Source organism: Eleutherodactylus coqui, chromosome 2 (assembly GCF_035609145.1).
Source record: "Eleutherodactylus coqui strain aEleCoq1 chromosome 2, aEleCoq1.hap1, whole genome shotgun sequence".
In the NCBI taxonomy this organism is placed as follows: Eukaryota; Metazoa; Chordata; class Amphibia; order Anura; family Eleutherodactylidae; genus Eleutherodactylus; species Eleutherodactylus coqui.
Window position 1 is genome coordinate 230,233,468 of NC_089838.1, and position 121,896 is coordinate 230,355,363.

Sequence of the window (121,896 nt, forward strand, 5' to 3'; positions counted from 1 at the left end):
CCATAGGTATCTAAGGTCCCTTTTACACAGCTTGATCATTGTTCAGATTTTTGCTAGATTGCGGGAATCTGATTGACGATTGGGCTGTGTAAATTCCTGCAGTAAATGAACAATGAATGATAGTTAATTTGTCTTTTAGTTTCTGCAGGCATAGTAATCAAACAATCAACCAATGGAAACAGACTGTCATTCATCTATTCATGATGGTCTGTTTACTATGAATAGCGGCGGGTGCTAAGCAGATCGTTCCGATCCGCCTGCCTCCAATCAGTGAGCGATTATCCCTGGGCTGAAGCGCCTGACAGTCATCCCAAAAAAGGGTCTCTCAGTAACTTACATTCTAGCTGCTCGAGATTCTGCGCAGGCTGCTCCTCCCCCCTCCTTCCTTCTTAAAGCATAGTACTGCTAAGAGAGTAGGGAGGAGCAGTCTGCGCAGTGACTGAAAATACAGCATCCCAAGCAGCTGGCATGTAAGTCAATGAGACGTGTGCTATTACTGTCTGGACACTAGGGGAAGGGGGAGGTGAGTTAGCGGTGTCACAGGGGGTGGGACCATTTGGCCCTGGGCCTGACTGTCCCATTGGCTTAATAGCAGTCATGTGACCTTCCTACATTGGCAGTATGCCACTGATTGTGACATTTTAGAGATGTGACCATGGGAAACACAGCAATGTGTGTGAGGCACTTACCAATGCTGGAATATACTGAGTGGCATTAAAAAAGTGCATTTAAATGATAGGAGCTTGGATGCATAGAGATAAAAACTTTCTTCTCTCTTTATATAGTATGTGCCCATTATAACAAGGAAAATACAGACGTCCTGAGAATGCGTTTCAACCTTCTCAGGTCTTGATCACCAGCATTAAAAAAAGGGCTTTCATTGGATGGGAGTTTTAGGAAGGAGTTTAGTACCAAATATTGATGGTTCGATAGTAGGTCGTCTGTCCAAAGGGGTATGGAGACCATCCTTACCCAAGAAGTGTCTTTCCATATGGTCATGAGGCACGTTTTCTCTGGTGTTGACTAGAAAGAGCCATCTGGATAGGTGAGCTGCTCTATAATAAGAGATTATACTAGGTAGGGAACAGCCACCTTGTCTGCCTAACACCAGCTGGGAGTAGGAGGTTATAGGATGTGTATTATTCCTGACAAACATTGAAAACAGGTTCCTAAAATGTTTAAAAAAGGAGTTTGGAATTAGATAGGTATTGTCTGAAGAACCTAAAGAGCTTGGCTTAATATATACAATCGGGGGGAAAAAAGTTTCCGCCCAAGCTAAAAATGTAAGGAATCTTAAGTCGTGAACGTATAGTATTAATAACAATCTCCATAACACAAAGAAAACAATGGATGGAAACATTTCATTTGGAGAAGTTAGATGTAAGACTGCCCCACTGTGGATGTGACATCTATTACATGTTACATGGAAGGAGGTCTGCAGCAGTTTCATTCTTGGTCTCCATGACATCAGGTCACCGTGGAATGTGGAGTATGCTGTTACATTACTGTTAGATTTGCATATTTTGTGATGTTGCTTGCTCATGTTATTACCATCATTTTACAGCTCACTATAAATGCTGCTAACATGAGCATATCATTATTCTGAGTAGTGCCGGATTAAGGGGACCAAAGGTCCAGGACTGTTCACACAACTTGAGCCTCCCCTCCCTACATACACACACGCAATGCATCATTGTTTCCGCAAAAGTTGAATATTCTTGGTCCCAGAAGCTTCTGGTCAGTTCGTTGTTCACATGACCACTGCAGCCTATCACTGGCCTCATCAGTCATGTCTACATCAATAGCATATGAATAATGTGAACACTACAGGACTAGAAGGACATTTTATAAGGAGAGTATAGTTTTTGCTTTATTTTGGATTTTAATTCGGACATGCAGCAGATTTCACGCTTTCAATTGATCTGCATCATAATCTATTGATTTTGGTGTGGACTTTTTGCTGTGGATCCATAACAGACCTCATGGCCCAATTTATTTATAATGCCACACATTTTTATTGCAGTGGCGCACTTCTACTAGTAGTTTATTATTAATATGGGCAGTTTGAACAGCCATGGGCTCCTGACACCTCAGCCCCGGAGCGAGCATCCCTATTATAATCAGCCATTGATTCTAAGGTATAAACATGTAATTCTTTAACCCTCTCCAATCCACTGTCTGACGTCTCAAGACATTATGATTTAAGGCTGTACAGCTCCGATGTTGGAAGACGTCCGTTGGGGTTCTCTTACTGTATATTGCCAGCTTCTCTGCTGTCGGAGCCTATCCAACGTGTCACCTCATGCAGTACTGACTTTAGCCAGCATATAGTGCCATTCTATAACAGCAGAAAAAGAGTAAGTCCCCTAGGAAAACCAGAAGACAAATTGGATTGGAAAGGGTTAAATTGTTCATTTTTGGCTTTCCATTTCGTAAAATTCTCTCTGCGATTTCTGGCTAAATCGACAAGAAATAAAGGCAAACAAAAAGCGACCCTACATCCTGCCATTATTAACTTGCCCGTATCTAAAGGTTGATCCGCAGCTATAACCGGCTTTAGTCATTGCCTAATTGAAATGTGAAACTACTATGATATTAGAATATAAAATAAAATATTTAGCAATGAAACATAGAATGCATTCAGAAAGTCTTCAGACCCTTTAACTTTTTTTTTACATTTTATTATGTTGTGGCCATGCGCTGATTTAAAAAAGAAATCAAATTTTTGTAAATTCTTTAAAAATTAAAAGCTAACATTTTGCCTTGTCATACATATTCAGACCCTTTACTCAGTACTTAGTTGAAGCACCTTTGGCAGTGAATTCCACCTCCAGTCTTCTTGGATATGATGCCACAAGGTTTGCACACCTGAATTCGGGGATTTTCTGACATTCTTCTCTGCAGATCCTCTCAAGCTCTGTCAGGTGTGATGGAGACTGTGGACAGTTATTTTTGGGTCTCTTCAGAGAGATTTGATTAGGTTCAAGTCAGGGCTCTGGCTGGGCCACTCAAGAACATTCACAGAGTTGCCCCGAAGCCCCTCCTGTATTGTCTTGGCTGTGTGCTTAGGGTCATTTTTGGAAAGTAAAACTGCTGCCCAGTCTGAGGTCCCTTGCTTTCTGGATCATGGTTTTATTAAAAAATATCTCTGTACTTTGCTCCATTCAGTTTTTCATCAGCCACGACCAGTCTTCCTATCTCAGCTGCTGAAAAACACCCCACAGCATGATGCTGCCACCGCCAGGCTTTACTGTAGGGATGGTATTGGGAAGGTGATGAGCAGTGCTTGGTTTCCTCCAGACATAATGCTTAGAAATGAAAAGTTCAACCTTGGGATCATCACACTAGAAAATCTTGTTTCTCACAGTCTGGTTTCCTGTGTCTTTTACTGAGGAGAGGCTTTTTTCTGGTCGCTCTGCCATAAAGACCAGATTGATCGAGTGCTGCAGTGATGGCTGACCTATGGGTAGTTTCTCACATCTGCACACATGATCTTTGGAACTCAGCCAGAGTGACCATTGGGTTCTTAGTCATCTATCTCAAGCCCCATTTACACGCAAAGATGATTGCCCAAAATTCGTTCAAAAGATAGGGAGAATGACAGTTTGAGCGATCATTAGGCATAAGCTGCTAATGGGCACTAATGCCCATTAGCAGCTTATTAGTTTCATGCACGTAAATGAGCCTCCTTGAGCTGTATGCAGAGAAAAACAGGTGGTCTGTTATCTGCATACAGCCCCTTTGCTCTGCCACGAGATTGCAGCTGAATACAATGTTATCAGCGCTCCCGTGGAGAATCACAGCTCGTGGTCCCTGCTATCAGCTCTCCTATAATACCAAGATATCCAGCAGCACTCACAAATAGGTAAACCCCAATCGGGGGGGGGGGGGTTGATCTTCCAATTATATAGTAAATGCACAGCCAACACCAAGTTGTGAACACTTAACTTCAAATCTTCATAATATATCAAAATATAGCAGCATAAATGGTGCAGAGTAGCTTTTGATATAAACGCAGCTTTTATTGTTCCATAGTCAGAAATATAGGCAACGTTTCGACCAAAAAATGGTCTTTCTCAAGCCGCTATCTGATAGAACAGTGCAATAAGTCCATGTTCCGGATATTTATGCTGCCATATTTTGATATATTATGCTATCAGCTCTCCGTCTGAACAATGGATTTTAAACTCAACTAAAAATCAATGGTAGCATTTACACGCAACAATTATCGCTCAAAAGACATCATTTGAGTGACTTTTGAGCGATAATCGTTGCATATAAATGGGGCTTTACCAAGACCTTTCTTCCCTGATTACTTAGTTTGGTGGGCTGGCCAGCTCTAGGAAGATTCCTGGTTGTTCCAAACTTCTTCCATTTTGGAATTAGAGAGGTCCCTGTGCTCTTGGGAGCTTTGAGTGCAGAATGTTTTGTAGCCTTCTCCAGATCTGTGACTCCACACAATGCTGGCTCTGAGCTTTACAGGCAGTTCTTTCCTCCTCATGGCTTAAGGCCCATTTACACACACAGATAATCTTTCAAAAGATTGAATGATCAGCGATTCTTTTGCATAAAGTACTAATTGGCACTAATTGCTATTAGTACTTCATCAGCTTCATTTGATGCAAATGAGCTTCTGGGAGCTGTTGCAGAACTCAGCAGGAGGTCTGAGCTTTGTAATTAGCGCTATTGTTCAGCCAGGGGCTGCTAAGAGAAAACAATGTAATCTCTAGTTCCCCGTGAAGAATTCAGCACCTTGGACAGCAGACACAGCGTGTGGTCCTGCTTATCAGCTGTTCTGCCAGCAGGGCTGACAGCTGACACAAAGCAATCAGCTGTAATCAGCTCTCCCGCGGCAGAACACAGCATGCGGTCCTGCTTATCAGCTGCTCTGCCAAACAATGGCTTTCAAGCAGAACTGATAACTGCTGTTCGGCAGAAAACTGAAATATGGGCACATTTAGACACAGCGATTATCGCTCAAAAGATGGTGTTTGAGGGAAACTTTGAGTGATAATCGTTGTGTCTAAATGGGCCTTTAGTTTTGACTGTGATATGCATTGTAAGCTGTGAGAGCTTATACAGACAAGGATGTGTCTTTTAAAATCATGTTCAATCAACTAAATTTACCATAGGTGAATCCAATTAAGGTTAGAAACATCTCAAAGATGGTCAGGAGAAATGGGCCTCAGAGCTAAATTTCCAGTGGCATACCAAAGGGTGTGAATACTTATGGTAATGTAAAATGTTAGTTTTTTTTATTTTTAAATCATTTACAAAGATTTCTAATATTCTGTTTTCAGTCTGTCATTATAGGGTATTGAGTGCAGAATGATGGGAAAACGTTTTTTTTAATTTGACAAGGCCACAACATAACAAAATGTAAAAAAGCGAAAGCTTCTAAAGACTTTCCGAATACATGGTATTTCAGAGAATATACACAAAGGAATGAATAGCATGAAACATTTTTCATCTTTGACGGTATGTGAAAAATTACAAAAGCATAACAGATCCATGCAATATCCTCCAGAGTTGAGTATTTCGACACAGACATGAATAGCTTGCTGTTGATTGTTATATAGGAGTATAGCAGTTTTTTTGTACTTTAGTTCACTGTTGTAGCAACGCTGACAGGAATCGTTTACAGTCTGCAGCTCGAGGGTTTTGTGTCATCTTTTCGTTTTGTGAGTCCTATCACGCGGGTAAATTGTACAGAACAAGTTCTAATTGACGATATAGCAAGTCGATCAGCGCTTCCTTAAGAGCCTTTAGCATTGGACAATTGTTGAGAAGTGGCGGCATAAACAATCGGTGATGACTTCTAATTGATCATGCAGCCATTTGTTTCCATTACTGGCAGCAGCACTTTCCCTGAGATGTGATGTCATCAAAAAATCCTTTCTATGTGCACATAAAAAATGCATTCAGTTTCCAAACAAGCGCATCACTGGGATGCTTACACGGGGCAATGATCGGGAATGGCTGAAAACAAAGTCGACCAATAGGTAGTATAAGGTTAGACAAAATTATCTAAACATGCGCCAGATTGATCATGCAGCTTGAGCCATTGTGATAAATTTGATGTATTTTTTAACTGTCACATCTACATTTACACTGCATAGCTGAAAGATTAGTAAATCTGCCCCAATGACTGACAAGTGCTCAAAACACTCACCTGCATATCTGCACACATAGCCAGATGAAATAGTTATAAAATAGAGTCCTGTGTGGCATGGAGTGCTAAGGCAGCAGAAAGGCAGTCATAAGCTCTTGCTCATGACCTGAAGGTTGCAAGTTCATTCCCTGCGTAGTTCAGGTAGCTGTCTCAATTATTGACTCAGCCTTCTATCCTTCCAAGGTTGGTGAAATTAGTACCCAGCTTTGTGGGGGGTAATAAATAAATTACTTGAAATTGCCGCGGAATAAATTAAGGCTATACAAATAACAAGATTTATTTTTCTTTTAGAATGTACAAGGTATTAGTTCATATTTTGGCCAAGATTTTTAAGCCAAAGCCCACTTTAAGAGTCCTCATTGTCTCGCTGGTCCCTACTCCAACGAGACAACTAACCCCAGGAAACCTGCCTGCATGCAGGGCAATCGTCCCAACAGGGAAAACCCCGCGCTGGAACCTAAGGACATACCAAATCCTAGATGATAAATGATCACCAGCAAGACACAGTTCACAATACATGAAAGGCAAACTGCACAGACACGCAGGAACATGACACTGATCAATTCAAAACACACACTGAACATGCCCGCTCACACCTTATGTCCGGCCACACGCACAGACACGCAGGAACATGACACTGTTCACAATGAAGATACAGAAAGCTGCACAGATACGCAGGGACATATAACTGAACATACTGAACAAATAGGGAAAGGCTAGCAGCCTCTAGCAGACGAGCTAGTATATATGAGCAGCAGACCTTGGGATTGGCTGGCGGAGCAATCCACACCCACCCAGTCAATTGTAGCACAAGAGTGCAAGTGAAAATAAAAGAAGCCCCACATAGGGTCTACTAGATCAAAAATGATGCCAAGGAAGGCAGCACGTATGCTGTTTGTTTTAAAACCAATGTCATAAATTTTACAAGGACAAATTCTGCCAGGTGACCAGAAGCCAAGCATGGACCTTCTCCAAGAAAAAGCTGTCAAATTTTCAACAGGAATTGTGCAGTCTAAATGGTCTGCTCGAGCACTAATGAGCTGGTGATGACGGCACCAGCTCATTCCGTCGGGCAAACGAGAATCGTGAGATTCTCTGCCCATGTAAAAGGTCCATAAGGCCTGTAAATACTTTACAGTGGTCGATCTGGTGACTTTGAACGATGTCTGAGACCACAAACAGATCTGCAATATTGCCCACGCCAAAGTGTGGTTTGTTTGCCTGCTTTGCTGCTATATACATTGACAGCAGCAGAAATATACTGTCTTCCAGGGTACAGACCACATTTCCTATAGGCATATAAATGTGATCAAGCTTCTTTCTCTGCTCCCTCCAATAGAACCCCATTGAATATCTCTGCTGGTACACAAGCTTTCACACCAGCAGCAATATATCCTCTAGAATATCTGTATCTTTTAACAACAGATCACGTGTGATGTAGGAATATAAGTGTGATGCAGCTTCTTTCTCTGTTCCCTTCAATGTAACACCAGTATACAAACTTTCACAACAGCAGAAATATATCCTCTGTAGAATATCTGTCCCTAACAACAGACTACTTCTTATATACGCATGTAAATGTGATGCAGTTTCATTCTCTGGTCTCTCGAATACAATGTTAGTATACAGGCTTTCACACCAAGCAATATTTCCTCTTTAGAATATCTAACCCTCAAAAACCGCATATTATATAGGCATACAAATGTGATGCAGCTCAACTGAAAACTGGTTGCTGGTTACATTCTGCCTATGTTATATATGGCTATGTCATATGATGCAGGAGTCAAATAAAACTGCTGCCCATATGCAAGATGGAGAACACATTTGGTGGCATCAGCAAGGCTCCTTGGCTATTGATTGGCTACATGTTGACCTCTGCAGCAGACATTATGGGAAATTCAATTTTTCCTGCAATTTTCACCAAAACTTGGTTCAGATTTTCTCGTTTTTGTGAAAATATGGATGATTTTTATTCCCTGGCCAATCAAAACGAGCAACACTAGTCCAGACCATGTATCGTAGACTGTTTTATTATCATGACCACTTAATTGTGGAGTGTGATCTAAATTTATAATGCAGAAACGTCTATTTTCTCAGGCTGCTCTCACACAGGAGTTAGCAAAACACAGCGTTCACAAATGCAGCCTTTTACTGCAATTTTGAGCTTGCTTGCCCTGGTGGATGGAAACGGGAATGTGTGTCCACAGAAAGTGGCCACGTTGCTGCAGAAGTGCAAGTTTGTCCCTCAGTAATTGTAACTTCGCTTGAACCGTGTTGAACAATAGGCCTAGAAAAGTGAGCGGACGTGATGGTGCAAGTTGGACTTTGGACGATTCATGATCCACCCAAAATGACTGAGTGTGTCCATTGCTATTGTGAGGCTCTCTGAGTTGGCCCTAAGGGATGGAGTCTTAATCAGTATGTCATCCAGATGAATGATCGCAACGATTTCATAGGAATGGAGAATCGCTACAACAGCTGATAGAACCTTTGTGAACACTCGGGCAGCTGTTGGAAATGATTGGAGCGGACTGCAAACCGAAGAAAGCGCTAGTGGGACTGGTGAATCGGGATGTGGAGATAGGTGTCCTTGTTATCTATCAACGATAAAAAAGGGGATATAAACACAAAAAATAGCCATATATTTACTATTGTGCTAATGCAAGAGGGCAGGTAATGCACCCATTCCTCAGCATGCAGACAGCCAAACTGCTATAAGGAGGAGCACAGGCGCAAGATATCTGTGGCTGCCCTGTACTATACTTGCAAATAGATAAAGCATATGACACAGGGTGTCAGCCCAAACAGTACGCGTAGTGCACCATGCGGGCTCACAGCCTATTAGTGATGCCATATTTCAATCCAGCACCCTACCCTGCACCCCATAGGCAAACCGCACTGGCACAGGCTCCACCAGCATTCAAAACTGCAATGCATGCTACTAATACAGATCAACAATTCTCGATACGAGATATTGGCTAATATTTTGGCCAAAATATACAAGCCCTGTCAAGGCTCCTCGTTCTCTTGCGAGTCCCTACACCAAGGGTTAGAAAAACAGAAAAAAGAAAAGGGAACCTAAAACAAAAAAACACAGTGCCCCCTTCTATACGAGGAGGATGTGTGAGCAGTTGTTTATCAGTATCTTACACCTGTGCTGCTCCTTATAGCAGTTTGGCTGTCTGCACGCTGAGGGAGGAGTGCATTACCTGCCCCCTTGCATTAGCACAATAGTAAATATATCAATGATTTATAGCAATTTTTTTGTGTTTTTTTTTTCTTTCTATCAATGATTGACATTCGCCTTAATCCGTAGAAGTAATCACCATTCTCATAGATTCCATACGAAAATAACATACCTCGATATAGCGATTCAGGAATTTCAGCTTTAAGACCGGGTAAACCGATTTGTCTTTTTTGAGAATTAGAAAGAAGTTGGAGTAAAAACTGGTAAAACATTCATGAGGAGTGGAGACTGACACACCTTGGTAAATCTTGAATGGCTCGAAAGGGTTGTATGTTTAGACAGGCAAGACACAGGAGCATCCACCGATGGTCCTTAGGAAACAGCTACATCATGTCCAGGCGCTTAGGCTTTAAAGAAATGTTTACCCAGAGTGGACAATACTACCTCAAATTCCACATGCATGGGAAATCTTATATGAAAGTCTTGGACATTGGAAGGTGTCGTCTGTGGTGGCAGATGAATCCTGGAGTTTCACATGGAGCGTCTCTATATTTTGTCCTTGAAGTGTAAACTGTTCTTAAAGGGATTACAGAGTGGTCAGCTGTGAGCGGAGACAACTGTGTATAACCATAAACCACCAATACGCTCCTTCAGGTTCAGAGTTTTCTAAGGGCATTGTGGTGGATTCCCTGAGACAGGTTCACTGGCTGCTCTAGGAAGCTGGCAGAGACTCCTGCTGACCATATAAGAATGTGGCACAACAGGAGCATGTACAGTATGTTGCAACGGCCATGGTCTATTTACTGGGTACCCCTCCAGAATCCAACATTGTAGCTGTATGGGCAGAGCAAATATGCCTAACTGCAATGTGTGAGCAATGTGGTAGAAACAAGCTGAGGAGCTGTCTAGGAGGTCCCCCCGACCTGTAGGACAGAGGAGCCGCAGGAAAAGTGGCATCCAAGATGAGACTTTCTGGAAAATGGAGGTGGGATCAATCATCAGAAGTGAAAATTTGTCTCCTGTAAGTGGATCTTGTGCCAATCGTGTGGTGACCGAATGTAAGCACATTCCCTGTGTAAATGCAAAAGGGAACACCTTTTCCAAGGGCAGAGTGGAAAGGAAAGGGATCAAAGGAACGTAGCAGGAATAAAGAAGAGGCAACCAAAAGAGTGCAGACAGCCGGAGGGGGAGGCAATCATTAGAGTGGTGCCATAAACAGCATCACGCCATCGAAAATAGTCATATGGTTGCAGCCACCGGACCATCAGTATTAAAAAGAAAAAACAAAACAAAACAAAACATGAATTTCACCATGTGGCACAGCCCAGGGAAAGCCACCCTAAAGGTGATGACACAACAGAGTGTATTCAAAAAGACTGATGCAGCACGCTCATAGAATGGTAGAGTTGGAAGGGACCTCAAGGGTCATCTGGTCCAACCCCCTGCTCAGTGCAGGATTCACTAACTCATCCCAGACAGATGTCTGCCCAGCCTTTGTTTGAACACTTCCATTGGAGGAGAACTCACCACTTCCCGTGGTAACCTGTTCCACTCATGGATCATCCTCACTGGCAAAGTTTTTTCTAATATCTAATTTGTCTCCTCCCTTTCAGTTTTATCCCATTGCTTCTAGTCTTTCCTTGTGCAAATGAGAATAGGGCTGATCCCTCTGCACTGGCCTCTGTAAGAGTGTAAAATGAAGTGTAGCATGTGAGCAGCAGAAATCTGCTTTCTGCTTTTCTCTAAATCCACATGGAACCGCTGCTATAACTGAAATAAGGCAAGTGTACTCAAAGTGGCCTCCTTCTGCTATGATAGGGGCAGATCATCCAAGAAGTCATACACCCTTGTCTGCAAGAGATTTAGACCCAACGAGGCAATAATACAAATTTAAGCATGAACATGTGGGATGGAATTTGCACAGTCTTCTGATTGGGTCTTGCTCTTATTAGCAATTTGAATTCCACCTGCACTAAATTGGCATTTCGCTGTTCACTAACAGACCTGCAATAGCAGCAGCAGCCCTGGACTGCACTGTCAAGTGGCTCCATGCATGTATCGTAGCAGAAGGAGCACACTTAAGAGTACACTTTTCTTATTGCAGTCATAGCAGTGGTCCCACAGCACAAAGTGAATTTCTGCTTCTCAGATGCTACTCTGCAACTTAGCAGTTGGGTTTTACCTTCTCTCTCTTTCAGGGCCCACAGCAAAGCTGAAATCCACGTTACAGGGGGCCATGCCCCATACCATCATGTAGAGCACCAATGCCTTCCTATTGTTATTTCAACATAGGACACCAATATTGAGATATAGCACTAGATCATTCTTTTTGACTACACCCCATAGGAGTGTTAATAGTTTATTTAGCATGTGCACCCTCGTGCATGATGGGGTTAATTTGAAGGAGAATGTTCATGTGATCACTAGGAGTGAGTAACAGAATGTGTCCTAAGGAAGAGTTCTGTAACTTTCCAACTGGCACCATCACTGCCTGCTGACATTTAGTGCTGCTTCAATTATGCATCAGTGTTGGTATTGTGCCGGTACAGAGCAGGGATACTTAGTAACAAGGCAAGTAGTGAAAACAAGTTATACCAGTAATGATACAAAAGTCATTACAGCATTAAACACATGTTAGAGTGGCAGGGGACATGTTTCCCTGATTGTTTTTTTTTGGCACCATCAAAATGAGTTGTCTATTTACAAAAGACATTTGGTACAGTATTAGCCATTAAACAATATATCTACAGGATTTTATTTCTCCAAATGAGACCAATAACATCTTACTTAAAAATAACAGTATGTTAGAGCTTATTCACGCTCATCCTTGGTATAGGCATTAATATTTTGGGATTTGGGGGTCAGATTTCATCCACCCCTGTACATCACATCAGCAATCACTGTTGACTCAGACACCATATACAGCTGTGGCTATGCCTTGTACTACAGCTCAGTGCCCTTCTCAGTGCGACATAGCTGCAATGACCTGTAGTACCAGACAATCATGATTATATGATTGACACAGTGACAGAGTAAACAATGCAGCAACTGGATCGCCAAATGATCAAATAGTGATGGTCTGGAACACCCCTTTAATTCAGTCATCGTTAATCCCACAATAGATGCCAATGCTCTTCTATAAATGCAGGTATAGACGGTGTGTAAACAGATGCAGTTTTATGTTGCAGCAAAATCATCATTTAGGGACCGTTCAATTTTGCACCTTTAATGAACAGAAACCAATCTATGTACATCATGAAAAATATATATACGCGTGTTACAAATCCTCATCGTCATCCTCCTCATCACTAATGACATATTTCTTGTGTTTTTTGTTGACTTTCTCTTCATCATCGGCCTTCCTCTTTTTTGATGGTTCACCCTCCTAGAAAGAGAAATAAGGTGTAAATACTTCCGTTATCAACAAAATAGGGGTTTTCAATCTCGGCCAAATATGGCTATAATGCAAACACTGCTCTGGATGAGATGGCTGGGAGAACTTAAACAGCCAAGTGTGATCTACATTATTCCATAATTCCCATAGAATGGAAGTAACGGAAACAGTGTAGCGAAGCCCGCATGGCTGTTTTCATAATCCTGACCACCTTCTACAGCCTGGGCTTGGGGGGGGGGCACAACTAGAGATAGGTGTGGGACTGCACTTAACTGACCTTTATGGCATTTCCTGTGGCTACTCCATAAAAGTCTGAGATGCAAATACCTTTTTGATGGTTATTGCTCAGTTTAAGAAGATGTAAAGCCATAAACAGAGCACAGGACTAGCCTAGAAATCCACAATTACCTCGAAAGTAGCTATTGCAGTCATTATGTACAACTCAATATTCGGCAGTGGGATAGTGTGTGTGACAATTATTTGTAGGCTCCAACAAAGCTGGGGTACATGCAAATTATCATATGGAGCTAGCAGCACTCTGTCCCTTAAAAGGGGTGTTCCAGTGGTAAACTATTAATGGTCTAGCCTCAGGATATGTAATCAATAGTAGAACAGCAGGGCCTGTCATTCTTAACCCCCACTGATTATCTGTTCACCAGCACAGCATGCTTATGCATGGTATTGTAAGCAAAGTTCCCATCTATTTCAATGGGAACTTAAAGGAACAAAACATAAAAAGGGATTACTAACAATATAGGTTTAGTATTGCTGCAATTGTACTGACCCACAGACTACAGTGAACAAGTCATTTTCACAACACCATGAACTCTGTAAGAACTGAACCCAAGAATTTTATTTTTTCACCAGCTTAAACTTTTTTAAAAGCTTTCCAGTACACCAATAGTACCATTATAGAAAACATCTGGTCTCGCAAAAAGCAAGCCCTCATATGGCTATGTGGACGGAAAAATGTATAGAGTGGGAAGGCAGGAATAATAAAACAAAAATAGGGGGGGCGGGGGAGGGAAGAAAAAAAAAAAAAATCGCTTGACTGTGAAGGGGTTAAATAAGAGATGCAGAAACAGTATAGTTGGACTTCTGTGATAAATCAGTAATTCTCTGTTCCCATCTGGTGGAGACCCATTCCAAAATAGCACAGCATGCAGTGTTATAATCTCTGGGGAAATACTGGGGTATGTAACCGAAGCAGATTGGGTCCATCTTGTGACATTTGGTTTCATCTAACGGATCTTTTCTTTACGGGGGATTCCAACTTTCTGCTCACCTAACAGAAGAGGAAATTGAACACCCCAAACACATGTAAGCAAGTGTCTGTGTACATAATACTAGACGCACCTCCTCATCACTGTTGAGTTTCTTTGCTTTGAGTAGTCTCTGCGCTTTGTCTTCATCTGAGCCTTCATCGCTGTCTGATGAATAGATACGGGCTCTTTCCTCTGTAAAAGATGTCAACATATAAATTCTCCAAAAGGAATAAAACATCAATTGATGGTCCAATGTTAGAGAAGTTTAAGCCCTTATTCCCCAGCTAACTGAGAAATCACATCCTCTACTGAAAACCACTGCACCACACTGGCTGAGATGCCAGCTTATAGTACAAGACTGCCTTCTATAACTCAGATGCTCTACTGCGCCCCCTGGTGAATGTGCAGAGCTTCGAAAAGGTTAAACCACAGTGACACTGATGGGCCTTCAGCGTTTGTTTTTTACCTCTTCCTCCTTTATATCTGTTCTTGATGGCTGCCAGACTTATTGACTCTTCTCCTTCGTCGTCATCATCATAGCGGTCAGGCTCCAGATAATTAGCACTCAGACCACGTTGGTGCTGCTTTTCCTTGATTCTGCGCTGCTGTGACTCTCTGCGAATTGACGCCCTCAGTCTCTCTTCTTCTTTCTGCATGAAAACAAGAAGATAATGAAGCATTGCTATTTGGAGCTTTATTCCACAGAAATTGGTTTGATTATACGGACAATCTTTAAGGATCAGGTTTGTGTTGTTATAGCATTTCCATCAGTGGTTTTGTAGTCCAAGTGTTTCCACCCGAACCCCAAGAACCTGACACACCGCATTATAACAGTCATTGGAATTTGTAAAGTTATATTTGGATCATTTGAAAAACAGATTGTTCATGTCTCCACTATGAGCGGAAGCATTGAGAGTGTTACACAGATTGACAACGTTCAACTCATAGAAGGAATGAATAGGTGAATTGTGAACCGATGGTTTGTTAAATCTCCACTATAGGGTTTGAGAAAAGAATTCTGCAGGGACTTCATAAATAGTGTTTTGGCTTAAAACAATCTTCCCCAACGAGGAACATTGTCAACCCCCCCCCCCCCCCCCCCAAAAAAAAAACAACCCCAAAAAACTAAATCAAGCACATGAGAAGAAGTTATCATTTTGTTGCAAAACTTGGCATGAAGTTACACAAAAGGATCGCCGCATGAGCAGCTCCAACTGTTTTGTTATCCACCATATGGAGACGGGTTGCACCATCGTTACAGGACCTTGTGTCTGATGGAACCATTTCCAGGCACTTGGCTGAAGGACATTTGGTCTTACAATGCCCATTACAGGTATGGCCTTCGACACACAGCATTGCTTCTGTTCGCAGTGGTGCTATGAATGACAAAACTGGACTGCTATAGAGAGGAGCCAGGTTGTCTTCTGCGACAAGTCCAGGTTTATTTTGGACACTGATGATGGCCATGTTTGTGTCAGGAGACTTCGGGGTGAGCAACTCAATTCTGCCTTTGCTATGGAGCAGCACACTGCCCCCTGCTGATGTGATGGTCTAGGGAAGCCATTGCATACGTCAGTCGGTCTCTCCTAGTAATGGTATGAGGGACAATGACAGCTCAGCGATATGTTCAGGACATCCTGCAGTCACATGTGTTGTTTCTCATGGTGGCATCCAAGAGGCATTTTCCAACAGGATAATGCTCAGCCGCACACACAAGGGGGGTCAGAGGAGCCTCCACAACATTGCCACACTTTAGTATCCTGACCGGTTGCCAGATTTATGGCTAACAAAACATGTATGTCAACATCCAGGAAACCCACTTCAGACTAAAAATTTGTAATAATCTAGAGGCTCAATTAAGGAAATTTGGACCCTTACGCCAAAGGTTACCATACGGAACCTCTATGCCTCCATGCCCCCCCCCCCAATCACATCTTGCATCCAAGCTAGAGGCGATACAACAGGGCACTAGAGCCTCCCTTCAAGGGGTTAGTCTTCTGCAATAAATTATCCATTTGCTCTGATATTGTAATCACTTACTAGTATCAACGTTACAATCACACATAGAAAGGCTCATTCAATTCTGTAGACTCCTAGGTGCTTTGTTTTTTTACAGCGAGTGTATATTAAATGCTCATATATAGAACAAGTTATGCCTTTAGCAGCCGCATCACAACTGACACTGTAAAAAAGTAGTATTGAAAATCTGTAACAAGTCACTGAATGGCATTTCTCAGTACAACATGAGTTACTGCAGACCTGCCCATAGATTTGTGTTTACATGTTACTGCACAGAATAACGTTACTTATAACACAACCAATCAAACATTTTACCTTTATCATTTCTGTTCTCTGAGACTCTGGATCCCGTCCGGCCATTGGAAGAATCCTGATCTTTTGAGTCTTGGAACATCTGTCTGCAAGGGACAGGGTCATCTTTCTGTGAGTAGCGCTGTCTGTGGAATGAGGTCTGAGGGCAAAGAAAACATTTTTTAAAAATTAGGTATTCGAGCACTTAATCACTCCAGACAAATATTCCCTAAAAGTGATTATTAAAAATACAGATAGGTTTCCAATGCACACAAGATTATCGGGATATCCTGGGAGAGGAATAGGCATGACTTAACAACAGAGATGCTACCGAGTGTTGGGTGTGACAGACAGGCGCCTGGCAGACCCTGCCCCCCCCCCCCTTCTTTTATTTATCCTTTTCTTTCTCTTTACACCCAACAGCATTTCATTTCCATTGTTTAAATGTTAAAAGGTTTTATGCCAACCAGTGGTGCCCTGAATAACTTGAGTATATACACAATTTCTGTAAGCGAGTTCCCTTCCCAGAGACTTCAGTCATATGGTAACCAAGTTTGGATGATTAGGCCAGGGTCTAGGTCTACCCGCCTTGAGGAGGTGCTCCATTCTTTTGCTCGAGGAATGGAGCATACTACAACCAGCATTCTCTAAGCTGTTTGTAATGTTACTGATTGCACTGCCCTCTCAGAGGGACCTGTTCCAATGTTTTCTTTTTCTGGGATTTATAAAAACTTTAAATAAAGAATTTATTAAAAAATAAAAAGATAGGTTTATTGGACTTTGTGTTCTAAATATACACCTTATTCCAAGCGTGGCTGAGTTTCTTTACCATTTAGGAAAACTGCACAGAAAAGTTATTCACCAGCTGCAACTTTTTAAGTTTATTGGCCACACAGTTCTAGGAATTAGTGAGCTGCAGTCCTTATCCTACAGCGGGTGCTGTATGTAGGGTATGCTGCACTATTCATCCTGTGAAACATGCAGGAACTGCTGATAGAGGCTCCTAAAGGAGTGTGATTGTAGTGTGAGGCATGGCCTTATTTTGTGAACACTTATAACTCAACATTTCAGTTGGATCTGGTCACTAAGAGGTACTTGGCTTGAAAAGGTTAAGAAACACACTGATCTAACACAGGCAAACCAGAGGAGAGAGGAAATAAAAAAAAGGATCAGATTGGCAATCCTGATGCAGCCTTGTACACTCCGTTCCAGATTTAGATCTGACACCTGTAATCACAATTGTCCAGCACATTTGTGTCCCATATGTAGTTTTTACACTTCTACAAATACACAGAGATGGAAATCAATCAATTATTACAATTTGGTCTGTTAGCTTAAAAGGCCAAGAATCTCGCGATTCTGGTTTGCCCGAGTGAACCAGCTGGTGACATCACCAGCTTATTCGCTTGGGACGAATGTTTAGACTGCACAACTGCCATTGAGAATCGTGCAGTTCTTGTTCGATTGTTCAGGGTTTCACATTCACATGTCAGAAACGCTATATTTTCTCCTTAGTGAGAGCACCTAGATGGTGAGTGAGGAGACTCAAAAAGCCATGCATGCTCCTCTGGGTAATATGCAAATAAGGGAGATGGAATAAAACCTCCACAGCGCCACTTATTGGAAGGCAGCGTTCCTTCAAGCCAAAGTTAGACTCCTTATACAAGCCTTGTAAAAATGACTGGGAATTAAAAGCAAAGCCAGACTCCACGTACAGACAGCTGTTTCAGGGTATGAAATACTGATTGATCAGAGTTAAAACTGCCTGCCGAGTGATGAGCTGGCATGGATTTTTATGCCAGCTGAAACTGAACGACGAGCAAGAACCTCACGTCTATCAGTCGTTGGCTGCGTTTTGAACGGAACGATAATTATTCAGTTCTACTCGTTTGACAGAACAATTATCATTCAGAAAATTGTTCAAAGGCCCGGCTCACATGAGCATGTTGACACAGCGTATTCAACACGTGGGTCTTGGATGCGTAGTACATGGTACCAATTTGCCATAGGTGGCTATGTTACCACTCACACGCCTTGCGCAAAGTACATACACAAGAAAAAAAAAATGGCAGCATGTCCTATCTTGGCGCATATTATGCGAGCATACATGCAGAGATAGTACATGGCAATAAGCGACACGCCGCCAGTATGCCATGTCATTGCATACTGACTAAGTGCTGCACGCGTGTATCTCGCAGCCTGCGTGCTGTAAGATAAGGCCAGGCTCACAAGTGGAACGCAGCTTAAGTTTGATTATAATCCCAAAATAAACAAACAGTCTCAAGCCATGCTGAAATAATACAGTCATACAATGCCCGAATAAGAACCATAAAAGTACAGAGAAAAAACAAAACCACCGTACCTGAATGTCAGCTTGGTCTTGAATACAGCCTGACCTTGTAAACCTGTTCCTTGTCTGATAAAAAGATGGTTGTGGTCTCCTTGTAATGGAGCTTTGTACACATCAAATACTTCATTACCCAAGTGTAAGGACATACTGCAAGAAAAATGACAGATATGACGTAAGAGACAAGTTACAAAGTGAAAGATGATGAGCGCAACAACCAGACCCTTACCTGCCATCAGACCATTTAACAATACGTGCGTTGCTCTCCCTGACGTCAATTCCTTCCTCGTCTCTGCGGGTTCTCCATCTGATGGTGTTTTCTACCTATTTGCAGAACAAAGACGACACACTAAGTAGTATCTTACAAATAGTGGAGGATGAATTGATACAATGAAGGCAATAAAGAAACAAATGAGGTTCTCATTGGAAGGATGTTTTGTAAAAGGAGCAAACTTCTAAGCCTGAAATGGAAACTAGATAGATGGATGTATATTATACAGATGTAAATACAGCAGATTGTCAATACAGAGCACATTTACCATCCAATCACGTGTGTGTAGAAAAATTAATTGAATTTTGCACTAAAGATAAAGTAGGTACAAGGATTGCAGATTATCAGCAGTTTGAGGTGTAATAACAAAACACAAGTCTACATTTAACCCCACCCTTTTCTTGTATACAACATGTACATATAAGGAAGGTGTAATCGCAGACAACAGCTAGGAGCAAAGATTAATTTGTTGGGTTTGGGAGGATATATGTTCTGCATGACTGTCACTATTTTGTTGCACGATCATGTGCCAGAAAAAGCAGCTTGTAAAAAAGCCCTACCCCGAAAATAAGCCCTAACTGCAGGAAGAAAAAAAAAAGCATACATCACCTTAGAAGCGCTGTCCCGTGCTGCTGCAGCTTCTTCCCGATCCCCATCACTGGTCGTCTTCATCTAGGTTCATCAAGCGCTGGCTCCTGGAAGCGTCCGACAATCAGAGGCAGTGCTTCCAGGAGGCTGGCATTTCTTAATCCCCGGCCAGAAGAGATGAAGAACAGTGACGGGGACAGGATGCAGCGGAGCTGACAGCGCTTCTAATGTGATGTATACTGTTTTGTTTTTTTCCCTGAAGCTAGGGCTTAGGTTATGGCTTTGACAGTAGAATTTCCTACTGTCAAAGTTGCATCGCACGAAAACTGCGTTTTTGTGCGATGCAACAGAGAGAAAGGCTCCATAGGGAAACACGGGCTACAAAACCTCACAAGTCGCGTGCATATCCCTGGACCCACGAGGTTTTTGTGTCGGGATGTTACACACTCCAAAACATTGCATGCGTGAATTAACCCATTGCAAAGCACGGGCTGAATGAACGTGCGATTTGTCGCAATGTGACAAACTCGCACAACTTTGTCGCCCATGTGAATGAGGCCATAACATATATATTTAGTAGTTCTGTTTTACTAAATAATAGTTTGTGTTTCACTATAAATATGGAAGAGTTCAAAATAAAATAACGCACAAATCCAGGTGAACTGAAAACATACCTTTAGTTTCAGCCTAGTTCTACCTTCTTCATCCAACATCTCCTCATCTTCAAACTCATCTTCATAATATTGTGGATCAAAGGGTCTAAAAGACAAACAATTACATTAGTGAACCTGCTAAGGAGCGTACAAGAAGTTTTCCCGCTGACCACTACACCTAATAGTCGGCATTACAGTGAAAGGCGGCTCCTATATATAGATAACACAGAATAACATTCACTATAGGCGATGGTGACAGCTGATGGTCACCTCATTCCTCTCCCTGCACAGTGAGCTTTGGACAGGGCACACAGCATGCCCATAACGCTTTCCTATAGAAGTCAATGGGTAACTGCCTATTTATTGCACCTATGCCTCATGAGGCTGTTTAAAAGCATCTGGCTAAATGCTGTTAACTGCAGCTCAGGCAAGAGCGCAGCCCCCATAGTCATGTACAGAAAATAGAAAAAAATAAATCTACAATCAGACATTATAAACCGTAACATTTTCCACTTCTCTAATATCTGATTTTAATGAGTCAAGAAAAAAATAAATAAATTTATATGTCATTAGTTCCCTTTAAGTGGTTGTCTCATGATCCCGGATACAAAGGTTTTCAGACAAAGTACATTTATCTTCTAGTGACTGGATAAAGGATAAATGTATGACTGATGGTACGCAACTGCTCTGATCACTAGAATGGGTCTCCTCACAGCTAGAATGTAGCAGGGGGGAGTTTGAAGAGAAAAGTGGTTGCATATGTGCAACTCATCCATTCAAATCAACGGGCCTGACGAAAAGTGGTGATTTGGGGGGCCCATTCCAGTGACCCGGGGGTCTGTGGGATGGGCGAACCGGGGAGGGAGGGGGGGCCCTGGAATGGTGTCCCAGCAATCATATACTTATCTATCCTAAGTTGTAGGAAATCGTCATCAATGTAGACTAAATATGCATGGACTGTTCTGTGTAGAGAACGCTAGCAAGTCAGCTGGTTGCACCCAAAGAACGTATAAGTGTGTGTATCACAGAAACGTACCGAGGACAAGGAATGATATTAGTGATCATCTGAATGAAGTACTTTTGTATTATCAGTCACCTTTCTAGTTAGTCCTAAATGTACTATACCTGGGCTCCACACTGAGAAAGTTGGGAAGCTTCACAAAATACAAGTCATTTCCAAGGTCTGTGTTCACTTTGGGAATCTCGACTTCTATTCGGGTCTCAGGCACAGGTTCCTCCTCCGGCTGATCTTGTTCCATTCCATCTTCATCCTGCAAGATCATGAAAAGGTCAGGAAATCTGTCTGCCCGATACAACGTATTACCATTATGTCCAGACCTATGGCCTAACTGTACCTTCATTACGTAATATAGTCACATGACAAACATTTATAGGAAATCTGCATCCAGACGACAAATCCTATACTTGCTTCTCAATGAGTATATCTCAGCAGTTCTTTTTCAGAGTATTAACATTGAGAAATACACAATAGGTGAGCTATATCAAAACTGGGAGGGAAGGAAAAAAAAAGATTTCCACCTCCTTTTTTAACCCCCTTAACACCACAGGACATAAGTTTACATCCTGGGCAGTAGTTAACACAAGAGGACGTAAACTTATGTAGCAGTAGCTGGCTGTAACTGCGGGTAATGAGAACACAAATCACTGCTCTTAACCTGTTACATGCCGTGATCAATGTACATTGCGTTATGTAAAAGGTTCACCGAGGGAGGAAAAAAAAAAAGACCCAAAAACTTTTTTGCACACTTTCCCATTTATATTAAAAATAAATAAATTTTAAAACCCCATATATTTAGTATCATCGTATCCGTAACGAACTTTCAATAAATTGAACACACTCTTGATCCTGCATGGCAAAAACCATAACAAAAAAAAACTAAGAAAAGAAGAGCAGAGGCAAAATGCTTATTTTTCCTCCCAAAAAGCAAGCAATAAAAGTGATCGAAAAGACTATATGCACCCCAAATTGGTACGCATAAAAACTACAGCTTTTCAAGTCAAGAACAAGCCCTCACAGAGCTTTGTCTATGGAAAGGTAAAAATGGTTAGGGAACTTTTTGCCTGTGATGGGGAAAAAAAATCCCACCCACACACAATGGCAGAATTGATGTGTTTTCTCTCCCTGCTCTCCAAAAAATGGTACCAATAAAATCTACAGTTTGCTACATAAAAAACAAGCCCACATATGCCAATGTCAACAGAAAAATAAAAAAAGTGATGGCTTTTGATATGTGGAGATGAAAATACACCAAAAAGCATTGTGTCCTTATGGTGAAAATATGCCTGGTCCTCTTTGCCAGGCTACCTCATCCATAGATCTGTGGGTACATACCATTGGTTGGCCTGGAGTTGGAGGCTTCTCTCCACCATCACTGTCTGAAGAAATATCATCCGCATCTCCAAACAAATCAGAGGCACCTTTTTTCCCGTCTGTCAAAAGAAATTATTACAGATGGGATTTCATGCAACATAGTTAAATTAAATAGATTAGATATATGTGATATTACACCTCGTCAGAAAGGTCAACCACCTAGAACAAGTTGTCGGAATCAAATGAAACTATGTGATTGTAACATTGATTTAAGGGATTACAATATCAGAGAAAAAGGATAATTTATCGCAAAAAACTGAGCCCTTGAAGGAGGCTCTAGTATCCTGTTGTACCGCCCCTAGCTTGGATATAAGATGCGATACAGGTGGGCATGGAGGCTCTAGTACCCTGTTGTACCGCCTCTAGCTTGGATACAAGATGCGATACAGGTGGGCATGAAGGCTCTACTACCCTGTTGTACCACATCTAGCTTGGATATAAGATGCGATACAGGTGGGCATGGAGGCTCTACTACCCTGTTGTACCACATCTAGCTTGGATATAAGATGCGATACAGGTGGGCATGGAGGCTCTACTACCCTGTTGTACCACATCTAGCTTGGATATAAGATGCGATACAGGTGGGCATGAAGGCTCTAGCACACTGTTGTACCATCTCTATCTTGGATATTAAATGCGATACAGGTGGGCATGGAGGCTCTAGCACACTGTTGTACCACATCTAGCTTGGATACAAGATGTGATACGGGCAGACATGGAGGCTCTAGTACCCTGTTGTACCATCTCTATCTTGGATGTAAGATGTGATACAGGCAGACATGAAGGCATACAGGTTCCATATGGTATCCTGCAGCATATTATTCCTCATTTGCTGTAAATGAGTCTTTAGATTGTATAGATTTGTAGGATGCTGAAGTTGGCATCCCAGATGGTCCCATACATGTTCTACTTGCGATAAGTTTGATGACAGGGCAGGACATGTAAGGGTAGCAATGAAAGACACTCTTTTTACCCGCTTGCTGCATGCGGCCGAGCATTATCCTGCTGGAAAATGCCTCTTGGAAGCCGCCATGAGAGGAACACATGTGGCTGCAGGAGGTCCTGAACATATCGCTGAGCTGTCATTGTCCCTCGTACCACTACTAGGGGTGACCGACTGACGTATGAAATGGCTTCCCCAAACCATCACACCAGCAGGGGACAGTGTGCCACTCCACAGCAAAGGCAGGATTGGGGCGCTCACACTGAAACCTGCAGACATGAACACGGCCATTGGCAGCGCCCAAACTAAACCTGGATTTGTTGCTAAAGGCAACCCTGTTCCACTCAGTAGCAGTTCAGTTTCGTCATTCACACCACCACTGCAAATGGAGACGATTGTGGGTGCATGTCAAAGCTAGTACACATAATAGCTGCCTTGAGACCAAATGTCCTTCAGCCAAGTCCCCGGAATTTGGTTCCAGCAGACACAGGGGCATGTATAATGCTACTACCTGTCTCTAAATGGCAGACAGCAAAACAGTTTGAGCTGTTTGGACAACCAGACAATCCTCTACTGCTGGTCTGTCGAGGGCGTCCTGAGCCCGGCCCGGTAACCTTGTGTGCCCTCAACCATCCACTGGTCCCAACACCTCCTAACAGTCTGGTCAGAACGCTCCCTCTCACACACTTCACTGGGCGAAATCTCATTGTATCATACAAGTGGATACAAGGTCACTGCACACAAGGAGCCTCTGAGAGCCTTTTTATAGGCCAAGAGTGGAACCACTTTTAGGGCCTCAGGTGGTAAGATCGTTCATCTAATCACACAACTCTAATCATTTGTATATCTGCCTGAGATGTAACCGCATGCCGAGGTTTGCAACAACTCCTTCTAGGTGCACATTGTTCAGCAGTAATTGAGTACAAAGGGCCTTCAGTTCATTTTAAGGCAGGCTTTCAGGTCACAGGATGGATCAGTAGAAATTAAGGCAAGCTTGCTTTACTCAAGATGCTACAAGTCGAGGGATGTGCATGCAGGGCAATTAGAGAAATTGACATTTACCCTTTGATCCAGGCTACAGACTGTTTTGGGTAGGAAATGGGTAAAATTACAAGCAGTTATGAAACCGCCTATAGTCTAGTGATGGCCTGACAAAAACGTCACGTGGAATTTAAAGTCTATCTACCCTGCTAAAAGATATATTAAAGGGGTTGTCTGAGAAATAGAAAAAAAGTGAAACGTCCTATGTATCTAGTAGTAGAAATACATACTTAAACAGCTTTAGTCATTTCTAACTGCTCATTTTGTCTAAAGCGACAATGATTGAGAAAATAAAATAATGGCTAAGCACAGAAGATGCCAGAACAGGTTGCGTCAGGACAGAGCTGGGCACCTATCCAAGCTCTCATTACTCGTCTGCCTGTCCGTAACGACACTCTGGACTACTAACCCCTCTGACAGAGGACTAATGACGTACTATCATCACTGCTGAGACCAGATCTCCGCTGTGTCTGGGGGCCGGAGGAATGGAGCTTTAAACTCAGAGCCAGAATACCAGCTGCTCCTCACATGGTTACTGGACATATTCCCCACACCAGCCGGTCTCCTCTGTACATACGAGTTAGATGTATCTGTAAGCCGGAGGAAAAGAACGTCTGAGACGTAATCTCAGTATTGATAATACAACCTACCGTTGTCCTCTGTCAGAGGGATTACTAGTGCAGGGAATCACTACTGACGGGCAGAGGAGCAAGGAGAGCATACAGAGGCGATCTGCTCTGTCTTTACGCAACCTGTCCTAACTGGATGGGTTTTATGTTTAGCAGCCATTTTTATTTCTCAAAGATTGTCCCCTAGCCAAAACAAGCAGTTAGAAGTTACTAAAAGGATATATTGGTATCTATACTAATGTATACACTGAGTTTTTCCCCAATTTCTGGTTTTTCTCTCTTTCTCAGGCAATCCCTTTAAGGGGAGTCTGTCAGCTTGAACATGCTGCAAGCATCATGTTATAAAGGAGGAGGAGCCGATTGTTATATGGTTCTATGGAGAAATAATCAGTATAACTTGTATTTTATTCACTACTATCTCCGATCATTCTGAACTGAACAGTCCAATGGGCGGAGCTATCAGTGATCAACATCCTTCCCTGTATATACAGTTATATACAGCTGTCAATCTCTGATCGCTCCGCCCATTGGACTGTTCCTCTCAGAATGATCAGAGATATAAATGAATACAATACAAGTTATACTGAATCCTTCCACATAAGACTATATATCAATCGGCTCAGCTCCTCCGGCTCTATAACATGATGCCTGCGGTTTTGACAGTATGTTCCAGCTAAGAAACTCCTGTTAAACAGTGACTGATCACGGCATTTCCTTATAGTTTACCAATTCAGGCAAGGACTCACTTTAAAAACAATATCAATGTCATTGCATAAAGATAGAAGACTTATAGAAGGGCGCCATACCTTTTGTTGTTTCCCCATCACTATCTAACTCAGAGTCTGACTGCCTTTTCTTCTTTCTAGGTCTCTGACGCACAATCTCTTCTTCACTGTCGCTGCCTTTTGCGGATACTATGAAAGACAAGAGCAAACATGGTGAACAGCAGCAATAATCCTCGTCGATCTACATTTTTAACAATTCCTTGATGATTGTAAAGTTCTCCACACAATATGCCGATGCAGAAGAAATCTACAAATGAAACGCACCTGATCTGCGCTCTTGCTCTTCACCGTCTGAATGTTGCCGATCGTCATCAGAGCGATGACCATCAAGTTCATCATCATCTGAATGCGGTCTGTGCTCGTCGTCCGAATGGCGGCGCTCATGGTCTTCATCGTCAGAATGTAGCAGCTCATCATCTGACCGATGACGTTCCTGTTCGTCATCTGAATGCTGAAGCTTCGGCTCGTCATCATCCGATTGTTGATGATCCTGTTCTTCTCCATCTGAATGCTGCCTATCATCATCGGAATGTCTTGGTTCGTGGTCATCGTCATCTGAATGATGTCTGTGATCCTCCTCATCAGAATGATGGTTTTCGTGGTCTTCTCCATCAGACTGCCTGTGCATCTCCTCATCTGATCTCATATTTCTCTCGTCATCTGAATGCTGTGGTTCATCATCCGAGTTCTGAATTTTCTCCTCATCAGACTGGTCACTTTTATCCTCTCTACCCCATTTTTCGTCTTCAGAATGGGCATCTTTTTCTGACCCTTCAACATCAGAATGGTGGCTGCTGTGGTCAGATCGGTGGCCCGCATCGTCATCTTCATCCTGAAAGTTTTCGGAGCCGCTGTGCTGTTCGGCATCGGAGTGATCGTTTTCCTCTTGATCAGAGTGGACGTTACCTTCAGACCGTTCGGATCTTTCCGAACGGTTGTAACTACCACTATGTGGGGACCCAGCTTCATCCTCGCTGTCATCTCCAAAAAGTTCTCTGTTGCTGGGTTTCACAGCAGAATGTCCATCCTCGTCATCATCCCGTTCACTGTCGCTGGCGGAAGCGTTACTCACCGAGCCAACGTTCCTTGGTTCAGAGTCAGAGCCAGATCCAGAGTCCGAGTCTAAAAGGCGGAAATAATAGTCAAGATTATTGAACCCTCGGCATTAGAATACATGAAAGCACTCTACATGTACAGGCGCACCACAATCAGATGTTCATACTACAAAGGGAGATGCTACAGAAAGTAGGAAAATCTTAGTGACCTGATCATTTCCTTATATAAAAACAGTCAGACCAGTACCCACCTACACTGGAGAAAAACCTTGGCCTTATATTTAAGCCACTTGCAAATTTTCTTAAGATTTTTTAAAGAAGTTTTACTTTAAATGCATTGGAATAAAAAAAAAAAAGGGACGCTGGATGGTGGACATAACCCTGAGGCCCCCCGATCACTTGCATATTTGGAGCGGCATGATGTCCGTGTTAATCCAAAGAATATGGCCCCACTACAGCCCATGAGGCTATGTACATGGATTTTTTTTTGCATGGACTCATGGTGTGCGTGAAAAACAAAAAAACACAAATGGCATGTCATATTTCTGCCCGTTTCATGGACAAGAAACCGGACACTCCAATGGATGTCAGTGTGCAGAGTCCGTGTGTATTGGACAGCACACGGACGTGTCTCCACGCTGTCCGATGCCAGTTGTCTTCGAGTCTTACGGGCGTAACCCGCATTAGCTAGTGTGCACCTAGCCTTAAGTACCCTTCCAATTCTGATCTCCGTCTTGATCTGACATTGGGCATGGAGGGCAGTTCATGCATGCTGGGTGGTACAGATCACCCTCTAAAGAATATGCCCCAACTATGTGGGGTAATCCAGGAAGCACTGCAGTGTATTATCTAACTTATCATAAGAGCTCAAGTCCCCTACTGGGTCATAATAGAAAGGTGAAAAAAAATACCTGTTAATAAAATACACTGCTTATGAATGTGTGCCATCGCTGCCCAATACACAGACTGATTTTTTTGTCTGAAAATCAGATGGAAAAAAAGCCTGTGTGTACTGGGGGGAAAAGAGGGGTACCGATACAAACTATAGCTCGACCTGCAAAAAACAAGCCTTTATTCAGCTCCGTCTTTGATAGTCAAGTTATAGTTATAGGTATTTTTATTGCTTTGCTGCACTCAAATTTATTGTTAAAAAGTGAAAAAAAGAGATATATCATTTTGGTGCCATCCAACTCAAGCCAATCCACAGAAAAGATTCTTCAAAGTAAAGCAAGGGCAGAATTTGTGTTTTTCCACCTTGACAAAAAAAGTTATGGATTTTGAAGTGTGGAAATGAAAATTTCCCCAAATTGTCGCACCCTTAACCCCTTCATGGCACGGCCTATTTTCGGCTTAAGGACGCAACAATTTTTGGTGGATTTTCTTCTCCATTTATCAAAAGTCATAACTTTTTTATTTTTCCGTCGACGCGGCCGTGTGAGGGCCTGTTTTTTGCGTGGCGAACTGTAGTTTTTATCGGTGCCACTTTTGGGTACATAGACTATATTGTAAAACGTATTTTTTTTTATGATAGCAGGGAGAGAAAACGCATCAATTCTGCCATAGATTTTTTTTTTTTTTTTTTTTTTACAGCGTTAATCATGCAGCATAAATGAGACATTCCATTTTTTCTGCGGATCAGTACGGTTACAACAATACCAAAATTCTTACATTTTTTTAGGTTTTCCCACTTTTCTGCAATAAAAACCCTTTTTTTGGAAATCTTTTTTCTATTCTAAATTGCTGCATTCAAAGTCCTATAACTTTTTTATTTTTCGATGTACGGAGCTCTATGAGGGCTTATTTTTTGTGAGACGAGCTGTAGTTTTTACTGATACCATTTTGGGGTACATACGGCTTTTTTGATAACTTTTATTGCGGTTTTAGTGAGGCAAAATGCTAAAAATTAGCATTTTGCCTCAGTTTTTTAGTGTTTTTTTTGCGTGCACAGTCAAAAGCATGTGCAACTTATTATACGCGTCGTTACGGACGCGACAATACCAAATATGTGGGGTTTAATTTTTTTTTTACCTTTTTTTATGCTAATCTGAAAAAAAGCATAAAAAAGGGGTTTCTTTTACATTTTTTTTTTACATTTTTCTTTTCTTTTTTTAACATAATTTGAGTCCCTCTGAGGGACTTACATCACTGTGCCTATGATCGCTGTCATAAGGCATGGCAGAGCTACTGCTCTGCCATGCCTTATCGCTTATACAGCGATCATAGGCATAGGCAATACAGGACGCCGGTGTCTGGCGTCCTGTTGCCATGGTGACAGGCCGGGCTCTCGCGATGACATCGCGAGTTCCGGCTGGAGACACAGAGGGAGCCGCGCTCCCTCTGTGAACTCTTTCCCTGCCGCGATCTACTTAGATCGCGGCAGCGAAGGGGTTAACAGCGGGGGGCGCATCTCCGATGTCCCCCCGCTGTTGCAGCGGGACGCCGGCTGTAACTGACAGCCGACTCCCGCTGCAGGATAGCGCGGGATCACATATGATCGCGCGCTATCTCCAGGACGTAAGTTTACGTCCTGTTGCGGGAAGTACCAGGCTGCCAGGACGTAAACTTACACCCTGCAGCGGGAAGGGGTTAAAGGGCTGTCCAAGATGAGACATTTTGCTAAGAACAGGTTCCACATGACATAAAAACCCACAAAAAACAACAAGCTCATAACTCCTCCTTCCAACTTCCTGCTTGTTCCCTGCCAACAGCTCCAGGTCTCCACCATAATGTGCTGCTTACAGGCTGCAGCAGCCACAGACCTCAATGCTCAACATCTGAGCTCTGCCAGAATGTTCGAAGGGTATCCTGGAGTACCTCAGGGAAAATAGCTGTATAACTCTGTGTCATCATGGGTTTAAGATAGGCCGCTCCTGTCAAGCCAATCTGATCAGCTTCTACGAGGAGGTAAGTTTTGGACTGGACAGGGAAAAGTCACTGGATCTTGTGTATTTGGACTTTTCCGAAGCATTTGATTCTGTGTTGCATAAAAGGCTGGTATATAAAATGAGATGCTTGGTCTTGGTGAGAATGTGTGTAAGTGGGTTAGTAACTGGCTCAGTGATAGAAAGCAGAAGGTGGTTAGAAATGGTACTTACTCTGATTGAGTCACCGTTAATAGTACGGTACCACAGGGGGCAGTACTGGGCCCTATTCTTTTAAATATATTTATTAATGACCTGATAGAAGGATTGAATAGTAAAATATCAATATTTGCAGATGATACAAAACTATGTAAAGACATTAACACAGGAGTGGACACAGAGGGATTGGGCAGAAAAGTGGCAAATGAGGTGTAACACTGATAAATCAAGGGTTATGCACATGGGCAGGGAAATACATGTCACCGTTACACACTAAATGGGAAACCGCTGGGTAACACTGACATGGAAAAGGACTTGGAGGTTTTAGTTAACTGTAAGCTTAACTGGAGCAACCAGTGTCAGGCAGCTGCTGCCAAGGCAAATAGGATCATGAGGTGATACAGACCCCTTTTAATATATTAGGGGACAATACAGAGATCTCTGCCATCATCTGTTTATACCCAGGATTGTAACAGAAGGGGGGGGTTCTGGTACTGGTGTATCTGGACACCACCGGAAGCTAGGGGTTTGACAGGGAATGCATAGAGGAACGCCCCCATCGTACTCCTAGCTCCCGATTGGCAGAATTAGCACATGGAAGGGGGATGCGTGCTGCAGCCCCTATTGCTTGTTACCTGGCCTTGAGGGTCCCCCTTCCATCAACGCTGGTCAACCGCTACCCAACTATGTCTGCCAGCTGCTGTGCCGCCTGTGTGCTCCGTTCTGGCTGCACGCCGTCAAACTTCTTTTGGCCGGTATCTGTGTCGCTGCTGCCACTCCCCATTTTTGGCCATCTGTGCTGCAACACCAAGATGCTACTGCAATAGGGGCCACCACCGCCGTCTCTGCCGCTGCCGATAGCATGGCACTTGAAGAGGAACTTGCCGCTGGCACTTACGCTCCCAGAACAGATCTTCAATAGGGCCCACAGGCGCCAATGCCGTCTGTGGTGGCCGTGCCACAGCCGCTACCAGGACGGAACATAAATAGGGGCTGCCACCGTGTCTGCAGCTGCCGAGGTTCGGCCTCTCCTCCAGGAGCACAACGGCACTGGAATTGGCCCCACCGCTTCTGCTGTGCTCCCCGACCAGGACGGGAGTTGTGTGAATAAACAGGCCCCCAGCCAATCAAAAGCTGGGGGGGGGGGGCGTTAACAAGTGTCAATGCTGGTGTATTATGCCGCCACCCCTAACTTCCGGTGGTGACATAAGACACCAGTGCCCGGGGTTCTTTACTGTAAGAGCAGTGAGACTATGGAACTCTCTGTCTGAGGACGTGGTGATGGCAAATTCACTAAAAGTTCAAGAGGGGCCTGGATGTCTGTTATTGAGCGGTACAATATTACATGTTATGGTCACTTATAACCTCAGAAGGGCCGGTGATCCGGGGATTATTGTGACTGCCAGATTGGAGTCGGGAAGGAATTAAAATTGGGAAAATTGGCTTCTACTTCATTGTTTTTCGCCTTCCTGCGGCTCGGCACGGGGCTAACAGGCTGCACTGGATGGCCATGGGTCTTCTCAGCCTTACACACTATGTGACTAGGTCAGAGACGGCTGCAGCAGCCTGTAAGCCACACGTCGCCGCGAAGCCCCGGGGACAAGCGGGGTGCTGGACAGGCATCAGCTCGTTTGTTAGGTTTTTGCCACAGGGGACTCATTTCTAGCAAACCACTCTATCTGGGACAACCGCAGCCCCCTATAAGCAGTGCCTCTAAGGGTTATATAGCCATATGTAATCATCTCCAGCCGGGGTACAGACGGGGCTCAGGCCGGCACATCCGCGGGACTCACCCTCAGCTTTCCGCTCGTTGTCTGACTCTCCGTCGCTGCCGAAAAGCCCCTCCAGCACGTCCATGTCCGGCGTCACTACACGGCATCCACGGAAGTGCGCAGGACCGGAAGTGGCTATGAGGAGGAAGTCGTAGCGACCAATGTGCAGCGGTCCGCCTGAGAACACTGTCCGCCGGCCGCGTTATAATAATCTCTAGAGGAGAAACTCTAAGCGCCACATTCACAGGCCACCTCGTGCAGTTCTACTACTAATTCTACACCGGCGTTATTTCCTATAGGCGTGTGAAGCATACTGGGAAATGTAGTTCTAAAGCGGCGCATGCGTATTTGTATCTCCAAAGGGGGTGTGTGTACCCAACAACCAATGAGGTCGCTGGAATCGCTCACCGCTGCTGAAGTGCGGCTGAATACAGTACAATATATGCGTCCTGCGTTCCTGAAGTGACGTGTGATACTGCTGGGGTCTTACATGATTTATATAACTCACCTCGGCCACGTGCATCCTGATTGTGAGGGGGCAGACTGAGGTTTTTTTATTTTATATAAAAACATTATAAAACATTTTATTGCAATTTTTTGTTACAATATGACAATAACAACATAAATCCACAAGGAGAAAACTCCCGACAGAACACAAAAAAAATAGTTCAACCAAATTTGACTTCACAGCTCAATACAATTTGTCTAGGCAACATTTTCTCTTAATAGCATTAAAACAGAAGGATCGCAAAGACCCTTCCAGACTGTCATCACCCAACAGTTCAAGGATCCTCAACCCCCAACTGTCCCAAACCGCCCTTTAAATTTCCTACAGATACCATTTAGGATCCTTTTTAGAAGGGCCGATTATCGTTTCAATGAGCGAATGACGTCACCGCCAGCTCTTCCGCTCTCATGCACGCTGTTAGTACAGGCAGATACATCGTTGGCTCATTCAAATGAGAATCTTTCAGTCTTTCACATTCGTGATATAAGCGAATGAGAGGGAATGAACCAGCGCTGTTTAATTCGAATGATAATTGAATGAGTCAACGATGATTTGTATGCCTGCATAAAACGAACAACGAAAAAATAGTGAACGATTATCATTTGGTTGTTGGCTGCGTTTACACTGGATGATTATCATTCACTTTCACTCGTTTGCATGATAATCATTCCTTCTAAAAGCATCTTAACCCTTTCCAATCCAATTTGTATCCTGGTTTTCCTAGGGGGCTTAGTCTTTTTTTGCCATTATACAACAGCGCTATATTCTGGCTAAAGCCAGTACTGCGGGAGGTGACACATTGGATAGGATCCAACAGCAGAGAGGCTGGCAATATACAGTAAGAGAACCCCGACGGATGTCTTCCAACATCGGAGCTGTACAGCCTTAAATCATAATGTCTTCAGAGGTTAGACAGTGGATTGGAAAGGGTTAAGTGAGGGTAAAATGTATAATCAAGTGTGCCACCTCTTTCTCTGCAAAGAAATGCAGAATAAAATGTATTGAAAATTTTTTTTGTTGTTTTTTAACTTCTGTTTCCCTACGCTTTCTTGCGCTGAGTGATCAACATTTGTTCGTGAATTTTTATTTTTCTTCTGAAGGACTTATCCAAAATCAGATGCCATATTTTACAGAAACATTGTAAAACTATGATGAAACATAATGCTATCTTCACACGGGCGAGCGCAATGTGGGGCCGGCGATCCCCATTCGCCATGTGAAATCCCTGCGGATGCAGGGCGTTTTCCCACTGCAGTTGGTCAAGAGGGGTGTCGTCTCTCCTTAAGGAGAACACCCAAAAAGTGTGTAGAGACACCTAGGGGGTGAGTTAGTCAGGGGATCGCATAGTCTCTCCCCAAAGAGAGCACCCAGAAGCGGTGTGAGAAGACACCTGAAAAGTGAGGAGACTTATAAGGTCATGCATGCTCTTCTGGGTAATTTATGCAAATAAGCAAGATGGAAAAATACTTCTGTAGCGCCAACTATTGGATAGCAAAATTCTTTCATATCAATGTGGGAACGGAGCAGTCAGCTCAGTGTATTAGCACAGCAGCCCGGAAATAAGGTGATCAATAGAGATTGCGGGTGGCGGACCCCTGCGGATCTACTATTGATCAAAAGATTGGAACTAGAAAATCTCTTTAATTTCTACAATCCCAATGTCTTGTGTTTATGCCATTAAAGTGTGAGATTGGAAAATTCCTTTAAGTATTTGTGGCATATCCACAGGATATTCCATAATTGACTGAAAGGGATTACCTCTGAGAGCTTATTCACATGAGCATATATCAGCCGCCGTTCTCACGGCCAGCCGATATACGCTACCATCTGATGCATTGGATTCCAATGCATCAGATCACGCAGGCGTATTCTCACGGTATAAAAGCGCCCGGCCAATATAGTGCCAGGCGCTTTTACGCCAGGCAGTAAAGCTGGTCCTGGAACTATCTTTCTGCCCAGAATACATCGGCCGCTGCATAGACTCTTATGGGAGCCAATGACAGTGGCCGGAGAAGGGAGGGGGTTTAGCAGCGTGATTGCTAAACTCCCTCCCCCTTCTCACCTTCTCTCTCCTACCCTCCAGCTGTTTGCATTGGGAGGAGGCGGAGCTAAGCTCCATCCCTCCCATTGATGGCTGCAGACAAGGGTTGGGGAGGAGGCAGGAGCTTAGCTCCACCCCCTCCCATTGCAAACAGCCGGAGGGGAGGTGAGACAGCGTAGCCCTGGCCGTCCGAACGGGCGTACAAACGTTACATTTGTGCACCCGTTCACATGTTTTTATGGCACTGGCGGGTGCCTACAGCCATGTGGAAGAGCCCTGAAACCCAGATTCCCATTTGCTGATTTTCAGCTACAATAGTCTCTAGCATTAAATAGGGACGGCCAGATGCACTTTAGTTGAACTATATGAGAATTATGGAAAGAGCAAAGTGCTGCACTTTTAGGGCCCCTTCACACTAGCGTTTTTTCCCCCATGCTTTTTTTTCACACACTATTGGTGCTTTTTTTTAACGCGAATGTCACTGGGACTTTCTAATGTTAAAAACGCATCGCAAGTTTGTGCTTTGCGATTTTTGTGCGATGACACAAAAGTCCTATTGACATGCGTGTTTAAAAAACGCAGCGATATCGCATGAAAAAAACTGCGTGAGAAAACCGCTGGTGTGCAGGGGCCCTTGGGGTATGTTTATGTAGGACAGACTTACTGCTCTGGCCAACGATCTTGGTTGGCAGAACAATAAACATTTTGTCATCTGCAAGCTTAATTTGTATATAAATGATCTCCACGCAATCACGGTGTGTACATGAGGGATTTTTACCATTTTGCTGCTAGGCTGTCTCTCTCAGACAGCACACAGAGTGAAGAAGTGACTCTGCTCTCTAATCATTATCTTTCATATACAGAGAAGCAGCATGGAGGACAGAGAGGTACTGAACAGTGGAAATGTGATTCCAGTAGCTGCAACCTCATCTGTGTGCCCCTGCCTCTCTCTGATGTGACTCCTTCTCTCCTTAGACTTGTATGGGCAGCACAGAATCTGATTTAATTATCAGACCATGTTGTCGTTAGATAGATTTTAGCAGTATTTTAGGAAACAGGTTTTGAGGAATTGGGGAGGGGGGTGGTGGGACCTGATAAGTGGTGAAAGATTGCAAAGTTTCATATATTCATCTGTACTGTTCCTTTATACAAAGTTTGGTTAAGGCCTCATGCACACAGGCAGATGTGATTTGTGGAACCCGTGGCGCGGGAGATCCGCAAATCAAGCCGCCCATAGGGAGACATGGGTACCAGCAGATCAGCTAGAAGCATGCAGGTGTGATTTATTTTTTTTTCCTTGCGTATGGATCGCACACGTGGCAAGAAATCACAGCATGCTCTATTTTCCTGCGGAGCCCGCAGGGACGGCTTTCATTCAAGGCAATGGAAGCCATCTGATCTGCGGTACGCCTGCAGCTGACATTGCGGATGTGCCGCAGATACGCGGGAAAGCAGCAGATTTTAAAAAGCGGGAACTGCGCATGCGCTGGGCTGACAAAAGAAGATCCGGTCACAATGGAGGAGACCGCACTGGATCTGGAGAGGTAAGAAACTCTATTTTATGCCCGTGTCTGCGGGTAAGGGCTGATTCTGCTGCGTGATTCAGCAGTGGATTCCGTGGGTGGCCGTGTACATAAGGCCAAAGTACAGTGTAACTTCTAAAACTTAAAGGCAACCTGTTAGCTTGAACATGCTTTCTTAACCGCAGGCAGCATGTATAAAGCAGGATAATCGGAGCAGACTTAGGCCAGTCTCACACAGGTGTTTTAAATGAGGCCTTTTCAAATGCGTTCAACAGCGTTTTTAACGTACCCCATGATTGCAAAAAAAATAAAAGCAACTGAATTTTCTTAGAACAGAGTTTGTTTAGCGCGGCGTTAGAAACACTCGTCTCAGGCGCCCCATTGAAATTAATGGAGGCTCAGTACAGTGTTTTTAGCTAAAACACTGTAAAAAAAAAAAAAACACCTGTGTGAGAGAGGCGTAAGATATAGCTCCGTGGAAAAAGATTCAGCATAAACTGTATTTTATACATTTAACCCTTTCCAATCCACTGTCTGACCTCTGAAGACATTATGATTTAAGGCTGTACGGCTCCGATGTTGGAAGACGTCCATCGGGGGTTCTCTTACTGTATATTGCCAGCCTCTCTGCTGTCGAAGCCTATCCAGCGTGTCACCTCATGCAGTACTGGCTTTAGCCAGCATATAGCGCCATTGTATAACAGCAGAAAAAGAGTAAGCCCCCTAGGAAAACCAGGATACAAATTGGATTGGAAAGGGTTAAATCTCTGCTCATTCTGAGCTTAGAAGTCCAGTGGGCGGAGTATCAGTGATTGACAGCTGGCTATGACTGCACATACAGAGGTAGCTGTTCCTAATTGATAGGACCGCCCACTAGCGCTGTAAGCTCAGAAAGGGCACAGATGTAAAATACAAGTTATACTAAAGCTTTTCCCACAAAATGTTATCAATCTGCTCGGCTCCTCAGGATAACATGCAGGCTGCAGTTTGGAAACCATGTTCAAGGGGACGGGAATACTCTTTTTAAAGGAAACCTATTTACCACATAAATCTGATAGATGCATGTCCCCTCTCTGGGACCCACAGGTACCTCCCAACCCTTCATGCCACCCAGTGTCAGTTGGCCTCTCTCGATTCACTTCTATGGCAGTCAAGAAAGCAGCTCATGCACACCGGCTCCGCTAACTCCCATTGAATTGAATTTATGGTGACGGGTCCACCATGTAGGAAAGTGGTTAGATATCCAGGATGAGAACACCTCTTTAACCCCTTAATGACATGGCCTATTTTGAGCTTAAGGACCAAGCCTTATTTTTCAAATCTGACATCTGTCACTTTCTGTGCTAATAACTTTTGAATGCTTTTACTTATCAAGGTGATTCTGAGATTGTTTTTTCGTGACATATTGTACTTTATGTTAGTGTAAAAATTTCATCAATAAATTTTGTCCTTATTAGGAAAAAAAATCCAAATTTACTGAAAATTTGGAAAAATTCACAATTTTCAAACTTTGAATTGTTTTCTTTGTAAGATAGAAAGTCAAACACCACAACATAGTTATTAATTAACATTTCCCATAGGCCTACTTTACACAGCAATCATTTTTTAAGTGTTATTTTACTTTTTGCAGACTCCACAAAGTATATAAATTTAGCAGTAATTTTTCACATTTACTAGCAAATTTCAAAATCTAAATTTTTTAAGGACCAATGCAGTTCAGACATAGTTTTGCCGAGCCTATATATCAGAATCCCCCATGAATTGCCCCATTTTAAAATCAGCACCCTTCAAAGTATTCAAAATGGCATTTAGAAAGTTTATTAACCCTTTAGATGTTTTACAGGAATTAAAGGAGATGTCCCGCGCCGAAACGGGTTTTTTTTTTTTAAACCCCCCTCCCGTTCGGCGCGAGACAACCCCGATGCAGGGGTTAAAAAAACCACCCGCACAGCGCTTACCTGAATCCCGGCGGTCCGGCGTCTTCATACTCACCTGCTGAAGATGGCCGCCGGGATCCTCTGTCTTCATGGACCGCAGGGCTTCTGTGCGGTCCATTGCCGATTCCAGCCTCCTGATTGGCTGGAATCGGCACGTGACGGGGCGGAGCTACACGGAGCTACACGGAGCCCCATAGAGAAGAGGAGAAGACCCGGACTGCGCAAGCGCGGCTAATTTGGCCATCGGAGGGCGAAAATTAGTCGGCACCATGGAGACGAGGACGCTAGCAACGGAGCAGGTAAGTATAAAACTTTTTATAACTTCTGTATGGCTCATAATTAATGCACAATGTACATTACAAAGTGCATTATTATGGCCATACAGAAGTGTATAGACCCACTTGCTGCCTCGGGACATCTCCTTTAAAGGAAAGTGCATCAAAAATTAGAACAGTTCCTTTTTTCTACTGATTTTCAATATAAAACCTTTTTTTTTATATAAAACAGTAGGAGTTAGCAAAGAAACAAAACTTGGAATGTATTACCCAGATTCAGCAGTTTTTAGAAATGCCCCATATGTGGACGTAGCCTGTTGTATGGGCACATGGTAAGTCTCAGAAGGAAAGGAGCGCTTCTTGTCTTTTTGAATGCAGATTTGGCAGGAATAATTTTCAGACCCCATGTAGTGTTTGCAGTGCCCCTGAGGTAGCAGTACATTTGAAACCCCCAATAACTGACCCCATTTTGGAAACTACACCCCTCAGGGAATTTATTAAGGGGTGTAGTGAGTGGTTTGAACCCACAGATGTTTGAGGAATTTTTTTTAACAGTTTGAGTTCAATACGAAAAAATCCAATTTTTCACATAATGTTTAGCTTTAGGCCCAGATTTTCATTTTTCACCAGTGGCAGAAGGAAAAATGTACCCCATGATGCGTTACCCAGTTGCTCTCGAACACGGAAATGCCCCATATGTGGACGTAGCCTGTTGTATGGGCACATGGCAGGACTCAGAAGGATAGGAGCGCTTCTTGGCTTTTTGAATGCAGGTTTTGCTAGAATAATTTTCAGACCCCATGTAGTGTTTACAGTGCCCCTGAGGTACCAGTGCATTTGAAACCCCCAACAACTGACCCCATTTTGCAAACTACACCCCTCAGGGAATTTTTTAAGGGGTGTAGTGAGCGGTTTGAACCCACAGGTATTTGAGGAATTTTTTTAACAGTTTGAGTTCAATACAAAAAAATCACATTTTTCACATAATGTTCAGCTTTAGGCCCAGATTTATATTTTTTTACCAGTGGCAGAAGGAAAAAACATACCCCATGATGCGTTACCCAGTTGCTCTCGAACACGGAAATGCCCCATATGTGGACGTAGCCTGTTGTATGGGCACATGGCAGGACTCAGAAAGATAGGAGCGCTTCTTGGCTTTTTGAATGCAGATTTTGCTGGAATAATTTTCAGACACCGTGTAGTGTTTGCAGTGCCCCTGAGGTACCAGTGCATTTGAGACCCCCAACAACTGACCCCATTATGGAAACTACACCCCTCAGGGAATTTTTTAAGGGGTGTAGTGAGCGGTTTGAACCCACAGGTATTTGAAGAATTTTTTTTAACAATTTGAGTTGAGAACGAAAAATTCACATTTTTCCAATAATGTTCAGCTTTAGGCCCAGATTTTCATTTTTCACCAGGGGCAGAAGGAGAAAACATAGTCCATAATGCATTACCCAATTACTCTCGAGCACAGAAATGCCCCATATGTGGATGTAAACTGTTGTTTGGGCACATGGCAGGGCTCAGAAAGAAAGGAGCGCTTTTTTTGAATGCAGATTTTGCTGGAATAATTTTCAGACACCGTGTAGTGTTTGCAGTGCCCCTGAGGTACCAGTGCATTTGAGACCCCCAACAACTGACCCCATTTTGGAAACTACACCCCTCAGGGAATTTTTTAAGGGGTGTAGTGAGCGGTTTGAACCCACAGGTATTTGAGGAATTTTTTTTAACAATTTGAGTTGAGAACGAAAAATTCACATTTTTCCAATAATGCTCAGTTTAGGCCCAGATTTTTATTTTTTACCAGGGGCAGGAGAAAACGTAACCCATGATGTTACCCAACAGGGAAATGCCCCATATGTGAATCTAAACTGTTTTTAGGGCGCAGGGCTCAGAAGGGAAGGACTTAGCATGTGGCTTTATGTACAAGCTGTGTGAAGTACATCAGGGTAAAACGTCAGGGCAATAAAAAAATTAAAATTTCAGGGACGTGTGGTAGATCTTAAAACACTCATTTATACAGAGGCCGGGTTGTGTGGGGCACGTTTCACACTGGTATATGGTGTCTTTTCTTATCCCCTGTTTGTAGCACACTCTGCACCTCTTTTGGGTCCTTCCCTTCGTCGCAGTGGAGGGAATTTCACTGAGAAAATGCTGCCCTGGTACAATTCTTGTGGCCTCGCTTCCAGAAGTACTGGGCCTCTCCCCCACCTCCTGGTCCCCAAATATTAGGTCCTTGATAACTTCCTCTTGAAATTCAAGGAATGTCCCCCTGTGGCCTGCACCTCGGAACAGCACGTAGGCATTATACAGTGCCATCTGTACGAGGTGCACGGCCAGTTTTTTGTACCACACCCGTGTTTTCCGCATGGCTCTATAGGGCTCCAGTACCTGGTCTGATAGATCGACCCCTCCCATGTACTTATTATAGTCGAGGACGCAGTCTGGTTTGGGGGTCTCTGCACTGGTACCTCGTACTGGGCAGGGGGTACTGCTGTGGCCGTGTATTGTCGTCAACATAAGGACATCCCTCTTGTCCTTATATTTAACGCACAATACATTGTCGCTGCATTGGGCCCGGCTCTCACCCCTTCTGAGCAGTTGCCCAAGCAGCGTCTTAGGGAGGCTTTTTTGATTTTTCCGAACAGTGCCACATGCCACTGTTCCTCTGGAAGCGAGGCACTGAAACAGGGGGACACTGGTATAAAAGTTATCCAGGTACAGATGGTAACCCTGGTCTAATAGTGCGTGCACCAGTTCCCACACTATTTTCCCTGTTACTCCCAGCACGGGGGGGCATTCTGGGGGCTCAATTTTAGTGTCCTTCCCCTCGTAAATACGGAACTTGTGGGTGTACCCTGATGTACTTTCGCACAGCTTGTACAACTTCACACCATACCGTGCCCGCTTACTGGGCAGGTACTGGCGGAATTTTAGCCTCCCCTTGAAGTGTACCAGGGACTCGTCTACTGCAATGTTTATCTGTGGGGCATACGCCTGGGCAAACTTGGCGTTAAAATGGTCTATTACGGGCCTGATCTTATACAACCGATCGTAATTGGGGTGATCGCTGGGGGGGGCACAGCTGGTTGTCATTGTAGTGCAGAAATTTTAAAATACACTCAAAGCGCGTCCTCGACATCGCCATGCGGAACATTGGGGTGTGGTACAAAATATCGGTAGACCAGTACGCCCTGATTGTTGGCTTCTTTATTAGCCCCATGGTTAGTATAAGCCCCCAAAATTTTTTTTATCTCTGGTGCATCCACAGGGGTCCACTTATCGGGTCTGGCATAGCTGGAGGTGGGATTTTCTTCTATAAAATTCTGGGCGTACAAATTCGTCTGGGTAACAATATGGGCAATGAACTCTTCAGAAAAAAAAAACTTGAAGAAGTCCTTCCCTCTGAGCCCTTCCGTGTCAAATTGAATCCCTGGGTTCCCAATAAAATCAGGGATCTGGGGTCTGTAATCTTCCGGGGTACTCCAGTGAGCATCTGATGCATTGGGGTCAGTGGCAGTCCTTGGACGCCTTCTCGGGGGTGCAGGGAGCTCAGACTCGCTGGATGAGGATGAGGAGTCGGAGAATGCCAAAAAAGTGGGGTCGTCATCACCACTACCTGAGTCCGAGTCTGATGCAATGATTGCATACAGTTCCTCTGAAGTGTACCTCCTGCGGGCCATATTTATATAAAATGGGGCACACGGGAAAAAAGTTTTATTAGATGGGACACTGCGGGATGGGGTGACCACGGGACGGGGGTCGGAAAGAACGCGGAAACTTATGTGGTGTATTCACGTAAGTGTTTTTTTTTTTTACACAGACGAATACACTGACACAACACGGACTAACAACACACTACACACTAGACGGACTAACGACACGCTACACTAACTAATGACGGGTGACGGGACAGGTAACGAAATGGGAACAACAGGAACTTTTTTTTTTTTTTTTTTTTTTACACAGACGAATACACTGACAGTACACGGACTAACGACACGCTACACACTAGACGGACTAACTAAACGCTACACTAACTAATAACGGGTGACGGGACAGGTAACGAAATGGGAACAACAGGAACTTTTTTTTTTTTACACCAAGGGATACACTGACTACACGCTGCGCTACACTACACTGCTGATCGCACGCTACAGCTCACTCACTACACTTCTGATCACACACTACAGATCCCTCACTCACTACACTACACTGCACTTCTGACCACTCACTCCACTCTGCTACACTACACCACACTGATCACTAACACTCACTCCACTACACCACACTGATGACTAACTCCTCTCCACTACACTGATCACTAACTCCACTCCACTACACTACACTACACTACACTCACTCCCTGCCTAATCTACACTCTAATCGCACTTTATATTCACAGAATACACAGTAGGGGCTCTCCCTACAAGCACCGGAAACACACTGCGGTGCTTGCACATGGAGCCCCTACTGTAAACAGCGCGAAGTCCTCTGCTGCGCTGTGATTGGTCAGGGAGTTTTTAATGCGAACATCTGAAGAAGGCCTGTGTATTCCATGGATAGCACTTAGATCCATTCTGACTTATGAGGCTATTCACATGGGCGAGTTTTTACATGGAGCGATGGTCCATGGGGGTGTAGAGAAAAAAATGCTGCCTGTCCTATTCTGGTCCATATCACAGATAGGAATTAGATATGCAATGTCCACCGTCTGCGCATATCGGACAACACTCAGAAGGGTGAGCATGTGCTGTCCAATGTAAGGTGCACCCATGATTCTTGGGAACGACTCACATACAGCCATCTAAATAAGGCCTTATTGATTCCATCTTAGAATATTCACCTACTGTGTCCAGTACTGGTGGTTACAAGTCCTGAACTCAGTCCTATCACCTGGGTTCCCTTATATGTGAGCAGTGGAGAGATTCACGCATAGGCGTACATATAGGGGGTGCTGGGGTAGCGGTTGCGACCCAGCCCCTAAGCCCCCGGGGGCCCTCTTTCACACGGACTGATCGCAGTTACTTACATTAAGGTCTCTGCGCCGGCCGGCAGCTTCTCCTCCACGCCGGCGCTTCCTCCCGAACCTCCGCTCAGACTCCTCCCCTCTGCAGGAGAAGCTGCCGGCCCGCGCGCATATGTTTCTTTTCAGCCCCACTTCTGTAGCCTTGAGTACTTCCAGCAACCTCATTGGTTGTTGGGGACACACCTGCCTTTCAGATGTGCCCGAGGATACAGTTACACAGAGCTGTGCACAAGAAGCAGGTGCTGACAGGAATACAGTTACACAGATCTGAGCTGTGGAAGCACGAGAAGCAGTGAATACACCGCAGATCTGTGTAACTGTACTCCTGTGAGCACCTGCTTCTCGTGCACAGCTCTGTGTAAATGTATCCTCGGGCACATCTGAAAGGAAGGTGTGTCCCCAACAACCAATGAGGTTGCTGGAATTGCTCAAGGCTACTGAAGTGGGGCTGAAACTGCGGTCAGGGTGCGGGACCCTGTGTGATGGGGTGGGGGAGAATGAGGGGGACCCTGTGTGATGGGGGTTGAACGAAGGGGACCCTGTGTGATGGGGCGGGGGAGAACGAGGGGGACCCTGAGTGATTGGGGGGGGAACGAGGGGCATCCTGTGTGATGGGGGGGAAATGAGGGGGGCCCTGTGTGATGGGGGGGGGGGGGGGGAAGGAGAATGAGGGGGATCCTGTGAGGTGGGGAACAAGAGGCGTTCTGTGTGATGGGGAGTGGGTGGGGGGAAAACAAGGGGCGTTCCGTGTAATGGGGAGTGGGGGGGTATAAGGGGCATTCCGTGTGATGGGGTTGGGGGGGGGGGGGCGGCGGCAACAAGGGGTGTTCCATGTGATGGGGAGTGTTTAGAGTGTCAATGCGTATGGAAACAATGTATTGCGTATGGGCGGTTTATCACATGCAGCCCATACAAGTGTACAGGGCTCACATTGCGTGGTACGCAGAGAAAGAGAGCATGCTGGGATTTATTTCTCTTGCATATCTACACGCAGTCCATTGACTTTCATTGACTGCGTTCACTGCGCACCATGTGTCAACGCATGCATAATAGGTGGTGAAAACCTGGCAGTGGACACAAGCCCTAACATATTATATAAAGTCAGCTTATGTTGTCTCTATTGTATGTATTGTTATTATGCTGTCTCCAATGTATGTGTGTGTGTGTATATATATATATATATATATATATATATATATATATATATATATATATATATATATAAAAAAAATTTTCTTTCTTGGGGAAGCGAAGCATGCTTTGAGGCATGTGTTCTGGATGTTTTAAAACTCTGCTAAAACCCCTGATTACTAATGATCTATTGATGGGTCATTAAAAAAAACAGTAATGTAGCTAAAAGTGATGTAGAAGTAGTAGCCGTGAAAAGGAGTGGGGGTTGGAGGGGTCTGTAGGGGGGCCCGAAGCTAAACTTTTGCACCCGGGCCCATGAGCCTCTAGCTACGCCCCTGGATTCACGTTATAGCACAGGCCAACCAGCAAGAATGAAAGCACTATATATGGCGACTTCTCACCAGCACTGGACACATTTGTAGATGTTCTGAAATGTAGATCAAAAACCACCAGAGGGCACCATAAGATGTAACAGCAATATACCCAATTTAAAAAATCTTGTATTGCATGACCTAACAAAAAAGTAAAATTTAGTTGTGAGATAACCCTATTTTATAATTGCAAAGTCATTAGATTGAAAATATCATGCTTTTTTGTGAATTGGCACTTTGAAGGCAAATTAAAAAATTTGCATGCACATTGGACAGGGATGGGGGGGGGCGGAGCAAGTCAAGCAGTACGGAGGACGCAGCCTGCCGAGCTCCCTAAAGAAGCGGTGAAAACTGGGATTTTGAGCCCCTGAGAGCCCGGACTACCCTCCCAAAGTACTCCTCACCAGAAGGGGAACAGAGGGCCACCGCTCCAGACCACTTTGGAGGAGATCGCGAGCGGGGCCTACTCGGACAGCTGCATCCCTGGCCTCAATTTACAGACACAGCCGGCCGACGCCAGAGATTGCAAACAAGCAGCCGGAGGTAGTCAAGCATCCAGCCCCGCCAGCGGGACACAAGAGGGCTCAGCACCCCTGGCGTCTAAACTGCACGCTGATAAATGGGAGGGAAAACCTATCAAATCTCTGAGAAATTGGAAGAATTTTTTCTAAAATCAACGATTCCCATGAAGTCCCTGCCCCAATTATTTGGGAAACACATAAAGCTTACATCAGAGGGGAACTGATATCACTAGGCACCAAAGTCTAACGACTGAGAAACGAGGAAATTAACTCCCTCCTTGCCCAGATCTCGAAAAAAGAAACGCTCCACAAAAACAACCCTAATAATGAAACATTAGAAGAACTCACAAATCTGAGAGACAAACTTAAAAATGTTCTAAATATAAAATCAGCAAAGACCTTGCTCTCATCTAAATACAAAATTTATATACATGGTGATAGAGGATCAAAAACAATGACGAGGCTCATCCAAAAACAAAAAGAAATCCTTTATCTCCCAAATTAAGTCCCCCACAGGAAAGACGGTGACGTCCACGGAAGACGTTACCACAGAATTTGAAAAATACTACACCACGTTATATAATTTAGTTAGAGATGCAGAGGAACCACAGGACAACACATTTAACTTTTTAAAAAATCTAAAACTCCCTGGATTATCCAAGGAAGAAGCCTCACTCTTACGACAGGTCATAGAAGACAAAGTGGCTGCGGTTTTAGCCTCTATTCCTAATGGAAAGAGCCCAGGCCCTGATGGGCTCCCTATCCTCTACTATAAAAAAAAATTCGCCAGTATACTTATCCCACAACTAACCAAACTTTGAAATTCCCTCCTATCCGGCTCGGCGCTACCTAAACAATCCTTAGAAGCTCATATCTTACTAATCCCTAAGGAGGGCAAAGCTCCAGATTTGTGTAGTAATTACCGACCCATTTCCCTACTCAACGCGGACATTAAACTATGGGCGAAACTACTCATCCAAAGAGTAGCACCCTTTCTTACTAAGCGGATAAGCCCAGACCAAGTGGGATTTGTGCCGGGCAGAGAGGGAAAATACAACACAACCCGAGCAATTCACGCTATATATCACGCTAAACGTAACAAACTCTCGCTAGTGCTGATCTCTACAGATGCCGAAAAGGCCTTTGATAGGGTCAACCTAAATTTGGCTTCCTGCCCGTTCATTAGAGCCATCTTCTCCCTATACTCGGAACCTACGGCTAGAGTTCAGGTCAACACAACGCTCTCCAAGCCCTTTGCTATCAAAAACGGCACCAGGCAAGGCTGCCCGCTGGCCCCTACGCTCCTTATTTTGGTAATGGAGACCTTCCTTCAAGAAATTAGGCAAAACCCAGACATCGAAGGCCTCAAGATAGGGGACACGACACACACCACAGTGGCCTTTCCAGATGATCTACTGGTGCTGGTCACTAATCCAAACAGGGCATTACCGGCGCTTATGGAGACGTTCGACATTTTCGGCAGGCTGTCCAACTTTAAAATCAATTACGAAAAGTCAGAAGCATTAAATATCTCTGCTTCGCCTCATATAATCAGACTGAAAGAGCGATACTCCTTTAAGTGGCCCACATCCAACATTAACCCCTTAGTGACGGAGCTTTTATCATTTGTTTTTCCTACTCCCTTTTAAAAAATCGTAGCTCCTTTATTTATCCATCGACGTAGCTGTATGTGGACTTGTTTTTTGAGGGATGAGTTGTATTTTTCAATGGCACTATCTATTGTACCATATGATTTACTGAAAAACTTTTAAAAAATTCTAAGCGGAGAGAAATGGGGAAAAAAACCGACATTCCACCATCTTTCAGTGCGTCCTGTTTCTACACCGCACAAACTGCAACAAAAACGACCTGATATTTTTATTCTATGGGTCAGTATGATTACTACGATACCAAACTTATATAGTATTTTTTTTGCTGTAGAACTTTTTTTTTTTTTTTAAGAATTTTTTTTCAATTATTTTCTGCAGTCATTTTGTGAGCGCAATAACTTTTTTATTTTTTCGTCGACGTAGTTGAGCAAGGGCTCATTTTTTGTGGGATGTCCTGAAGTTTCCGATAGTATCAATTTGGAATACATACGACTTTTTGATCGCTTTTTATTGCGGTTTTTCTGGGAGACAGGGTAACTAAAAAAGTGTATTTCTGGTGTTCTTTATTTATTTTTTTCAGACGACGTTCACCGTGCAGGAAAAATAATGCACTACTTTGATAGATCGGACTTTAACGGACACGGCGCTATCAAATACATATTTTTATTTTACAATTTCGAGTTTTTAATAATAGATATGGCAAAAGGGAGGTGATTTAAACTTTTATAACTTTTTTTTAACAATTAAAAAAACTTTGATATTTTTTTTTTACATTACTTTGAAGTCCCCCTAGGGGACTTTAACATGCGATGCTTTGATCGCTCCTGCAGTATGACGTAATGCTATAGCATTACGTCATACTGCTTTTTGACAGGCAGTCTATCAAGCCACCCCGTGTGGATGGCTTGATAGGCAGTCTGTTAAGGCAGCCCTGGGGCCATTCATTAGGCCCCCGGCTGCCATGACACATGCACGTCTCCCCCGATCTCAGAATTGACAGCGGCATTTAAAGGGTTAATAGCCGCGATCGGCCGAGCGCAGCTATTGCCCGCGGGTGTCAGCTGTAATAAACAGCTGACACCCGCGCTGTATGGAGGGAGATAGTGGCGCTACCTCCCTCCATACACGTCCTGCAACAGCAGGACGTAGTTTTACGATACGGCCGTCACTAAGGGGTTAAATATCTAGGTATTGTACTTACTGCCAACCCCTCCCAGCTATACGAGGCTAACTATATCCCGCTGCTCAAAAAAGTGAAGAACCAACTTACAATTTAACATACCGCTGATTTCATGCTTGGGTAGGAAAAATCTTATCTCTACTTATATACTCCCACCAGTCATCTACATCTTACATTCGGTCCCAATAGAAATCCCTAACTTTTTTCTCACAAATGCATAAACTGTTCAGGGGTTTTATATGGGAAGGGCATAAATCGCGGCTGGCATTCTTTCCTTACTCAAAAACGCCCCCAAGGAGGCGCTGGCCTCCCAAACCTACAGCTCTATCATAAAGCGATTCATATCGCCAGATTGATCTCCCTAATAGATAAGGGAGCATCCACCCCCACACTTGATATGGAAAGAGCGATGTTAGGCAAAAACAACCAGTTGCTGCTCTGGATGAATGGTCCCCTCCTCTGTAAACAAACATACTTTAGCCCCATCACAAAATGCACAAGGGGCATCAGGAGGAAAATCCCTCCCCCCAATGGCCCCGGCCTCTCTGATACCAGCCATCTTAGCAAATAGACCACTTAAAACCCAAGGGGTATGGGACAAATTCGAAGACTTCACAGTAGACGACATTCTCAAAGGCCCCAAATTAACAAACCAGGCGCAATTGGACACCTACTTCCACACCACCCTCTAAATTTCTTGAACAGAGCCAGTCTCTACCACTCTGAGGCGATTCCAATCAACTAATGTGAACAACCTGAGAGACCCTCTTTGGTTCGAGACATACATTTCCCTAACCTCGCACCCGAAGAAGCTGGTCAGTCAACTCTACAAAGGCCTCTTACAGACCACCCCCGAGAGGCCCTGGTTTCTCAGGGAGTGGGAGAGAGAACTTGGACTTAATCTTAGCAGAGAAGAAATCCTCAGTCCTAAAAAAAAACTCACATGGATTCTCTAGATGTGTCCGTATCCAAGAGAACTCATAAGACCCTAACTAGGTGGTATAGGACTCCCGCCACAACTTCCAAAACGACCCCTGCTTCATCAGACACTTGCTGGAGGTGTGAGGAAGAGTGGAACCGCCCTACACATCTGGTGGCAGTGCGCTAAAATTAAACCCTTCTGACGATCTGTCACCAATCTCATTAATAAAATCTGCCACACAACGTACTCTTTCAGACCGGAGGAGATCCTAATCTGGCTACCCACAAGCCAATTCAAACCATCCCACAAAAACCTGGCGACAACCCTATTTACTGCAGCCAAACTCTTGATCCCACTTTTCTGGCGGAAAAAAGAAACCTCGCAAATCCCTCAGTGGATAGAGAGAGTTTCACAAATCTTCGGATTAGAAGAGATATTAGCCTGGGAAAATGGCTCAAGAGACGACTTCACAGCCCTATGGACACCCTGGATCCAGTTCCAGGGAAACAAACAACCTCAATACCTAAACCGCTAACGGCCATAAACAATACACTATGATCTGCCAAGTTCCACCTTCTCGTCAAAAAGAATGCATCTTGCTGTAGGTTTTCTTTCCCAATTCCCTCCCCCCCTCCCCCTTCCATCCTCTGTGCTTTCCCCTAAGTTTGAGCCCATTACGCATTTTCCTCTTTCATGTATGTAATATTTATTGTAGTTTTTTTTTTAGTTGATACATACTTCACCCATAGGCCCTGCGTGGCCTGACTGCACTTGTTATGTACTGGCTTTGTTTTTCCCTAATAAAAAGAAATTGTTTAAAAAAATTTGCATGCATTGTTAAAAAAAAAAAACCTAAATCAAGCTTTCTATGTACAATTGTAACGTTTATATAAGTAAGTGATTACAATACCAGAGCAAAAGGATCATTTATTGCAGAAAACGGACCCCTTGAAGGGAGGCTCTAGTACCCTGTTGTACCGCCTCTAGCTTGGCTACAAGATGTGATATGGCGGGCATGGATGCTCTAGTATCCTGTTGTACCCCTCTAACTTGGATGTAAGATGTGATACAGGCAGGCATGAAGGCTTTAATACCCTGTTGTACCGCCTCTAGCTTGGATGTAAGATGCGATACGGGGGGGCATAGAGGCTCTAGTACCCTGTTGTACCGCCTCTAGCTTGGATACAAGATGTGATACGGACGGGCATGGAGGCTCTAGTACCCTGTTGTACTGCCTCTAACTTGGATACACAAGATGTGATACGGGTGGGCATGGAGGCTCTAATACCCTGTTGTACCCCTCTAACTTGGATGCAAGATATGATACAGGTGGACATGAAGGCTCTAGTACCCTGTTGTACTGCCTCTAGCTTGGATGTAAGATGTGATACGGGGGCATGGAGGCTCTAGTACCCTGTTGTACCGCCTCTAGCTTGGATGTAAGATTTGATACGGAGGTATAGAGGCATACAGAATCTGTATGGTATCTTGAAGCATATTGAGCCATATATGCTAAAACTGAGCCTCTAGATCGTGCAAACTCATAGGCTATCGAAGTTTGTGTCCCAGATGGTTCTATAAATGTTCTATTGGCAATAAATCTAGTAATGAGCAGGTTATGGAAGTGTGGCAATGCTGGAGGTATTCCTATGACCCCCTTGCTGTGTGCGGCTGAGCATTATCCTTTTGGAAAATGCCTCTTGGAGGCCCTGTCATGAGAGGAACACATGTGGCTGCAGGATGTTCTGAAAATATCACTGAGCTTTCATTGTCCCTCAGTACTAGGGGTGAATGATATGGGATGCCCCCCAGACCATCACACCAGCAGGGGGCAGTGTGCCGCTCCACAGCAAAGGCAGGATTAAGGCGCTCACGCCTAGGTCTCCCAGACATGGACACGGCCATCGTCAGTCTCCAAAGTAAACCTGTATTTGTCGCTGAAGACAACCAAGTTCCACTCTACAACAGTTCAGTTTCATCATCCATGACACCATTGCAAACAAAGGGTGCATGTCAAAGGCAGTACACACAACGGGTGCCATGAGTTCAAATGTCCTTCAGCCAAGAGCTGCCTCAGACAGACACAGGGGTGTAACGATGGTGCCACTTGTCGCTGGATAGCAATGAAACAGTTGAAGCTCCTTGTGTATATCAGACAAGCCCCTTTACTGGTGGGCATCCCAATCCCAGTCACCTTGTGTGCCCTCACACATCCACTGGTCCCAACACCTCTTAACAGTTTGGTCAGAACGGCCCAGCTGGTGGGCAATTTGTGAAAACAAGCATCCAGCTTCTCATGTTCCAATAATGCGTCCCTCAAACTCTTAACTGGGCGAAATCTATTCACTTGCATCATAGAGCCATGTCTAGTGGTCAACAAGCTCTATACAGGCAGGAAAAAGAGGTCACGACACACAAGTAACCTCTGAGAGCCTTTTTATAGGCCAAGAGTGGATCCACTTTTAGGCAAGACCGTTCATCTAAAATCACACCACAACTCTAATCATTTGCATATCCGCCTGAGATGTAACTGCATGCCAAGTCTTGTAGGAAAATTACAACTCCTTCTAGGGGTGGGATTTTTTTGACAGTGTAAAAAGCAAAATTATAAGTCTAAGGCTTCTGGTCATCAGCGAGCGGATTGCTGGAGGTGAATACATACAGGTGCAGAAACCTAGGTGAAGTGCGAGAGGCCCTGCGGTGTCCGCTCCTGTAACAGAGGAGACCGCTATCATTAAGACCCCACTACCGGATGAAAGACAAGTACTGCTATGAATACTGAAGTAGAGAAAGGCAATTGACTTCACAAATGGCAAAACGAATAGCACCAATTTAGAGAACACTGTACCAATATGGAGGTTTACATTTTGTTAATCATTTTAAGGTTTATGCAAATCTTTATTGGCAGTCAGTACAGACAACTCACAGAAGGAGGGTTCAAATCTACTTATAAAATGTCAGAAAAAAAAAAGCACAATATGAAAAACTTTATTTATAAATGCTGAAAATTTGAAGGGCTCTCTTTAAAACAAGTAAAATGTATATTACATACAAATATATACTGCCAGAATACAGTGTTTGGCACCCTTTAATGAATGTGTACACTTATAACCAAAAAAAGAAAAAAAAATACAGCCAACGTACATATAGACGTCTCCTTTATCTTGGCTTTTGGTTTGAGATATTCCGAGAGGAGTGGCGTAAGATGAACAGCTTTTAGGACTAAAAGAAAAAAATACTAAAAACACATTTGCATTATTCTATCAGGCATTGTAAGTAACACAAAACTTAATTTTTCCTCCTCCAAACATCAATGCCAAACCAGGAGCCAAAGTAAAGGAAAACACTTGTAATTTCAGCATCTAAATTAGGCACAGTACAGGAATTATGTTGACTTCAGCATAAACATGGAGTTCAATTTGAAGGGTTGGCCACCTTATATATTTGGGTCAGGATAGCGGGTAGCGGGGACCATCTATGACTTAATATATACATCTCAGAAGAACAGCAACATTCTCTTTTTTGAAGCCAAGCCCCCCCCCCCCCCCCCCCTTCCCTACGGCTTCTCCTCTGACTGCTGGCATTCTGTCCTCCTAATGGTCACTTAGTTGGAATGGTCATGTGCCACTCCATTATCAACAGTTTCCATTGTGATGCGCTGCACAGTTTCCTTCCCAGATGAGTTGGAAACTGGCATCAGCACAATGCATTTCAATGGGAGCCACTGATGGAAGGGCATGGGTCACGAACCTGTCCATCAGTGGCCATGTGTAGAATGGAACAGTAATGGTGATTGGATAAGGCAACGGGGTATGACTTCAGAAGCAAGGAAACCACTGCTGTTCTCTTAAATATTATATATTTGTAGGTTTCAAATGTCCCCAAAATCCACTCTTATGACTTAACTATAAATAAGATGGCCAAGCCCTTTAAGTTAAGATACATGGCTAAAAGGCTACGTTAAAGGGGTTTTCCAGGCTGAAACTTCTGATGACCAATCTTCAGGATAAATCAGCAATAGCAGATGAGCAGTGGTACACCCATTAACTTCAATGGGAGAGAATTGCAAAACCAAACCAGGCCACTGTGCTACTGCCAGCACTGAGCATTCACAACAGGCGCACTCCACTAACCTGGAAAACCCCTTTAATTATGGCTGTCCTTTCATTCAACAGTATATTTTATCTGTTTTTTCAAGTTCTACCATCAAAAAAGTAGACAAAGTAAAAACTTCCTCTCATGTTTATAGTTTCCTGTAATGGAATATTTGGAGTTATAATAGGTTTTGACATACTAAGGATATGCTCACGTGGCAGAGCACAATGCAGATTTTTCCGTACAGATTCGGCTTGTAAAAATACCGAGCTATGGAATTGTATGGCTGTAGATCTGTACACAGATTTAGCATCTTTCAATGGGCGAACCCGCGTGCAGATTTCTTGAAGTGAACTCTGCGTCAAGAAGTGATGTCACTTTTCCGTACACAGATTTCAAATCCACGCCGTGGTCTATGCAGCACACATTCCCATTAAAATCAATGAGGCACAGATTTGACATACACTCCTCTTCAAATCATTTTTCAATTTTCTGCCATGTGAACAGGGCCTAAGTATTCTTTCGTCTATGGTACCCTGGGACAGGGCAGCTGGAGACATGGGAAGTAAATCAGAATATCCAGGTCTATATTTCCCTGGTATGGAATATCTTGAAGACACATGATACATACTTGATACTTATGGGACTATACAGGGGTGTAACTATAGGGGATGCAGTTGCACCCGGGCCCACGAGGCCTCTCCCAGTACTATGAATAAAGCATTATAGCTGGGGGCCCCATTACAGATTTTGCATTGGGGCTCAGAAGCTTCAAGTTACGCCTCTGGGACTATATATTTCTCTTTGAAAGGACACCTGGACACAAACATATATTCCCAGGTAAAGTTTCCTAGGATGGAATATTTGAACTCATAGAAGGTTAAGACATATATTCCCAGGTCTATAATTCCCTGGCATGGAGACATATATTGTTAAGACATAAGTACTAAGATATACTAAGAACTCCCAGGCCTATACGTTCCTGAGACTGTGTATTTGGTACATTGTTTCCCTGAAATAGAGAGCTATCTGAATGGCTTCGTTGTATAGCCTGCATAAAAGAAGACATTGCAGAAGCGCCAATATTACTGCTTTAAAAATTACTTGTTTTCAGCAAAATATGAAGCTAAGACAATATATACCCATCCCTCAAGAATTCATCCAATTGAAGAAAATCTAACTGGAAAGAGAACATAAGTAGGAGTGCTCGGTACTGCTGAACTGAGATTTTAAAGAAGTCCCATCAGTCAGTATCCTTGCAGGATGCAAGTAATTTAGATTTCACTGAAATCTAAAGCCAAAAACGCTACAAAGCAGTGGTTTGTGCAACACTCCGGTTTCTAACATGGCCACAACTATTAGATACAAATGGCATACATCGAGTAATTTCTTGACAAAAGAATATGATGCTGCCAAGTTTCCTAAAATCAAGGAAACAAATACAGAGAACCATTGCAGTATGAAAAGGTCACCGACAACATTTGGATTGAAGGACAAGTAGATTGACTTTGAAGTTGCAAATTCTATACAATTTAATCTAAAGCAACTAAAATAATTGCAGCGTATGCGTACAGAACTGTATTCTGGATATAGCAGAGCACTCCCCTTCCCGCTCATTGGATCAAAACACAGAACACAATTCTTGTAATCCATTCTTTCCCTTCTAAACACCAGGATTTCTACTATTGAAGACCTTTCAGTCTTCCTAATCCAGCATCTTTGTGATGTATCTGAGTGGTGATCTTGGAAAGGTGTCTGTTGGAGGAGTAGTTGAATTCATATTGTTCTACAAGTAGCAGGCTACCATCTTCAGCGCTCGAATAGCCAATATAGGTCTCAACAGTTTAAGGTCTGATGAGGGTTTAGATGAAAAGAAACAAGGTGTATCAAAAGATATTGAAAAAAATGTGATAATTGTTTGAAGTTTTCCAGTATCTTCCCTTCTTCCCAGCCAGATGAAGTCAAAGACTAGAACATCTGAATGAAGCTCATTATTCACCAGTCATGTTGAAACATCTAAGTAATGTTCATGGTACAAAGAAAAAAAAAAAAAGAATTCAAAGAAAAGCAAAGCTTAGTCGCGGTCTCCTTCCACTCTCTTCTTGCGAACTGAAATAAGAGCATAAGAGAATCTCGATCAGCTCAATTTCATTAATAAAGTATAGTATAGTAATAGTAGTATTAGATTTCCTTTGTCCCCTAACAACGAACACATTTCAATGGAAAGACATTTCTTCAAGATTTACCAGAAGCCTCAGAGTTCTATAGTAGTGAAACGTAATGCTACAGTTCATATGGTGACCATAAGGCAGAAGGATAACTCCCACAGGTGGTGCAGAAAACCCAGATAGAGCACATTTTTAACTAATCTACTATAACATTATCACTGAAGTTACAAACTGAAGCCTACAATGTAACTATTCGGACATCCCTCCTTATTCACACGGGCTACAAAATCGCACGACTTTGTAGCACTACAAAAACACATCTATGTGAAGCCCATGGATTCCAATGGATTCTTTCAGGCTCCAAAACATATCTCATGTGAATGAACCCATTGGAAACAATGTGCTTCACATACATGCATTTCTGTAGCGCTACAAAATCGCGTGATTTTGTAGGCCGTGCGAATAAGGCCTAGAGAGAAACTGTGTAAGATATGAACATTAATTTAGATCTAGATGCTTCCGAGTCACTTAGGATGTTGTAGACGTTGATTTGGATACACAAAAACTTCACATGACACTCTGATCTGGCAGAGAAAAGCAGATGTGTGGTCTTTCGGGTACTAGAACACATTAACTCCAGGGCTGTAAAAACAAGCAGTGATGATGCCGATAGCGATAACTTCATTATTAGCGTACTTCTACTATTGCGGCCATGCATTATTTAGAGCAGTTAGGTAAAAGTTACCAAAACGTTAGAAAGGACTAAAATCCTGAAACATGTCCACTAGTAGTACATGGCACAAATTAGTATCTTACAGCTCTAAAATTTCAATTTGGTTATTGGATGTTAAAAGGCCCCTTGACCATTACAGCATGCAATGGGGCATTTTTGACACGCAATGGACAATGCAGACCAAATACACACAATCTCCACACTATGTAACCTGTGTATTCCTGCAGTCCAGATTGAAGCGAGGCCAGTAGATAAGTACCTGTAACCACCACACTAGCAGAGAGAAAAGGGGTCAGCAGAAATTTAGAAGTATATTCTGCATCCGTCACGATCTATGTTCTCCTGTTTTTTGGGCTATAAACAGAAAATACTATTATATGTGCAACGGAAAAGGGAGTAGGTTCAACGTAGAGTAAAAACTCTTGTTATTGAAATATCCAGACGGACTGAGATGAACAAGAAGCATGTGCCGTCTTACATGTTTCAGACAAGCATGTTGACCCTAATCTTGGTCTATGCTCCATGTTCCTCTATGTCGGTCTAGATTTTTCAATAAAGAGAAATAGTTTTTACCTTACGCTGGACCTACTCCCTTTTCCAGTGCATCTGCTTTGGTTACCAGCCAGTCCTTGCGTGGGAGCGACTACAGAGGAGCTGGTTTCTGGGTTGCATTTCTATTATATGTGCAATGGTATGTTGAATGCATTGATACATTTCTTTCTTCTCAGCATCTCTCCACTGCGCAGATATCAGCCCTCAAGTTCAGCCCGCTCTACACAAATTAGCTGTGGACTGTCCCATGGGCAGTTTATCACTGCCTGCACCTGCCCATTGATTCAAAAGCAGCCCTTAGCTTCCTTTAATATGTTCAAAAGAAAAAAGTGGGAATAAAGGGATATATTGTAATTACATGGTAATTCATAATGTCCAAGGGAAAGTAGGAAGAAACAGGGATCCTTCATTTCTTCTGAAGGTGGTTTCAAAGATGTGATATATAATCTATGGCTAAAGGAGTGTTACCATATTAAGCATTTATGGCATATCTACAGGATCCTCACCTAAACTGAGGAAGGGAGGTCAGAGGAAACCAGTTCACCAATTCCTGCCCACTGTATTCTCCATAGACTTTAATGGAGAAGTGGCCATGCTCTCCATTGAAGTTAATGGTACAATTTAGTTTCTCTCTAACGCCCATATACTTCACTGAAAAGGGATGTGTACAGGACACCACTCCAATGAAGTATACAGAAGATATGTCAGCTGGAAATTGGCAAACAGCGGTCACCAGACCCCACTCTTCCCATAGAGGAGAGTCCCAGAAGTGGGACCCACAAGGATCAGGCATTTATGGCATATCATATGGATATGCCACAAATACCTAAGATAGGAGTACACCTTTACAAGATAGCACTGATCTCATCAATGTGAAACTGAGTGCGAAGAAGTTGCAGTAGTCAGATGATAGAGATGTTGGTGCTTTGCAGATATAACCCATAGCTGCTGAGTGAAGGGGTTTAACAATTGCGGTTGTTTAAAAAAAAAAAAAAGCCCGCTTAGGCCGGGCTCACACGAACAGGACAGATTCTGCAATCTGAAAAACGGTAATCATTCGCGAAAAGTACTTGCGAATGATTACAGATGCAAGTGTTTTTCCAGGTGGATATACAGTGTATCGTCTGCATGGAAGATAGATCCCTTTCCCCTCCAGCTGGCATTGCAGCTTTTCTATCCATTTTCCTCTGAAGTTGTGAGTGTTTCAGACACTCCTATGCAATGGTAATTGTGTATGGGCGACGGAACACTGGCATGCATTGACTTCAATGGAGGCCATCAGCGCTTAAATACAGTAGGTTGCGATTTTTCTTTTGTTAGTGGAATACGCAATTTGTACCCACCAGAGAACAAAAAAAAATAATTCAAAAATACGTGCCTTTCAATGCCCGCATTTTACTGCAGATCTTCCTTACAGACAGCAATCGCTGATTCCGCAATTAAAATCAGTTTGTGTCCGACCCCCCTTAACCCACCAGTGAGAGTTTATTTTGCTGTTCTACTAGTATTTGTTTTCTAAGATATATATATTTTTTTAATTATTTTCTGCCACCATTTTCTGTGCACAATAACTTTTATTTTTCTGTCGACAAAGTTGCGCAGGGGCTAATTTTTTTGCGGGACGTCCTGTAGTTTGTGTTGGTATTTTGGAATACATACAACTTTTTGATCGCTTTTTATTGCATTTTTTTCTTGGAAACAGAGTGACCAAAAAAAGGCACATTTCTGGCGGTCCTTTTTTTTCCTTCTGATGACGTTCATCAAGCAAGATAAATAATGCATTACTTTGATATATCGGACTTTTACAGATGCAGGAAAACCAGATATGTATCTTTGTTTTATTATTTAGATTCTTTTATTATAAATATGGCAAAAGTTTTTCTTTAACAAATTAGTAAAAACTTTATAGATCTTATTTACACTTTTTCCTTTAGTCTCCAGAGGGGCAAGTTGTGATGTTTTGATCGCTCCTGCATTATGATGTAATGACATGCTGACCTAGCTGCCATGACACTCAAACGGCTCTCTGCGATCTCATCGCAGGGCGCAGTACGGGACCTCTGATCATCAGGGGATTGAAATGCCTGTCAGAATTGACAGCTGCATTTAAAGGGTTAACAGTAAGGATGAGTGAGTATACTCGCTAAAGCACTACTCGTTTGAGTAATGTGCCTTAGACGAGTATCTCCCTGCTCGTCCATAAAGATTCGGGGACCGCCACGGCTGACAGGTGAGTCGCGGCGGGGAGCAGGGGAGAGCGGGCGGGAGAGAGAGATCTCCCCTCTGTTCCTCCCCGCTCTCCCTCGCAGCTCCCCGCCCCGCGGCGGCCCCCGAATCTTTAAGGACGAGCAGGGAGATACTCATCTAAGGCACATTACTCAAACGAGTAGTGCCTTAGCGAGTATACTCGCTCATCCTTAGTTAACAGGTCCGATGATCCGCGCGATCTCCCTCCATAACTGTTCTGCATTTGCAGGACGTAAAAACTCTATAGGCCGGTCACTAAGAGGTTAATCATCCAAAGTAAACACTCAAAAACCCTGCTGCTTTAGGCTGCAAAAATCGTACGATTTTGTAGCGATGAGTCAGCGCCACAAAACGCATGTGTGAAGCCCATGTTTTGTCTGACGCTATGCTGCAAGGAACAAAAATCAATCTATTTTTGTTGCCCACGGAGCCTCCTTGTTTATCGCATCACGATACATTTTTAACATTAGGAACTCCAATTAACTGTCTCAGTGGGCAGCAGCGATGCAATGCAAGACCTGTCACAAAAAAGCACAAATAACCCTACAAAAATCGCGTGTACAAAGATTGTATAGCGACGATATGGCTGTCGTCTGCGAGGAAGAGGCCTCAGGGTCATTCCTTTGTGTACAGATTGGAATATTAGGGAAGTTTTCCTGCTGCTGGAAAGACAATTGAAGGGCTGTGAAATCAGAGTTACCGTCAGTAGATATGAACAAACAAGATAAAACCATTATATATTAGTACATATTACTAGAGCAAGTTTGTTATTACTTTAGAATATATGAGCCGTTTTTGAATGAATCGGGGTGTGAAAAAATACAGGGGCCTGAATGGGAAGTGTTGGTTATCAACACCGCAGCCCTGCTTAATTGTGGTTTTCTTGGCTTTTTTCTTCTCTAAATATATGCAAAATCTCTGATACGAATTAATCCGCTAAATGGTACAATAGAGAAGCGCTTCATGCCTCATTATGTGACTGGACAGACTAAATGACTGCGTATCATCTCACAGAACAGCTGTTTACGGCATCCATGGGTAACATATAATCTCCCATGATTGCTGGTATGTATACTACTTCCAAGCTTACCAAGATCATTATTTTTAGTTATAGCAGCAGCCGCCCTTGCCCGTGGCCCTTGCTGTGTGAAGTGATAACCGAATTTGAGAATTAAGGAGTTTTCCTCCAGCATGCGAGCAATCTCCATCTCCACTCCGGTTCCCAATTGCTGTCTCTGTTCAGAAAAAAAAAATAAAAAATTTTAATGTTTAAAAAAAAACAAACAAACAACCCCCCACCCCCACCCCCAAAAATAGAAGTATCTTAAATCAAATTTCATTAAGGACAACCTGTCCAGCTATCCACACAATAGTTCAGGGCTTAAGAGACAGACTGAGGGCCCCTTTATACAGAATGCTAATCATTCAGATTCTTATTGGATCGCGAGAATCTGAACCACGAGCCATAATTCATTCATCGTTCAGTTTCTGCAGCATAGAAGTGAAACAATGCTCAGCCCGTGTACACACAGGCGGTCCATCTACGCTTGTTTGCTGTGAATGGAGGAGGGCAACCAGAGACCTCCAGCCCGCTCTACGTCTATTTGCTGAGTGACCATCACTCACATGAAAACACAGGAGCAAATATCACTGTCAGGTCATTTCTCCCACCTGCAGTGACGTCAGATTGAATGGTGTGATGGCATGCACTTTTACCACCCTATTAATTTTAACAAACATAGCTGAGCATTTGAACTCCATCCCACTAAAAATGAATCAAGCATGCCCATAGCTCCATTCAATCTCTTCATTCAAGCCCCGGAGATTTTCAGGGCGAGCCACTAAAGGGGTTAAACCAGCCCATGTTCTGTATTGTGATGCAACCCTCTTCTGAGCTCAGAGAAATAGTACAGCAGACTGCAGGGATGCCTCGTTGGAATACAGAACACAGGCTGCTTACTTGAAAGCTTACTGCTGGGGAGTGGACGCAAGTTCAGAGATACGAATGACATCCTTGGAATCGGTTTCTCCTCAGCCATCAATACATTAAAGTAGCTCAAGGTCATTTTCGTGGCAATAGGTTCCCTCTAACTTATGCTGGTTAAGCATTTTTATATAAAGCAATGGGCAAACGGCGTAGTGAGCTGATCAAACGGTTGTTGCATTAAACGCACACATGCAGCATGTTGAATGTTCCTTTGGCAATTGTTACATCTGTAATTGTGTGCATCATATACTGTTCATCTATCTACAGTATCTTGATTACTGGTATTAACCCCTTAAGGACATGGCCTACTTTGGGCCCAAGGACGCAACGATTTGTGGAGGATTTTTATCTCCACTTTTCAAAAGCCATAACTGTTATTTTTCCGTCGATGTGGCCATATTAAGGGCTTGTTTTTTGCGTGGTGGACTGTAGTTTTTATTGGTGCCGTTTTTGAATACATAGACTATATTGTAAAACTTTTATTAATTTTTTTTATGATAGCAGGAAAAGGAAACCAATTCTGCCTTAGTTTTTTAGTTTATTTACACAACGTCAATCATGCAACATAAATGACAATACATTTTTTCTGCGGGTCACTAAGATTACGATACTTTTCCGCAATAAAACCCACTTTTTGGGGAAAGTCGTTTTTTCTAAATTTTCTAAATTCAAAGTTCTATAACGTTTTTATTTTTACATAACAGAGCTCTGTGAGGGCTTATTTTTTGTGAGACGAGCTGTAGTTTTAAAGGGTATCATTTTGGGGTACATATGGCTTTTTTGATCCCTTTTTTTGCGTTTTTTACTAGATAAAATGATTACTAACTAAAAATGTTAGTTTTTTACGCTTTTTGCTGTGTAGGATAAAAAGTGCGTTTAACTTGTTGTACGAGCCATTACGGATATGACTAACAAATATGTGGGATTTTTATTTTTTTATACCAATAGGGAAAAAAAAAAAAAAAAAAAGCATAAAAAAGGAGGGAGTGGGGTATTTAATTTTTTTAACACTATTTTTACCTTTTTTTCCCCCCCACTTTTTATATGCCTGTTGGGAATTTGTATGATCGCTATGATAAAGCATTTCAGGACTTCTGTCCTGCAATACCTTATCGCTTGTATTAGTGATCATAGGCAAGTGCAAAGCAGGACGCCTGTGAGCTGGCGTTCTGTTGCCATCGCAACCCATCGGCCCTCCTCGATTTCATTGCGAGAGTCTAATGATGTCACAGAGGGAGCGTGCTTTACATGCCGTGATCTACATAGAACGCGGTGTATCAGGGGTTAACAGCAGGGGTCGCTGTCCCGCTGCAGCAGGAGGCCGGCTATCGGCAACAGCCGTCTCCTGCTGCCGGATCTCTTCTGATCCCCAGGGCGTAAGTGTACGTTCTGCTGCGTTAAGTACCCCGCAGTCAGGATGTACAGTTTAGAGATGAGCGAACACCAAAATGTTCGGGTGTTCGTTATTCGGAACGAACTTCCCGCGATGCTCGAGGGTTCGTTTCGAACAACGAACCCCATTGAAGTCAATGGGCGACCAGAGCATTTTTGTATTTCGCCGATGCTCGCTAAGGTTTTCATGTGTGAAAATCTGGGCAATTCAACAAAGTGATGGGAACGACACAGCAACGGATAGGGCAGGCGAGGGGCTACATGTTGGGCTGCATCTCAAGTTCCCAGGTCCCACTATTAAGCCACAATACCGGCAAGAGTGGGCCCCCCCCCCCTCCCAACAACTTTTACTTCTGAAAAGCCCTCATTAGCATGGCATACCTTTGCTAAGCACCACACTACCTCCAACAAAGCACAATCACTGCCTGCATGACACTCCACTGACACTTCTCCTGGGTTACATGCTGCCCAACCGCCCCCCCCTCCCCCCCCCCCCCACAGCGCACACCAAAGTGTCCCTGGGCAGCCTTCAGCTGCCCTCATGCCACACCACGCTCATGTCTATTTAGAATTGCGTCTGCCATGACGAGGGACCGCAGGCACACACTGCAGAGGTTGGCACGGCTAGGCAGCGACCCTCTTTAAAAGTGGCGGAGCGATAGCCCACAATGCTGTACAGAAGCAATGAGAAATAGAATCCTGTGCCACCGCCATCAGGAGCTGCACACGTGGGCATAGCAATGGGGAACCTATGTGCCACACACTATTCATTCTGTCAAGGTGTCTGCATGCCCCAGTCAGACCAGGCTTTTTAATTCATAGACACAGGCAGGTACAACTCCCTATTGTGAAGTCCCTGTCGACCCACAGCATGGGTGGCTCCCTGGAACCCACCGGCGGTACACAGAAATATCCCATAGCATTGCCCAACACAGCTGAGGTAGTAATGTCGTGCTTAATGCAGGTGGGCTTCGGCCCACACTGCATGCCCCAGTCTGACTGGGGTTCTTTATAAGTGTACAGATGTAGTAAAAACTCCGTGTGCACCTACAGCATGGGTGGGTGCCAGGAAGCCACCGGCGGTACATAGAAATATCCCATTGCATTGCCCAACACAGCTGAGGTAGTAATGTTGTGCTTAACCCTTTCCAATCCAATTTGTATATGGTTTTCCTAGGGGGCTTACTCTTTTTCTGCTGTTATACAACGGCGCTATATGCTGGCTAAAGCCAGTACAGCATGAGCTGACACGTAGGATAGGCTCCGACAGCAGAGAGGCTGGCAATATACAGTAAGAGAACCCCGACGGACGTCTACCAACAACGGAGCTGTACAGCCTTAAACCCTAATGTCTTCACAGGTCACACAGTGGACTGGAAAGGGTTAATGCAGGTGGGTTTCGGCCCACACTGCATGCCCCAGTCAGACTGGGGTTCTTTACAAGTGGACACATGTAGGTTAAACTCCCTGTGGACCCACTGCCTGGGTGGGTGCCAGGAAGCCACCTGCGGTACATAGAAATATCCCATTGCATTGCCCAACACAGCTGAGGTAGTAATGTCGTGCGTAATACAGGTGGGCTTCGGCCCACACTGCATGGCCCAGTCAGACGGGTTCTTTAGAAGTGTACAGATGTATTAAAAACTCAGTGTGCACCTACAGCATGGGTGGCTCCCTGGAACCCACCGGCGGTACACAGAAATATCCCATTGCATTGCCCAACACAGCTGAGGTAGTAATGTCGTGCTTAATGCAGGTGGGCTTCGGCCCACACTGCATGCCCCAGTCTGACTGGGGTTCTTTACAAGTGGACACATGTAGGTTAAACTCCCTGTGGACCCACTGCCTGGGTGGGTGCCAGGAAGCCACCGGCGGTACATAGAAATATCCCATTGCATTGCCCAACACAGCTGAGGTAGTAATGTCGTGCGTAATACAGGTGGGCTTCGGCCCACACTGCATGGCCCAGTCAGACGGGTTCTTTAGAAGTGTACAGATGTATTAAAAACTCAGTGTGCACCTACAGCATGGGTGGCTCCCTGGAACCCACCGGCGGTACATAAAAATATCCCATTGCATTGCCCAACACAGCTGAGGTAACGTCAGCTGTAATGCAGGTGGGCTAAAAATTAATTTGATTACACTGTAGGCGAGGGCCCACAAAAATTGCTGTATCAACAGTACTAATGTACATCCCAAAAATTGGCCATGGCCAGCCAAGAGGGCAGGTGAAACCCATTAATCGCTTTGGTTAATGTGGCTTAAGTGGTAACTAGGCCTGGAGGCAGCCCAGTGTAACGAAAAATTGGTTCAAGTTAAAGTTCCAATGCTTTTAAGCGCATTGAAACTTATAAAAATTGTTCTGAAAAATTATTTGAGTGAGCCTTGTGGCCCTAAGAAAAATTGCCCGTTCAGCGTGATTACGTGAGGTTTCAGGAGGAGGAGCAGGAGGAGGAGGAGGAGGAATATTAGACACAGATTGATGAAGCAGAAATGTCCCCGTTTTGGATGGTGAGAGAGAACGTAGCTTCCATCCGCGGGTGCAGCCTACGTATTGCTTACGTATCGCTGCTGTCCGCTGGTGGAGAACAGAAGTCTGGGGAAATCCAGCCTTTGTTCATCTTGATGAGTGTTAACCTGTCGGCACTGTCGGTTGACAAGCGGCTACGCTTATCTGTGATGATTCCCCCAGCCGCACTAAACACCCTCTCCGACAAGACGCTAGCCGCAGGACAAGCAAGAACCTCCAGGGCATACAGCGCTAGTTCAGGCCACATGTCCAGCTTCGACACCCAGTAGTTGTAGGGGGCAGAGGCGTCACCAAGGATGGTCGTGCGATCCGCTACGTACTCCCTCACCATCCTTTTACAGTGCTCCCGCCGACTCAGCCGTGACTGGGGAGCGGTGACACAGTCTTGGTGGGGAGCCATAAAGCTGGCCAGGCCCTTAAAGACTGTTGCACTGCCTGGGATGTACATGCTGCTCGATCTACGCACATCCCCTGCTACCTTGCCCTCGGTACTGCGCCTTCTGCCACTAGCGCTGTCGGCTGGGAATTTTACCATCAGCTTGTCCGCAAGGGTCCTGTGGTATAGCAACACTCTCGAACCCCTTTCCTCTTCGGGAATCAGAGTGGGCAGGTTCTCCTTATACCGTGGATCGAGCAGTGTGTACACCCAGTAATCCGTCGTGGCCAGAATGCGTGCAACGCGAGGGTCACGAGAAAGGCATCCTAACATGAAGTCAGCCATGTGTGCCAGGGTACCTGTACGCAACACATGGCTGTCTTCACTAGGAAGATCACTATCAGGATCCTCCTCCTCCTCCTCCTCCTCCTCCTCCTCAGGCCATACACGCTGAAAGGATGACAGGCAATCAGCCGGTGTACCGTCAGCAGCGGGCCAAGCTGTCTCTTCCCCCTCCTCCTCATCCTCCTCATGCTCCTCCTCCTCCTCCTGTACGCGCTGAGAAATAGACAGGAGGGTGCCCTGACTATCCAGCGGCATACTGTCTTCCCCCGCCCCCGTTTCTGAGCGCAAAGCAGCTGCCTTTATGGTTTGCAGGGAATTTCTCAAGATGCATAGCAGAGGAATGGTGACGCTAATGATTGTAGCATCGCCGCTCACCACCTGGGTAGACTCCTCAAAATTACCAAGGACATGGCAGATGTCTGCCAACCAGGCCCACTCTTCTGAAAGGAATTGAGGAGGCTGACTCCCACTGCGCCGCCCATGTTGGAGTTGGTATTCGACTATAGCTCTACGTTGTTCATAGAGCCTGGCCAACATGTGGAGCGTAGAGTTCCACCGTGTGGGCACGTCGCACAGCAGTCGGTGCACTGGCAGCTTAAAGTGATGTTGCAGGGTGCGCAGGGTGGCAGCGTCCGTGTGGGACTTGCGGAAATGTGCGCAGAGCCGGCGCGCCTTTACGAGCAGGTCTGACAAGCGTGGGTAGCTTTTCAGAAAGCGCTGAACCACCAAATTAAAGACGTGGGCCAGGCATGGCACGTGCGTGAGGCTGCCGAGCTGCAGAGCCGCCACCAGGTTACGGCCGTTGTCACACACGACCATGCCCGGTTGGAGGCTCAGCGGCGCAAGCCAGCGGTCGGTCTGCTCTGTCAGACCCTGCAGCAGTTCGTGGGCCGTGTGCCTCTTATCGCCTAAGCTGAGTAGTTTCAGCACGGCCTGCTGACGCTTGCCCACCGCTGTGCTGCCACACCGCGCGACACCGACTGCTGGCGACATGCTGCTGCTAACACATCTTGATTGCGAGACAGAGGAGGAGGAGGAGGAGGAGGGTGCTTTAGTGGAGGAAGCATACACCTCCGCAGATACCAGCACCGAGCTGGGGCCCGCAATTCTGGGGGTGGGTAGGACGTGAGCGGTCCCAGGCTCTGACTCTGTCCCAGCCTCCACTAAATTCACCCAATGTGCCGTCAGGGAGATGTAGTGGCCCTGCCCGCCTGTGCTTGTCCACGTGTCCGTAGTTAAGTGGACCGTGGCAGTAACCGCGTTGGTGAGGGCGCGCACAATGTTGCGGGAGACGTGGTCGTGCAGGGCTGGGACGGCACATCGGGAAAAATAGTGGCGACTGGGAACTGAGTAGCGCGGGGCCGCCGCCTCCATGATACTTTTGAAGGACTCAGTTTCCACAACCCTATACGGCAGCATCTCAAGGCTGATGAATTTTGCTATGCGGACGGTTAACGTTTGAGCGTGCGGGTGCGTGGCGGCGTACTTGCGCTTGCGCTCGAACACTTGCGCAAGCGACGGCTGAACGGTGCGCTGAACTACACTGCTGGATGGGGCCGAGGACAGCGGAGATGAGGGTGTGGGTGCAGGCCATGAGGCGGTAGTGCCTGTGTCCTGAGAGGGGGGTTGCATCTCAGTGGCAGGTTGGGGCACAGGGGGAGAGGCAGGGGTGCAAACCGGAGGCGGTGAACGGCCTTCGTCCCACCTTGTGGGGTGCTTGGCCATCAAATGTCTGCGCATGGTGGTGGTGGTGAGGCTGTTGGTGTTGGCTCCCCGGCTGAGCTTTGCGCAACAAAGGTTGCACACCACTGTTCGTCGGTCGTCAGGCGTCTCTGTGAAAAACTGCCAGACCTTAGAGCACCTCGGCCTCTGCAGGGTGGCATGGCGCGAGGGGGCGCTTTGGGAAACACTTGGTGGATTATTCGGTCTGGCCCTGCCTCTACCCCTGGCCACCGCACTGCCTCTTGCAACCTGCCCTGCTGATGCCCTTGACTCCCCCTCTGAAGACCTGTCCTCCTGAGTAAGCGTTGCACACCAGGTGGGGTCAGTCACCTCATCGTCCTGCTGCTCTTCCTCCGAATCCTCTGTGCGCTGCTCCCTCGGACTTACTGCCCTTACTACTACCTCACTGCAAGACAACTGTGTCTGATCGTCATCGTCCTCCTCACCCACAGAAAGTTGTTGAGACAGTTGGCGGAAGTCCCCAGCCTCTTCCCCCGGACCCCGGGAACTTTCGAATGGTTGGGCATCAGTGACGATAAACTCCTCTGGTGGGAGAGGAACCGCTGCTGCCCAATCTAAGCAGGGGCCCGAGAACAGTTCCTGGGAGTGTTCCCGCTCCTGAGCAGGTGTTATTGTAGTGGAGTGAGGAGGCTGGGAGGAAGGAGGAGCAGCAGACAGAGGATTCGGATTGGCAGCAGTGGACGGCGCAGAACTGCGGGTAGACGATAGGTTGCTCGAAGCACTTTCTGCCATCCAGGACAGGACCTGCTCACACTGCTCATTTTCTAATAACCGTCTCCCGCGTGGACCCATTAATTGGGCGATGAATGTGGGGACGCCAGAAACGTGCCTCTCTCCTAATCGCGCAGCAGTCGGCTGCGACACACCAGGATCAGGAGCTCGGGCTGTGCCCACACCCTGACTTGGCCCTCCGCGTCCTCGGCCGCGTCCACGTCCTCTAGGCCTACCCCTACCCCTCAGCATGCTGTATTACCAGTGATTTGATTTCACAGGCAGGAAATAAATTGGCGCAAGACTGCAGGCCAAATATAATTTTTGCCCTTTTTGGAAAACGAAAGGCCCCACTGCCTCTAGTGAATGAATTATCTAAGTTTAATAACTGTGCTGTGTCCCTGCTAATGTGTCACAGAACGTGAGGGTAGCAGAGTTATTATAACTCTTGGAGAGCAGGTATTTTTTTCCCAATTAAGGAAAGCAAATGGCGAAGCCAGCAGTAAAGCGTAGCTGGGTGCGTCTGATTTAGCAATGTTGTTCACGCAGCTCACACGTCTCCACCGCCCTTAGGACGGACAGAGGCTGGACAAATAGATTTGTTTTCAGTTTTTTTCCACCAAAAGGCAGCACTGCGTATATTCAATGAACATGAGAAGTTTAATAACTGTGCTGTGTCCCTGCTTATGTGTCACAGAACGTGAGGGTAGCAGAGTTATTATAACTCTTGGAGAGCAGGTATTTTTTTCCCAATTAAGGAAAGCAAATGGCGAAGCCAGCAGTAAAGCGTAGCTGGGTGCGTCTGATTTAGCAATGTTGTTCACGCAGCTCACACGTGTCCACAGCCCTTAGGACGGACAGAGGCTGGACAAATAGATTTGTTTTCAGTTTTTTGGCACCAAAAGGCAGCACTGCGTATATTCAATGAATAATAACTGTGTTGTCGCCCTGCCTATACAATTCTTTCCCTGCAGTATCAATGGAGGGTGCAATGGTCTGCAGAGGCGATTTTGAGAAGCAAAAAAAAATGCAGCACAGCTAACAGCAGCCTGGACAGTACTGCACACGGATAAATATGGCCCTAGAAAGGACCGTTGAGGTTCTTGAAGGCTACACTCACTCCTAACACTCTCCCTGCCTATGCAGCACTTCTGTCCCTAATGCCAGGTGCAACGGTCTGCAGAGGCGATTTTGAGAAAAAAAAATTTGCCACTGCTAACAGCAGCCAACACACAGCTATCAGTGGCCCTAATAAGGACCTTTGGGGGGTCTTGAAGCCTACACTAACTACCAATTCTTTCCCTACAGCAGCTCCGGTACAAACAGCACTGTCCCTCATCTAACTCACACCGCATCTGAGGCGAACCGCGGGAGGGGCCGACTTATGTTCGGGTGACACCTGATCTTCCCAGCCACTCACAGCAGGGGGGTGGTATAGGGCTTGAACGTCACAGGGGGAAGTTGTAATGCCTTCCCTGTCTTTCAATTGGCCAGAAAAGCGCGCTAACGTCTCAGGGAAGTAAGTGAAAGTAACCAGAACACCGCATGGTGTTCGTTACGAATAACGAACATCCCGAACACCCTAATATTCGCACGAATATCAAGCTCGGAAGAACACGTTCGCTCATCTCTAGTACAGTTACATCCTGTGGCGTTAAGGTGTTATCAAAGAACAAACACTATCACTTATCCACAGGATGGAATCATAAGTGTGGGGGATCCCACTGATCAAGAGAATAGGGGGTCTATATCTGCAGTTGGCAATGAGTGGCAGGCGACTACACACACTGCTGCAGCACTCAACGTTTATGGAGTTGTTCATCTAGATATTGAGAAAGCAAAAGTGGCTGTAAATCTAGACTTCTACACTAGTTTGCAATATGGCACCCAATGAAAACACCAATGCTGCATCATATGAATCTGGTCCTCGTTATTTTAGACTATACTTCCTCCATTAATACTTTAGTCTGCAGAGGTCACATGTTAAATCTGCCTCCATTTATCCCTATATTCATCCTGCTGACAGTAATCCATATTAGACGACAACATCCTGTCTGCACGAAGGACAAACATGAAAAATCATTAACATAACACCGAAACTTAAACTAGTTACCTGGTTGTCAATTTTGATTTCTAGTAAAGTTTCATTCTCTCTAAGTGCTTCAACCAAAGCCAAGATGCCCGCGCCGGTGACAAAGTTAGATTCAATATTCAAACTCCTCAGAGTTCGATTTACTTTCAGCATGTCAGCAAATGCCTATGGGAAGAAACAGAGGAAACTGGATCAAGAGATACATTCGTATCAAACATGTCAATATCGTATATAAACAGAGGCTTGAAGAACATAGGTGAACAAATATCACATACTTGGCTTTGTCTGGCCTTCAGCGATTCTCTGTAAAAGGGGATTAAGGCTCAACGTTCACAGGTGGATTTGATTTGCGGGATCTGCAGAGAAGATCCGCAGTTCAAGCTGCCCACAGGGAATCATGGGCGTCCGCACCTGAATGAAAGCATGCGGATTTGTTTTGCGGGTCTTTGGGTCCGGAAAACAAATTGCAGCTTGCTCCATTTTAGTGTGAATACCATGCGGACTTGAAATTAATGGAAGCCATCCAATCCGTGGCCCATCCGCAACTAACACAGCAGATGGGCCGTGGTTTCTGTTGGAGGTTTAAAAAAAAAAAAAAACAACGGTACTGCACATGTGCGCTGGACGACGCTTCCACACACACGTCTGCAATACAGAAATAAGGTACATGCAGTCGCTGGCAGGGTCGGATTCTGCTTCGGGTTCCCACATGTGGAATCCGACCCAGGCTGTGGACAGGAGGCCTAACGCTGCTTTCTTCCCTTCAATGTATGTGGAAATGGCAGCTGTCATCTCAGTAGCATTTCATGCACTTTTAATGCCTTCTGAAGCAAAATGAAGCACAAAAGATTACTAAACTACACTGAAGTATTGGAGTATATAGTACAAATGATCAAATGATCGCAAGTTCAATACCCCTTGGGGGCTTAATAAAAGTGTAAAAAAAAACAAAAACTAAAAAACATGTTTTTTTAACAGTAGGTATATGTGTGTGTATATTATATATATATATATATTAGTTTAAATGAAAAAAAAACAATTAGAGGGGTTGTCTCGCGGCAGCAAGTGGGGTTATACACTTCTGTATGGCCATATTAATGCACTTTGTAATATACATCGTGCATTAAATATGAGCTATACAGAAGTTATTCACTTACCTGCTCCATTGCTAGCGTCCTCGTCTCCATGGTGCCGTCTAATTCTGCTGTCTTCTGGCGTTTTTAGACGCGCTTGCGCAGAAGGGTCTTCTGGCTTCTCTTCGGTCCGGCACGAGCGGCGTTCTGGCTCCGCCCCCTTCTACGCATCATCACGTAGCTCCGCCCCGTCACGTGTGCTGATTCCAGCCAATCAGGAGGCTGGAATCGGCAATGGAACGCACAGAGCCCATGGTGCACCATGGGAGAAGGCCCGCGGTGCACCATGGGAGAAAACAGCAGTGCATCCCTGGGAAAGGACCGGCGGCCATCTTAGGCAGAAGATTTTTTAAAGTTCATATTTCGTCGGATCGGTGAGTAGCAAGCGGTTTAAAAACCGCTTTAAATTGCTATTTTATGCCAGGGGGGGTGACAGGGGGAATGGGGTAATGTAAAATTTTGATGTTTGCCGCGAGACAACCCCTTTAACCTCTGACATGGTCCTCCCCCCCCCCCCCCCATTTTAGTTTCCCCCCCACTTAAAAAAAAATAAATTCATAACTCCTTTATTTATTCATCGATGTTGCTGTATGAGGGCTTGTTTTTTGCGGGATGTGTTGTATTTTTCAATGGTGCTATTTAATGTACTATATAATGTACTGGAAAAAAATTCTAAGTTGTTTTTACGGTGTACAAACTGCAACAAAAATGACATGATAACTTTATTCTATGGGTCAGTACGATTACTACGATACCAAACTTGTATCTTTTTTTTTTTTTTTTTTTTAAAGACAATTAAATTTTTAAAATTATTTTCTCCTGCATCTTCTGCGAACAATAACTTTATTTTTCCGTCGACATAGTTGTGCAAGGGCTCATTTTTTGCGGTAAGTCCTGTAGTTTACGTTGGTACCATTTCAGAATACATACAACTTTTTTCTAGGAGATAAAGTGACTGAAAAAGTGCATTTCTAGTGTTCTGCAGCTATTGCCCGTGGGTGTCAGCTGTAATAAATCTCTCTTCATACATACCCTGCACTTGCATGATGTAAATGAACGTCATAGCAGGAAGGGCTTAAAGAACCCCACATATTTGATATTGATGAGTATGTACAAGTCAGAACTATTAAAATATCACCATATTTATCCCACCCAGTAAAGCACATACACATTTTTTTTTTTAAAGTGCGGCATGTTTTTTGTTATGCTGTCTCCCAAAAAAAGTTTTAAAAAGCCTCAAAATATGCTGACAGGAAGCAGAGGTTTAAGAAAAAAAATTTGGTTCTTAAAAACAGAAAAACATAAGAAAACAATTGGTAACACCATAATCGTACTGACCCATAGAACAAAGTGCATGTCATTTTTACTGTACTGTGAATGCTGTAAAAACTCCCCACCTCAAAAAAAAAATGCACAATTGCATTTTTAAATTCTCTTCACTTAAAATTTTTTAAAAGCTTTTCCATAGATCACGGGGTTTTAAAAATAAAACAAGTCCTGCAAAAAAACAAGCCCTCATAAAGCTGTCAATGGGGAAAACAAAAACACTCACTAGGCTACGACAAGAAAAAAAACAAATGATAAAAAAAATTCCAGATCCTGAAAGGGTTAAGCCAAAGGCACACACATTTCATCTGATACTTACTACTGCTACTGGATCATTGCTTCTTGTTGCTGCAATGCTGAATGCTTTTACCTGTGTATTCGATTCCAAAGCCTTTGCAAAATCTTTCAAAGTGGGGATTGGGATATTCTAGAAGGACCAAGATACTGGAGATTAGGGAACATTTTAGAGAAGAGATTGCTTTAAAAAATCTGAACGCAAACATGGGAAACCAAGTGCGAAATGTATGTCCATGTTACCCTAGTTGATTTGAATCCAGGGCCGCACTGCGCTCCCATCTTAAGGGCCTTTCACACAGCCCAAGGATCAGGCTAGAACGTTCCAAGAAATGTTCATTTGCCTGATCAGCAGATCGTGTGTAGATTCTGTCAAACACCCAAAGAACGAGCAAACGGTGATTGCATCTTTTAAGCAGCGCAAATGATTATCATTGTCAGCAGCAAATCTCCCCATGTGAAGGTGGGATCTGTTGCTGACAATCCTGAAGCTCTATGGGGGACAATCAATCATCTGTATGATAGCTTGTCCTCTAACAGTCCAAATTAGCCCATGTGAAGCCGTAGTAAGCAATCAATTCAGTTGATGGGCCCTCATCATATCTATTAGTGTAAATGGTATTGGAGGGCATTATCATCCGGCTTTAATATGGAGATAAGCCAACACAATACAAATAGAGGACCACAGAAGAATAATGAGCACATGTAACTTATTTCTCAATGATCATTTGCTTTTTTTTTTTTTTTTACAGACTTGACTTCCAAATATCGCTATGCTTTTTAAGCTAAAGGGGTTTTGCGGGCAATTTCTATTGATTACTTGTGGTCAGGATAGGTCATCAATAGGTGATTGGCTGGGATTCTGGACGATCAGCGCTTCGGGTGCCGCTCTCAGTGCCACAACACCGTGTATGGAGCGAAGGCAGATAGCTCTGAACAATGTGTAGTGGCTGGCGCTTGCAAATGCAAACACAGCTCCCACTGATTTTAATGAGGCCCCAGACTGCCGTTCATTACACCGGGGTCAGAGCGATCCATTTCCGCTCTATACACTAAGTTGTGGGCTGACAGCAGGCGCCTGAAAAGCTGATCAGCCGCGGTCTCAAGTAATGGAACACAGACAATCAGCTATTGCCCAGAAAACACCTTTGACTATGGGAAAAAAAAATGTATTTACTACAAACTGGACACTGTTTTTGCAACAATGTCAAGTATAACCTTTAATGGGGATTACAGATGGCCTAATTATAACTTACAATGTATGCCCTCACAGTCATGATCACGTTGTGAAGGACATCATGACCTAGACTTACATATGCTATATGGCTTTCCTTTACGATTTGACTGCAATGCAAAGGTACAACTCTGGTCAATGCACTTCGGAATTACCTTTATGTTATTAAGGTTCACTTCAACCAAGCGAGGATCATTGTTCTTTATTCTATTCAGACTTTCCTCCACGTTGGTAGGGTTAGGTGGTTCATCAGACATCGGTCTGACTGGCTCTGCCTTTACAACATCTAAAGCACAAACCATAAATCTTAAACCAAATAAAGTAATGGAAGGAAGATACAATAATAGAGGCATATAGTCAGCTTACACTCTACATCTATGGTTAGGGATCCTCCGAGCAGAGAACAGCGATCACCTTGCGCTGTAAATGGACAACGATTATCGCTCAAAAGTCATCTTTTGAGCAATAATCGTGTATAAATGGGCCGTAAGTCTACAGGGGCATTATGTGCCCACGTTGTCCATAGATACAATCATTCACCACTTGATGCCCTCCAGTGCACTACATAATTTAGTTCAGGGCATGCCCATTAAAAGCAAAATAAAGAGGTACGAATACAGCTTCTGCTCTAATAAGCAGCACAATGGTGAGCATAGGACGTAGAAGAACCCAAGGGTCAGTGCTGGCCATTGTGTCCGTTTTCTGACCTCTTCCCAACAATCCTGATATACAGAGCAGGAACAGAAGTAATGGTAAGAAGCTTATGTGAAAACTGCGATAGCCAGATGAAAGGGTGCCTCCTCTCATCCCGTGAAGACAAAATCAGTTCTTTATCGCCTTCTATAGTTGGACATAAATATAGGCAGAACTGATTTATCGGGGGAAGCAGTGGGAGAGATCAGGAAATGGAACCTCTTCCCATCCCTCCTAATACATGAGCGCTACAAGTCACTTTATAGACCAGAACACTCAACTTCTCAAAAAAAGTGCTGACTCTTGTGCTGCTCATTAAGGAACCTTTTCAGCTCTAACTGAAGAACATAGTGGTCTGAAGGAAATCACACGGAGCTCTTGTAAGCATACATTTCTTCAGACAATGCTATTAAAAGGAGCCTTTTGTAGACGTCATTTTTAACACATTTCATAGATGAAACATGCATTTCTGTATTGCTGCTGCCAGTTCATGGGGGGATGCAAAGGCACAGCGGCTCTAAAGGGTAATGCATGTATATAGGCAATGTATTGTTTCACCATGTTCAACTTCGTTAACAGGCCTTAATAGTGGCCAACCCCTTTAGATCTCTCACACAATGGCGATTCGTACACACTGCGGTACAACGCTCCTAATAATTTTAACGGGACCTCGCAGAACGCTGTGTTTTCTAATGCCGTGATTTTCTAGCACTGCCTGCTCTATTTGGCACACATTTGCACTTTTTAACGCACCTCATCACCTACCACAATGATGGGGTGCGTTAAAAAGTGCTGTTACACTCAGTAACCTGCATTTGAAAATGCCTGAATAAAATGCGGCGTTATACTGACGTCATGTGTGAGAGTGGCCTAGGAGTCGCCTTCTACTCCTGAAACACATAAGAATGCTTTTATCATCTAAAAAGGACAATCCATCCTTTCTCCAACTAGAACCCACTGAAAATCAGGTGATCGCTGTGGTCCAGCAGGTGGACCTCCAAAGATCAACTGTAATCTCCAGGGAATGTGACATCTTCTGGGGTCCGTATGCCATAATAGATCATAATTAGAACAGGACCCTTTAGACCTCTAATTGCTTTCCTTAAAATTAGGCTAGAGTCACACGGGGGCGGATTTCCAGTGGAATTCCCGCAGTTTGGCCGCACCCAAAACCTGTGAGAATTCTGCTGGAGAAGCGCAGATTCAAAACCCACGGCATTTCACCATAGGTTTTGAAGCGGTTCGGCCGACGACATTCCGCTGCGACTTTCTCTCCCCATTGAGAGGAGCGAGGCTGCAGCGGAAAAAGAAAAAAAAAACCAAAAAAACGACATGTTGTATCTCTGACCTCTGCACCGCAACGCCAGTTCCGCCCGGCTTTGCCGTGACGGTGGCCTACCCATGGACAAATTTTTGCAAGTTCTCAACCACATGGGTGGCTAATCCTGGGATTAGCGTTCGCAGGCGGATTTGCCGCTGCGGAATTCCGCAGGGAGTTTCCGGGGCAAATCTGTGTGAACCCAGCCTTAGGGTTTAAAGATATATTTTACCTTACATTTATTAAGTATTACCATCAGTAAATAAATACTCACTGGGAAATCCTTGGCTGTCAAACCCATTACTAGTGCTGTTTGGAAGAAGGCTGGGCATTCCAAGGATAGCTGAAGAAAAAATATGTTACATTGTGACAACAGAAAACACAACTGTTTGTGTAAATGATAAGGTTTCTGTACGGAGCATCAAAACAGAACTAAAACCATGAGAAGCAATGAATGGCTTTATACGTACGACAGCCCGAAAATAAAATATGTAGCAGCATTACCAAAGCCAAGAAGTACAGGACATTCATAGCTGACCCATCGGATTATATGCTGGATATACTCCCATGGGCCGAACATCTTCAGAAACATTTTTCATTTGAACATATGCAAAAAAGTCGTGTCTTTTTGGCATACAGGAGTACAAATAGAAGGTTTACCAGTGGATGCATTTATTCTGGAAGACTTTTTGCATTGTTGGAGCTCATAGGAAAAGATCAGTTGCAGTTAAGGCCTCCCTCACGGGGGTTTGCAGAAACACACTGTTTTTGGACAATGTGTTTACTGCAGATTCAGCCCGGTGTCATGCGTCATGCCAGCGTTTTAAGCACTGCTGAAAACAGTCAAAAATGCTGCAAAAAAAAAAACAAAAAAAACCCTCCATACTCACCCTGACAGGTGCATCGGGGACTCTCCAGACCTCTGCGCAGGCTGCCAGGCACGTGTCAAGACGGCAGAGGATCTTTTGCTAAATGACTGAGATTAGAAATCCCTGTCTCTGGCAAGAGATTGCTCCGATTGGCTGAGCAATGCTGAGTAACAGCCTGCTCAGCCAAAAAGCCAGCGCTGGATGCGATTGGCTGAGCGGGCTGTCACTCAGCCGTGCTCAGCCAATCAGAGCAATGTCTTGCTGGAGGCGGGGATTTCTAATCTCAGTGGCTGGCAAAAGATCCTCTTCCGGCTTGACAAGTGCCCGGCAGCCTGCATGGAGGTCCGGAGAGTCCCCGACGGCACCTGCCAGGTCAGTATGTATCCCGCCCCCTCCCCTTAGGTAGTGTAGCTAGGACATTTAGCGCTACACAAAACACGGCACCAAGTCGTGCCGCGTTTTCGGCAGTGCCGAGAAACGGTGCCCATTCATTTCAATGGGCGACGCAGGGCCGAAAACTGCCCAACATAGAACATGCATCGATGTCAAAGTGCAGCGTTGGAAACACTGCATTTTGACATTTGTGTGAACAGCTCCATTGAAATGAATGGGGGCATTGTACTGCATTTAGTGCTGCGCTGAAAAGGCAGCGCTACATGCTGTAAAAAAGCATCTGTGTGAGGGAGGTCTTAGGCTTAATTATTCTCACAATCGATATTTCGGGGGATGGGCTGGGGGTGGGGGGGCGGGGAGTGTTGGCTAAGCTTTTCCAGGCAACTGAGACAGCAGCATCTCAACATACAGATGGCACAAGTGCACCCTTTTGATTTACGTTTGTACATTGCAATATATGTACATGCCAGAGTAAACGTCCTGAGGCTTGCACAGACTGCTCCACAAACACACTGTGAAAGGAGCATAAGCTTGTAAAGGGGTAATCCCACTTTAATATCCACAGGTAAGGTGCTAAATGTTTGGCCACCGGCGATCCAACATTTAAATAAATTCTATACTTGTCTTTAGTGATTAACATTTTTCCTTTCATCACCAGCAAATGTTTTCGGACCACAGAGATAAGGACGCAGCTTTTTTTTGTTTTTCCATTTTCGCTTTTTCCTCCCCCTTTTAAAAAATCATAACTTTATTATTCCTCGACGTAGGTATATGAGGGCTTGTTTTTTGCGAGACGAGTTGTATTTTTTAATGGTGGTATTTAATGTACCACATAATGTACTGAAAAACTTAAGTGAAGAGTAATGGAAAAAATACCGCCATTCCGCCATCTTCGAGTGCATCTTGTTTCTACGGTGTACATAGTCTATGGGTCAGTGCGATTACAATACCTGATTTATAAAGTCGTTTTTTTTTTGCTGTACTATTGTTTTTTTCAGATATTTTATTTTTTCTGTCTCCATCTTCTGACAGCCACAACTTTTTTATTTTTCCATCGACATAGTTGTGCGAGGGCTAATTTTTTGCAGGATGTCCTGTAGTTTCTGTTGGTACCCTTTTAAAATATATACAACATTTTGATTGCTTTTTATTAGATTTTTTGGGGGGAGACTGGGTGACCAAGAAAATGCAATTCTGGCGTTTTTTTTGTTTTTTTTCTTTGGACGACACTCACGGTGCAAGGTAAATAATGCATTACTTTGAAAGATCAGACTCACGGACGCAGCAATACCAAATATGTATCTTTGTTTAAAATTTAGATTTTACAATAGATATGGCAACGTCATTGTAGAAATTAATGGAGCATGTTGTTACGGTTTTTGACATTTTCCCTTTAATTACTAACCAGCAAGGTCGCTCAGCTCAATGTCCGTGGCACTGCTCAAAGCTTCTTCCAGTTCCGGTTCAAGTGCTAGCTTCTCCTCTACATGGAAATCTTTGGGCTTTTGTTTGGGGATAAATACTTTCCCTATTAAAACATAAATAATGTCAGTGTCAGGAGAGCTGGAAGAAAATACAGTACTGCAACTGACCAGAAGAGGGCGCAATCATCATTAGGACTGTTGTGTATTACCAACTCTACCAAATACATACCATATTGAGAGTACATTCATATAGTGCACTCAAATTGAATTTTGTTTCAAATGCCATGTTTTTGCAAAAAAAACCCACACATTTGGAAGCAATTTCAAAAATTATCATGGCAAAAGAAGAAAATAAAACAAAAACACTTTGATTGATGAATACTCCCCAAGATAGCATGTTTGTCAAACAGGTCATTTTTATCAGCAGTTTTGGGTACATTATAACTTCCTAAGTAAGCATTTTCTAAAGCAACTTCAGAAAGTACTGTAAGTGATCCCACTGTAAGGCTGCCTGTCCACGGGCAATTAATTGCCTGCGGATCACGCTCTGTAAAGCTTTCCATAGGCTAACTATGGAAAGCGCAGCACCCACATCCACGAGCGGAGAATTATAGCAATTCTTCCCTTGCGGGATTTAAATCGCGGCATGCCGCGATTCTCCGTTAAAATAGGCTTAATGTGGAGACCGGTCAGTGCTCCCCCCCCCCCCTGCGGCGGAATATCGCTAGCGATATTCTGTCACGGCCGTGGTCAGTGGGCCAAGGTTCCGGTACCTGGAGGCAATATTCTGATTTGAAGTGTGAGATCACTCACTTTGTGAGTTATAAAAGACTAAAGGCCCATTTAGATAATTGTGTGCATTTACAGCACAAGGTGATCGCTCAAACGTTGAGCGATCACCTTGCGCTCCGAGTGGGGGATGCAGAAGACAAGGGGGCCGCCTGTCTTTTGCATCCAGCTGTTCTCTTCTCGGAGTGCCAGGCTGTTATACAGCCGAGCGCTCCGAGCATGGGATGCAGAACACAGCTGGACCGCTGTGTTCTTCATACTCCTGCTGTGTTCATGGAGCGCTCAGCTGGTATAAAGCTGGACCGCTGTGTTCTTCATACCCCTGCTGTGTTCACGGAGCGCTCAGCTGGTATAAAGCTGGACCGCTGTGTTCTTCATACCCCTGCTGTGTTCACGGAGCGCTCAGCTGGTATAAAGCTGGACCGCTGTGTTCTTCATACCCCTGCTGTGTTCACGCTCAGCTGGTATAAAGCTGGACCGCTGTGTTCTTCATACCCCTGCTGTGTTCACGCTCAGCTGGTATAAAGCTGGACCGCTGTGTTCTTCATACCCCTGCTGTGTTCACGGAGCGCTCAGCTGGTATAAAGCTGGACCGCTGTGTTCTTCATACCCCTGCTGTGTTCACGCTCAGCTGGTATAAAGCTGGACCGCTGTGTTCTTCATACCCCTGCTGTGTTCACGCTCAGCTGGTATAAAGCTGGACCGCTGTGTTCTTCATACCCCTGCTGTGTTCACGCTCAGCTGGTATAAAGCTGGACCGCTGTGTTCTTCATACCCCTGCTGTGTTCACGGAGCGCTCAGCTGGTATAAAGCTGGACCGCTGTGTTCTTCATACCCCTGCTGTGTTCACGGAGCGCTCAGCTGGTATAAAGCTGGACCGCTGTGTTCTTCATACCCCTGCTGTGTTCACGCTCAGCTGGTATAAAGCTGGACCGCTGTGTTCTTCATACCCCTGCTGTGTTCACGCTCAGCTGGTATAAAGCTGGACCGCTGTGTTCTTCATACCCCTGCTGTGTTCACGCTCAGCTGGTATAAAGCTGGACCGCTGTGTTCTTCATACCCCTGCTGTGTTCACGGAGCGCTCAGCTGGTATAAAGCTGGACCGCTGTGTTCTTCATACCCCTGCTGTGTTCACGGAGCGCTCAGCTGGTATAAAGCTGGACCGCTGTGTTCTTCATACCCCTGCTGTGTTCACGCTCAGCTGGTATAAAACTGGACCGCTGTGTTCTTCATACCCCTGCTGTGTTCATGGAGCGCTCAGCTGGTATAAAGCTGGACCGCTGTGTTCTTCATATCCCGCCTGTCTTCAGGGAGTGGGCTACAGCTGAAACAATAGTATCAGCTGTATCCCGCTGTGAACTCCTGATGAGGTCGATTGTTCTCTTTCAGCACGCTGCAAGACAATGATGAGCGACGGCATAACGAAAATTGCACAATGTCAGTGCAGTTACACAACATGATTATTGCTCAAAAGACGGTTTTTAAGCGATAATAGTTGTGTCTAAATGGGCCTTTAGTCAATCACCACAACCAAGTTTTTTTTATAGCTGCAATGCATCGACATAAAAAAAAATAAAAAGTATCTTTGCAAACAGCCTTCGTTAAAATATGAATAAATCAAACAGCCAGAATGGCATAAAAAGATAGAAGAACTATTCAAGTTTTTATTGCACCTTACAGAAGGTTGACACGGCAGATGTTGCATCAGGAAGCCAGTTTTGCGCAGACGCTTCCCAACACATCCTCCGTTATCGATTCCACTGCAGCAGGGATGCCTCGTTTTACATCATCTACCTTCTGTAAGGTGTATTGGAGTTCTTCTATTTTCATGTCCTACTGGCAGTTGTAGGTCAATTCATGTATGAAGAAATCTGCTTTATTTCTGCTCTGTTCTTTTTGGATCCCCCTGCATTATCCCAGGACTCAGGCATTTGCATGATATATGTATTTCACAGCTAGGCTTATTTTCTATATGGCGCATACATCATACCAGACTGCATAAATGGGAAGTCATTTTTCTTTCCTGTACCATCTAGTACTCCATATATAATATACTACATTAGACTACTGATACACAAACACCAGTCTTGACTCATCCGGAGAAATATTTCCCACTATACTATGCACTTCGTGAATTATCCATTTCAGATTTACACATGAAAATAAAACAGATGGATGTGGTTAGTAACATGCAAATAAGAGCGGAAGTTGAACAACAGTCCAATATCAGCAGCTCCCCAGAGGCTCTGGCTGAGTACACAGGAAGCAAACAAATTCATCAAATGCACATCTTGTGGGCCATTTTTACTAAGTGGTTGTTCTGTAAACGAGCTGGTGATCTACCTGATTTACTAGTTCCAAATATGCATTTCTAGGAGAGGTCCCACTGACGGACCTATCTGCTGAATCTCCACTATACACTTCAAGCCTATTGTTAGAACTGCAAACGACAAGCATAAAAAGTAGGACAAAACAATGAAACTAGCAAGAGAAGAGGCACAGCGGTATAAACCCTTCCAGATGGCAAATGCAAAACTAAAGATAAAAAATTCCAAAACTCCACCAGCCCCTAAGCTTGCATCACTGGTTAGACCTCACATTTAGGACAGATGTTATGATAGTAGTACAAAAAAATAAAATATATATATTTTTTCAAATCTCATGTCAGCCATGATTCTTGTAAATACCGTAGCACATTGATTTGCTGGACCATGCAAGTTGTAGGAATGCAAATATGACATCTACAAGTGTATGGGGCTAACAGAAAGTGGCATAGACAAAGAATCTTAATAACAATGCATGCCCCAGTTGCTGCCATATGATAATGATGTGTGGGCTTGGGAAAATGAGGCTATACCAGTCTGTCTGTGGCATTTCCCTGGGAACTACTAGGAATTAACAATAGGGGAAATGTTTTAGTGTTTGTAAACAGATTAGTTCCCTTCCGACATCAGCTGTGGACACAAACCCCACAATGTAATTAAGCACCCAACTGCTTGAGAAATCTATCACCAATAGACTGATAAATGACCAAGGTTGGGGGAATAGTGGGCAGCAAGCTGGGCGAATGTTGGCACTTAAATTACAATTATATGTTAACTAGAGATGAGCGAGTACACTCGCTAAAGGCAATTACTCGAGCGAGCATTGCCTTTAGCGAGTATCTCCCCCGCTCGAGACTGCAGGTTCGGGTGCCGGCGCGGGGGAGCGGTGAGTAGCGGCAGTCAGCAGGAGGGAGCGGGGGGAAGAGAGGGAGAGAAAGATCTCCCCTCCGTTCCGCCCCGCAGCTCCCTGCCCGCTGTCGGCACCCGAACCTGCAGTCTCGAGTGGGGGAGATACTCGCTAAAGGCAATGCTCGCTTGAGTAATTGCCTTTAGCGAGTATACTCGCTCATCTATAATGTTAACTTTTGCCACTCAGAAATTCTTCCTCCTTGATAATACAAAAGCCTGTGCTTTAAAGCAGAAGACTGAATGGCCAGGTTCCCAAAAAGAGATTATGGAACGTGTGCTGCCCTTTCTTCTTCTTCCTCTGTTAATACTGGGACTGGATCCAAAAGTGAAAAGAAAAAAAGAATTAGGCTTTACTTTATACCTCTCTTCACTTTCTAATCCAGCCTTAGCAAAAATAAGCACGGGCAGCAATGGGGCTTTCCCCCGCTGTCTGACATGACGCTGTACTCCATTTCCTGAAGACTAAGGAAAGGTCTCCACGCTGTAGTAACTACATGAGGTCCAAGCCCTACACACTCGAATGGTTGGAAGATTGTGCCGTAGAAGGGCAGCATTATTGGCAAACACATGTGCTTATCGGTCACTACCGCTACCCATTTTTTGACTGTAGCGTAGTGCTTAATTAATTTTGGCATTTTTGCTTCATAAATCAGTCTACAATTTGATCTGACATGGTGTCAAAATTTGGCACATTTCTGGTGCATATTTTGTTACAAGGTCTGGGCACAACCATATTAGTAAGTCTACCTTAACCCTTTCCAATCCACTGTCTGACGTCTTCCTACATTCTGATTGAAGCTTGTACAGCTCCAATGTCAGAAGACGTCCGACAGGGTATTCTTACCATTTATTGCCAGCCACTCTGCTGTCGGAGCCTCTCTGGTGTACACACACTGGCTTTAGCCAGCAGATGGCACCACTGTATAACAGCAAAAAGAGAAAGCCTTTTAGGAAACCCTGAATCCAAGATTGGATTGGAAAGGGTTAATATTTCTCTTCTACAAACACATCTAATTACTGAAAACTGAACACATGACTTTCCCTTAGACATCAGCAATATCTAATAGAAATCTCATGTCACCAAATCTGGGCCCATTTCTCACTAAGGTCTAACATTTCCCTTGACATACCATTCAAACACACTACTGGTTATAATAAAAATAAGTGGTTGGTAAACTTCCAAAGACTTAGAAAGAATCCGCAGGACAGACAAAGACCTGCATGTTATTCCACGCCGCCAAGCCAAACACTATTATTGCAGTAGCTATGATGATATCATTGAAAAACAAACCAAACCCTATTATCAGAATGTACTAAACTGCTAGAGCTGTCGTCCATCATGCCGCAGTCATACAAACACTCCCACAAACCTCACATTACTCACTTATCATTACATCAGAGCGGAGAGCCCACTACAGATAGGAGACCTTCATCCCTCAATAGTCAGATAAGGAGACTAAGAGGGAACACAGTATTCCATCTGCTCTGCTCCAAATATAAATCTATATACTCCAACCTGTATACCGTAAAATGTAACAATACTATTCAAATGGGTTTCTGTTAACATCAATATACAACATTACTGGAGTAGACAATCCACATTTAGGCCTCCTTCCCACGAACGGATTTACGCCGCATAATTCGCGGCGAAAATCCGCTGCGTTGCCCGCAGCTATTAGGTTCTATTGAACCTAATAGCACAATGCTCACGATGCGGAATTCCACTGCGGAATTCCGCACCGTGAAATCTCCCGTCCTCACCCGCGGCATGCTCTATTTGCCGCGGATGTACGCGCTGAAGGCTTCCATTGCAGTCAATGGAAGCCGTCCGTTCACGCTATCTCCCGCTGTAACACAGCGGAAGATAGCGTGAAAACGCTTTCCCGCCTACCGCCGCCGCGTCACGTGACACGGTGGGCGTATCACATGACGCAGCGGCGGTGGGGAAGCGTCTTCACGCTATCTTCCGCTGGTAAGTATGGGGTCTCTGGGGGGCGCCGTGACGGGCTTCGCCGCGGAATATTCCGCAGCGGAGCCCGTCACGCTCGTGTGAAGCCGGCCTAAGTGTACATTACCCTTGAATAACTATCAAACATAAAAAATACATATATAATTGGGTAAGTACTTGAAAGAAATGTGAGTAAAGCTGCTTTTACACAGAATGATAATACACTATTGTTCGGATTCCTGCGATCCAGAGGGATTAACGATTACACTGGTCAACAAGTCAAAAAAAATTCGGTATCTGGTTTGGAAACAGGTTGATTTTACTAGTTTTGGGGTGCTGAATTCAGTGGAAGAATCAGATTCTATCATGTCACATTTCTGAGAGACATAGCACTATTACATAGAGTATAATACAGTATTGCCAAATATCGGCTGGTTTTAAATACGAAAAAAAAAAAATTAAAAAAAAAACAACTCAATGTTTTTCTGGTAATGTATTTGTGAATGAAACTCAAAAAACACCAATATGCTGAGGTAAGAAGGAAGAGAAGTGCAGATTATAACAAACACTAAACAGCAGTACAGATAGGCTCATGTCAGTAACCTTCCTGCTCAACTACACTATTCTGCCATCTAGTGACCATTTTTAGAACTTCATCCACTGTGTATTACATTCAAATGAGGAGTTTAGCTTAGTCATTGATTTAATTTTATATAATTAATTCACCAGAAAATGAACACAAACACAAACTTTTTTAAAAAATTGAAAAAATGTAAGTTACATAAAAACCTTACGTGATACATCCTTTCTAAGGGTAAATTGATATATCGCACACCAGATGCAAAAATGCTGTTGAGCAGTGTTATCATTCAGTGTAAATGCATGCAGCAACTGATCGAACGGGAACTCGTTTGTCGTTTAGTATTGCTTGTGTAAACAGAGCGACTGCATGTTTACTATGAATGGAGGCAGGCAGGCACGATCCCGGCCCACTCCACCCCCCATTCAGTCAGTGATGCTCGTTCTGTGTAGAGGCACCCTAAGGGTGCCTTCACACTGGTGAGAAAATCATGCAATTTGAGCTATGCAAGAAAATGCAGAATTATGAATCCCATGCGTTGAAATGGCTTTATTCCCATCTGCAATGTTTTCTATCATACTACGTTGCGAGATTCAGAAATCGCTGCATGCCCCCATCTTTCTGCATTTTGCTAGTTTTTCTCGCCCATGCCTCTCTATGGAACCTCCGATTCATCGCACCAGATATCTTTAGAGGGAGAGTTAATTACCGCCATACACATTAGAGAGTTGTCCAAACCCGCTGCAGTGCTACCCTACCCTTAGCCTTCTACTACATGGCTGTACAAACTGCTTTGGTCCGAGGGTCACACTGTCATTCTTCTACTTCATGGAGCTGCAATAAAACTTAAAGGGGTTGTCCCGCGGCAGCAAGTGGGGTTAAGCACTTCTGTATGGCCATATTAATGCACTTTGTAATATACATCGTGCATTAAATATGAGCCATACAGAAGTTATACACTTACCTTCCCTGCGCTAGCGTCCCCGTCTCTATGGCTCCGTCTAACTTCAGCGTCTAATCTCCCGATTAGACACGCTTGCGCAGAAGGGTCTTCTGCCTTCGGGTCTGTCCGGCAGCAGCGACGTTTTTGGCTCCGCCCCCTTCTACACGCCATCGCGTAGCTCCGCACCGTCATGTGTGTCGATTCCAGCCTCCTGATTGGCTGGAATCGGCACACGCGACGGGGCGGAGCTACGTGATGATGCGTAGAAGGGGCGGAGCCAGAACGCCGCTCGTGCCAGACCGAGCCGAAGGCAGAAGACCCTTCTGCGCAAGCGTGTCTAATCGGGAGATTAGACGCTGAAATTATACGGAGCCATGGAGACGGGGACGCCAGCGCAGGGCAGGTAAGTGAATAACTTCTGTATGGCTCATATTTAATGCACGATGTATATTACAAAGTGCATTAATATGGCCATACAGAAGTGTATAACCCCACTTGCTTTCGCGAGACAACCCCTTTACGCTTTTTAAAGAGCTATTAGAGCAGTCAAGTTATTTTATTTAAATAGCACCATTTGGGGTACATATATCTTAGTGTTTAAGATACATATACATTTTATAAAAGAATTAAAAGGCAATTCTGTAATTTTATCTGTATTTACTTTTCATGCCGTCTATTAGCAGAAGTTGATGAATGGATCGCTTTGCTTTGATCACTTGAATGCAATGCTCACAGTAGCATCGAGGGGTTAAACGGGCAAGATCTCTTATTTGGACCATTGCTATGGGAGGTCGGTTGCAGACCACTGTTTTGTGTCTGTGTCATCCCTATGCCGTACATTTATGAAGTTGGCTTTTACCTGCAGGGGAAAGTGCTCATCGATTAACGCAAGCTCCTGCCAAACAGACATCACATATAACGGAGTGACAGGAACCTGTAGCAGAGGTAAGTGCTCACTGCAGCCCAACCAGACCTGGAAAGTCTCATATAAAACCACACAAGCAGGTGATCACAGTGGGTCAGCAACTAAGGGGCCACAGATTGTACAGCCATGCCAAATCTAAATAAAAGGGCTCCGAGAATTTAATCATGTGATCCCCACAAGAGTTCCAAAAAACTGTTCGAGGAAAATACAGAAAATCCTGGCGACTGACAAATTCTGTAGGCAAGTTTAGTTTCTGTACATTTTTATCGTTAATTTGCATTTACTTTCTATTCGTTAGATCAAACGTCTTGTTCCAAGACTTTATTACCACCGTCTCCCTCCATTAGTGATAAAGTGTATAAATTTACTGTTACACTAATTTGCCGTGTAATAGAGCCCAACTTTTCCATGAAACAATGGAAACAAAATTCCATTAATAGTTTGTTTGACTGTAGCCCTGACTGCAGAATAAACCTGTTGGGAAAGATGGTGTTTATGTCCACATCAAAGCGCAGGAAAGCACCAAGCTTCAAATTACAAGGGAGCATGCACTTCTGGCAGGGAACACTTGTCTTTGCTGGTTTTCCTTACAGCTTGTATTGTTTTCCTAGATCAAACAAATCTGTACTGAAGGTGTATTAAACACTAAAGCCCCTTTTACACAGCACCATTATTGGGTAAAAAAAAAAGTCGCTTGATTGAGCAGTTTGGAAGTTACTCATGCAGTGTGAATGTAGGAAATGAAAGAACAATCAGCCACCTCCCCCCAAAAATAAATAAATAAAATATATAAATATAAAGAATCGCTGAACGAATCTTTCACGCAGACCTGGAAAAAAAAAAACATTGCGGCTTCATTGTTCCTTGTAAACCGGCAGTTCATCTGTGAACGAATGCCCGATTAGTGTGAATAGAGACAGGTGGGCGGGCTGGAACGATCTCAGTCCCACTCTGCTTCCATTCATTGAGCGATGATCACTTCTGTGTAAAAACACTGATTTGTTATTAGGAGTTCGGGAATAGGGTTTTCTTTTTAATAGAGATGAGCGAACGTACTCGTCCGAGCTTGATACTCGTTCGAGTATTAGCGTGTTCGAGATGCTCGTTACTAGAGGCGAGTACCACGCGATGTTCGAGTTACTTTCACTTTCATCTCTGAGACGTTAGCGCGCTTTTCTGGCCAATAGAAAGACAGGGAAGGCATTACAACTTCCCCCTGCGACATTCAAGCCCTATACCACCCCCCTGCAGTGAGTGGCTGGCGAGATCAGGTGTCACCCGAGTATATAAATCGGCCCCTCCCGCGGCTTGCCACAGATGCATTCTGACATAGTTCAGGGAAAGTGCTGCTGGTGCCGGAGCTGCTATAGGGAGAGTGTTAGGAGTTATTTTAGGCTTCAAGAACCCCAACGGTCCTTTTTAGGGCCACATCTGACCGTGTGCAGTACTGTTGAGGCTGCTTTTAGCAGTGTTGTGCAATTTTTTTTTTTGTATATCGTGCGTGCAGAGCATTGCGTCCTCAGTCTGCAGTCATTGTACAGAGTATAGGGCCAGTACTGCTGAGGCAGGGAAAGAGATATTCAGGCTATATAGGCAGTGGGCTTTTTCCAAAAAATTGGGGAAAAATACTATATTTGGGCTGCCTGTGACCGTCTTCAGTTTACTGCGTGTCTGCAGGGGGTAGTAGTCCTAATTAATACGCAGCTAAGCGTTACAGCAGGCTTGCGCGAAATTATTTCCTGGATCTGCTGTCTCTGTTACATGATCGCCGTCATCCCGCCAGAGGGAAAGAGTATACATAATATTATATGCTGCCTACAGTATCTGTCTGCTGTATCAGCTCAGCATTTTAAAAAAATAGAAGCAAAATACTTAAGGCCTACTACTGGCCTTTGGCCACTTGACTGCTTCTGCACTGTGAATTCCACTAGCTCAGTCATACGCACCTACGTCTCACTACAGGCGTGCGCAAAATTGTTTCCTGGCTCTGCTGTGCGTTCCGTAAGGGAAGTCAGCCTCCAACCACAGGCGAATAAGCGGCACATTTAATTACAGCGTTCTGTTTCTGCACTACTGGTAATACAGCATGCTGAGGGGTAGGGGTAGGCCTAGAGGACGCGGGAGAGGACGTGGAGGCCCAAGTCAGGGTGTGGGCACAGGCCGAGCTCCTGATCCAGGTGTATCGCAGCCGACTGCTGCGGCATTAGGAGAGAGGCACATTTCTGGCGTCCCCACATTCATCTCACAATTAAGGGGTCCACGCGGTAGACCTTTATTAGAAAATGAGCAGTGTGAGCAGGTCCTGTCGTGGATGGCAGAAAGTGCATCCAGCAATCTATCGACCACTCAGAGTTCTGCGCCGTCCACTGCTGCAACTCTGAATCCTCTGGCTGCTGCTCCTCCTTCCTCCCAGCCTCCTTACTCCATTACAATGACACATTCTGAGGAGCAGGCAGACACCCAGGAACTGTTCTCGGGCCCCTGCCCAGAATGGGCAGCAAGGGTTCCGAATCCTCTCCCACCGAAGGAGTTTGTCGTGACCGATGCCCAACCTTTGGAAAGTTCCCGGGGTCCGGGGGATGAGGCTGGGGACTTCCGGCAACTGTCTCAAGAGCTTTCAGTGGGTGAGGAGGACGATGACGATGAGACACAGTTGTCTATAAGTGAGGTAGTAGTAATTGGAGTAAGTCCGAGGGAGGAGCGCACAGAGGATTCGGAGGAAGAGCAGCAGGACGATGAAGTGACTGACCCCACCTGGTTTGCTAAGCCTACTGAGGACAGGTCTTCAGAGGGGGAGGCAGGTGCAGCAGCAGGGCAGGTTGGAAGAGGCAGTGCGGTGGCCAGGGGTAGAGGCAGGGCCAGACCGAATAATCCACCAACTGTTTCCCAAAGCGCCCCCTCGCGCCATGCCACCCTGCAGAGGCCGAGGTGCTCAAAGGTCTGGCAGTTTTTCACTGAGAGTGCAGACGACCAACGAACAGTGGTGTGCAACCTTTGTCGCGCCAAGATCAGCCGGGGAGCCACCAACCTCACCACCACCAGCATGCGCAGACATATGATGGCCAAGCACCCCACAAGGTGGGACGAAGGCCGTTCACCGCCTCCGGTTTGCACCGCTGCCTCTCCTCCTGTGCCCCAACCTGCCACTAAGATACAACCCCCTCTCAGGACACAGGCACTACCGTCTCCTGGCCTGCACCCACACCCTCACCTCCGCTGTGCTCGGCCCCATCCACCAATGTCTCTCAGCGCACCGTCCAGCCGCCGCTAGCGCAAGGGTTGGAGCGCAAGCGCAAGTATGCCGCCACGCACCCGCACGCTCAAGCGTTAACCGTCCACATAGCCAAATTTATCAGCCTGGAGATGCTGCCGTATAGGGTTGTGGAAACTGAGGCTTTCAAAGGTATGATGACGGCGGCGGCGGCCCCACGCTACTCAGTTCCCAGCCGCCACTACTTTTCCCGATGTGCCGTCCCAGCCCTGCACGACCACGTCTCCCGCAACATTGTACGCGCCCTCACCAACGCGGTTACTGGCAAGGTCCACTTAACAACGGACACGTGGACAAGCACAGGCGGGCAGGGCCACTATATCTCCCTGACGGCACATTGGGTGAATTTAGTGGAGGCTTGGACAGAGTCAGAGCCTGGGACCGCTCACGTCCTACCCACCCCCAGAATTGCGGCCCCAGCTCGGTGGTGGTATCTGCGGCGGTGTATGCTTCCTCCACTCAACCACCCTCCTCCTCCTCCTCCTATGCAACCTCTGTCTCGCAGTCAAGATGTGTCAGCAGCAGCACGTCGCCAGCAGTCGGTGTCGCACGTCGTGGCAGCACAGCGGTGGGCAAGCGTCAGCAGGCCGTGCTGAAACTACTCAGATTAGAAGAGAAGAGGCACACGGCCCACGAACTGCTGCAGGGTCTGACAGAGCAGACCGACCGCTGGCTTGCGCCGCTGAGCCTCCAACCGGGCATGGTCGTGTGTGACAACGGCCGTAACCTGGTTGCGCCTCTGCAGCTCGGCAGCCTCACGCACGTGCCATGCCTGGCCCACGTCTTTAATTTGGTGGTTCAGCGCTTTCTGAAAAGCTACCCACGCTTGTCAGACCTGCTCGAAAAGGTGCGCCGGCTCTGCGCACACTTCCGCAAGTCCCACACGGACGCTGCCACCCTGCAACATCGGTTTCATCTGCCAGTGCACCGACTGCTGTGCGACGTGCCCACACGGTGGAACTCTACGCTCCATATGTTGGCCAGGCTCTATGAGCAGCGTAGAGCTATAGTGGAATACCAACTCCAACATGGGCGGCGTAGTGGGAGTCAGCCTCCTCAATTCTTTACAGAAGAGTGGGCCTGGTTGGCAGACATCTGCCAGGTCCTTGGAAACTTTGAGGAGTCTACCCAGGTGGTGAGCGGCGATGCTGCAATCATTAGCGTCACCATTCCTCTGCTATGCCTCTTGAGAAATTCCCTGCAAAGCATAAAGGCAGACGCTTTGTGCTCGGAAACAGAGGCGGGGGAAGACAGTATGTCGCTGGATAGTCAGAGCACCCTCCTGTCTATATCTCAGTGCGTTGAGGAGGAGGAGGAGGAGGAGGAGGGGGAAGAGACAGCTTGGCCCACTGCTGAGGGTACCCATGCTGCTTGCCTGTCATCCTTTCAGCGTGTATGGCCTGAGGAGGAGGAGGAGGAGGAGGAGGAGGATCCTGAAAGTGATCTTCCTAGTGAGGACAGCCATGTGTTGCGTACAGGTACCCTGGCACACATGGCTGACTTCATGTTAGGATGCCTTTCTCGTGACCCTCGCGTTACATGCATTCTGGCCACTACGGATTACTGGGTGTACACACTGCTCGACCCACGGTATAAGGAGAACCTTTCCACTCTCATACCCGAAGAGGAAAGGGGTTCGAGAGTGATGCTATACCACAGGACCCTGGCGGACAAACTGATGGTAAAATTCCCATCCGACAGCGCTAGTGGCCGAAGGTGCAGTTCCGAGGGCCAGGTAGCAGGGGAGGCGCAGAGATCCGGCAGCATGTACAGCGCAGGCAGGGGAACACTCTCTAAGGCCTTTGACAGCTTTCTGGCTCCCCAGCAAGACTGTCACCGCTCCCCAGTCAAGGCTGAGTCGGCGGGAGCACTGTAAAAGGATGGTGAGGGAGTACATAGCCGATCGCACGACCGTCCTCCGTGACGCCTCTGCCCCCTACAACTACTGGGTGTCGAAGCTGGACACGTGGCCTGAACTCGCGCTGTATGCCCTGGAGGTGCTTGCTTGTCCTGCGGCTAGCGTCTTGTCGGAGAGGGTGTTTAGTGCGGCTGGGGGAATCATCACAGATAAGCGTACCCGCCTGTCAACTGACAGTGCTGACAGGCTTACACTCATCAAGATGAACAAAGCCTGGATTTCCCCAGACTTCTCTTCTCCACCAGCGGACAGCAGCGATACCTAAACAATACGTAGGCTGCACCCGCGGATGGAAGCATTGTTCTCTATCACCATCAAAAACGTGGACCTTTTAGCTTTATCAATCTGTGTATAATATTCATCCTCCTCCTCCTGCTCCTCCTCCTGAAACCTCATGTAATCACGCCGAACGGGCAATTTTTCTTAGGCCCACAAGGCTCAGTCATATAATTTTTGTAAACAATTTTTATACGTTTCAATGCTCATTAAAGCGTTGAAACTTGCACCTGAACCAATTTTTATTTTAACTGGGCTGCCTCCAGGCCTAGTTACAAATTAAGGCACATTAACCAAAGCGATTAATGGGTTTCACCTGCCCTCTTGGTTGGGCATGGGCAATTTTTCTGACGTACATTAGTACTGTTGGTACACCAATTTTTTGGGGCCCTCGCCTACAGTGTAATCTAATTAATTTTTTGCCCACCTGCATTAAAGCTGACGTTACATCAGCTGTGCTGGGCACTGCAATGGGATATATTTATGTACCGCCGGTGGGTTCCAGGGAGCCACCCATGCTGTGGGTCCACAGGGAGTTGTAACTGCATGTGTCCACTTCTAAAGAACCCCAGTCTGACTGGGGCATGCAATGTGGGCCGAAGCCCACCTGCATTAAACATGACATTATCTCAGCTGTGATGGGCAATGCAATGGGATATATTTATGTACCGCCGGTGGCTTCCTGGCACCCACCCATGCTGTCGGTCCACACGGAGTTGTAACCGCATGTGTCCACTTCTAAAGAACCCCAGTCTGACTGGGGCATGCAGTGTGGGCCGAAGCCCACCTGCATTTAATCGGACGTTACCTCAGCTGTGATGGGCAATGCAATGGGATACATTTATGTACAGCCGGTGGGTTCCAGTGAGCCACCCATGCTGTGGGTGCACACCGAATTCCCATTGCAGAGTTGTACCTGCCTGTGTCTATGAATTAAAAACCGCGGTCTGACTGGGGCATGCAGACACCTTGACAGAATGAATAGTGTATGGCACATAGGTTCCCCATTGCTATGCCCACGTGTGCAGCTCCTGATGGCGGTGGCACAGGATTATATTTCTCATTGCTTCCGTACAGCATTGTGGACTATCGCCCCGCCCCTTTTAAAGAGGGTCGCTGCCTAGCCGTGCCAACCCTCTGCAGTGTGTGCCTGCGGTTCCTCCTCATGGCAGACGCACTTATAAATAGACATAAGGATGGATGGATGGATGGATGTGTGCAAGTGGCTGTCAGAAATCCGGGGGGGGGGCGGGGGGCGGGAGCGAGCGGCAGTGATGTGTGTGTGTGCAATGTCAGGAGACCCGGCTGTCAGAAGTCCCGGGGGGAGGGGGGGGCAGCGGCAGTGATGTGTGTGTGTGCAATGTCAGGAGACCCGGCTGTCAGAAGTTCCCGGGGGGAAAGGGGGAGGGAGGGGTGCTGTTAGTGTACTTGTGTGTGGGCACTGTAAAGGGGGACTCTGTGGGGGAGGTCACAGGGGGGGCACTGTATAGGGACGCTGTGGATGGGGGGCATGTGGAGGGGGGCTACTTTGGAGGGCACTGTAGGGCATGTGTAGGGGGTACTGTAGAGGGCACTGTTTGTGGCACTGTGGGGGATCATTAGGCGGGCACTGTGGGAGAGTGCACTGTGGGGGGGGGGGGGGGTCATTGTGAGTGGGGGTCATTGTGAGGGGGGGGGATCGCTGTGGGAGGGGCACTATGAGGGCATGTGAGTGTGGGGAAATGTTTTGTTTCACTTTAGCAGGGTGGGGGGGCAGTAGGTAGCCTTGCAGTGGGGGGCTGCAGGAGAGCTCTCTCGGCTCTCCCCAGCCCCTCTCCATTCACTATACACAGTAATGCTGTTTACACTCATGCCAGGATTTTATCCTGAACCATGAGTGTATATCGCAGTCTCCCCTGGCCACACCCCCTCTGATTATAGTATGCAGCAGGGGGCGGGGAGAGACTGTAGAGCAGTTCAATAGAGGTGGGCGTGTCATGGGCGGGGCTAAGACGTGAGCTGAGGGAGGCCATGAAATCCTGCCTTTTCATGTCTCTTACTACCATCGGGAGCGCGCACACAGAAGAGGGAAGGCAGCACAGAGGCGCCATCTTTGAAAGCTGCAGTGAAGATCAGAATCTAAGGTAAGAAACTGACATTGCAGCTGATCTGCTGGCCGGTTTGAGCCCCTGTATGCTGTCTGTTACTATCCTTACTGAAAGGAAAGCAGCAGCATTATAAAATTTTTTACCCTGTGTGGCCGGACAACCCCTTTAAATATTGCAATATATGGCATTTCTGCTATTATTCTATTAGGATGCCATAGGTCCACCCTGATAGGCAGAAACACATGGCAGCCCTGGGGGCCTTCAGAAAGCCCTGGACTGCCATGACAACTGAACAGTACCTTGCAATTTCATCTTGGGAGATGCCTTTTGGGACCCTGGACTCTGATCGAGGCATTTAAAGGCTACTGTCAGAATTAACAGTGAATTTTAAGAGGTTGACCGCTACGATTAGCGTGAACACTGATCTCTGCTATTGCTGACGGTTGTAAGCTGTCAAAGATAGTCAGTACCTGCCAGATATGGAGCGGGATCAACATCTGATCCCACTCCATACAAACATACTGAAGGGCATACATGTATGAATAAAAATGTCAGGGACTTAAAGGGGTTGTCCCGCGCCGAAACGGGTTTTTTTTTTTTTCAACCCCCCCCCCGTTCGGCGCGAGACAACCCCGATGCAGGGAGGTAAAGAAAGCTCACCGGAGCGCTTACCTTAATCCCCGCGCTCCGGTGACTTCTCTACTCACCGCTGAAGATGGCCTCTTCCTCCGTGGACCGCAGCTCTTCTGTGCGGTCCACTGCCGATTCCAGCCTCCTGATTGGCTGGAATCGGCACGTGACGGGGCGGAGCTACACGGAGCTACACGGAGCCCCATAGAAGACTGCAGAAGACCCGGACTGCGCAAGCGCGGCTAATTTGGCCATCGGAGGCCAAAAATTAGTCGGCACCATGGAGACGAGGACGCTAGCAACGGAGCAGGTAAGTATAAAACTTTTGATAACTTCTGTATGGCTCATAATTAATGCACAATGTACATTACAAAGTGCATTATTATGGCCATACAGAAGTGTATAGACCCACTTGCTGCCTCGGGACATCTCCTTTAAGTAGCTGTATCTGGTGCTACAGCTCAGCCTTCAGTAAATGAGGCTAAGGTACAATACCGTATGATGCTCTTTGTATCTGGGAAATCCCATTAAAATACACCTCAGCCATAATCTAAAAATGAATACCCAGTTATAATTAACTCTCCATTTCCACTCATCCCTAAATACTCTCCAAGGTTCAACAGCTGGCATGGTGCCGTACACCGGGTACTTACAATGGTGGGCTGCTTTAAGAGTACTTCTGTATGCTTAAATATAGGCAAGTCACTTGGTTGTGCCGATATAAGTCAGATGGGCCAACAGCCAACCGTGCATGGGGCAGTCTGAAGGTCCCTTGATCAATCCAGTTGGCTAAGCACTGCCAGAGAAGTCATGTAGGTTTGGCTGATCCAAGACGACATGTTTTTTGGAGAGTCTGGTAAGATAGCCCATCAGCAGCTGTCAAATGTGTTTGGCCAGCAGCTCTCTTTTAGAGGCAGTCATCAATTGATTTCTTTACCAAAATAATTGAGCAACTTGGATTACAGTTTTCAGGACCCCCGACAGCAAGACAAGGTCAGAAAGAGATCGAGTTAAACCCATTGAAACCTTGGCAACTGGTGAAATAAGAGGCAGGAACCACAACTACATGGTAACTATTACAACGGATTCATCTCTGCAGGAACCTCCAAAATAGTGCTGACCCAAGCAGGTGCTAAACCTTGCACCTGAACAAAAGAAAAGCCAGTTAGTCATCCATGAAATGTGCATTACATGGCGTGCATCATCACAATACACGTATTGTTTTTGTCTCTTTACATGTAAGAGCAGGAACTGAACAAGTGAGAACAATCAGGTCTTCAAGGATGAGAAATTATGTACCAGCACCTATAATTTCTGCAGGTAAGAACAAGATCTTTACGGCAAAGCAGAGGACTCCAGCGCAAAAGTCACTATGAATCACCACAACACATGGAACTCAACCGTGTTTTGAGAGCAACAAGCAGGACTAATTCAACGCTAGCCTTAAGAAGGTCTTTAGATAACCTTGGAAGTTTTTCGCCAGTGGCTGGTGCGTTTCACCTAGCACAAAACAAAGCAAGCGAATGCCAGATAAAAGGTTACATCTATACAATACTGTTGTACATATTAAATCACTCCCTCCTAAACCTTCACATCATACGCTACACAAAGACAAACTAGATAAATAGTTATATTAGTTAAAGTTTTTTTTAAAAAGTGCATTCTATCAAGTTCAATATATAATTCTATCATGTTGATCCAAAGGAAGCACCCCCCCCCCCCCCTCACCCCACCACCCACGAGGCAGATGCCAAGTGCCCCGTATTTGGTAAAAAAAAAAGGATCTTTCCCGACTCTGAATATGGCAGTCAGAGTCAATCCCTGCATCCACATGCTAATTCCAGAGATCTAGTACTCATTACTTCTAGTATTACATTTTTCTAGAAAAGCACCCAAGCCTCTTTAACTAGTTCAGTGAATCCACCATCACTACATACATAACACAGTAGAAAACACTACAGAATTAATGCAGACTATGGCTTAGAGACAGTATAAGAGAACATAAGATAATGACCGAAATAGGCTTATGTGTATAGAGGCTTCCTAAGCCTTCCCCAATAAATGTCGGTGAAGAAGGTGGCACGGACATGTTGAATTTTACATAACCAACCCTTTTGTCCTAACAAGCGGTAAGCAGTCAGGTAAGGACAGCCTTTTGGGTGTGTGTGACTGCACAGGGCATATCACTCCACTAAGATGCGGGGTGCGCCACCTAGCTCTGCTCCTAAACCGCTTGTAGGTGGAAGGGGTTAAGTTCAGTAGTAAACAATCACACCCTGGCTGATTATCCGGCGCGCTGATTTCCTGTGCAGTCTCTTCTATAGCAGGGCTTTTTCACAACTTGGCAATCACTGTACTCTAAGTACTGAAGCTTGGCGGGGAGACGAGTGATGAAGCTCTGCTATAGTAGACTGCACAAAGAATCAGTGCATCACATACTTAGAGAAGCAGAAAGCCAGGGTGTGAGCGTTTACTACTAAATTTAACCCCTCCCACCCACCAGTGTTTTAGAAGAGGGGTGAAGGTTGCAGATTTTGCCATGTTTTTGTTGCGGATCCGCCACAGATTTAAACCTTGTATTTCACAGGTTGAAATCCGCAGCATAAACAGACACTGCGGATTTGTTGAGGAAATTTTCGCCTCCATGTGCAGGAGATTTTAGAAGTCTCCTCCACATGGCTTGCACAATAAATACTGTGGGTTTTTGCAGCAAAGTCTGAAACAGAAATTCCATAGTATTCATGGTGTGTGAGAAGCTGCCTTAAGAGCCCATTCATATGGGTGTGCTGCTTGATACCCAAAAGCAAAGGACATTTAATGTGCAATTCTGGTCCGTGATATGGACCAGAATAGAACATGCTGCAATTTCTTCACACAAAATATCAGTCCGTGTGTGCGTGCATGCATATGGCGGAGTTCGTCCAAATAGCCCAATTGGCTACGTATAATTGGTCAATTTACTGTCCATGAAATATATGGACAACACATGGACAGGAAACATACCTGTGTAAATGTACCCTAAGGGTGCGTTCACATGCATTAGATTTACTGAGGATTTTCAACAGGAAAATCTGCAGCAAATCCATGCCTAAAAATTGATCTGCACCAGAGTTCATCTTTTCATGTTTTGGTATATCCGCACTAAAACATGCATCAAAGTCCACACATACTGTGTCTCCTCAAAAGTAAGCCCTACGCCGATTTTCAAGGAAAGGAGGGGGGCTTGAAATATAAGCCCTGCCCCGCAGCTCTCTACTAACCTATCACAGCATCGCATTGAAAAACTGCGATTAGTTCATAGAGTGCCGCAGTGATTGGTTCTCGAGTGCCACGGCTCAGCCAATCAGAGCGATCGCTTGGAGGCGGGGTTTACAAACCCCGTTACCAGCAAGTGATGTTCTGTTGGTGCTGAGAAAAGTGAGGAGCCTGCTGGAACTGCTGAGACCAGCGGGAAGGACTGGGACAGCACCTGCTAGGCAAGTGCTTTTTTTCTTTTTCTTTTATGCAGTGTAGCTAGGACTTCTTTTCAGGGTTGGGCTTACTAATCATGGGCCAGTGTTTTGCTACTGGGCCAGCCTCTGTGCAGCTCACCTGTTGCCAACGGTGACGTCCCAACATTGTTTTACCTGGTGTGTCTTATGATGGGTGAGGGGGGAAAGATTTCCTACAGGGTGCCATCTAACCTAAGTCCGCCCCTGCCGTCAGAGTGGCAGCGGCTTACTCTCCTCTCCCCATTGAAAACACATGTGCAATCAGGCAAGCTGAGCGTGTATGTGTATGACATAATGGTCGGTCAAATGAGATTGAAAGTGTAATGTAGTAAGTCATACTATACTAGAATGACTACAAGGAGACAAGAGCGCATAAGAAATACCAACTAATAGCTGTCATACATGAGACTTAAACTGATAAAGGTGAAAGAAATCATCCATAATGAATGTTGCAAACTTTTAATTGGAAGGATTATGGTACCATTAACTCACTCATGTCTAACTCATCCCATCGGCAAGTAATACAAGATTTAATCAGTTACTAACTCATACCGGCCTAGTTTCAGTATTGCCATGTCTATATATCAATTTCATGGGAAGTGACATATTATAAAGCATGCTTACAGCCGTAGCAGAATGCTTTATGTGGGCTTTACTTCGAATATTTGCTCTGCTGACATGGAAATTTCCCCCTATGGAACCATATGAGAGTACCCCTCAAATAAGAGACTAGTAGTTAAAATAGGAATCAGCCTCCATTGTCTGATATGAAGAAAATATGGCTCCATAACAGGAAATGTGCCCGTGGCGCAATTGTATTCTGAATAAGTGTCACGAGAATCAGTCCTCCGTGAGCCGTCTTTTGGCTCGTTACATAATAGTGTTGGACAGTGCAGACAGCTTATACACAGTTACTAAGGAAAGCAGCATACATGTATTGATTTAATATATTCCGACAGTCCTGAGAACTTTGTTCCTTGAGCTTAAATATTCTGGAATTAACAAGATTAATGATAATGAGAACATGTCGACTACCTAAGGAAGGAAATATGTGATCTTTAGAGTTCCGAAAAATCGGAACATAAGTTTCCAAGTGTTCTCCTTCATAAAGAAAGAAAAGAAAAAAAAGAGAAGAAGCACAACAAAGCGTGGTGTACCTTTTTTCTCGCCAGTAAATGGTACAACGTCTTCCCTGTCTTTTTGTGCAAGAGCGTCCTTTTCCAAGAACTCTAGCAGATGCTCTCTGTCAAAAGCGCCGGTGGTTCTCTTTACTGTCTGGTCCTTCTGACGAAATCCCGCAGGCAGAAGAGCATTCTAGGAGGCGGGAAACACAACCGTTAGTAGCATGAAGGGTTGTTTACAGTAACCTGCAAATCTGGAAAACAGTGAAGCACGCAAGTATATTCATACATACCTGAACATTCTACATGTATACACATATATGCACACACACACACACACACACACACACACACACACACACACACGATGGCATGGTCTGTACATTAAAGCTGCCTGTCCACGGACAGGTTTGAATTGCGTTCCCTGCTGCGATAATCCGGACCTGGGGAATGCAGTGAAAGCTCTCCATAGCATTGCTATTTTCCGAAATTCTCCGCGGTCAGCCTATCTGTCAGATAGTCTGACAGCGGAGATCTGTCTGCCGACTCCTGCTCCTGGGCAGCGGTATCCCGCAATGCCCGTGGACAGGCAGCCTAAGCCAGACAACATACTAGTAGAAGATAGTGGCAACTTCCAGAAAGTAAAAGATGCATTTCTTCATTTCTGCTTCTATACTAACAAGTAGGTAGCAGCTATATTACTTGGCAGCATCGGTTAAAGGGGTTGTCCCGCGGCAGCAAGTGGGTCTATACACTTCTGTATGGCCATATTAATGCACTTTGTAATGTACATTGTGCATTAATTATGAGCCATACAGAAGTTATAAAAAGTTTTATACTTACCTGCTCCGTTGCTGGCGTCCTCGTCTCCATGGTGCCGACTAATTTTCGGCCTCTAATGGCCAAATTAGCCGCGCTTGCGCAGTCCGGGTCTTCTGCTGTCTTCAATGGGGCCGCTCGTGCAGAATGCCGGCTCCGTGTAGCTCCGCCCCGTCACGTGCCGATTCCAGCCAATCAGGAGGCTGGAATCGGCAATGGACCGCACAGAAGAGCTGCGGTCCACGGAGGGAGCAGACCCCGGCGGCCATCTTCAGCAGGTGAGTATGAAGACGCCGGACCGCCGGGATTCAGGTAAGCACTCTCCGGTTTGTTTTTTTAACCCCTGCATCGGGGTTGTCTCGCGCCGAACGGGGGGGGGGGGGGTCAAAAAAACACAAAAAAAACCCCGTTTCGGCGCGGGACAACCCCTTTAAGTCTAACAAGGTCAAAATCTGCAAACAGTTGGTATGTTCTCTCCATGTTTGCATTAGCTTTCTGCAGATTTTCCAGTTTCCTCCCACACTCCAAAAATATATTGATGGGGGAATTAGAGATTATGAGTATCCCTGGGGACAAGGAACAGAAGTGAATGGTAATCATTTCCTCATCTCCAGAAGTAGTCTTATAGACTCTGCCAACTACTTCTAGCTCTAAGCTAAACAGCTGAAAGTAGGAGAGTCTGGGGATGCAAGTGTTATACTTACCCTCCTCGTCATTCTCCCGGTGTCAGCGCTGGAACGGTGGGGAAGGCAAGTTTAACACTTACATGCCCAGACTCAGCAGGTCCCCTACTTTCAGCCCATAGGCTTAGCTTATGTGCTAAAAGTAGGTGACAGATTCCATTCAATACTTTACACCATTAAATGTTAATATGTTCACAAAGTGCAACGAATGTTGTTGCTTGAACCATAGATGTTCTTTACTTGGCCTAAAGAGTAAGAACTGAAACCCACACAAACTACAAAACCAGCTACTTCTTTGGCTTTACTGCCAAGCACCTATGAAGCAGATATATTAACCTTAAATGGACCCTGTCAGGTCCCTGTGAGTACCATCAACTATGTTTATGAGCTCACAGCACAGGGGCGGCGCAGTCCAGGGGGTGTGCTTTTTATACTTACCTGCCTTCCTTGTAGAAGCTGCTCAGCCTGTACGCCGGACTCCTTCCTGTATTCAGTGCATGCACACATACACGGATCTCTACGCATGGGCACATGTACTGAATGAAGAGATGACTGATGCCGACTCAGCATGGCCTTGCCAGGTAGATGGCGAAGGACCAGGGAGGAAAACTATAAAAAGCATTCCCCTTGGTCTTAGCTGCCACTGTTCTATGAGCCCATAAGTTTAGTTTATGGTGCTTTAAGGCCCTGTCAGGTTCCCTTTAATTATTTCATTTAGTCCATCAGCCCTCCAATCCAATAGTGCTTCCTCTGCAACATGCTGCTAGGTCATGTGATGTAAACCGTATCTCAAGTTGTTCTTCCCTAGCCTCAAACAGCCCTGAAGCATACAAATATTGCAGCTAACAGAAGAGATCATTGGTGCTATGAGATTTGTACGGTCTCATACAGCAACAATGGCAACCCGGATACCCAGCATACTATATTACACTAAGCCACTGGTAAAAAGTTGTAAGACTAGAAACATTTTGTATTTGCCAGTTTTATCAATGCAATTTCCTGAAAACCAATGCAATGTCTACCGGAGCCCCACAACTCTGGCAGAAACACGGAGTACAAACCCTTGGGAAAGATTACATTGTTCTACAGGAAATGCAGAACAGAAGCCAAATAGACACTGTTTCACATTCAGGAGCTTTCAAGACATAACCAAACATCTTATAGAAATAGAGAAGACAAACCTGATCTAGTGTGTCCTGTTAAAGGGATTAGACTGGATGAGAACTCTGGTGCAAAGTGCTCTTCTATGAAAAGTTATAAGAGTCAAAACTGAATATTAACTCACACTGTGCATAACTTTACGGGCGGCCTGTGAGGAGCATCTCAACCTCTATGTAAATAATTGATGAAGTATTGTGGACCGAACTTTAGTGCATTTTTGACTTTGAGAGAAGTTTTAGCTTAGATCATACTTCCTAAAGGTGTTATTAGTCTCGGAACTAGTTGATCTAGAAATCAAAATGGGATTCTGTCATCAGGTTCACGCTGACTAAACTACCGGTAGCATGAACCCGGGACAGGGATACCTATTGCCCCTACCTGTGCATGGCTTCTTCTGAGTTTCAGGAAAAAAAAAAATCTTTTGAAGTTTGACTCAGCACAGAGCTCCAAATCATAAGAGGAAGGCCATGCAGCATTTCGGAATAAACCAAACAGGGGCAATAGGCATCCCTGTCCCGGGTTCATGGTGCCCATTGTTTGGGCAGCATAATCCTGGTGACAGATTTCTTTTAATCCTGAACTTTATGGAGGCTAGGGATCCAGAAAAAGCTCTCAACACCATCACCTACTGTACTGGTAATCAACCAATGAAGCCTTTGGCTTCATCCAAGAGTCATACATTACAATCAATGTCTTGCACCCCCAGTTTGCAGTGCAGAGATGGCCACATATGCACAATCACACTCCATCAGCGACGCTGGGTGCTGAAGATATTGCTACACACAGACTGTACAGGGCTGTGTGTGACATCTGGGGTCCTTGTACGCCCTCCTACAGTTCAACTACTAAAATTCAACTCAGGAAAGAGATTTTTTTTTTTTTTAAGCAGAAATCCCATCATTCCCACCTCTGGATCAAGCTCTTCAAGGACATTTTCCAGTTGTTTTAGATCAGCCTCTGAGAGGTTTCCAAGGAGTTCATCATCATCCATATCTCTGTACTTGTTGTCCATCTCTTTCCGAAGGGCCATAGTCATTGTTTAGCGGTTGGGTGTTGTGAACACCCGGGTAGATGAATGTATTTTTCTTAATGCTGTTGCTGTAATTCTAGAAAATACAAAAACAGAAATATGGATTTACTTAACTTTAAAGTAGAATATACTGCACAAAGATATTTATAAATCTGTCCAACATGAAAAAAAAAGTGTACTTATGTACTCTTAGGGCCGCCTGCACAAGAACAGGTACCAGCGTCATCGCCTAGCAAGGGCACGGGAAAAATAAACATTAAAAAAAAAATCTGTACTGTGCATTCCTGACGGCGGCCTGACACTATGGCCGCCTGCACACGGGCGGAAATCCCGCGGCGGGATTTCCGCCACTGAAAGTTTGCATAGGAGTGCATTACAATACGCACTCCTATGCAGACGGCCGCGGTTTGGCCGCGCAAAATCTCGCGCGGCAAACAAACCGCGGCATGTCCTATTTTTCTGCGGGGCACGCACTCACCCGGCCGCCGGCTCCGGTCTGCGCATGCGCCGGTTGCGCCGCAGCCGGCACATGAAACAGCTGGGGCCGCCAGGCGCGGGAGAGTACGCGCTCGTCCCTGCAGGCTCTCGGGTCGGGTCCCGCGGCGAGAATTCTCGCTGCCGGATCCGACCCACTCATGTGCAGGCGGCCTTAGGCCTCATGTCCACGGGCAAAAGAAGAATTAAAATCCGCAGCGGATTTTAACTCTTCTCCCGCCCGCGGATCCGCGCCCCATAGGGATGCATTGACCACCCGCGGGTAGATAAATACCCGCGGATGGTCAATAAAAGTGATTTAAAAAAATGGAGCATGAAAAAATCTGGACCATGCTCCATTTTCGTGCGGGTCTCCCGCGGGGACGGCTCCCGCGGGCTTCTATTGAAGCCTATGGAAGCCGTCCGCATCCGCGGGAGACCAAAATCGGAATTTACTCACCTGCTCCGGATCTTCCCTTCGCCGCGGCTTCATCTTCTCTCCGTCGCGGCCGGATCTTTTTTCTTCGGGCGGCACATGCGCGGGGCACGCAACCGACGTGCCCTGCGCATCCGCCGAGCCGAAGAAAGAAGATCCGGCCGCGACGGAGAGAAGATGAAGCCGCGGCGAAGGGAAGATCAGGAGCGGGCGAGAGGTGAGTTTATTCTTATTTTTATGCCTCATGTCCGTGGGGCAGGAGGGACCCGCTGCAGATTCTCCATGGAGAATCCGTAGTGGGCCTGATTTTCCCAGTGGACATGAGGCCTTTAAAAAGGGGTTGTCTCATTACATGAATCCCTGTCCATATGCATAGGACACATTGACTTCATTGGGGATGGGGTGCCTTCACTCAGGCCTTCTCTGCTCTAAGTGCTAGAACGGAAAAACACACTGGTAGACCCATTACATCAAAGCATTACACAAAGGCCACTTAATAGAATTGCTGCATGGTATTCCCAGCAACCTTCATCAAACGATAGCAGTGTATCACTAGACGTCAGGGTTGTCTTAAAGGATTATTCCTAGCTTATAAAGTAATGGCATATAACTTTATGATCAGTAGGGATTTGACCTCTGGTATGGAAGCCGAGGGGCCAGGAATGTTGTTAAGCAGGAAAACAGAATGAGAGGCAATTCTAAGTCAGCACTGCGACTCTCATTCTCAAGAATGGTGGAGGTCCAAAAAGTCAATCCCCGACTGATCTTTCTAACAGGGAACAGTCTGATTGCCATTAGGGAGTCGGGAAGGAATTTTTTCCCCAAAAGGGCTAATTGCCTTCTGCTCTTGGGGTTTTTTGCCTTCCTCTGGATCAACACAGGAGGACAGACAGGCTGGACTAGATGGACATTGTCTTCATTTGGCCTAATGAACTATGTTACTATGTTAGATCTTTGAGTTAAAACAAAAGTTGACTATTTCAACAGTGTACAACGCAAAGGTCCTTTTATGTGGGACGACAGTCACTTCAGCTGTAATTGCAGGATTGCTCAGTCAAGGGGGGCAAAGCGAGTCGGAGATCCACCTCCAACCACGACAGGCAGGCAGTCTTTTACACAGGCCAGCCATTGTTTGATTTTTATGCCTGCAGAAACGGTGCTACAAATTCTTGCTGGTCGTTCAGTTGCTGCTGTCACATACAATAAATATAGTTCAAATCGCACCATCCAGCGAGAAACTGAATGATCATCGTTCAACCTAAAGGGGCCCAAAGTCCAACACTTGTCCATGAACAGCAGAGACAAGTCAAATACACAGTTTCACTAGTCCGCAATTCCAACACGCTAATGTGAGCAAAACTGCGTAAGGCCTCCCTCACACAGGAAGTTTTTCCAGCCTTTAGTGCTGCGTTAAACGTTGCACAACGCTTTCATTAATTTGCCCCCACCAGCCTTAGAACGTAGCGTTTTTAATGCCGCGATTTTACAGCGATGCATGTTCTATTTCTGGGCGCTTCAGCATTTTAAAACGCTGTGCTTTGCCCATTGAAATGAATGGGCAGCATTTTAGACGCTGCTGAAGATGCGGCACAACTTGCTACCACGTTTTTAACAGCGTTCAACGAAGTCCATCTCTCAGCTTGGCAGAAAATACAGCTGATAATGCAGCAAAAACGCTGCTGCCAACGCTGCTGAAGACGCAGTTAGGGCAGCGTTCTGGCAAATACCTGTTTGACGCAGGCCTCGGCCAATGTAATTGAATGTCTGTGAACTGCTGCGTACCAAGTGGGCGTACAGAGTTCACGGAATACGCTATTCCAATACGGCCGTGTGAGCCCAGCCATGGTCTACGGTAGATATTATACATTGTTGTAATGGAAAATAAAGGCAGATTGTTTATCAATACAAGAAACGTGTTACAGCTTATCTGTAGGAAGCAGGCAAGAAGAAACAGCGTCTAATAAGAGGTTTCAATACACTTGTACAGTCCTGGCTACATTCTGAAGCCAAACTGGCTGTGCAGGAATTTACCTTGTACGTTAAACATAACCTAATATCATTTCATACACACATTATGCTGACACCTACATAATAGGAAAAGTAGATAGAATGCAAATGATAAATGGAAATATGATCTATATAGGGAAAAGAAAGAGGTTTAAAGGCAATGGCTAGAACTTAGCAAGTGTAATAGTAAACTTCAAGCTTCTTCTGCATAGACTCACTCAAGACCAATTTCCTCATATACAGTAAAGGTAGTTTTACACTGAGCAATTTGCTTCTATAGAGAAGCCTACCAAGTCTTCAAACAGCACAATACAGACTGTATTGGGGGACGAAGGATCGTTAATAGAGATGAGCGAGTATACTCGCTAAGGCACATTACTCGAGCGAGTAGTGCCTTAGCTGAGTATCTCCCCGCTCATCTCTAAAGATTCGGGGACTGGCGCGGGTGACAGGTGAGTTGCCTTAGCGAGTATACTCGCTCATCTCTAATCGTTAATACAAACATTCGGCCCCACAGAGCTGTCGGTCAGCTGCACATTTCCCAGTGTAGAGATGTACAGCTGACCGAAGCGCTGGCTCATTTGATGACTGAGCGCTTGCACTTTTATGCAGCCCAGTAATTGGGCAGAACAACCTTTTGCCCGATTATGGGGATGTGTAAAAGGTCCTTAACCCAAAACCTTCTATTTTAAAATGAAGCTTCATGGTCGTACCATTTCTATGGAACCTTAGCATTGCAAAGCCACAAAATATACCTGATCATCAACAGGAGGTATAAGACAGGTGGTCACAACTAAGGAACCTGCACACTGCCAAGTTTCTTCGTTGTTCCAATATCACAATAAGTCAAGGTTACGAGGCCTGTAAATAGCTGAAACTAAGAGGGTGGTGGCAGCGCTTCCTGCCAACTCAAAGACTCAACATTAAATAGCATCAGCACAATATCAAGTAAGAAAAGTCCTTCCTGAATGGAAGAATAACAAGTTCTGGAGCCAAAGACTGGAACGGTGCTGTGGTCGCAATGGGCAAAACAATTATTCATTTGCCGTGTGATATTGTTGTGGAACTGAATACTTGCTACCAAGTTCTCCTGGTGATTAGCTTATCTAGCAAAAAGATTGTCCAGAGTAGATATCCCCTAACATTCTAAGGCTGGGGTCACATGGGGCGGAGATCTTGCGGAATGTCTGCAGTGGGACTACACAGAGATTCTGAGAGATTTCCGCAGCGGAATGGCTGTTTCGAATGCCATGCCATTTGGCGCAGGTTTTGAAGCCGCTTTTCAGCCTGTATACCGCTGTGGAAATCTCTCCCCATAGAGAGAAGAGTCTGCAGCGGAAATTGCACCAAAATTAACATGTCGCGAATTTGAATTCCGTGTCGCATTTCAGTTCCCACTCGGCTTGTCTGCAGCAGACTGTCGTCAGCGTGTGACCGAGACTTTTGCAAATCTCGTCCACTCTGCTGCTTCGTCTCAGTTTTAAAAATGCATGCAGAATTTACAGGTGGAGGGTCCGCATGGAAATTCCGCAGCATTTCCGTCCGTGTGACTCCAGCCTAAGGGTGCTTTTACTGTTACATCGTTTGCTTGTTTACTCCATCCATTTAGACCAAGATAAATCGTTTATTTTCACAGGATCGTTAACGTCTCTGTAAAAATGAATAAGAACCATTGAACAATCATTGTTTAAACGGATGATTAGCAAACGAGCCAACAAGGATATTTATGGCCTGTATGAAATGAATGATAAGCGAACAAATTATCATTCTTCGTTCAATCGTTGGCCATGTTTTCACTGAATGATCATTCATTTTCGCTCGTTAAACTATTTTTTTAATGATAATTGTTCTATGTAAAAGAGCCTTTAGATTCACAAGTGCTGTAAAATAACAATGCAGATTATTTCTGACCAGGAGTTTAATAGCTATAGACTGAACCTTCAGCCAATCGCTATTGAGGAGTCAGAGGTATCTTAATGGTGTATCATAATTGTCATTTATCACCTATCTATAGGGTAGGTGAGAAAAATCTGATCATGGGCGTCTCATCACTTAGACCCCCACTGATCTGGAGAATAGGGGGCCCTTGTTTGACTCTTCTCATTACCCACCCACAGTCCAGTAAACATTGAATGGAGCCAAGGTTGCACATGCATGGCTGAAGTATCCGAATACAAGCACTCTGCTATCTCAGTCCTTCTGCAAGTGAATGAAGCCACATTGCACAAGCGTGACCACATCTCATCACTGTAGGAGGAGGGGGACACAGGAACCCCATTCTCAAGATTAGTGCGGCTCTAAGCAAAGAGACCCTCAAAGATCAGATTTTTATTAACTTTCCTATGGATAGCTGGCAAAAGTCGATTGCGGTACAACCCCTTTAAGGCCGTCTTATGACTGTTATAGCAAGCTGTAATATTGCCCCATAGTTGTGCTTATACCCTCTGTACCTCTCCAGTCTCAACGAGCTCTTCTGTTGGGAGAAAAAAAAAAAAGCAGCATTGATTTAGCTGTACAATGTTTGGCTCTGTATGGGAGATGTATATTCAGTAACAACAATATGATTTAGGGTATGTTTACACACAGCAGATTTCCCGCATTGGATAAAACCCACAGCATTTGGTTGGGATTTTTGAGTGGGTTTTGGTACAGATCCACAGCAGATTTTACCCCTTTAAGTCACCCCTATAGTTGAAGGAGTGAAGTCTGCTGCACCAAAAAGTGCCGATTAGTACAGAAAATCTGCAACAAATCCACTCTGTGTCAATGAACATAGCCCAACTAGAAGTGCAAGGCAAACTTTTCCAGAGGTTTTACACCAAAGATATAGCTGTGCTTTACCCTGACTGCATCTGACCCTGGTCTTGGCATTATACATACCTGTACATAACGTCTTCTGTCCTTTATTACTGCTGTCTCAAGGTTGAAAAATTTCAACATCTTTTCAACAACCCTTCAATTGTATTTCATAAGTCACAACAGCCTTATGATATATTTCTGGACCTCATGCTTCTACTCACATGACAGGAAGAAGAATATACAATTTAGGGCTTAGCAGAAAAAATGTAAAGAGTACATACAGTAAGGCTAACTGCACACGGGCGAGCGCAATATGGGATCGTAAATCCCTGTCCTCATATCGCGCTCGCCATCAATGTGAAATCTCCATGGCAAAACCGTCTGGCATCACTTCGGGGATGCATGGATCTTCCGACACAGCTGTTACAGCCGCAGTAGAGAACCACAGAGTTTCTCCCATTGCTTTCAATGGGGCCGGCGATGCTGCCACCGGTCTCATTAAAAACAATGGGCGCTGTGATGCGGGAGCACCCACAAGATAGAACATGCTGCAATTTGTTTCCTGCATGGCACTGCCATGCAGTAAAACATCTCTTATGTGTATGACCCCATTCAAAAGAAATCTTGCGCGATTTTGACTCCCGTGTGAAGTCGGCCTGAGTAAATGAAATAATTATTTAGGTTACCCGCTGTGCCTTTTGCTGTCAAATAATAATGATGTTAAGTAACACATCCAGTAAACAATCTCAATACAGACAGGCGAGCACAATATTGGGCCAAGAAACACATACCCATTTTACGCTTGTAAAACTGCAATTCTGCATGCGATTAGGATGCGTTTTTGCTTAAAAACGAATTGCATGTATGCACTTATTTTTCACCCACGGCGAAAAATAATGAAAAACAAAAAACATAGCAAGTGCTTTTAATAGTTTTAATGGTTAAACAAAATAAAAGCGTCAACTCAATATAACAGCTATTAAAAACTAGATTGCCCCTACAGTCAGTCAATTTCTATGGGCCTGGCCTGAGAAAACAACTGCCCTCAACTGATATCACTGAAGCAAGCTGCAGCACTCACTACTAGGAGGTATAGATGGGAGTTGCAAAACAAGTGAAAGAGAACATAACCTCAAATCATAGTGAGGATACAGTCCCCTGGACATACTGATGCACTGTCTCCACCGGAACTATGGACACGGGTTGGTCGTGTTGAGCTTTGGGGTAGGGCCAGGTGACGCCCACAACAGGTGGAATGCAATGTCCACTCCCGACCCCTCTGTAACTTTCTCCAGGTCAGCCATCATCTTCCCTCTCACGACTTCTGTCACTGTCCCCGGCGTACTTCCATCATTTCCCCTTCTGGCTCCTGTCACTCACCCTGCCGCTCTCACTTGTCCGCTCCTGATCTCCCCTCAAGGCTCCTGTCACTTTTCCCGCCACTCCCTTGTCCGCTCCCGCCTTCTGCGCTGTCAGTCTCCCCGGCCGCACTGCCATCTGCGCAGGAAATCTGTGGTCCAGCCTACCTCCTGTGCTGCTGAAGCCGGCCCAGCTTTCACCATAGCTGGATGGATGGAGGCCGCCACTGAAGCCAGCACAGCAGTCAACTGCAGGTAGACAAGTTGCGGATCGCCTCCGCTCCGGTCCCCCACTGTCACAGCCAGCCTCCCTTCTCCGCAATAATGTATCTTCGGCAGCCTCCCTCCTCAGCTGGAATGTCTCCTCGCGTCCGCCGCCGCATCCGTTCTCTGCTGCAATTTGTCCTCTGGTCCACCAGCGTCACACATATGCCGTCCCCACTATCTGTCTCCCCATACCCTGACAGGTGACACCTGCCGTGAAGGTAGCCAATTGGCAGCTGTGGCGTTCCTTATAACTCCCCCAGGACATACCCACCCCATAGTTCCGGTGGAGACCAGATGCACGAGTACCCTCTCTGGAGGCACACATGCAAATCCTAAAAAGGTAAGGACAGCATGAAACGTGGGCATTACTTACTTATTTTCCACTTGAAGGTATTGGGGAAACTATAACGAACAGTATAAAAAATTTTTACGCAAAAATGAGCTGCTCTGTCACTTTCCACACCAACTCACTCTAACCCTCTGTATGTCAACCATATACCCCAATAGGGCATATGCACAGGGGTTGTCTTTTTGGGATAAATCTCTTTAAAATCCGTTTACAGCCACCAGGTCTGCCCTTTTAGTAAACAAGTATAAATGACTGCATACAAAAAATACATTTTTGAACAAACATCAGGACTTGCAGCCTCCATTAGTTAGTTTAGGGCACATATCATCCATACATTTTTTTGCAGTCAGTTTTCATCCCTGTAAATCACCATTAGAATAGAAGTTGGAAACAGGAGGGGAGTCGACAAAATGATATTAATCACATTCCAGCTTCCCTCTGTTCACAAATATTTCCAGGAGTTAAATGGAAAGTGTTATCCAAAAACAAGCATTGGTGCCCTATGACCCCAGCAAAACACATATCCGCTGACCACCAGACCCTGTATGTTCTGGGGCAAATTAGGTTTTGACTCGTAAGTGAAGAAGTGTCCTATAGAAATTAGACTGTGAACCCCAGATTGATTCTGTTATTAGAAGTGATGACAGATTACGGTTTAAACGTCCTGCAATAATATCATACCTGTAAGGAACCTTTCTGTTAGATTTGTGCAGAATTTTACAAGAAAAACAAAAACCTCTATAACACTAGAAGCGCCGATTTGAACATAGATCTCGCTTTTTGCAATGCAAAGTCAAATAATACACGTAGATGTGTTTGTGGTGCAGAATTACACCCTATGTGAATCCACTCCAAAAAAATAAGAAAAAAATGCCATTCCAGTTACTCCTTTCAGTCTCACCAATTACTTAAACATCCTTTGAGAAAAAATACTGAAGTTGAATTTTAAGCTTAAAGGGGTTGTCCCGCGGCAGCAAGTGGGTCTATACACTTCTGTATGGCCATAATAATGCACTTTGTAATGTACATTGTGCATTAATTATGAGCCATACAGAAGTTATAAAAAGTTTTATACTTACCTGCTCCGTTGCTAGCGTCCTCGTCTCCATGGTGCCGACTAATTTTCGCCCTCCGATGGCCAAATTAGCCGCGCTTGCGCAGTCCGGGTCTTCTCCTGTTCTCTATGGGGCTCCGTGTAGCTCCGCCCCGTCACGTGCCGATTCCAGCCAATCAGGAGGCTGGAATCGGCAATGGACCGCACAGAAGCCCTGCGGTCCATGAAGACAGAGGATCCCGGCGGCCATCTTCAGCAGGTGAGTATGAAGACGCCGGACCGCCGGGATTCAGGTAAGCGCTGTGCGGGTGGTTTTTTTAACCCCTGCATCGGGGTTGTCTCGCGCCGAACGGGGGGGGGGGGGGGGGGGTTTAAAAAAAAAAAACCCCGTTTCGGCGCGGGACAACCCCTTTAATCCACTACCCCATAGGTGATGCTTCACTGGCAAATCTCCCATTAGGGTTGACAGCCTTTAATGTCTGCACCATTAGGATACAACTACAGTATGAACTGGGACTGCATCATAGAAGTTTGAGCTGCACTTGAAGTCTGCGATAATCTAAGGGGCCGTTCACATGGGATGGAATTACGCTGTAGTCAAATCACAGCCAGTGCTTCCAGGAGGCGGGGATTTTTGAAACCCCGGCCAGAAGAGAAGAAGAAAATCAGTGCTGGAGACCCGGGGAGAAGATGCGGCCGGGTTGACAGCGTGGGAGAGGTGATGTATGTGTATTTTTTTTCCTTCAGCTATTGCTTATTTTAGGGGAAGTACTTATATTTAAAGCCTCCCCCGAAAATCCTTGCATGTGGTGCTACAAAGTCACGTGACTTCGAAGCAACACACATGCAAGGATTTTCAGGGGGAGGCTTGAAATATAAGCCCTTCCCCAAAAATAAGCAATAGCTGAAGAAGAACAAAAACACACATACATCACCTCTCCCGTGCTGTCAGCCCAGCCGCATCTTCTCCCCGGCAGTGATCCTCTTCTCTTCTGGTCGGGGATTCAAAAATCCCCGCCTCCTGGAAGCGCTTAATCACTGCTTGGCTTAATCACTGCCATTCATCAAGCGCTGGCTGTGATTGGCTAAGCATCAGCCAATCACAGCCAGCACATCCAGAAGGCGGGGATTTTTGAATCCCCGGCCAGAAGAGAAGATTATGATCACTGCCGGGGACCTGGAGAGAAGATGCGGTCGAGCTGACAGCATGGGAGAGGTGATGTATGTGTGTTTTTTTTTTCTGCAGCCAGGGTTTAAATTTTAGCTTTGACAGTAGGATTCCCTCTGTCAAAGTTGCATCACACTGCACGAAAACAGCGTTTTCGTGTGATACGATGCAACTGAGAGAATGGCTCCATAAGGAAACATGGGCTACAAAACCTCACGCGTCGCGTGCATATCGCCGGACCCGCAAGGTTTTTGTGTCTGATTGTTGCATGCTACACAATATCGCATGTGTGAGGGAACCCATAGGAAAGCAGGGGCTTCTCATACATGCGATTTGTACCATTGTAGCAACACTACAAAATCGTGCGATTTTGTCACCCGTGTGAACGAGGCCTTAACACCCCATCTTTTCATGAATGGCTCATTCAGCTTTTACCCCCCCTTGGGGTCCATACTGCAGCACTGTTTCCTCGGGTTGACTCATTAGGAAGCGAGTTTATGCTGAGATGATCTCAGAGTGTCCACAAGACATGGGACATCTGGGTATTTATATTCCGGAAGTTCTTTTCAAAGATCTTTACAGGTTATTAGTCTTTCTGGGTCACACATTGTCTCATGTTGCATGCATACAATACACTACTATGAAATGTCTACGAGTGACAACATCCTAGACACTTGTCATTGGTCAAAGCGAAAAGAGATTGTAACAGATACAAAGTATCCATTCCATCCACAAGGTAATTACAGCTAAGCCATCCACCAAGGTAAACCAGTTCCTCCAGAAAGGCTAAAGTATTTTTTCATATAATATTCAGAATCAAGTCTCTGAATTATATGTATGATAGAACAAAAGCCAAAAACTGCAAACGTATAGTCTTACCTGTCTCCTGGGCTTTGTACCACCCCGCTACATAGAAGTATATCCAGAGGTAGGAATATCAGAAGAGCCCACAGCCGCACGCCCCAATGGCACACAGCAGTATCAACAAACCGCACTGAGAAAATCTTTCATCAAAGAGACTGAAAAATTCCAAAACAGTAGGGTGAGGTCACTTGTTAATTATGATCTGAAACAAATAAATGCTCAGAAATTCCTCAGTGACTCACATATCAGCAGAGTTCAGGGCAGATCATGCCGCACTGCTGTGAACAGCGCTGCTCACAAATACGTATTGTCATAGGAAGTATATAGCATAAACATCACTAAAGGTAACATCTAATCCAAAATGGTCTATGCAGCTGTTCTACAGACCCATCACCTACCGTGTTTCCCAGAAAATAAGACAGTGTCTTATATTAATTTTTGGTTCAAAAAGGTTTAACTTTTTTACATGTATAGCTGCCTGGACACTATTAAAATTGACTTTTTTAATTAACTGTTAGCAGGGCTTAATTTTGGAGTAGGGCTTATATTTCAAGCATCCTCAAAAAGCCTGAAAAATCATTTTGCATCCTCAAAAATTATTGAAAATCATGATATGTCATGTCTTATTTTCAGGGAAACAGGGTAGTAATTACTAAGGCCGGCTGCACATGAGCGTGACGGGCTCCGCCGCGGAATATTCCGCGGCGAAGCCAGTCACGGCGCCCCCCAGAGACCCCATACTTACCAGCGGATCCGCTGTTCTGGGTCCCACATGACGTTTCCCCGCCGCGTCACATGACACGCCCGCCGCGTCACATGACACGCCCACCGCGTCACATGACACGCCCGCCGCGTCACGACGCGGCAGCGGTAGGCGGGAAAGCGTTTTCACGCTATCTTCTGCTGTGTTACAGCGGGAGATAGCGTGAACGGACGGCTTCCATTGACTGCAATGGAAGCCGTCAGCGCGTACACCCGCGGCAAATAGAGCATGCCGCGGGTGAAAACGGGAGATTTCACGGTGCGGAATTCCGCGGTGGAATTCCGCACCGTGTGCCCTGAGCTATTAGGTTCAATAGAACCTAATAGCTGCGGGCAACGCAGCGGATTTTCGCCGCGAATTACGCGGCGGAAATCTGTTCGTTGGAAGGAGGCCTAAGAGATGGAGGTATATTAAACTAGTGGGTGCTCAACACTGCCGCAACCATTGAAGTGCTGCACCATATGCAGGTGCCGTAGAAATAAAGGCAATCATTTTAGCAAAGCCGTAAAGTGTCTGGCATTCAGTTAGAAAGGACATGTTGTTGGAGCGGTGTGACAAATCCTATTAGCTGTTCGCAGGTAACGAGTTTCACCTGGAGAGTTCAAAGCAATGTAGTTTGGCAGAGATCATAGCCGTCTTCATAATGCCCGGACGTGTTCTTTTCAGCTTGATGCCAGGCACTGTATACAGTCCCTCAGAGGTATGTTGGGACCTACTGTATGTCCTAAGTTAAACTTAACGGGTCTGAAAAGAAGCCTCTGGTGTCCTGATTGAAGAAAGCCTTTAAAGGGGTTTTCCAGAACTAAGATACTGATTACCTATCCTCAGAATAAGGTCATCAGTATCAGATCAGTGGGTCCTTGTCTGTGGGTCAACTGTCCAAAGTGGTAACAGTGCTCATGAGTACCACGGCCGATTCACTACATAGCAAGCATAGCACCACGCATTTCATAGTGGCTGTGCCTGGTACAGCATCTCAATCACATTCTCTTGAACTCATCCCCGCAGGCTGTGAGCGCACACTCCAACTGTTCTCTATAGGAGTGTGGGCACACAGCTTACAGAGATGAGTCCGCTGCACTATCTATGGCAGCTTCTGAGAGTGATAGCATGGGAGAAAGGAGCTGGGCAAGTATATAAAGTACATCCCGGACTCCTTGGGACCTGCTCTACAAGCACTAGAACTTATGTTTATAGTGATCACAGGTGGTGACAAGCTTCCCTTTACACATCTCTACAGCTAGTTTTGGGACTTAGAATATACATTTATCATAAAAAGTATTTAATTCATGAACTCTAGAAGGGCGTGTACAATAAGTGGTATGCAACATATAGAGGATCAATTTCTTCTGCATATACTCCCATGAGAATATTATTGTCAGTCAGTCATTACTCAAGTGGTTTCTACAGGCATTTACTGCTTATGAATGGTCATTAAATTTACAAGAAGTTTGTGCTTATGTGATAGCCAGTGTGAAAACTAGCAAAAGCGCGGACAACTTAAAGGGGTTGTCTCGCGAAAGCAAGTGGGGTTATACACTTCTGTATGGCCATATTAATGCACTTTGTAATGTACATCGTGCATTAAATATGAGCCATACAGAAGTTATTCACTTACCTGTTCCGTTGCTGGCGTCCCCGTCTCCATGGCTCCGTCTAATTTCGCTGGCTTCTTGCTTTTTTAGACGCGCTTGCGCAGTCCGTGCTTCTGGCTGGTGAATGGGGCCGCTCGTGCCGGAGAGCTGGTCACCGCGTCGGCATCGTAGCTCCGCCCCGTCACGTGTGCCGATTCCAGCCAATCAGGAGGCTGGAATCGGCAATGGAACGCACAGAGCCCATGGTGCACCATGGGAGAAGACCCGCGGTGCACCATGGGAGAAAACAGCAGTGCATCCCTGGGAAAGGACCGGCGGCCATCTTTGGGAGAAGATTTTTTAAACTCCTTATTTCATCGAATCGGTGAGTAGCAAGCAGCTTAAAAACCGCTTTAATTTGCTATTTTATGCCAAAGGGGTGACAGGGGGAATGGGGTAAGGTAAAATTTTGAGGTTTGCCGCGAGACAACCCCTTTAAGGCCGAATGCCCACGGATGGATAATCGCTGCGGGATTCACGGTCAGACACCTGCTGCGAATCCCAGAGCAATAGCAGTCCATAGACATGCTATGTTAACAGATTCTCCCCTGCCCACAAGCAGATATCAACTGCGATCTTCTGCTCGCGGGGGAGAATAGCAGCATGTTCTATTCATCGCGGAAAATCACACAGACGGCTTCCATTGCAGTCAACAGAAGCCGTCCGTCCCAAGATACTCCACGCTGTGCGCACAGTGAAAGTATAGCAGGAATCCGTGTCCCAGCCCAGCGAGTCATTCCCCGCACTGCGCATGCGTGCCGGCTGAGAAACTCGCCACGGATCCAGAGAGCCGAGTATGGGGTCTCTGGAGGGCGCCGGGTCTGATTCCGCTGTGAGATCTCGCAGGCAGAATCCAACTCAGCCGTGGGCAGGAGGCCTTATTTACCTAAAATAATAATTGTGCTGGAAAATCCCTATAAAAGTGCTAGCTACCAGGGGTCTCCTTCCCTTCTAATTTGTTGTCGTCTGCCAGTTGTCAAATTATGTCAGTCTCCTATAAAAGAGATAAGAGCAGGAAGTGAAGAAGGGTGATGACTCTTGCTGTCCATGTAAGTCTATAAAGAAGAAAGGGGAGTAAGAAGAGAAAAACAAGAGCTGCTTTTAGAACTAATGGCAAGTTATCCACAGGTCCACTGCTCAGTACTGCTCTAGTGTCCCCTCTGATGACGTTATGTGTCTCAAACGCACAGTGTATATAGAGGACATCATAACAGCTAAGACTCCTTCCACAAGTTCAGAGAGCTGAAAATCAGATCGACAGCCTACAGAGGGGAAGAAATGGTGATAAATGCATGACACAAGTCCTACAATGGTCAGATAGTGTGTTATCCCTCATGTACACATGGCCGCTTATTCGGAAAAATCATACAAGTTAAAAACAATCATAAACTTAACAGCCAAGAAACGTGCAATCAGCAATTGTCCATCCTTACCTGCTTTATTGCAGTTTGTATAGGGGATCGCTATGGGTACGGTCTTGAAAAACTAGTTACCAAACATTCATGTCAGATGGAAAATATTCTTAGTTGGCATCAATCTGCTACATAAGTATGCTGATTGTTATCTCAGGAAACAGCCCTACACTGGTGTTACATGGTGACCTTCACTGCACCAGCCCCAACTCAGACATCCATGCGTGGTTGTCTCTATGTGACACCCTGTAATAACCACATCACAGGCATGCCAAAGTCTAATTTTTATAATGGAGCCGACCAGGCGTCCGCTAATTGTTGAGGGTCTGGCTTCTGAAGTCTGTCCCCCATGATGTCCATATTCCATCTACAGATTTCCAGAGGTTGCACCATAGGTGTCCCTGCAGCAGTTGATCCTCAGCACCTGCAAAAAGCGGTAGTCACTTCAACCCAGACCATTTCAGTACGATCAACGACCGCACAACTACACTGCAGTACATATAATGACCACATGTTGGTGCAAACCGCCTCTGCTCCCTTCCCACATTGCCAGGACATTTTTCTTTGATCAACTTGATTTTCTCAGTACTTCGGAAGGAAAAAAAAAAAAAAGTGAACCGAAAGCATAAAGTATGCTGTTAACTATGGCAACCACACTGCTTCATTACAGCTTGATAGATGGAGGCACATATCTGTCCGGTTACCATGGGACCATAACGGCCAGCGTTGGCTCAGTGTGAAGAAGATCAATTCCATCTCGTACTTTTTCACTGCTTATTACTCTTTTAGATCAATAGTAAAACTGTACAGTAATAACCAAATAAACGTCTTCCCTCTATAGAAATAGAGGTGATCGCAATAGATAGTGCTATAATAGAGGTATATTAGAAACGTGCCGATACAGCAACACCTTAAAGGGGTTGTCCCGCGCCGAAACGGGTTTTTTATTCAATAGCCCCCCCGTTCGGCGCGAGACAAACCCAACGCATGTGTTAAAAAAAAAACGTTTAGTACTTACCCGAATCCCCGCGCAGCGGCGACTTCTTCCTTACCTTACTAAGATGGCCGCCTGGATCTTCACCCACGATGCACCGCGGGTCTTCTCCCATGGTGCACCGTGGGCTCTGTGCGGTCCATTGCCGATTCCAGCCTCCTGATTGGCTGGAATCGGCACACGTGACGGGGCGGAGCTACGAGGACCAGCTCTCCGGCACGAGCGGCCCCATTCACCAGGGAGAAGACCGGACTGCACAAGCGCGTCTAATCGGGCGATTAGACGGCACCATGGTGACGGGGACGCTAGCAACGGAACAGGTAAGTGAATAACTTCTGTATGGCTCATAATTAATGCACGATGTACATTACAAAGTGCATTAATATGGCCATACAGAAGTGTATACCCCCACTTGCTTTCGCGGGACAACCCCTTTAATAAAAATCACTTATTTCACTATAGATGGGTTAAGGGTCCTCTTACATTGTCAGACACCTCAGCACCCAGCATTCGTCCCAGTGATAATCGCTTCTGTGCTTTCACGCAGCAGCAAAGTCACAAAACACATCAAACGTCTATGACAGACTATTTACAGACCAGAACTGGCTGCCGACTAGCAGGCCAGCGAGTGCCCCACAATAAAGGTACCTTTACATCAGACGACTATTGATCGAGTCATTTCTTCAAAGATCAAATATACAGGACAGTTCATTGTAAGCATGACCACCAACAGGGTGATAAGTCGCTAGTCGTTTCATTTCAGCTTACCAAAAAATAGTCTCTGGTTGATCAAAAGCCATCTAGTGTAAAGTCACAGTCATTTGCATTTAAACGACTTGTGAACGCATTTGCATGGAGATCCCCGCTATGACCTATATCTCAGTGACCTAATGATCATCGCTCTGTGTAGAATGACTCGTGTGCGCTCTATGACTTTTCTGAGTGACTATCTGAACAGTTGCTCCTTGGGAAAAGGTACCATAAGGGTACTTTCACACAGGCGGGATTATTCCACCAGGACACATCACTAGACGCAGCTGGAGCTGCTGCAGAGTTCTGCATCAGAATTCACAGTGGATTTTGATGCGGAATTGCAGGTGGATTTAAAGGAGTTTTCCAAGGAGAACGCTACTAATGACTTATCTTCAGGATAGGTCATCAATAGTTGATCAGCTGGGGTCCGTCGCTCAGGACCCCGACCGATTACCTGATTGTGCATCCACTGACAGCGCTGCAATTACACAGAGGTAAGAGTAGAAGTCTCTGCTCCGACCTCTGTGTAGTGGCCGCCTTTTGTAACTGCAAGTGCAGCTCTCATTGAAATCAACGGGCAGAGCCAGCCACTACAGAGAGCTTTGGCGCGGAGGCTTCCACTCTGACCCTTGTGTAATTGCAGCATCGTCAGCGGAGGATAGGTCATCAATAGTATTCTCCTTGGAAACCCCCTTTAAGCAGTCTTCAAATAGGCATCAAATCTGCAGGTAGCCCTATGAAAAGGTCCCTTCGTTTCCTCTGTGCTTGATAAAGAAGGAACGTCCTCTGAAACATGTTGCACAACTCTTATTTCTATACGCATATTCAAGCAATACTAATTCAGAATTTGAGATCGTGGACTTCATCTCTCCAGCGACCAACTTGAAAGCCTATCTGGGATTTAGGGGAGTGTTCTTGATCTGGGAAACACCCCAAAGCAGAAGTGTCATTGCCTTTCCTTGCATGCAACCTTTTTTAGGGATACATGTTATCTACATAACCTCTAGAGTGCTCAAACTTTTTTCCTTTTTCAATTATGTTTGTCTAGATCTCTTTTGATGCACCCCATGATCCTATATGCCTTGGCAGCAGCTGCCTGACACTAGTTGCTCCAGTTAACTAACCCCCTCCCCAACTCCTTTTCCATGTCAGTGTTACCCAGCGGTTTCCCATTTAGTGTGTAATGGTGACATGTATTTCCTCTGCCCTTGTGCAGAACCTTACATTTATCAGTTACACCTCATTTGCCACATTCTGCATATGGTAGAAGTGCTGCCATGACTTACTATACAAGTATATTGGATGGAGCAGAAGTATATCAGCTACAGACTGCAACAAGTGAGTAAAGTAATACAGACAGCTAGAGGTGTATGGGGGTAACATCCTACCATACTGTCCCCCATATAGTGCTCAGAGCAGAAGGCACTGTGACATCTGTCACCCACATCACCCGGCTGTAGGGAGGGCACACGCCCCAAGGAGCAGCCGTCTCCTTCCAGCTCTTAAGATCCACACCATCGCTGATATCAGAGAGCAGCAGCAGGTGAGGACAGACTGTGCAGGTGAGCGGCGGGCTGGGTCTCCTCCGCAGACTTCCTGGTCACCTCCAGCAGTTATTCCCAGTCCCCCCCCCGGCTGTTGCTCTCAGAGTACCGGTATCCCGCGCCCGGTGACCGCACACAATTCTGCTATAGAGCAGAGGAAGCATCGCCTTACCCCGGTGTACCGTGCCCACTGCACTGCCAGGAAGCCGCCAGCACCCACCGCCGCAACGCTTACTAACTTCTGGCTGCTAGGGCGGCAGCAGCACTGCGCAGGCGCAGGCACTCCCTGAAACCAGCGCGCAAAGGAGCCTGGGAGTTGTAGTGCGGCGAAGTCACCGGCGTGGAATGCCTGTACACATGGAGATAAGGATGATAGATAGGTGTGTGTTGTAATTCATAACAAAGCCAAAGGGGGCGCCGTCATCCAGTGCTTCCTCGTCTTTAATACTGACAAGCAGCAGACAGAAGCATTATGAATTTAACACGAAATGTGTAACTTTTGGGATTAGATTGAGTGCTGGTATA

At 45.2% G+C, this 121,896-nt stretch overlaps 2 protein-coding genes across 3 annotated transcripts; both read right to left on the reverse strand.

The window, feature by feature from the left end:
- Positions 1–12,083: 12,083 nt before the first annotated feature.
- Positions 12,084–32,094, reverse strand: LEO1 (LEO1 homolog, Paf1/RNA polymerase II complex component). Its single transcript, XM_066592593.1, has 12 exons — positions 31,906–32,094; positions 26,242–27,099; positions 25,999–26,106; positions 22,541–22,638; positions 21,313–21,458; positions 20,209–20,293; positions 18,905–18,999; positions 18,691–18,825; positions 16,353–16,488; positions 14,485–14,668; positions 14,110–14,210; positions 12,084–12,744 (listed from the first exon to the last, which is right to left on the reverse strand). The coding sequence occupies exons 1-12, from the start codon at positions 31,967–31,969 to the stop codon at positions 12,637–12,639; spliced, it is 2,118 nt and encodes a 705-aa protein (XP_066448690.1). The 5' UTR covers positions 31,970–32,094; the 3' UTR covers positions 12,084–12,636.
- Positions 32,095–51,907: 19,813 nt separating this feature from the next.
- Positions 51,908–121,639, reverse strand: LOC136612324 (tropomodulin-3-like). Of its 2 annotated transcripts, none has more exons than XM_066592594.1 (10): positions 121,544–121,639; positions 103,373–103,571; positions 99,839–99,995; positions 78,572–78,694; positions 76,179–76,247; positions 74,049–74,179; positions 72,685–72,792; positions 69,928–70,071; positions 59,821–59,965; positions 51,908–55,139 (listed from the first exon to the last, which is right to left on the reverse strand). In XM_066592594.1, exons 2-10 carry the CDS (start codon positions 103,499–103,501, stop codon positions 55,105–55,107), a joined length of 1,041 nt encoding a protein of 346 aa, XP_066448691.1. In that variant the 5' UTR covers positions 103,502–103,571; positions 121,544–121,639; the 3' UTR covers positions 51,908–55,104. The 2 variants fall into 2 exon arrangements, with proteins under 2 accessions (XP_066448691.1, XP_066448692.1); XM_066592595.1 differs by lacking the exon at positions 121,544–121,639 and adding an exon at positions 114,287–114,397.
- Between the last annotated feature and the right edge of the window lie 257 nt (positions 121,640–121,896).

Coding starts and splice junctions, on each gene's coding strand:
- LEO1 (XM_066592593.1), bottom strand. CDS start 31,969: ATGGACGTGCTGGAGGGGCTTTTCGGCAGCGACGGAGAGTCAGACAAC. Junction 14,669..16,352: donor AGAGAACAGAAATGATAAAG/GTAAAATGTTTG, acceptor GTTTTCATGCAG/AAAGAAGAAGAGAGACTGAG. Junction 14,211..14,484: donor CAGATATAAAGGAGGAAGAG/GTAAAAAACAAA, acceptor CATCTTTTACAG/AGGAAAGAGCCCGTATCTAT.
- LOC136612324 (XM_066592594.1), bottom strand. CDS start 103,501: ATGACTATGGCCCTTCGGAAAGAGATGGACAACAAGTACAGAGATATG. Junction 74,180..76,178: donor TGACAGCCAAGGATTTCCCA/GTGAGTATTTAT, acceptor TTTGTGCTTTAG/ATGTTGTAAAGGCAGAGCCA. Junction 55,140..59,820: donor AACTAAAAATAATGATCTTG/GTAAGCTTGGAA, acceptor CTCTTATTTCAG/TTCGCAAGAAGAGAGTGGAA.